Source organism: Abramis brama, assembly GCF_963993115.1.
Source record: "Abramis brama genome assembly, chromosome: 25".
Lineage (NCBI taxonomy): Eukaryota > Metazoa > Chordata > Actinopteri > Cypriniformes > Leuciscidae > Abramis > Abramis brama.
In genome coordinates, this window is record NC_139987.1 from 2,101,736 (window position 1) to 2,245,914 (window position 144,179).

Sequence of the window (144,179 nt, forward strand, 5' to 3'; positions counted from 1 at the left end):
GTTGGCTGAACACAAGTAAGCAGAGCATTGGTTTAGGGGGAGGGCTGCCAGAGGAAGCAATTTCCTGTTAAAGTAGATCCACTTCATCAGTAAGTGTTATTCTTAGCCGGTCAGGCTTCCTGCAGCTTCTGTGTTTTCCTGTTCACGCTGACCACCACACAAAATATTTTTGCCCCAACTTGCAATGCAGTTTAATCTCAAATTAGAGTTTAACAAAATGAGTAAGACAAATGATGGAAGAAAAAATTAAGCATAAATTATGCATAACAGTTCTTTTTTAGAGATTTGTTTGCACTGAATTACAGAGAAAACTGCCAGAAATGATTAGGCCCGTTCTAAAAGGTTACACTAAACATATTTCAATCTTTCTGTTTTTTTTTTCTTTAATGCCGAAATTTTGCTTCGATTTCTACATTTCTGTGACTGTCCAAGTAAAATACAATGCCATTTCAGCAAAAAGAGAACAAGACAAAAGACTTCCTGGACTTCCCACAGTAAACGACTCGACTGCAAACAAAGAGCTGGCTTGACTGCCATGGTAATCAAATGGTTTGAAGCAAATGTTCCTTAACAGGATCTATGTAAGATTTCTGCAGTCATGCACAGTAATACACATACTGAAATCAACAACATATTCCATATTCTGAAGCCATACAATAGCTTCATTTGACGAAAAGAACAATATTTAATTTAAATGTTCCCCTCTACGGTAGCTCTCAAACTAAACTGGCATTTAGGCTAATCAGAAATGCTGGCATTCTTAAAATGTGAATATGCAGAAGTACAAATGACATTTGAATGCTACTGCAGACGGAAAGATGCAATGGGCTCAAATTTACTTGTGTTTTGGTGTCAGTTTGTATTGTTAAACTCTGCATGAAATAAAAACTGACATTATTTATTTTCTTAATGCATCAATCTTATTGTGAGCAATTCATCTGTTCATTTATTATTTTATTAGCCTATTATTATTTTTGGACTTCGTAACTTGTAATCAAAGTGTAATAACTAGCTCTTCCTGTGATATGACACTATGCGAGGCTCGCTGAATTCAGCCAATCACATTGAAATCTGCCTCAGGTTCAATATGCAACACTCACTTTTCACAATCCAATCAAAAACTAATGTATAATACCAAGTCCTCCCCTAGATTTTTCCCCTTCTTCAATATCCATTTCGCTTTAGAGTTTTCTAAGTATTATTTTTGAGTGTACAATATTTTCATAATGCTTTTCAACTTATTTCTTTAGGGTTAAATCTTTTTCATACTGAGTGCACCTAAAAATATAGGTTGCAAATTCGGTTTCGTGATGACTTTAAGTTGCATCCAGTATGACTGAAAAAGTTTTACTTTACTACCACAACAAAAATGAACAATTCTTTTGACTCTCACACGCTTTTCAAAACTTTTCCTCTCTCACTTGTCCTCCTCCTTCATCAACTTGTAACAGATGATGACTTTGCCACATTCTTCATAAATAAAACAACAACAACAACAACCATCAGCGGCCAATTCTCCACACCACAGACCGACAAACACAAATCTTAACAGCAAACACACACACTCCCGCACTCACTCATATCATCAACACCTCAACACCACAGCATTTAAGCTCGGGTAACCCCACTGCTTAAGAAACACACTCTAAATCCATCACTTTTAGAAAATTACAGACTATCCCTTCTTCCATTCATTGCTAAAGCACTTGAACAAGTCATATTCAACCAAATCTCTGCCTTTCTCACACAGAACAGTCTGGTTTCAGAGAGATCACTCAACTGAGACGGCCCTGCTCTCGGTTACTGAAGCTCTGAGATGGCAAGAGCAGCTTCCACATCTTCAGTACTCATCCTTCAGGATCTGTCTGCTGCTTGTAACAGTTCACCAGCAGATCCTCCTGTCAACCCTCGGGCATAAGACACAACATCTGGCTACTGGGGTGCCTCAGGGCTCAGTGCTGGGACCACTTCTCTTCTCCATCTACATGTGCCCTTCAGAGCCTTGCTTTCTGCAAGTGAATGGCACCTTGTGGTATCATTAATGAGGATAGGAGCAGGCTTCACTCAATTTTAATAATACACTTTTCAGAGTGCTGGCCTAAAAATATAATACATAAGAATAGGACAGAGGCCGCACTATGCATAAACGTTTTTTATTCGTTGCACAAACGCGTTTCGGCGTGTGCCTTCTTCAGTGTGCAATCAAACAGACATTGTGACCAATCTTATATGCCCCCACCAATGACACACCCATAAACTCGTAAGCCAATGAATTCAAAGTATGCTACACACATATCAACAAAAGCCAATTAATTAAAGACAATAATTCTAGGCTGCATACAAAATGACTTACAATACACAGATGTTTCATAGACAAGAATAACCCCAGTTTTACAATTATAAAAAACAAGAATCATCTCAGTTTTATATTTATAAAAAACAACTCAGTGACAACTCTTCATTCAACCCATTGGGAATACATGTGTTTAGATTAAAAATATACCAGGCTTCTCGCTGCAAGAGGCGGTTTTCACGGTCTCCCCCTCTTGGAGCTCGATTAACCACCTCTAAGCCCATGAATTTGAGCATACTGACGTCATGTCCCACTAGATTAAAGTGCCTTGCGACTGATGATTTCTCATCATTCCTTCTGATCGCACATTTATGCTCAAAAATTCGTGTCTTGAGTTGTCTCATGGTCTTCCCCACATAGAACAAGCCACAGGGGCATGTCAGTAAATACACAATAAAAGTAGATACGCATGTGATTCTACCTCTTACTTTGTATACCCTACCTGTTTTCGGATGTTTAAAATGATTTTCCGTGAGCATAAAGTTACATGCTACACAGTTCAAACACTTAAAATTACCTTGTGGAATTTTAGAAAGAAAATGCGTTTGTGTTGGTGCAGGGAGGTGTGAACGTACTAAACGGTCTCTAAGACTAGGTGCTCGTTTAAAACAACTACGCGGCGGGTCTTGGAAAGTTTGCCCTATAACCGGGTCACTTTTCAGAATGTGCCAGTGGCGATGCACAATGTTCTGCAACCTATTAGAAATCTGTCCATAAGTTGATACAAATGTAACGGTGTTGTTCGAGTTGTTGTGATAGATGCGTTTAGACAATAAATCAGCACGTTGTGTACTGCGCGCGCGCTCTAAGCAGTCACGTACCAAGTGATGCGTATAACCACGGTCAAGAAATCTTTGACAAAGTTCTCCCGCTTGTCGCTCAAATGTTTCCTCATTATGACAGATACGGCGCACACGCAATAGTTGACTATAAGGTAGGCTACGTTTGAGAGAGGGTGGATGGAAACTCTGGTAATGTAAAAATGAGTTACGGTCCGTTTCTTTTCTATAGATTTCCGTATGCAACGCGTTATCTGCCTTCCTCACTAAAACATCCAAAAACGGCAGGGCATTATCATCATGTGTCAACGTGAATTTTATAGAGAGTAGTCTAGTATTTACATAATTATGAAAGACAGTTAATTCTTCTTTTGGACCAGACCACACAAAAAATATGTCATCAATGTATCTGTGCCACACTTTCAAATGTTGTTTAAAAGGATTATGGTTGTCAATAAAATCATGTTCGAATTTACCCATAAAAAGATTGGCATAATTAGGTGCCATGGGTGAACCCATGGCAGTACCTTGGGTTTGTAGAAAAAAGCTGTTTTGAAACATGAAATAATTTTTAGTTAAAACTTCACTAGCCAATGACAAGATGAACTCAGTATGTGGCACTTGGTTAATCGATAAGTAATATCCTAAGGCCGCTAAACCTGCATCATGTGGGATGTTGGTATATAAGCTGGTTACATCCATAGAGCACAAGATATCAGTTTCATTCACTTCTCCAATACAAGACAGTTTTACCAAAAAATCAGTGGTGTCTTTTAAAAAAGATGGCAAGTTATGTACTAAATCCTTTATATGATAATCAACGAATTTTGACAAAGGCTCGGTCATAGATTGATTCCCAGACACAATCGGGCGGCCAGGCGGATTATCCAACCTTTTATGAATTTTAGGCAAAGTATAAAACACAGGTCTTAACGGATTATTCTGCAGCAAATATTTATATTCTCTTTCATCAATAATTGCGTCAGACAAGGCTCTCTTCAATGTGGATTTAATGTCTTCACCAAATTTCATTGTGGGATCACCGTTTAAACGCACATAAAAGTTAGTGTCACCAAGCTGTCTCTCAATTTCTTGTACATAAGTGTCCCTATCCTGAATGACAATGGATCCTCCTTTATCCGCAGATTTAATTACAATTTCAGTATCAGACATTAATTCGTGCAATGCTTCTTTCTCAGAGTTCATAAGATTGTGTCTAATAGAGTAGTCACCCGGCTTAAAACAGGAAAAAACGTCTTGTTGATATGTGTGTAGCATACTTTGAATTCATTGGCTTACGAGTTTATGGGTGTGTCATTGGTGGGGGCATATAAGATTGGTCACAATGTCTGTTTGATTGCACACTGAAGAAGGCACACGCCGAAACGCGTTTGTGCAACGAATAAAAAACGTTTATGCATAGTGCGGCCTCTGTCCTATTCTTATACCTTGTGGTATCATCCCAAATATAACAGAAATCAGGTAACATAGCCTAGACATTAACAGGTACACATATACGTCGACAGACACTAAACAGGACTAAACACGGGGCTTAAATACACAGCAAACAAGAGACACACCTGAACCGAACTAACTCAATCAGTAACCAAGGATACAAACAGACTGAGGAAGACTGAACTAATTAACACTAGAACAGAACTACACACATGAATCAAAACACATGAACAAGCGACAGTACTGTGCTAGACTAACTGGGACTTAGAAGCCAGGTCTGGAACTATCTGTTTTATAATTATTATTATACAGCAGTTTACAGCATTTGACTGATCACAGAGTATCCACCAAGTATATCCACCTGTTATTATTTGATGTGAAAGTGAATTTCACATGAAAAAAAAATGGAAATAAAAAAATGGAAATCTTCCTGTGGAATATAACTTAAACAGTGCACCAATACACAAAAGCATTCAAAGGAATAGGAGGCCAGTTTGGTCAAAGGCAGGAAACAGCTTTGTGGATCGATGTTATTGTTTCCAACTAATGAAAGGAAAAGTGTGACGCAAAGAGCTGTGATGTGAATCGGAGTGGGTGGTTGTACATTCATGAAGAATTGTGGGATAGTTTTACTTGGATTCTCTTCATAAATTGGAAGGTTAAACTGGACCCCTGATGGGTGAAATGTATCTGTAATATCAGAGTAATGAGACTCCATCAGACTGGTAGCATAACTAAGTGATTCAAACTAAGGCCAATTTAAGTGCAGTATACTAAAAATATAAAGTAAAACGGTTTCATTAGTGAGAAATTAATATCATATCAAGGTTGTCAAGATAATGAAGATAATAGCAATGTTTTGTCAGATAATCATGTTGGTTGAAATACCAATATCACCTGGACTGTAATTCTTACTAATATCTATTATCTTGATTGTAATATGATTCATATTATTGTGAGAATTCATATTTTATATTATTGCCTGTAATTACGTAACTGAGCATTGTCAGGAAAAAAGGCTTGTCTTATTTTGAATAGCTGCATGAAGGTCCAGACACAAATATCTTTTCATATTCCTCTACAGACAGTGACCTCTGAACGCCTTTATGACTCGCATATCAGCATTTCGTGAGTTCACACTTACAAATCATCAGATAGATTAAAAGAGTAGGCGTATTTGGCATGCTGTCCGAGGGGAGGCTCCGAGCTGGGAATGTGACCCAAACCCAGAGTACTCCCCCGTATACCTGGCTGGGATAGGAACCAGCCGAGAGAGGAGTCGGGGTGGAGGAGGGATGCAGAAAAAACTGTTGAGGAACGTTAATGAATAGGCCTCCAATCCTATTCATTGAGAACCACTATATAGAGAAAAATCCTGGAATATTTTCCTCAAAAAACTTAATTTCTTTTCGACTGAAGAAATAAATACATAAACATCTTGAATGACATGGGGTTGAGTAAATTATCAGGAAGTTTTAATTCTGAAGTGAACTAATCCTTTAATTGAAAAAAATGAAGTAATGTGGAATTGTCAATTTCACATAACTTAATTTTTTCAATTAAGCATTAAGTTTATTTACTTAACTTTAAGGCAACGGGTTTACTAAAAACATTTAAGTAAGTAGCCTAAACTGAACAGACAAAATGATAATACAAGTTTTTGCTTTCCGCACCATCTTTCAAGGTCAGCAAAACATTGGGTTGAGCCTTCGTCCTCCATTGTGCCATTTAAAAGAGTCATGTGACCACGGTGTTGGACCACCGTTGCTTTTTCAAGGACGTACGACTCGCATTGATGGAAATATCAGATCTGTCTGCTTACATGGCAGATGCAAATGCACGTCTTCGATTCATATCAGATGTATTGTATGAACGAGGCCTGAAACCGCATGAGTGAGCTAAACTCTGCAGGACAGTCGATTTTGAGGGCCAGAGTTGAGAACCCCTGCAATACATATTGTTAAAAATGTGGACATTTAGTTCATAGCACAAAAGATTAATTTAAGATAATTCTATAAAATTGTATTTTGTTAGTTAATTATTTAATTTGACTTATTTCAGTTTGGTTTTCAGATTTGAGTTGAGGTTAATGTTAAAGAGGTCCATGTGTCGAGCAGGGCAGGCTGAGCCCCACACCAGCCTCGAGTCTCACGGAGGAGCTCCTGAAGGAGAAAAAGAGGAGTGACGACAGTAGCCGCGTTTCCATTACCCTTCAAACTGCGCAAATTGAAATTGCGAATGGAAAATACGCCCAATGGAAACACGTCAATTTCGCAAAAAAAGTTTTTATGCTCGCATGAGGTGGTTTTTCAGGCAATTTGAAAAAGAAATATTTCGCAAAACTGCAATGGAAACAGTTTTTGCGCATTTACAGTCACCTGACGTAGATGATGCTGTGTGTTTGGACAGAATACGAGACAGAGCTCTTTATTAAATTCATATAAGACAAAAGAATTACAGGAATAATGGATTCTAAACCTCAAATCTCAAGACCTAGAAGCAGAAATGAGGGAGAAACACCCAGAAACTCCTCATATGTGCCACTCACAAGAATAAGGGTCGTTCCTTACCATTAATGCTTGGAAAACACTCATACATCTCCTTCCATTAATAATAATGGCCAGTGCAGTGGCTGAGATATAGTACGTAATCCTACCAACGTCTGTTGCCATGATTTTTGGAATGACTTTAGGGTACTTATCGTGAGAGGAAAAGTTTTAGTCGCAAAACATCAGTTAATGGAAACGCCGTCATTTCGCAATAGTTTTTTGTCGACATTTAGAAAAAAATCGCAAAAGTTTTGCGCAAATCTGTAATGGAAACGCGCCTAGTGAAGGATGAGAGAGGACCAGGTCTGGACTTCATGTTGTGTTTTACAGTTTTTCAAAAATGATTACACACTTTTTTTTTTTTATTATGGCACCATTTCTCAAAACTCTACACACAAAACCACAAAACACACACACAAGATGCAAAATGCCACTCATCTCTTGCAAAAGCAAACACTTCATTCAAAACTATATTAACTCTTCTAAAAATGCTATTTTTGTGTAGGTAACTTTACACAAACATAAAATGATAAGCCACATACACATACAAACTTTACGTTGATTGTTCGCCTGTACAACTACTTTAAAGACTTGCGGTTGGCTCTTCTGTTAGCAACCGCCCACAACACCCGAGCAGGATGACAAGTTTAGCATCGCAATTTACCATTAGGATTCTCTTCAGAAAATCATTTATGTATGCATCATTTGCAGTTCTGTAATTTATAATAAAAGAATTCACTGTTTTGATTAAAACGCACCTGATGTCGTAATTATGAATTCCCAACTCGTAAATATGAGCTTCCCAGGAAGACTTAAACACACTCTGTGACTGGCGTTTCGGTTTCATCCGCAGATTACTAATCTAAATGGACAACTGCACTTTCATGAAAACTATATTGTCTGAGCAGGTATTGGAAGCAAAAAGTTCATTTCATGCTCATTTCGTATCAGAAAAGCTTCTGAGGACATGAGAGACTCTGGCATTTTATATAATAACAGCAGTTGCTCTTTTACTGCTCGTGGAAATAAGGCCATGATGACAGATGGGGGAAGATGAACCGAACTCCCCCACGCCAGTGAGTGCAACAGTGCTTTCAGTGCTTGATTGTGTTGACTTCATTACCGTGAACTAAGAGAAACAAGAACGTTGTCAGAAAAATATACATTCTACAGTTTTGTGACAAACCATATGGAAAAAATATATATACATTTTGTCCAAAATATATTTTTAAAAACATGCTAAATATATGCAGTAAACAGCAAAAAAAAAAAAAAGTTAAACATATTTAGTTTAAACCAAATATCAAAATATACTACAAACTTCAATGGGCATGTAAATACATTTATAATTGTAAAAACACATATTTTTGTAATATATATGCATATATGTAAATATTTTCCCCTAAATATATTTATATTTAAACAAACAAACAACAACAACAACAACAAAACACTTATTTGTATTGACAATATATAAAAATGTCCATAAAATAGGCAGAAATGTAAGTAACTAAAACTTATCGAAAATATGTTTGTTTTTTTACTTTGGCAATACATTTTTGGCTATTTTTTTATATATATATATTTAGAAACATATGTGAAAATCTATGTATATTGTTTGCCGTATGGGACTGCAGGGGAGGTTAATATCAAAGCAGTGGTATGCATCCCCCCCCAGCTCAGTGCCTGGTACAGCCGAGCCTCGTCTACACACTCCTCTGTCCTCCACCAGAGCCTCGTCTACACACTCCTCTGTCCTCCACCAGAGCCTCGTCTACACACTCCTCTGTCCTCCACCAGAGCCTGTTACCAGAACAACCAGTGGAGCATGTCAAGCAGCATCACACAGATTATACAGTGGCTACACAGCAGTGTGCTATAGCTCTGCTTTTACAGCTTTCGACAATGGCCAAGGCGTGATTTCTAGAACTTCTTTAAACTCTACACACAAAACCCCAAAACAAACTCATGGGGTGGGGGCTCCTATTATGCATTACATTTACTCATTGTCCCACTCTCACACACAACATGCAAAACATTACATATCTTTTCAACAAGATTGTAATAAAACTGAGTCAGGAGGTCTTTCTGTGTGAAGTTTGCATGCTTTCCCCGAGTCTGCATTGGTTTCCTCCGGGTGCTCCGGTTTCCCCCACAGTCCAAAAACATGCAGGTTAGGTGAATTCGAGAAGCTAAATTGTCAGTAGGTGTGAGTGTGTGTGAGTCCCAAGCCATGTAACCTATACCCTGGAAAAAATCATAGCCTAAACATTTCATGGAGTCTCTCGCTTTTGGCAAGAGATGGTCATAGAATCACCAAGAGTCAGACATGACTGAAAAGGTTAATGAATGAATGATAATAAATCTATTATTGTAACGAGGAGAGCAAGGAAGGCTTGTGGAAAAGTGAATCTAATTGTAGGAGATTTTAATAAATGGAAGAAGAAGAAGAAGAAGCAAATGAGCATTGTGTAAGTAATTGGTAAATGAATGTGTCATTTTGAAAGCCAGCGTTTTCCAAATAAAACAAATGAGCTCTTTTGTATGATGTGTCTAATGTAGAAAAATGTGTTTAGATTTTTGCAAAACAAATATTGCAAACTGAGTGTAATATCAGATTTACTTTCCTTGTGGACTGCACAATGTAGATTTAACCCCCACACACTCTCTCTCTCACTTTAGGAATACCTTAACCACACACACACACACACACACATAATTTCGAAAAATCATTGTATCTGTACAGGATGTTTTTTTTATCACAGTAATAAGAATGCTATTTTTTTCGCAGATTGATAATTTTGGAAGAAATGCCATTAAGCAAAAAACAAACAAACAAACAAACTGACTCTAATATTTTGAGAATAACTGACTCTCAAAACCTAAAATGTAACTGACTGTCTCCTGACCTGTTCAGTATTTCTGTGAAACTTGACTCAAGTGCAGTTTCAGTCCGTCTCTAGATGTTGTGTAATTGGACGGGATCAGTGAGGAGAGAGTGAATCGGCTCAAGGGCTGCCTGGGTTTAGGTGGGAACTGCAATTAATCAGCTTTAATCACAGCGGTGGGGAGATTCAAACTCATACGCACAGACAGCGTGTTCTTTTGGCTCGGCCAATTAGTCGACAAACTAATCTTATCCAACTGGTCCAGACAGATTTTCTCCCAAAACAAGGGCCATATATGTCGGGCAGGTTTTAATTCCACAGCAGTCGTCAATGACATCATTGTTTGATGCAATAAAAGGAGTATTATTTGTCAAGTTGTGCACTGTTGATAGAGGAACTCTGCTGATACATGTTTGAACGGGCTGAAATGTTGCGCAGTCGGAAAAAAGTTTTACGATCAGGAGATACAGCAAATGAGCAATATTTCTGCATCTGTAAAAGTTGTATCTATTCCTGAGGAGTTGATCTGGCCTCATATTGACACAGCAATGTGTTTTGAGCTAACTATGATGGTGCTGTTGGTTTAATATTAAAGTGTACCCTCTCTAAGTTGCTTTTTATTTCATTAATATTATATCATCTACATGTCAAGTTTTAAAAAATATATATATAATTTTTAGATTTAATATTTAAAGTACACTATAGGACTTCCTTGTCCTTCTTTTCTGAATCCTAACAGAACCAGAGCGGGAACTTTGAGACAGAAGGCAGTTGTCACAGTCATGTTTAGTTGCATTGTTTTGTTCTGTGTCTGAAATCGCCGCCCATTTGTAGTGGTGTCCAAACCCATAGTGGAGGTTATCGAGTGCACTCTTTCAATCCCACAATGCATTGCAATAACACATTTTAATTTGACTGATTGTGCACTTGTAGTCTTAAACATATATTTTTTTAAACTTGACTTGTAATTTCATTGTTAATGAAATAAAAGGCAACTTAAGTGTACTTAAAGACAGTACACTTTCGTGACTTCCACTAACATACTTGTACACTTCCAATGGAAAACACCAAGATTTTAATAAAATGCACATAAAAAAATCGTACATTCACTTGAGGTGGATATGGTTTTTGTTTGATAAGAAGAAATGCACAACTATGATAAAATACTACATTCATATTCAAAAACTTTATGTGACTGAATAATTTTCTCAGAATAAAAGAAAATTCGTGTTCGACAGAGCTCCATCAATTCATGTGAAGTGACATGATCTTGTTACAATTTCACTATAGTGCGTGCACATGTACGTATTGTGTGGTTATGCAGTTTGTCTATTTATTAAATTACGTTTACTGTATCATTTGGCAGACACTTAAAAGTGACTCACTGTGCCTGGTATGCATTGTTTACAAGCTGTTTGGATTGATGTACTTCTTGAAAACTTGAAAGTAAACTTAGCATGCTGATTTAAATCTTGCCATTCAAGACATGACATCAGACTGTGGTGGTACTGGTGGTTAAAGATGATGACTGGTTGGTCCAGTTGTGCCTGCAGAAAGGGAGCTGTAGATTGATAGCATTTGTTTGATTGGTTTGCTGAATGCACACATAACAGCTGCTTCACTGTCAATGCATGTGAATCAGTATGATAGTTTACAAAATGTTTAGTACAGAAATCTTGGGCTCAGGAAGTTTTTAAATAGTTGTCCTGGGAGGTTAAGTTACAACATGCATCAATCTACAGCCTAAGTTTGAGGTTTTGAATTTAAAGACCTTTTTATTTTTGATCTTAGCAAAGACGTCAAAACTTTGGAATGCCACAAAGTGGAAAAACTCACACAAAAGAAACCTGACAAAGGCAGTTTGCTTCTTAACAACTACCTGTTGATACCCTCATTATATTTGATTATTTCATGATCTGCAATCCCACGGTGAAACAGTTTTGAAAAAGAAAAAAATACAGTTGCTTCTATGGTTTTAGTTAAGGGTTAAGTGTGTCATTTTCGATGCACCTAAACTTTCTGACGGGACTAGTTTTCTAACAATGTTTGAGTTACAATTGTTATTCTTGTTGATTACAGAGGTGGGAGTGTGTGTTCCCTTTCGAAGTGTAACTCAACACTGCGTCTTGGATCGACTCTATAGGGTGACCAGTGTCTGAAGAGCATGTTTAAACTCGACAATTACATTGGCCGGCAACAACCCATGGTGTCACTACCGGTGCAACCTAAGTATAAAAAGGAGCCTGAAGTACACGTCATTCACTTCTTTGACTTAAGGTGACGTGAGCAGACAGACCTGAAGAATGGCAACGAGACGCAGTGTCTCATTCTCGATCTCACTGAACCAGGGTTACACTTGTAACCGGGACGTTCCCTTTGTTCCCTTTCGGCCAAAGACTTGGACTTTTTTGACGGCCAAATCGCGGCCAAAATTGCACAGTGTGCGCCCGGCTTAAGACCAGAAGAGCTCTGAGCCTTCTTTTGTCAGAAGATGATACAGGGCCCAGACAAAGTACTGACCACGCCGTTTATAATGTATTAGCAAAATGGGGCAAAAGACTTCTTGTCGGGTTCTCAAGATCGATCAAAGTACTTATCCCAGGGACTGGAGGACCCTACTTTAAGACCCGACTAAAGGGGAGGGTTCAGCTCTACAGTCAAACCCAAGGAAACTGGGCTCTCTAAAGTCCATCACTCCCGAAGGTGCCTACAACTAGGAAGCGTTCGCAAACTAGGGCGAAAAGAGCTGCCACCACTCAGCTCTTTCTCGAGGAGTGGAGAACCCTACTATTAAGAGTTCTACAACACAAAAGTTTCTCTCTTTCTCCCCGATGTTGGCCAGGTTCACGCACAGATGCCTCTCCATGGCCTCCATCACTGCCATCTATCGACTGATCTGTGGTCTGTTTAGTGGCCCGGAGAGCAATATCTGTAGGTTTCCTCCATGACCTCAGCGTGGAGATCCAGAAGAAATGGAAGACTCAAGGGAGCGGGACGGTTATGTCCAGACAGAAATATCGAAGAGCAAACCCATCTAATCTTTCGATCAACAGCCAGAGTATGTAAGCAGCCGCTTACCTCTCTCTAGCTTCAGCTGGTCCAGCATCCCTCCACCTCCACAAACTCCAACTTCATCTTAGGTACCTTGCCCTTCATAATCATATCCCACATTTAGCCACTCTGGGGGTATATCAGAGCTCGAGTTGAAGCTGCTTCATCGAGCCCCTCATCAGTGGACAGCAAGCCAAATAAGTTTAACCTAATATCTTAAAGATTTCATGGGCAAACAAACTCTCTACACAATGGTAATGGTGAAATGACTTCTGAAATCGTGGAATACTGGTCAAGAGCAGCACTGGATGCCTGATATATAGCCTAATTATATTGGCAGTTTGAACTGCATTTGTGTGCAACAATCATATAGACCTATTAGTTTTCAAAGTGTATTTCATGTCACCTTTATATGAGAACAGATTATTTCAACTCACCCCGTTTCATTGATTTTCACTAAATAGCCTATACATAGTTATCATGATAAAATTCTGTGTTTTGCATATGATGAGTCACTCTTGCTATACAGCGATGAATCCCTCAATTTTATCATAATCATGAGTGACAGCAGAGGTCAAGAGACCTTTATAAGGCTGTTATCACCTATTCATTCTGGCCCATACACCACTGGAACATGCTGAATTATTGCCAAGCCAAGATATGTGCTCAAACTCTGCTTTCTGCTTAAGCAAACTGCTCTGGCCTTCTGTTGCTAAGATAACACCTGTGCTGGTTTTATGGGATGTTGATGAAAAACTGGAAAATACAGTGTTCTCACTAGCACATAAAACAGCTTTTATTTGTTCAGCTGTGAAATAAGCCACTGCTACAGAAAGACACTATGGGAGGAAAAGCTATAAAATTCTGAGTGTGTTTGTGTGTGTGAGAGAGAAAGAGAGAGAGAGAGAGAGAGAGAGAGAGAGAGAGAGAGAGAGAGTTTCATATTTAAAAATAAAAAAGTAGTAGATGAGAGGCTGTCATGATTTAACTTCAGAGTAGTTAGTGGTGCTTCTCAAAGATGCAGGTCATTTGCATGACAACTGAAGTAAAAAGTTACAGCTTTATTTAAGATGTAAGCAATTTTGGAATAACAATAATAATAATGGGTTAATGGATTAACGGTAAAGGAACAAAAGTGTACATGAACACTCAATGGCAGGTCTTTTTTAATCTTAACTGTGTATTTACAATACAATGTCAACAAAAACATCACCATGTATGTTTATTTGTGAATGGTCTACCATAAGAATGGAAGATTTAATCACTTGCAACGACTGTTACATCCACTGTAACAAAAATAAATATTGCATCCACTGTAACAAAACAGTTTAGAAGATGTCCAGAGCACACTGCTGTAGGATAACATTTACATTTCCCTTATAAAAAACTAAATTTCTGGTAAATTTCCTGCAAGCTCATATTTTCACATGCTAATGAGATTTGTGGTAAAAGTTTGCAGTGGCAAACAGTAGCCTAGTAGCAAAGCTTTGATGAGCACAAGTGCAATACAGGTGGGTGATTGCATTGAATGTGCATTTGTGCACTACAGTCTTAAAAGTATATATAAAAAATCTGTACTTGCAGAAAATACATTAATTAAATAGAAGGCCACCTAAGGGTACTTAAAATACACTATAATACATTTTCATTTAATTGTAAATGATGTGCAATTTAGTGTCCAAAGTCATTACTGTGATGCAGAGTCAGAGACGTTCGGATCCATTTGCAGTATTTATTAAGGATAGTCACAACAGGCAGTGGTCAGAGTACAGCGTCAGGTATAGCGAAGGTAATCCAAGAACATAAACAATACCAGGCAGAGGTCGGGGCAGGCGGCAGTAAACAGAGTAAACGGTAACAGGCAGAAGATCAGGGCAGGCAGCAGGCAAGGAATCGGGAGTCGAAGAACAGTCACAAATCAGCACACGGGGAATCAACAACAGAGAGTAAATGCTTGGAAATGTTAGCCGGAGCAAAACAAGACTTCGCAATGTGTGAGAGTCAGAATGCAGTTTATATGGAGAGGAGAATTGGGAACACCTGTGTGGGTGATTAGTCCTAGGTACGGGGTTTATGGGAAATGAAGTTCAATACTCTGGTGAAGGTGCTCTTTGATGAATGGAGAGAGCCACAGAGGCGCGATCTATGACAGAGCCCCCCTCCTGCGAGCGGCTCCTGAAGCGAGGGCCAGTGCGACGCCGAGGTCTTCCACGGGGTCTGGGGGCGGGTCTCGTAGGGTGGTTCTGATGAAACTCAGTGGTAAGCGCGGGATCCAGTATGTCCTGTGATCTCACCCAGGATCTTTCCTCTGGACCATACCCCTCCCAATCGATCAGGTATTGTAACTCCCTGCCTCGGCGTCTGGAGTCGAGAATCTCCTTTACTCGGTAAGCCTCCTCGCCCTCGATGATGATTGGAGGGGAGCTCTCTTCCGCAGCCTCGTCCTGGTCCCTCTCTCCACTCGGAACACCGGCAGGTTTGAGCAGTGAAACATGAAAAGTGGGAGATATGCGATAAGTAGGAGGTAAGGCTAGACGGTATGACACTGGTGTTATTTGTCTAATAATCTTAAAGGGACCCACGTACCTAGGACTTAGCTTCTTGCTGGGAAGTCGAAGACGGAGGTCTCGGGATGACAGCCACACCCACTGTCCTGGAACGTATTCAGGTCCCCCTCTCCGATGACGATCCGCCTGTTCTCGGACTCTGCGGACCGCTCTCTGCAGGTGCACGTGAGCATTATTCCAGGTCTCCTCACTTCTTTGAAGCCAAGTGTTAACAGCTGGAAGATCGGTGGGCTCCCCGGACCAGGGAAACAGAGGAGGTTGATACCCAAGCACACATTGGAAGGGAGTGAGGCCAGTAGATGGTTTGCGCAGCGAATTCTGGGCGTACTCGGCCCACATGAGAAAACGGCTCCAGTCCTGCTGGTTCTGATGGCAATAAGTGCGTAGGAAGCGTGTGAGCTCTTGATTCAGCCTCTCTACCTGCCCGTTGGACTGTGGATGATAGCCAGACGTCAAACTGACGTTGATGTTAAGCTGACCACATAATGCCTGCCACACACGAGAGGTGAATTGAGGACCCCGATCGGAGACTATATCCTCAGGAAATCAGTACAGTCTGAAAACTTGTTGCACCAAAGCCTCTGCTGTTTGTAATGCTGTGGGTAGTTTGGTCAGGGGAATGAATCTGCAAGCCTTCGAGAAGCGATCCACCACGGTCAGAATGGTTGTGTAGGTCTGGGAGGGAGGTAGATCGGTTACAAAGTCAATAGCAATGTGAGACCAAGGACGTTGTGGTACAGGTAGTGGCTGGAGTAAACCGGCCGGTCTCTGATGGGATGATTTGACAATGTTGCAAGTTCTGCACTGATGCACAAAGGTGATCACATCGGCCTGAAGCGTAGGCCACCAGAAACGATTCGTAGTTAAATGGGTAGTGGCTGTGATCCCAGGATGTCCAGCACTGGGGTTATTGTGAATCCACTGTAGCACTCGTGTGCGGAGACAGGTAGGCACATAGGTAAGATCTGGAGGGCATTCAGGCGGTGATTGTTCCTCCCCCTGTGCTGAAGAGATCTCAGTCATTATGTCCCACTGGACAGGGGCGAGAATCAGCGTTGCGGGAAGTATGGGATCAGATGTGGGAGGACTGGAAGAGCTATCAAACTGACGTGACAGTGCATCGGCCTTGACGTTCTTAGAGCCTGGGCGATATGTTACCTTGAAGTTGAACCTGGTGAAGAAGAGGGACCACCTTGCCTGTCTGGGGTTCAGTCTCTTGGCAGCCTGGATGTACTCCAAATTACGGTGGTCAGTAAGCACCGTAAAAGGCAGATGAGCTCCCTCCAACCAATGCCGCCATTCCTCGAATGCTGTCTTCATCGCCAAGAGTTCTCTGTCACCCACGTCGTAGTTTCGCTCTGCTGAGGTAAGTTTGCGGGAATAGTAGGCACATGGGAATAACTTTGCTGGATTACCTTGTCGTTGTGACAGTATAGCCCCGACTCCTGTATTGGACGCATCCACCTCCACAATAAACTCCCGCTCGGGGTCTGGATGGTGTAAAATGGGAGCTGTGGTGAACCTCTCCTTGAGTCGTTGAAATGCTGTGATACACTCAGATGACCATTTTAACTGCCGTCCTCCGCCCTGAAGTAGAGAGGTGAGGGGTGCTGCCGTGATGCTGAAGTTTCTGATGAATCGACGATAGAAGTTGGCGAAACCCAGGAAACGTTGTAACTCCTTCACAGTGGTAGGCTGAGGCCAATGTACAACTGCCCGTACCTTGCCGTTATCCATGGTCACCCCCTCAGCACTGATGATGTAACCCAAGAAAGCGACCTGCGTTTGATGAAACTCACATTTCTGTATTTTGGCATACAACTGGTTCTCAATGAGACGTTGCAGAACTGCTCTGACATCTTTCACGTGCTTCTCGAAAGTCTCTGAATAAATGAGGATATCATCAATGTAGACAATAACGTTCTGATTGAGCATGTCTCGGAAGACCTCGTTGACAAAGGATTGGAATACAGAAGGACTGTTGGCGAGCCCGAACGGCATAACGTGATATTCATAGTGCCCGGTTGTGGTTGAGAAAGCTGTTTTCCACTCATCTCCCTCTCTGATTCGAATGAGATTGTAGGCGTTTCGTAAATCCAACTTAGTGAAGTACCTCGCGGTACGGAGCTGTTCGAGGGCCGCTGGAACTAAAGGTAGTGGATAGCGAAACTTGACTGTGATCTCGTTGAGACTGCGGTAATCAATACAAGGACGCAGCCCTCCATCCTTCTTCTTCACGAAGAAGAATCCAGCTGAAGCAGGGGAAGTGGATGGCTTTATGAATCCCCTAGAGAGCTGTTCCTCAATGTAAGCTTTCATGGCTTCGGATTCCGGTTGGGAGAGAGGAAAAATTCTTCCTCGTGTGGGCATGGTTCCTGGAATGAGATCAATGGCACAGTCCCCGGACCGATGAGGAGGGAGTTGATTGGCGCGGTTCTCACTGAATGCCAGAGAGAGATCGTGATATTGAACCGGAATCTTCTGAAGATCGGAATTTTCAGAGGGGATGGTGATGGGAGTAAACTTGGTTAGTGTGTGCAAACAGTTCTCTTGACAGGCTGTGGACCACTGGGTTATCTGCCTCTCGGACCATGAAATCGTGGGATTGTGCTTCTCCAACCAAGGTAAACCGAGAATGATGGGATGTCGTGGAGAATCAATGGTGAACAGTTGAATGAGTTCGGAATGAAGAGTGCTTGTACATAAGGTGATTTCTTGGGAGATGTAATGAATCTTGCCGGTACCCAAAGGGCGTCCGTCTAATGCTGCCACTGCCATCCGAGATTCACATGGAAGAAGAGAAAGGCAATGAGTCTTAGCAAAAGTCAGATCAATGAAATTTCCAGCGGCTCCAGAGTCTATTAAAGCGGTGGTATTAACTATTTCTTTGTCAAAACGCAGAGTAACCGCTAGTTCAAAGGGTTTAGAAGAGCAAAGATGAGAACTCACCGCAGCAGAATCTCGGGGAGTTGGGCGGTTAGGACAGGTCGCCCTCATGTGGCCGGACTGTCCACAGTACAAGCAGAGATGATTGCGCATTCTTCTCTCTCTCTCCGCTGGCGTAAGACGAGTGTAGCCCACCTGCATGGGCTCAGATTCCTGGTTGGTGGATAGCTGTTCGTGAAATCGAGGCATTTGTGGCACTCGCCGAGCTCGCATCAGATTGTCAAGACGAATCGCCAAATCCATGAGCTGACTAAGTGATTTCCCCTCATCCCGACATGCCAGTTCCCCCTGCAGGTTAGAATTGAGACCCTTGCGATACAGTAACTTCAGCGGGTCATCCTTCCATCCAGTTTGTGCGGCTAGGGTGCGGAACGAGAGGGTGTAATCGGCGGCCGATGATCCGCCCTGACGCAGGGACAGTAGGAGTTCACCCGGATCTTTTCCTCCAGCGGGATGCTCGAATACCTCTCTAAACTGTTGAAGGAAATTGTCATACGAGGGGAATGACAGTTGACCACCCTGCCAAAGCGCCGTCGCCCACTCAAGAGCCCTTCCGGTCAGCAAAGAACAGATGAACGAAACTCGACTGTCATCAGTCTGATAGAACTGTGGTTGCTGATTGATGAATAACGAGCATTGCAACAGAAATCCCTTACATAGCGCAGGAGAGCCATCAAACTTATCAGGAAGGGACAATCGAGGATTACTGGATGGGGTACTCACAGGCTGGGATGGCTGAGCAGGAGCGACCGCTGCTGGGGCTGATGCGGCGGCTTGTGTGGTGAGTGTTTGCATGGATCTGACCAGCTGTTCTGTAAGTGCGGTTAGCTTGACAAATTGTTGCTGATGGGCAGCCAGCATGGATGCTTGAGATGTTACCTCTGTGGTCAGACGATACATAGCTGCTGGATCCTGTGGAGGCGAAGTCTTCTGTGATGCAGAGTCAGAGACGTTCGGATCCATTTGCAGTATTTATTAAGGATAGTCACAACAGGCAGTGGTCAGAGTACAGCGTCAGGTATAGCGAAGGTAATCCAAGAACATAAACAATACCAGGCAGAGGTCGGGGCAGGCGGCAGTAAACAGAGTAAACGGTAACAGGCAGAAGATCAGGGCAGGCAGCAGGCAAGGAATCGGGAGTCGAAGAACAGTCACAAATCAGCACACGGGGAATCAACAACAGAGAGTAAATGCTTGGAAATGTTAGCCGGAGCAAAACAAGACTTCGCAATGTGTGAGAGTCAGAATGCAGTTTATATGGAGAGGAGAATTGGGAACACCTGTGTGGGTGATTAGTCCTAGGTACGGGGTTTATGGGAAATGAAGTTCAATACTCTGGTGAAGGTGCTCTTTGATGAATGGAGAGAGCCACAGAGGCGCGATCTATGACAATTACATTCAATTCTTGATTCTTTTAAAGTACGCATTTATTATTTCTGCAGTAAAGTCAAGTCACCTTTATTTATATACAGTTTTATACAATAGAGATTGTTTCAAAGCTTTACAGTGATAAACAGGAAAATAATAATTCAATGTTGCAAACAAGTTCAATTCTGCTGTAAAGCAGCACTAAATAGACAATAGTGTCATTGTTCAGTTCAGTGTTGATTCAGTTCAGTTCAATAACTGTAAAGATCATCAATTATGAAATGAGTTTAAAGGGATATTTCACCACTGGAAAGATTAATGTGTGTTTAAATTAGGTCATTTATGTTGTAGAAATGTGAAAATATTTTAGAAGTTGGTGCCTTCTAGACTGAGAAAAGCCAGAAAATGTATTTTTGGCTCATGTGGATGAAAGACAACAACTCCCAGAATGCACTTGCTTCGCTGCCCTAGGAGGACACTCCCAAGCCACGCCTACCGGTTACAGAGGGCAGTATCGGAAGAAATGATACAACTAGGCTACTAGTTGACTCGAAACCAAGGGGGTAATCCATCAGCCGGAAACTGAAGCTTCCCTGGGCACCGCCATTGATTAGCGGACCATCACCTGCTGTTAGCATTCCATTGACTCCCATTCATTTTGGCGTCACTTTGACAGCGAATAACTTTACATCTGAGGCGTTTAAAGACTCCATTTGTCCATTATTTATTTCTAAAGAAACACGAAAATGTATAAAAGGCTCCATTACCTTGTATCTTACGTTATGGCCCCGTAGAAGCAGTTTTTGTAAAAATAGGGTAAAGATTGTGTCATAACCACGCGACTCTCTGTCGCACAGTAGAGAGATTACCGTATGGACAGGAGGAGAAGCTCGCGGGCAATCGGGGGACGTGGAGGCAAAATGACAAAATTATTAATCAGAATACTTAGCAAAAGTTGCTCCTGCTCCAAGCTCATGGACAGCTCCTACTCACACTCTCCGTCTCTGCAAGATTCCCAAGGGAATGATTCAGATTTCTCTTGGCACAGCTACTAGAAGACAGACAGGTTGCTCACGTCACATCCACGTCGTCAAGCTCAGTTTGAGTCTGCGCAGTACGCTCGGCCATCAGGAAGTGAGTGCTTCTAATTGACTTCACTTTTCTCCGTTGAAGTCTATGGGGTCGCTGTGTCCATTTCTTTTACTGTCTATGCTCAAAACTGAAAAGACGGCGTTTTATCGTGAGATCCCCCTATGGGCGGGTTGAACACATACAGAACGAGCTCCTCCTACTGGCTGTAGTCTCTCAAAAAAGCCTCTGATGACGCTAAATGACGATTTTTTTTCTGGACACACAACACAGAAATCTCTCGTCTCAGGGGGACATGAGGGATGGAAGCGCGGTCATTCGAAAATACCGGGTTTCTACTGATATACAAAGCTTAATGCTAATCGGTGAAGTATCCCTTTAATTCAGCAGCGATGTCATCGTCCAGCTCAGTTTAGTTCTCATACAACTGCGTCAGTGCAGTCAGATCATTATCGCTGAATATTAAGTGCTCTAATCTCTACTCAAATGCACAAACAACCAGTGATGCACCTGGAAGTTCATTACATGGCCACTACTAAAACACTTTCATTGTGTGGAAACATTTCCTTTATTTTTTATTATAAGATAAACTTATGCCATTTTACTGGTATGTATATTAAGGTCATGGGTTTGATTCCTAGGAAATGCATGTTCTGATAAAATGTATATTTTAGGGGATTTTAGGGGAGACTGCAATGGACTTCATCAGATGTATGTGATTTGTTCTTCAAACTGATCTGTGGTGAAATGGTTACCAGACACTTCTTTCTCAGATTGGCTTGGGTTGGATTAAAACTTAATGTTTTATTGACTTGTTGGACACAGTAATGTTCAGAGAATTCAGAGTAATCTTACGGACACTCATTATAAGTGGTGTTCATGAAACTAGGCAACTACAGCACATCCAAAACATACATAACTAGAAATTATCAAGTCACATTACTTGAAGTCGGGAGCCAGTGACAGAGCTCAGTGCAGACCACTGGAATTACAGTGATTGGGATAAATGCCCAATATCATAGCTTTAGTAAAGTACCGGTAAGTCCCACCTTCAAAATAAAAGAGGTAATTACCATTTGATGTGAAATTGCTTATTTGAAATATGTTTATAGCTTTTGAAATGTCGGTGTTTCCCCATTCAATTAGTTAGAAATTGCTGCCCGAGTGCGTTTCCAAGATGGCCTCCAAATGAACTGACTTGTATTGAAGGGGACTTTGGTTCTAGTAGTCCATTAGTGGGGCTGTGTCTGTATATTGTAAATGACCTTTCAATCAAGTGGCAGCTTTTGTAGCTACACAACCAGACCTGACCAAACGTCTCAACCAACCAACAACCCATTCGACCACTGAAAGTGTCTGGCAATGTCTGATTGTATAATGAACTGTCTGTAAGTAAACAAGCATGCCAGTGTGTACTTCTGACGGCATCTGCTTTCTATAATCTCTATGTTTTTCTTTTACTCTGGCCACAGGCAATGTTTTCATGCTAATATACCTTTACAATATGTGTGCAGCTACTGAGAATTGGTTACACTTTATGATCCACTTTAGACATTCTACTAACTATAAGTAACTTTGCAACTGCATGCCAACTTATTCTACTTACACCTAACCCTATATAACATAACAGTTTACTAACAGTCTACTACAGTCTAATACCGTAATGAGAGATATAGTTGACATGTAGTTGACAAGTTACTTATAGCTAGAAGAATGTCTAAAGTAGACCATCAAAATAAAGTGTAACCAAGCATTCACCCAGAAAACCATTCAGAAATGATAGCCTTTCCTGCATCGATATGACGACTCGTTAAATCTCTGTCTTTCATTGCAGGATTTTGTGCTGTCCTAAGCAGCCTTTGTACTCTGTTGACTGCAAATCATCTAGAGGTTGGCAAAGTTTACTGCAGGGGAAAAGGGCCCTTTTCAAAGCCTCCTTTTGTCTTTTCCTTTCTTTCTCCTCCACGCCCAGCCTACGCTCTCTCCTCCCTCCCCTTGCCTTTCTTTCTCTGAAACACAAATCACAAAAAAGTGGCAGCTTCAGGTCAGGTCATGTAAAACGAGCAGACATCAGTTTCTTCTTTGTCTTGAGGGAGAATACCACAGGTTGAGGGTACGGCTGCATTTGTGAGATAATGACCCTTCATTGGCCTGAGGGTGATGCTATTGAACTACAGCAACTATACAATGTCTTAGAGTTGAGGTCCTCCCTGAGGAAACTTTTATGGCTCAGAAGCTTAGACTTATTGGAGACCTTGACTTAGTTTTAGATGTTTCTCTTCAAATTTCTTATGGGAAATAAAAATGGACATGAATTAGTCACTTGTTGACATATAGTAAGTGCAGTGCAAGGGTGTCTGATCCTGCTCCTGCGGGCCGCCTTCCTGCAGAGTTTAGCTCCAACATGCCTGGATGTTTCTGATCCTGAAGACCTTGTTAGCTGGTTCAAGAGCGTTTAATTAACTAAACTCTGCAGGACAGTGGCCCTCTAGGAGCAGGACCGCCTTGAGTAAGGGTATAGTCATGGAAGAAATATGCCAAAACCAATTATACAGTGGTTCTCAAACAGAGAGTTGGGACCCCCGCTTAAATCATTTAAAATCAGACAAAATAAACTTTTTAAATTCTAAAAGGCTAACACTGTAAAAAATGGTAATTATTTCTACCTGACTTACTCATAAACATTTGTTTTGTTATAAATTGATTGGTTCTGTGATTATTTTGGATTTTAATACAACCAGTTAATTCAGATGTGACCATTTTTAGGTTACCATTTTTTCAGTGTAAAACAGCTAAAAATTAAGATTCAAAAGCATGTTTCTTATTTTGATGTGTTCCCTCAACATCTGTCATTTAGTTCCCACGGTCTTGGAAAAGTTGGAGATGTGAGGGAAATTAAAAAGTGTGATTTCTAGACATGAAAATGTCGTGGACATTAATATAAAGGAATACTACAGTAGAATTTTCTGTATTCAGTTTTTCTAGTTACGTCAAGCTTTAAAATATTTTAGCAGGTAGAAATTGCTATTTTTGAGTAAACTATTATTAATTAAATGTAAAATGTAAACCCGCTCTTAGTGCTGGGTTGCATAAGGAAGGGCATCTGGCATAAATCCAGTGCCAAATCCAACGTATTTGCAGATAATTCCAATGAAGCGGACCCTGCAAATGAACGGGACTAACGCTAGGAAAATATATGTATTTTAATTAATGAATCATAATTATTTTATTTAATTGTTTTGCTAAAGTATTGCCAGTCACAGTTTCTGCTTTGTCTTCACAGCAGGAGTACCAGAAATATCTTTGGAGGACTTTGAATGTTGTTTTGGACAGCGTAGAACCATGGAGTCAAGAAAGTTGGGAATCACTGCAATAAAATATCCAATGAATACATAGTATATAGTGTTTTCATGTGAGAACAAACAAATGTATAAGGAATCTGCTTATTATCAGGCCATTCACGTACAGTATGGTAGTGGGTCTACAAGCAACTGGAGTTGGGATATAACAATCACACAAAAGAAGCACACCTTGTCAATGAAAAGCTTGGCTCAGTTAGCCATCAGTTAGCCACTGAAAAGGGAACAAGGACCAGGTGAAGCAAGTTGATTGAGGGGGTTCAAAGGGGTTACAAGGTGAGTGAACAGCACAAAGGGAAATAGAAGTTCTGCTTTGTTTTGTTCACCAAGATCAAAAGTTGGGTTCAGCCAAATAATAAGTAACTCCATTAACTTGAACCCCAGAGTGTCTCCAACTGAATTAAAGTGGAAGAAAGGAGGGATTGGAAGAAACACACAGATATATTTGGCAGTGGGCTAATACCTGGGACACAGGAGACTCTTACAAATAACCTAACAATGGCCTAACAATTATTAACACTGCAGAAACTCCTGTGACTCCACTGGGCTTCTCCAGCGGTGGAACAACAGTTTGTGGTTGATTCCCACCAGACAATGCTGTCGGTTGATTGTTGTCTCACACCGCCGTATTCAGCCACTGACATGACAGAATCGCTGGGAGTTTCAGATGTCTGGTGTACCCCTAGTGGTCATAAGGGGCTTTTAAACCGGGTAGTTCTAGGAAATCAAGTGTAGCGTCAGTTCTGGCAGGTCACGTTAGTCAACTCGCATCAGCTGACTCTCAGCTGATCCACGTATACCTATAGGAATCACTGTATACATCTATAAGCTCCTTCAGTATTATCAGCAGCTATCGCGTTCCTCAGGAGCCATTTACCCTTCTCCATCCCCAGCTCCTCCTCTCGTCAGTCAGGATTTGGAATTCCGGATCCCCCTGAATCAGGCTAAAGTTCTCTAATTATGTTGTACCATACCGCCAATCCTAACTGTATGTAATTGTCAATCATATTTGACGATAGTGGTCCTGACAGAACTTAGTTCTAGAAACTAGCCACCAGTTCCCTGAGAACTAAAGGTTCCCTTAGGAACATTTTCCTGGTTGCAATCGCACCGCCAGTAGGAACTCTGAAGTGACGTAAGCCGCACTTGTTGTTGTGACTTTTATTTTGACAGGGCTGAGAACGCCAGAGCCTGAGCTCACGTTCTCTGACTTCTTTATTTTACGATCTGTATAACAGTCCTGTCTAATATGTTACTAGATAGAACTGTTATACATATAGAGTAGACAGTATGTATAAAGGTATTACCCATCTATCACTGTTTTCCATTTTTTTTAAATGGCGGGTGCTGGTGTTTCACGTGCGTTCGGCCAGTCAGCATCACTAATGTCACTGGTAGTTCCTCTAATGTTGGTTTAGACCCGACTCTGAAGTAGGAGTAAATTAGTTCCTCCAAAAGAAGTTCCTAGAACTAAAATCTTTCACAGTTCCTGTGGTGCGAACACGAGAAAATCCGGGTACTTACGCCAATAGTTCTAGGAACGATGAAAAGGTTCCTCCGGAGCGAAGGCTCCTATTGAGAGGTGCTCACAACCAACGCCTTTCTCCTTGGGTGGAATCACAGGGGTGCTTGTGGCCATTGGTGTAGTTCAGTCCAGGGACCACATCAGCCTACTGGAGTTGAGTGTGGTTTTCCCAGCCTTTCATTATTTCTTGCCAGTTCTGGCAGGCTGTCATGTGCTCATTCGGTCTGACAAAACCACTGTTTAACCTGAACCATTAAGGTAGCACAAAGTTGCTCAGGTCCCTGTATTTCAATCACAAGATTCTCACTTGATCTCTTCCTCGACTAGCATTGCTGAAGGCAGTTCACCTCTGGGTCGAGCAACTCACTGTCGCTTGTGGTTTGTGAGAACAGACATCCAGGCCTTGGTTTCTCATGCGTCTGAGACTATTGGTCATGGTTGCTTCTGCTCTGGAAGCATTTGTTGTCACAGATGGACGGCGCTGTTTGATACCCGGATCCAGCCTGCCTGCAGCTTTGGGTGCAAAACTTTCTTTTAACTGATTGTGAACCTGCCGTTGGTCATACCATCACTAGTGTTAGAGCTGCATCCACACATCTGCTCTATGCACTACATTGGATTTTATTCTCTTCATAGTGCAAGGATCATGAGTTGGATCCTATTAGACTGTGAAGTTCCAAGAGTTTGGAGTCTTTTGCAGCAACTTTTGGATTCGGGCAAAGGAGACTCCACATTAAAGGTATATGTTGTGGGCATTTCTGCGTATCATGTACCAATTAATTGTTCTTCTCTTGGTTCTCATACTCATTTACCCATTTTACCCATACCCATTTTCCTGGGTGGTATTTACCTTTTTTACTTGACTTTGTCACCATTTGAGCATTTGCATATAGCCTTAAGTGTATAAAGTGGATAGCTTTGAAAACTGTTTTTTGTTGTTGTTGTTGTTGGCCATCACTTCCGCTAAGCATGTTATTGATGTGCTGTCTGTTAGTGAATTATGCATCCATTGGTTGCTGGATGATTCTGGAGGTTTTCTTCGACTAAATTCATATTTTCTTCCTAAAGCTCTGCTTCCTCAGTTTATAAATCAGTTGATCAATTTGGCATCTTTTTAATCTCAATCAGATCAGATCAAAGGATAACCTCTTGCATCCTGTGTGAGCCTTTAAGAGTTATGTGGCTGCTGCCATTCACCTTAGACAAACATATACGCTTTTTGTTCGTTAATTGTTGGTTTCTGGAAAGGGGCCGCAATATCAAAGCAGAGATTATCCAGTTGGATTGTGTGATCACTATGGCATGCAAGAAAGCTCAAAAGCCTTTGCCAGGAGGAATCTCTTGTCTTTCCAATAGGGCTATATATACATCGTAGTCTCTATGGCGGATATCTGTGCAGCTGCATCTTAGGCTTCTCCCTGTACTTTTATCCGCTTCTCTGAGGCCCTGTTTACACCTGGTATTAAGATGAGTTTTCGGATCACAAGTGGTCGAGGCTAATACAGGTGTAAACGGGATCTAAAAAGTTTTGAGCTTGTCCACTTTTGACCACTTCCAGAGGTAGTCGAAAACAGCGCCCAACTCTCCTCCTACTGACCTAATGCATAAAGATTATGGGAAGGGCACTAGCCAAGCGGGATTTAAACTTTGTCACCTGGAGACACAAGTTTTACCAAGCACAATGTTCTCTCACCATTCCTGATTTCTAACACACACTCACAGTGTTCGTCTGGTCTTGTAGTTATCAGAGCAGAAACGAAAGCTGATGCACTCCATGTGTTTTTCCGTTGTCTCCGGGCGCATTCATATGTTAATTGTGCAAGCTTATTTTGTCCATTAAATTGAAAGATCTGAAAAAACCCATAGAGCTTCCCCTTTGAAGAAATCAGGACAGAAATGGTCTAAAGTGGACAAAAGAGACGAATTAAAACACCAGGTGTACACGGGAATGTTTCTCTCTCATCCACTTGTGATCTGATCGACCAAAACACATCTAAATACCAGGTATAAACAGGGCCTAAGTTCAACATTGCTATCCTTCTTCCTGTCAGTTCAGCGGTTCTTCAGGAGCAACCTAGTCCAGTCCAGTCCACTTTTAGACACGCACTTGCAAAATTCCAAGGTAAGTTTATATGGACACACCCAGTGAGTCTACTACATTTGTACACTTCAGGCAGCTCCATATACCACAATGCAACACGATTGTGATGTCAGTGCATATTGCGTTTAATTTACCCCACCACAAATAACTCTATGATATTTTTTTTTTTTTTTTTTTAAATTAAACAACTCAAACACACCTATATACATACAGAAAGCTGCATTAAACAATTTTGTAAGGGAAAAAAATAAATAATAAATCAACCCCATAGTGGATTCTAAGTGATCAAGGGGTTAAGCACGTTCCAGTTCAGCCTATTGCAGAGGTTCTGCCAGTGGGCACTCATGCAACGTAAGCAATGACACACATCCGAGTGAATGAGACGGAGGGAAGTTAGCGAGTGAAGGGCATGGAACGCAGCCCTTGACTTTTTCAGGTGAGTGGCGTTCCTCACCATGTGGTAAGAGTCCTCCACTAGTGCTTACACACTGCCTCTGGTGGTCAGGAGGAATGAAACAGAACACTAGTTATAAAGGTAACTGAGGTTCTGTGAATGACCACAAGAATTTCTTGTTACTCTGAATGGGCATAGACATACCAAGACTGAATGCTGAGGTAATTTGGCTATGAATATTTAGTATTCTATTAGCAGATAGAAACTCCCCCTGAAATATGACTTGAACAGTTAGTGAGGTAAATTCAAATTCACTTGAGAGATCAAAGTTCTTGTTCAACCTCAGATTCGAAACTCATATACATACTCATATACAGCATAAACATTCCCCTGATATAGTGACCGTGGATGTGCATGTCCTTGTGCAGATAAGAGTGGGGTGTGTATTAATGAGAAGAGGATGTGTGCTGCTACATCCACCAGCAGGACGTCCCTCCACACACTTCCTGATCAAGAGTTTTCCCCATTTCACTTGGCAGACACTTTGGAAGCTTTTTTGTGATGTGCATCCAAAAACGTCCCAGTGGTGCTGGCACTGCCATTTCAAAAAAATGCTTAGAGAGGGAATATCAAAGGCATTTCTGAAAAACAACTCTGGTCAGATGCAAAACACTGGAACATTCCTTCCTTGTTCAACTCTCATGTTCTGGTTTGCATCTGAGAGACCCCAAGGCCCTTTAAGAGCTTAAAAATATACTTTACATTTGAAGAATCAGGCAGATTAGCACTGATTAGATACAAATTTTGTAAAAATACTGTATTATGTAAAATTAAAAAAATTAAAAACGAAATAATAATTTGAAATGCGTATGATACCCCAGACAAAACATGAATAAATGCAATTTCATTTTTTTTAAGTACACTTAATTTGATGAGTTGATTAACATTTTAACTGTATAGTGTGTTATTTGTTGGTACCTTTGGGGTTAATATATTTTAAATGTACTAAATTGCAACTTCATCACTACAAATGCATAATTACCAATATATTTAAATGCATGACATACATGTTTCAATGGAAATTACATTAAAGTATATTTTACTTTACCATGAAATGAATTACATTAAAAAAAATGTTTACTATAAATTAAATAATTATGAAATTACTTTTAAGTAGCTCTTTGTTGAACTAGTTGCATTTAATATATCTAATATTCAATATTTTAATATTTAATTTTAATTTCAGTTTGAACAAAAGCATATTCTTTTATAAAAATGTATATTATATAGGCAAGGCAAGGCATTAGCATTTCTAATGTTTTTTTTTTTTTAAAGTATACATTTTAAAAGTATGCTAAATTGTACTTTGTCACTAGGGACAGTTGTCTATTTTCATTTATTATCTTTATTATTTATTTATTATTATTTAGAAAGTCAGTTTCAGAATCTCATCATGTAAATATTTCTGGCACAGGAATGAATGTCCAGGAGAATGGGGAAAGGCATATACAGTAAGTTTGATCACATAATGGAGTTTTACCACTATTACTGTAAAAACATACTGAATGTGCACAAATGCATGTACTGTAAACCCACTGTAGCGTCTGTGCTGCTCCCATCCCCCTAAAACACACCCACCCATGCTCCGTCTGGCATCTGGGACAAGCCAGACATCTCCCACACAACTGACGTTCCCATTTCAAATTCCAAGGAACAAAAGCGGCTGCCCACAGCCGGCACAGACGTGCAGCCAGTGGACACCGGCCCTGGCAGAGAGCCACTCACTGTACAGACCCAGAGGAACACGTCCACATGAAGAGACCCCCACCTCTGTAGAGGAATGTGTTAATAATTCACTTCATAAAGATGAAAGGGCCTTTGATATGACAAGGAAGGGGAAAAACATTAACGTGTCTCAAAGTCTCTTTCCAGTTTGCAGTAGGCCTACTTATGCAGTGTTGAAGACTTCTAGTTACTGTTTGCTAAAAAATGCTCACAATAGCGCCTTGTTCACACTCATCAAAGTGTAATTCTTACAGTTTATACAATCTACAGTTTATTCAAGACCTAGTCCTAGCAGTTGTGATATTGGATCTTTGTTGGATTTGTAAAACAATTTGTAATATTTTTATTTATTTATTCCCTTTTAGGATTTTTAGATTCACTGGTATTTCAGCCAGCGTATCTCCATGAAAAAATTGCAAAATTATATGTTTACTGATTGTTCATATCAGTCTTCTCTTCTCTTCTCTTCTCTTCTCTTCTCTTCTCTTCTCTTCTCTTCTCTTCTCTTCTCTTCTCTTCTTTTTTTTTTTTTACAATGACATCATTTTTCTGTATCTGGTGTTCTTTGATTTCATCTGTTTATATAACAATGTTTATTCACCATAATTGCTCAAACTTCCAGTGTGCTCATAAAGGCGGGTTGAAGCAACTTGAGTTTTGCAAAGAACCTCGGGCTCATTTACATAGGCTACAGACAAATGCTGATGTGGGGAATACAATTCTGAATAATACGTTTTATTTACGGCTGCATAGCCATGTCAGAATATATCATCTATTGACATTTGACATGATTGGCCTATATTTATTTGCTTGTGTATTGCGCCAGCTGCTGGCCCAAAGGGGATCATGCGGTTTCTGCGCTACTAAAGCGTTCGGTGTCGTTAAATGGCAGCTAAAATGCAATAACCTTTGCGTAATGAATTCATTTGTTGACTTTTTTTTTTTTTTTTGTCCAGTTACCTGATTAGCTGTATTAGCTTATTATAATGGTAGCAAGATGCTGCAAGGTCAAATTAGTTTCATATTAAACAGAAAAAAGAAAGAAAAAAAAAACAGACTAAATCTGCACACACACACACACAAAAAAAAAATCTGAAAAAAAAAATCTGAAAGAAATCACACACACAGACACACACGCACACAACACACACGTGTACTTAACTATCTAAATGGGTACATTCGATAGACGTAAACTGTATTCTCTCCCCTTGCACTAACCCTACCCCTAAAACTACCCATCACAGAAAACTTAATGCATTTTCACATGTAAAAAAAAAACTTTAATAACTTTTTTTATATATTTTTTTTACCAGATTTACAAATGAGGACGTCCCAAAAGGGAGGTTTTGGTCACTTCTAGGTACACATTTGTCCCAAAAATATAGGAACACACACACACAAACGGGTGCGAGCGCGCGCACTTCTGGAACGCCCCCTTCCACTGGCAGAATGCAGCTGCTGCTGTTATGAATGAAACATTTCATTCTATTCATTGACGTCACGTCACTGTCACAGAGTGTAATTAGAATCACAATTGGATTGAATTGGAACCCTGTCAAAAACGGCCTTTATTCTACATGTGACTGATTCCTACAGAGAACTGTGATGTGGAGGTCGTGAGATATTTGAGTTCATCTCTGGAATCAGTGTGTGAGGACATGGACTCACTGCTGCTCAATGACTGCCTCTCGTGATGTCCTCGAGGGTTCCCATGGCGACAGGCCGCATGATACATATGAATGAAATGAAAATATATGTGAAGGACTGGTGCTGGTGATTCTGTTTGACAAGATCGTAACAGGTTTAATCTTGACATTAAAACCTGACAATTCATGAAATTACTACAATGACACAATAGAATAGAATAGTGACAGAAGAATGTAAAAAATAAGATAGGACATAATAAAATAATAGAATATAGAACAACAGAATAGAACAGAAGAATGTAAAAAATGATGATGAGCATACATGTATAACAAAAAGTTGTTGATTAATATTTAGTCCCCTGGAACTTGCTTGAGTTCGCCTGGGTTGTGCTGGTTAAGGAATCACTGGTTAAAGGGTTAGTTCACCCAAAAATGACAATTCTGTCATTAATTACTCTCCCTCATGTCGTTCCAAACCCGTAACACATTCGTTCATCTTCAGAACACAAGTGAAGATCTTTTTAATGAAATCTGAGAGATTTCTGTCCCTCCATTGACAGTCTACAACCACTTTCAAGCCCCAGAAAGGTATGACTTCATTAAAGTAATCCATGTGACTACAGGTGTTTCACCTCAATTTATGAAGCGTAAGTACTTAATTTGTGCAAAAAAAACAAACAAACATAATTTACCACTTTATTTACAAAATATCAATCTCCAATGCCCATTCACAAGAGCCCGACGCATGCGTGCTGCGATGACGCGAAAACAGCGTGAGCGCGCGTTGGAGGTTGATATTTATGGAGTCACATTGATTACTTTAATGATGTGTTTACTACCTTTCTGGGGCTTGAAAGTGGTAGAAGCGTATCTGTCAGTGGAGGGACAGAAAGCGCTCAGATTTCATCAAAAAGATCTTGTGTTCCGAGGATGAATGAAAGTCTACGGAACAACATGAGGGTGAGTAATTAATGACAGAGTTTTCATTTTTGGATAAACTACCCTTTAAAATAAAAGAATAACTGCTAGAGTGAAGAACACACAGCAACAGTCCTGTCTCTACAGCGTGTTGTGAAGTGATCACGCACACACACACACACACACGCATGTACACTAGTGATGCCAGCAGGCTTCTGCACATGCTCAGTGTGTTCCCCCATCATCACATCCCGCAAAATCAAACGGAGCCGCTGCTCGCGCATCTGCGACACCTGAAGACGCGCGCTCGCCTCTCGCGTCCCCGCAGCGTCTTCTGCGCGTCCGTGCTGTCGCGTCGAGGTTCTCCACGCGAGCGGGTCGAGTCGCGATGTGTGTGTAAGCGGACAGTGCTGGAATCAGGAGCCGAGGGACATCATCATGTCGTGGGCACTGGAGGGATTTCTCTGAAAGCTGCTTTTGATTATGGAGTTCAACACCTCATCCGTATTTGAGCAGCACAAAGGTAAAGCACTGCACACACACGCACACACACACGCACACGCACGAGCTGATAACAAGAAGGTGTTGCCATGGTAATGCTTATCAGTGGGGTTTGCCATAGCCCATCATTTGTTTAGCTTGCCATCTGTTTGTGTGTAGGTATAACCCACCAGAATGAAGAATACTGGCGACTATGATTATGTTGGTTAGTAAAACATGAGGGTGAGGGTCAACATCCAAAAGCTTCATGAGAAACCCCAGGGGTTTCTGTTGTAGTCTGAGGAGGTCTCTGTCAGCGGATCCTCCTTTGCAATATACCCAACAAGCTCCCTAGACAATATACTGTACATAAGCTCAAAGGAACACGATTGGATTTCGCTGTGGTTGTTAAAGCCGTAATGATTTCTCAGTATATTCATCAACGTTGTCTCCATATCTCCTTAGGAGTTAATTAATTTTCAGTTGTTGACAACAGTAAGAGTACTGACCTATACAATTTTATTTGTGAAGAATTTGTAGGGAAACGTTTGAATTCATATTGAGATTTCTCTACTTTTGATTGCAGGGAAATGGAAAAAATCTCCATTCTCTTTAATCTCAGTGGTTTTAGAAGAAACATCTGAGAGGTCTAAATTCTTTTCAATAGGAAAGCCCGTGGCGTCAAACACCTGCTTCTCTCGAGCTGTTGATTTATTTGGAGTGGAAATATAATTGTAGCGTACGTGTGACAACTTCCCCTTATTCTTCTGTAACTCAGTCCTGAAATGTTCAAGCTCAAATGTGTCAGTACACCGCATTTTATTTGCACCCAACAGATGTTGTTGAGTGATCCGTTTGATCCGTTTCCCTCTCAGAAGCTGCGGAGGAGGTTGATCTGAATGTGGTGTACCAGGCGGCAGCGAACGGAGACGTCAACACGCTGACCGCCACCATCCGAGAAGACCCCTCCATCCTCGAGTGCTGCGATGGGGAAGGTGTTCTCTCACACCACACACTGCACTTCTGTCATATACTCAAGATAACTGTTCTACCCTTGTGAAAAGATGCACACTTAATTGTATTGAATGTGCCCTTGTAGGGTACTTAAATCTTAAAAGTATATTGTACTAAAGTATTTTTTATATCACAGAAGTACGGTGGCCGAGAGAGCTCAACGCGCTGCAACTGAAGAAAACACATGCAAATAGAAAAACACCCGCAAATTAAGAAAACATCTTCATCAGTTTCACAACACATGTGTGCTCCAAATACTCACAACACAACCAAATACAGAAACGCGCTGCAAAAGTTCACAACACAAACAAATACAGAAATGCACTGCAAATAGGACAGAACACAACGGAAATGTTTCTCATTGTTCTTTTTAGTATTCTTATGACATTGAACATATTGTAAATACATTTTGTATATTGTATACAAAGTTGTATGTCATAAACGTGTCATCTCTGTATGTTTTGCAAAAAAAAGAAAAAAAGAAAAGTAGACAGCTGTAAGCACGTCCCAGTCGGGTCCGTCACTTATTGGGTTCCCCGGAAACATTTCCGTTGTGTTCTGTCCTATTTGCAGCGCGTTTCTGTATTTGGTTGTGTTGTGAGTATTTGGAGCACACATGTGTTGTGAAACTGATGAAGATGTTTTCTTAATTTGCAGGTGTTTTTCTATTTGCATGTGTTTTCTTCAGTTGCAGCGCGTTGAGCTCTCTCGGCCACCGTACAGAAGTATATTATTTTACACATGTATATTAATGACATAAAAGGCCACTTAAGTGTACTTAAAGATGACCTATTATGCCCCTTTTGACAAGATGTAATCTAAGTCTCAGGTGTCCGCAGAATGTGTCCGTGAAGTTTCAGCTCCAAATGCCCCACAGATCATTTATTATACCGTTATAAATGCCCATTTTTGAGTGGAAGGAAAAACATGCTGTTTTCGTGCATTTATCTTTAAATGCAAAGTTATGTCTGTGAACGTAAACAGCAAGTAAAGAAATCGCATGTGTATATTAGATCTGTGTATCAAAGTGAAGGCAGCGTAATATACAGTACCTACTGCTATATATACTGTAAATATGAATCAAACAAAAGAAAAACAGAAAATCACTCACTGCTCTTGACTGAATAACTTTAGTAGCTTTAATAAGACTATATTTCTTATGTGAATGCTGCTGTTAAATACTCTGGCGAGGAGATAAACATGGCTGACTGTGTACAGCTCACTGAGGGCGGGGTTTATGCTAATTGGGCGGAGTCCGTCAGCAGTCGTGGGCGGAGCCTGAGCAATGTGACGTCACAAAAGCTAGAATCTGCAAACGGCTTATTCTGAGCCACTGCACGATTTATAGGGATTAAAAAAGTAGATTTTTTACCATTATAAGAGGGCTGTGTATACACACTGTTTTTTTTTACACACATTTATATGTTCAAACACCATGTAAAACTGAATGTTTAAATCATTATGTTTTAATAATCTTTTGTCATGCATTGATGGGTTGACTAACTAAACTTTAGCTATCATACTAAAATATGTATTTGATTAAAAGTATTTGATTATAATTTAACTATGTTATTCAATATTACATTTTCTACTAAATTGCAACTTCATCATTGCAAATATAAAATTACAAAAATATTTTCAAAAGTAATTATGAAATTACATGAATATGTACTCTTAAGCAGGTCAAAAAAGCACTCTAAAGCTAGTTTAATATAAATGTAAACTATAATACATTTTCATTTAATTACAATTCCAACATGCAGTTGTGTCCGAAAACATGCAGTTGAGTACTGTGTATATTTGAAAGTTTTTTATTACAGTAATAAGTTCTCTTGTAAAGGTATGATAAAGTGTAATTTTTTCACAAGGGTTGATACAACACTGTCCTGAAACTAAAGGCTGTGGTATTTCAGATGCAAGTTGACCATTGTGATTGTGTTATTGGTGGTGTTTGACAAGGCAACTATCATGTTGCTCATAGTTAGGGTTACCAATTTGAACAAACCCCTCAGCCTAAGTATTGAACTTTGATGCATAATTTGTTAATGCTGCTCACATGACATACGTCAAATTAAGCAGAATGTTGAGGAGAGCTGTGCTTTTACATTTGTGCAGTATTTAGAAATACGTGATTGAGCTGGCAGGACACCCACCCACAACCCTAATTAGGAAAAAATATTTCATGAGAGCATTCATCACTCAGAATTTGAAAACCTCTGATCATTGTCATACAATCAGTCACAAATATTTCTGAGACAGAAATAATCCACCATCATAAACATGTGCATCTATGCCATGAAAGAGGCTGTGAGGAAGTACAGAGGGCAGAACTCCTCTGTGTTTCTGTGCTTCTTGGATGCCTCCAAAGCGTTTGACCGCATCAACCATGGCAAACTGTTTGAAAAACTGCAACAGCGAGGGGTTCCTCCCTACCTAATCCAGATCCTAGGTTTTTGGTACACACATCAAACAATGCAGGTTAGATGGGGTAGTGTGATATCAAGACCTTTTTCTGTGACTAATGGGGTGAGGCAGGGTGGGATCCTGTCACCCATGCTTTTTAACCTTTACATGGATGATCTCTCCCGAACATTAAAAAACTGTAAGACCGGCTGCATGATAGGGGAAAGACTATTAAACCATCTACTTTATGCTGATGACCTGGTCATTATGTCACCCTGCTCTGCAGGCCTCCAGCAATTGCTTGATGTGTGTACTGAATATGGTGAACGATATGACATCAAGTTTAACCCGAAAAAGACTGTTGTGATGATTGTGAGGACTAGAGAGCAGCGTAAGGCTGTATTTCCCATGTTTCATTTGTCAGGAGGGGATCTGGCAGTTGTGGAAAAAGTGAAGTACCTCGGTCACATAATAAGGAGTGACCTCTCTGATAATGATGACATCCAGAGGCAGTACTGTAAATTGTATGCACAAGCTAATATGCTGGCACGGAAATTTGGAATGTGTACAGAAAATGTAAAAATAGTCTTGTTTAAAGCCTACTGCACACCACTCTACACTGCCCACCTGTGGTGTTGCTACACAAAAGCTGTATTTCACAAGTTACAAGTAGCATACAATGATGCTCTTAGGATTCTTTTGAAAGTCCCTCGCTGGACCAGTGCCAGCCAGTTATTTGTGCAGAATGATGTGACCACACCAAATGCTGTAATAAGAAATGTTGTTTATAAATTTATGATGAGACTCATGGACTCGCAAAATGAAATTATAATTGTTTTTATATGGCCTGACCAGAGCAGTACTAGGTACAGCTCGCTTCTTTGGAGGCACTGGAGAAATTGTTTATATGGATTATAGTAATCCTTTGTTTTTATTTGTCTGTCTGTCTCTTTTATATGTTTTTTTATGGACCTTTTTGAGTCTGAAATAAAGAAATAAAGAAATCTAAACAGATTACAGTAGGGCTAACCTACATTGAAGTTTTGATGAGAACTGCTGTTAAGGTCTGTGTTTCTGACGACAGGCTCCACGCCGCTGATGCACGCTGTGTCTGGGAGACAGCTGGATACGGTCAAACTGCTGCTGAAGATGGGAGCTTCTATCAATACACAAGACGCCTGTGGACGGACCTCCCTCTCTCTAGCCACATACCTTGTACGGAAACACCCTCAGGATCCACTTCCTTTAACGAGGCCATATTATGCTCTTTTACAAAGTTTTGATTTTGTTTTTAGGCTCTACTAGAATGTTTTCATGCTTGAATGTTCAAAAAACACATTATTTTCCCCATGTCTGGCATTGTTGCAGCTCCTCTCTTCCCAGTCTGTCAGTAACGCTCTGGGATGTGTTTCCTGAAAGCGTTGTTGCCAAATATGTTCCGTCGTTATCAGCATAGTTCAGCGAGTCAGTGTTTCCCGAAACTATAGTTATAACGAATATTCGCAAGCAGCATCACACAGATGTGTGTTTGGAACGGCAGATCTCGACCTGTGGTTAGAAGCAGAGTTTCTTGTTTGCATGACGTGGACTTAATAAATCCTTATCTTGAGCCAAATAAGCAAGCTGACATTCAGTACAATCTATATCTTTTATTTCTAATACATACAAATGCCATTTATGTCTTTTAGTTTGTCAAGAGATTTAAAGCTGCATTTTTGAAGAGTGAGCATGTGCGAATGTGCTCTAGTACATAAGAACGAGCCTATGATTGAACCTGGAAATAAAGCAAAATTAGAAATAGTCTTCAGATGCCATATCCATAATTTATAGCAAAAAAATATAGTATTAATTCAATCTCAAACAGATTCATTAAAGTCCCCCTGTAGTCAATAATTTTATCTTTTAAAACTCATCTTTGATCACCAAAATGACATATTTAAAAGTTTTTTCTTTGAAAAAAATTTCTTCATGTCTTAAAATAGCTTGAATGTAACTCTACACCCTTGCCTTATTTAGTATGCGTGGTACTATGAATATGCAAATAAGCCCCGCCTCCACTCACTCACTCAGCTCAGAGATCCACTCGTTGACGATCACACGTTGATCTGATTGGTTACAAGGTAGTTTGTGACGTCAGAAACACCAGCGATTTCAAAGCGTGTTTTTGAGACTGTCTTTGGTTCACTGCTAGTCTGGCTATCACCAGACCAAGCTCAAACTTTTTAAGATTGAACATTAGTCTGGGGATTCTGCTCTGTATTTTTTACTGCACAAGAGGCGTGATCAACGGGCATAGATGACTCTGTACGCAATTGGATAGTCCTTCAACCAATCAGACCAACGATCCGGGTGTTGACTTTGCAGAGCAACGCTAAAACTCCAGACAGGAAATGTGTAACCAAATGTGTTGATCAGCGGTTTGCAGGAGTGATGGAATCCAGCGAATCCAGCGATTGATTTTCACCACAGCGGGACTTTAAAAGACGTTATTACTTGAACGACAAATTTGCGACAATACAGTTTCGGGGAAACAGTTGTGACTATCTAGTGAATTCTTCAGCGTTGCTTCGTACTATGGTAATTAAGCAGCGAATAACGTCATTGTACGTGAAATGCGCCCCTGTTTAGTTCCTGTCTCTATGAAGCCCCTCCTTCTGAAAAGCACACTGTGCTCTGATTGGTCGACTGGAGCAGTGTGTTGTGATTGGTCACTTTGAGTGTGTTTGGGAAATGTCCCGCCCCTTACATAACCGCCAGTTTCAACACACTGACTACTAACTCACTCAACCAGGCCCCACCCCTTTATTCTGCGTATTAATTATTTAAATGAGGAATATTGTGACGTGTTCGTTCCCGGAAGAAACTCAAGACTACAATTGAGCGTTAGAGTTCAGAAACAGTTACTGATATAGAGAAGAACTCCCGCGGGAGGGACTTTGTGCTTTAGAATTTAACATAGCTTTTTCATGCTCAAACAGCAACATTACACAGACTAAAGAAAGATGAACATGGAAAAAAACGTAATAGGTCCTCTTTAAAAATGCACATTTTTGCCTTGTTTGTGTGCGCTGTTGTCAGTGAATGATTCTTCAGCATGTTTATGAGCTGTCATGTACAAAGTTGCAGTGACCTTCATTTCTTTGACTGCATGAAATGGTTGCTTATTGTTGTGTATGACTTGTACTGTAATCTGTTGTTTTAACTTCTGCAGGGTTGGCTGGAAGGCTGTGTGTGTTTGCTCCGGAACGGGGCAAAGCAGAACATTCCCGATAAGAACGGACGCTTGCCAATTCATGCTGCTACTGCTGAAACTGACTTTAGGTAACAAGGAAAATAAACAGAAGTTGTTATTGCAAATAGGTTAATGAAACAAGAGGTAGTGAGTAGTACAGTAAAATTACTTGCTGTGCATTTGACAAGATGAAGAGATGGTAGGAGGAAATCAAATCTCAGCCAACCAAAACCTCTTTTTTATTATGTTCTTGTTATAAACATCCATCAGTAGATAACGTACTGGAAATAATGATTTAAGGCAAGATAATAAGTTATGTTGTTAAAGTCAACATGAAACCAAAAATGTATTTTCTTAATATACATTCCTTGATTCATCAGTGCACGTTATTCTGAATAAAAAGGTGGAAAAATGTATTTCATTGTCATGTTCTGTTTATAGTTTTCACTTCCAGTTCTTGTTGATTGTTGGTTGTCATGGTTTCTGATTAGTTCACACCTGTTCCTGGTTCCATTGATTATCATTTATTGTGTATTTAATCAGCTGTCATTGTTCTGCACTGTCAATCTTTAATGTGCATTGTTTATTGGTCTTGGTGTTCAGTTAAAAGTATCTTTATCGTTCTGTCTGCGTCACACATAGTTTTTGGGATTTTAAACTGCATGCATCGTGAGAATAATGTGCTCTGCCTCTGAAATGAATGCTCGATTTCAGCTGATGTCACCAGTCACTTTTAATTTTCAACCCCTCCCAACCACCATCCAAATCATCTTAGAAAATCAGGTTGATCTGCGATTATCAGCGATTTCATTGATTATCTGGTTCGCATTCTATGACGGAATTAAAATGGTTTATTTGTGGAGTTATAAACATGCTTTGTTTGTTTGTTGAAGGCTCTTGGCTGTGCTGCTACAGCAGTCAACACTGTGTGAAATCAATCATCAAGACAATGAGGTGAGTCACAGCACTATGACTAGTGTACTTCAAATCTTAAAAATATATATTATTTAAAAAAACTAATTGCAGGTAATATACTTTAATAACACTTTTTAAAACATAATTAAGAACACTTAACCCTCTGGTGTCTCTATCGTGGCAGTCAAAAATGGCTGAATACTTTTTTTTATTTCAAAGAAATTAATGTACTATATTTTAGTTCAATAATGTTTTTTGTATTTAATATTTGGTATTTTTAGAGGATTTTATGGTACTAAATTATATTTATGCAGTAGTTATACTCCATTTATAACCATGAGCATCCTTTTTGAGCATGGACCTGCAAATTAAATTTCCAACTTAAACTGTCAAACCGGTGAAGTACACTTTGAGCTTTGAGCTTGGTCTCTTTTTAAAGACAACATATTGGCTGAAGCGGCGTTGTTCAGACCTATTGGTGTATGATATTAAAATACCGCAAGAGCATTTAGAGAACAGACACGGCTCTCTATGCTTTCCAATCCCTCTCATGGTACTTTGATGTCATACAACGATCGGTAAGTTAGTAGTTTGTTGAAACTGGCGGTTATGGTAAGGGGTGGGACATTTCCCAAACACTCTGGAATAGGTGTATCTATTAACATCTATAATAGGCTTCTATTTCTTTATTTTGATTGTAAGGTGACAAATATTGATGACCTGGATGCATATTGCTGGGATTTGATGAGAGTCACCCTTGCAGCAAAAAAAATGCTTGCTTTCACTGTGGTCATACTTCTAAGTTTTCATACACTTTCATCTATTTGTAAAAAGCATGGTCATCATTGTATCATACTGTACTGTCATTTTGGCCTTTAGATAACAGTAGGGTTGTTGTATTTTTGTCATTGACATCTGGGCCCAGTTGTTCAAAAAGTTTAATCTGGATCAGAATAATCTGGATTTGGAAATTTTGCTATCCAGGATCAGATTATCCATTTTACTTTTGTGACGGTTTTTCAAAGCAAAATTGGATTGGATCACCTTGATCCAGATACACACTTACATATTTCAATGCTTTTCAGAAAAGTGATGAAAAAAAAAGAACACTTTAAATTAAATATAATTTTTTTGTTTGATATTTATAGCTGTTTGGGGATTATTTTATGGTGCCAAAATCTCTTTTTCTACTTTACAGTTAGGTTACTGAAAGGCTTAATATGTACCCTAATGTCTACTTCTAATTTATTACTTCAACAGTTAAAATAATCAAGAGCAAAATAAAACAATGTGTGTGTGTATATATATATTACATTATTCAAATGTTGTATTTTTTGACCAGTTTTAAAGTTTTATTAAATTTTTGTTCCTGAAATCCACCTTTCTGCTGGGATCAGTATAATCCTGATGTTGTTGTTTTTTGGATCAAAGGTATCCCGATCTTACTAAAGAGTTTTGAACAACACAAACCGATGATTTGATCCAGATCAAAACCAAGATTGGATTTTGTGATCTAATCTGATTTCCAGAATGCAGAATGATCCAATCTGATCCGATTAATTTTGAACAACTCATGCTCCATTTGCTACTATAAATGAACAGCCATGAGCGCTTGTGTAACCCGTGTAACGCTCTGATTGTTGCTGCGCAGGGAATGACAGCTCTTCACTGGGCTTCTTTCCACAACCGACCGGAGCATGTGCAGGCCCTGCTGCAGAAAGGAGCCGACCCGACACTCGTGGACAAAGACTTTAAAACAGCGCTCCACTGGGCTGTGCAGGTACAAATCATAAACATAACATTGTAATGGTATATTATAGCAAACTAATTAATACTCTATGTTATAAATAATGTACTGAGATCTATATTTATACATAATATATTTTTAATTGAAGAGTTCAGATGCAAAAGCTTCTAAGTGCCATCTGAAATTTTCTTCTATAATGATAATTTTTATAAAGCTTGTATATTTAAGTTCAGTAATTTCACTTAAATGACAATTAATAGGTAATTTGTATTGCCATTTAAGTGAAATTATTGAACTTAAATATACGAGCTTGATAAAAATGATCATTCTAGAAGAAAATTTCAGATGGCACTTAGAGGCTTTTGCATCTGAACTCTTCAATTGTAATATCAGAAATTTCATTTCCTTGTAAGGTAGAAAAATTTAAAGTTTCATCATGCAATTTAATACTATTTATCTCTTAAAAATTCATTGTAAACAATGTTTTATATGTACATTTTATACATGCAAGTTGATTATTAATTTACATGTCTCATTGTTTTATAACTATGTGGCAGACTGGCAGCCAGTTAATGTGTTCCCTCATTCTTGACCATAATCTGGGCTCCTCTGTGATCAATTATGATGACGAGAATGGGAAGACCTGCGTTCACATCGCCGCCGCTGCAGGATTCAGCGACATCATCTATGAACTGTCTCGAATTCCCGAGACCAACTTGCAAGCTTTAGACGTGGATGAACGGTACAGTAAACGTGTTGTGTGATGTGTGAGTGGAGAGTCACATGAGTTTTTAGGCATGTCTGCGTTCAAGTGCTATCTTGCTCACCATAGGAACAACTAAGACAAAACTTGGTTTTGCTAGAAGGAGTGTTTAACAGAGAATTTTTGCCATTGGTTTGGAGGACATCATGTCACTTTTATTTGTGATGGGGCAGAATGAAACTCTAGTATCATCATAGAAGCATTGTGGCAGAAATTTGATTAAAATGTCAAAATTCTTAAAGGGGACATATTATGCCCTTTTTCAGTTCATTTCATTTCAGTTTATTTCTAAAGCACATTTAATAACAGCAGCAAGGCTGACCAGAGTGCTGTACAACACAAAATAAAAAGACCATAAGACAACAGATAAAACAAGACATTACAATGTATTAAAAGCCAACAAAAAGAGATGTGTTTTAAGACTAGATTCGAATGCAGATAAAGTAGAAGCAGCCCTAATGTGGTTTGGAAGGCTGTTCCCTAAAGTGTTCCCTAAGTTTTGATCTTCAGATCTTAGGCTTCATGAGGGATTAAAGGGTAAATTAGACAGATAGCTTGGCGTTTGATTATGTAAAGGTTTATAGACAAGCAATAGGATTTTAAACTTGATTCTATAATTAACTGGCAGCCATTGTAGGTCTTCCTTTACATCCTTTCAGAAATCGCGCTGCTGCATTTTCAAAGTCTTGATTTTGTTTCTGGGGTCTATGCTTGAATGCTTATACATATTTGACTTTGTTGCAGCTCGTCTCTTCCCAGGCTGTCAGTAACGCTCTGGGCTGCGTTTCACTACCATAGTACGAAGCATCGTTGAAGAAATCAACTATATAGTTGTGACTGTTTCCCGAAACCATATTTTCGCGAATTGGTCATTCAACCACATTGGTTAATGATGTCACTCAGGTGGTGGAGTAATAACTACTTTTAATAAATCGTTTGAGATCGAATTAATGCTAGATGTTTTGCTATAAATTTCAGACATGGCACCTGAGGACTGTTTCTCATTTTTCTCAGTTATTTTGATTTATTTCCAGATTCAATCATCGGCTCGTTCTTACGCTCTAGACTCTAGAGCACGTTCGCACATGCGCACTCTTCAAAAACGGCTATTTTAATCTTTTGAGAAACTAAAAGACGTAAATGACATTTGTATGTATTCTAAATAAAAGATACAGGTTGTACTGAATGTCAGCTTGCTTATTTGACTCAAGATAAGGATTTATTGAGTCCACGTCATGCGAACTATAAACTCTGCTTCTAACCACAGGTCGAGAGCTGTCGTTCCAAACACACAACTTTGTGATGCTGTTTGCGAATGTTCATTAGAACTATAGTTTCGGGAAACACAGATTGGTTGAACTATGCTGATAACGACAGAACTTGCGACCATAGTTGGCTAACGATGCTTTTGGGAAACGCACCCCTGTTTAGTTCTTGTCTCTATGAAGCCCCTCCTTCTGAAAAGCACACTGTGCTCTGATTGGTCGGCTGGATCAGTGTGTTGTGATTGGTCAAGAGCTTCGAGCGTGTTTGGGAAATGTCCCGCCCCTTACCATAACCGCCGGTTTGAACACACTACTAATTAACTGAACCAGGCCCCGCCCCTTTATTCTGCGTATGCCTTGGGCAGGAATTATTTAAATGAGGAATATTGTGACGTGTTCGTTCCCAGACGAAATCTCAAGACTACAATGGAGGCGTTTCAGGGAGTTCAGAAACAGTTACTGATATACAGAATAACTTCCGCGGGAGGAGACTTTGTTCTTTTGAACTTTGCAGAGCTTTTTCCTGCTCAAAAAGCAACATTACACACTAAAGGAATTTAATTATGGGAGCCCTTTAAAATGAACCTAAAAATTTGTAAGAATAGTGCATTTTTACATCTGAACACTTTTTTCAAAGTTACTTGCAGTATACTTAGTTGATAATACTTCACTTTTAGAGCACATTACTGATGGGTAACAGCTGCAGCTCCTGAGTGTACTTATCATAATGATGTCACATTCTTAACCATGAGCCCAACCGCCATGTTCTTTATTATCATACAGCATGATTTCTGTTTTTGTGTCAGGACCCCACTCCACTGGGCCGCCGCGGCAGGTAAAGATGACTGTGTGCAGGTATTGTTGGAGCTGGGAGTGGAGCCCAACCCTCGAGATATTAACGAGAATACGCCACTCACATACGCCATGTACTGTGGTCATACTGCATGCATCAAGCTCCTCTCCACTGAAAACAGGTTTGTCATTTTGTTTTTTTGTTTAAATGTTGTTCTATTTTGTTGGCAATAAAAAAAAAAAAAAAAAAATGTTGAGTACATACTGACATATCTGTGACTTTTTAAAGGAAGCAATGCCCCCTTATAGTGTCAATAACTGCCCCCTCCCTCCTCCCCCCATTAGCATCAATAACCGCTGTAGTTTCACACTGCTGTTGAGGAATTTTGGTGAAACTATTTAGCAAAACTTCCCCCAATAGTTTATTGAAAAGTTAGGCAAACGCGCACAGAAGGCAGATCCCCAGGCAGAGAGAACGAAACAAAGCCGGAGGTTGGCGGAGAGGAATGGGATTCTGATAAACAACTGAGAGCCAAGAGAATAGTCCATTAAGACATCAAGAGAATGGCAGTGTGTCATAACCAGGGAGAGCACTCTGAATACCGGGCAGAGCTGGAGAGCGAGAGCAGGGCGGGACAGAGGACGGCTCCCACCACACAAGGCAAAATGGTATCAGGAAGTGGGAGAGAGAATCTGGATTGGTATTTTTGCAGCCGGACGATAATACAACACAAGTCAAAGTGCCCAAAGAAAAGCTCTTTGAAAAGCCAATTTCAAAATGGCTGAAAAGCTAAATTTTAATTTCTTTCTTAAATATTAGCAAAATTTGAATTATACTCGAATTCTAAAGGCAATACTTAATGTTAGTCCTATGCCCACAAGAGGGCGCAAGCGAGCGCAATAAGCAAATATAAGCCAAATCAAGCACTGCATTCTTTTATTGAAATGAAATGACATTAGCTTTTTAAAGTGCATTAACCTTTCAAACAATTGTTCTTAAATAAAATGTAATTTCAATGTGCATGCAAGGAAAATTAGGCAACAAAAGTGCATAAAACTGTGTAAGTGCATCAGTAACCTGAGAAAACACGCTTCAACAGACATTGTAATGTACTACATGAACACAAAATAGCAAACTGCCATTCAGAAACAGTCCACTTCCACTCACTACATCTACATATCGTTCATCAAAAACACCAGACGCTCAACTTGATCTGCAGTGAGTGCTCTAACCGATGTGGCAGGTAGGGTCAAGTATGTCTTTGCCAGCTGCGCAATACTTGAGAGGGCTTTCGTCAGCAGGAAGCCTTTTCCCGCCATTTTTCGCAGCCGCACTGCACTAAATAAGCTAACATAAGCTAACATAAACCGCTTGAGTTACGTCATCATCATGTCTCGTGCTTCTCGACACACCGAAAATTTGAATGCAAATTTTTTGTATTGTTTAAATTTTTTTATTTGACGAATATTCAAAATTAGAATTTTTATTTGACAGCCTTACTGGGGAGACAGGCATTGGGAGAAGTAGGGGCATTGGTGACCTTACCATCCTCCAGGAAACTCGGAAAACCGGCCCAACTCCTACCTCTAACGCATCCACTTCTACAATTAACTGCCTTACAGACTCGGTAGTCCTCAAGACCGGTCCGGGGCCAAAGTAAATGTGCCTTAAGACCACTGGAAGGAAACTGGTGGTTATCATGTCTAATAAAGCGACGATAAAAGTTATGGTTTCACTTTATTTTGATGGTCCTTTTAACACATTCTGTTGACTATAAGTAATGTCGCGCCTACATGTATAACTCTCATTAAAGTATTAGTAGACTGTTAGGGTTAGAATAAGTTGATATGTTCTTGCAAAGTTACTGATGTCTGTTGAGGAGCATCAAAATAAAGTGTTAGCAGATATTAAGCAGAAAGTCTACTAATACTCTATTGAGAGTTAGTTCACATGTATTTGACATTCTATGTCAACAGAATGTTCAAAAGGGACCATCAAAATAAAGTGAAACCAAAGTTATCAAAGCCAAAGCCATATTTATAATCCCTGTGGAGGTGTTAAATACAATATTAAAATGTTTTGCCCTCCGTAATCAAGACCAGATCGTAAGCATTGTGAAAGTGCAGTTTCATGAATTACCATGCCCACTGCAAGATCTTGAAGGCTGATGAAATATGAGGTTTTAATGGTTTTTAATGGTTCAGTCCTGCATTGTCATTGAGTCCCCAATAATCAGCTCAGGGCCGCGAGGAGCCGCCCTTCTTCTTCTCAAAAAAGAAACCCGCCCCCACCAGAGAAGATGACTTATGGATAATGCTGGCTACCTGAGACTGATAAAGATGGCAAATTGTTGGCGAAATTCTTTGCCCAGTTGATGTGGAGGTTATGGAGGGATAGCCAAGGATTACCTTCAACTATAGAAGTGAATGTGGAGTCCAACACATAAAACACCAGTTCCTCAGTGTGCTTGTCATTTGTGAGACTCAATGGAGCAGCGACCTGTGAGACAATGGCCAATGGATGAGCATTTAGTGCATGAGCTGTAAGTGGGGCAGTCAAAACCTGAAGCGGAAGCCCCCTTTCCTGAACCCATGAAGCGTCAATAAAACTCCTTGTCCTATCGCAGAGTAGCCGGTATGCAATGGTTAGTCGTACTTAACAAAAGTGGTAGAAGGAAAGACAACTGGTCATGGGTGCTCAAGGCTTATTGATGCACGTGTGGAGCAATGGCTAGCCCATCTGGTCCGATCACACAGAAGATTAACCCAAATTGCTGAAAAACGTAATGCTGCCAATGATAGAAAGGTGTCAGAACACACAGACCGGTCAGAGAGTGTCATGTTGAACCCTGTCCACTGCCGAAAGCACATTCAATGGGCATGTGAGCGCCAGAACTGGACCATGGAGCAACGGAAGAAGGTTACCTGGTCTGATCATGTTTTTTTTAGATCAGGTGGATGGCCAGGTGTGTACACATTTTACCAGGGGAAGAGATGCACTATGGGTAGACGGCAGGTCGGCGGAGCCAGTGTTATGCTGTAGACATAAACATTGCTGGTAATCATCTGGATGTTACTTTGACACGTACCACCTACCTAAAGATTGTTGTAGACCATGTACACCCCTTCATGGCAACGGTGTTCCCTGATGACTGTGCCCTCTTTTAGCAGGATAAGGATAAAAATATAAAAATGGTTTGGGAATGATTTTAGGAACATGACAAAGAGTTCAAGGTGTTGCCTTGGCCTCCATATTCCCCAGATCTCAATCGATTGAGTATCTATGGGATTTTCTGAATCCATAAATCCAATCCATGGAGGATCAGCCTCGCAGCTTGCAGGAGTTGAAGGATCTGCTGCTAATGTTTAGGTGCCAGAAACCACAGGACGCCTTCAGAGTCCATGCCTCGACACAATATTATACGCTGGTGGATTTAATGTTGTGGATCTGATCAGTGTTTACTGATACTTAAATATATGAAAGAAAAGGGGTCATAGATATATTGACATGCCTGGATTGCCTCTTGAGGGACAGTTAATACAGTTCAATGATATAGTGCAGTCAACACTTTTTTGTTTGTTTATTTCTCATGAAATATGCAGCATAATAAGAAATATACAACTAAAAGTGACACGTGAAGGCAATTTGTCCTCTACATTAAACCCATCCAAGTTAGTGCACACACTAGTGAATAGTGAACACACACACACAAACTGCAAACCATACTTTGTTCTAGTATCATTCAGATGTAAAATGCAGGAAGAGTTTCATAAGTATTTATGAACTAAACTATTGATGGCCATATTTTTTCTCAGGTCTGACTCAGCAAGGCCACTGCATGCCCAAAACAGTGACTCTTCTATGCGCAAGGAGGGGAAATTCCGCATGCTAAATCACATCTTCTGCAAGAAGAAGAAAGACCTGCATCCTTCTCAGCATACAGACTTGAGTCAAGAATGCCAGCTCAAAGAAGAGACGTCTGAGGTGGACGACATCATCACAATGTTCGATTGTGTTGTTGAGCCGTTAGACAGAGATGAGAGTGAAAACAGCTCTACTGTCAGAAAGCGAAATAACGAGTCTGAGAAAGCCCACCTCATTGAGGACACATCCAGCAAAGACTTGCTAAGTCTCCCACCCATACGCACACAGAGTCTTCCTCCAATCACTCTCGGTAAGTCTTTGCTGGCTGACTCTCAGGCTTTGGCCCACAGGACCGGCGGAGGTCACGCGGGAGGACATTTAGCGCACAGGTCGCAGAAGAGCAAGAGCGAGCATGACCTGTTTGATGGTAAAAATAAAGATGAAAAAGCTGTGGGACTTGCATGGAAGACTGAATCCAGTCAGATACTGACTCACAAAGCCTGGATCTCGACTCCATCTGAACGACTGCTTGATAAGCTGCTGCAGGGATCTTCAAGCCCTTTAGATGTGCTGTGCTCAAATCACTCACCATACATACAAAGAAATGACCAAGGTAAGATATTCCATATTGGTAGTTAGATGATTCTTCAGTTAGGTGAACATTTTGGACTCTTTTAGTTTATTTATTTAAAAATCATTTACGTTTTGAAAGCTGCAAATATTTCCTAGTTTTTAGACATTTGGCAGACTTTCCCTAATTTGGGCTTGCCTTGCCCCTTACACATACTTTTTAAAGAGTACTTATTACGTAATATATATGCACTCCTACTTAAGTGTGACTGTACATTTATAACTGTACATTTGATCTAATATGTTTAAATATATATGTGTCATTACTGTACATATTTGTAATGATGAAGTTGCAATTTAGTACATTTTAAAATATATTAACTGTGTAATACTGAACAACACACTACAAATTATAATCAAGTACTTTACATGTGCTTTAGTATGTTAGTAAACACATAAAAATACTTCTATAAAGCAGGAAAAATAATTATAATAATATAAAATGTGCTTTAAAGTAAACTTTTAATTTGACTATTTCAAAGTGCACTTTTAAAAGTGTTAAGCATAAGTGAACTCTCTTTAAGTGGCCTTTTATGTAATTAACATTTTTATAGTTTTAAGTTACATGCATGTTTTATCGTATGAAACAATCTTTTAATAAGTTTTAATTTTCAAGATTTCAAGTTGTCAAGTGAATAATAAAACAGTGATATAAAACAGTGAATTAGTCTATAAAATGTACACTTGCAGAATTTCTGCAGTTTTTTTGTGTGTGTTTTCTCCTCTAAACAGCTCAAAATCATCTTTTCCCTCTGAGGGTTAGAGAAACTGCTCTCACACGAAACAGTCTTGCTCCCATCCGTGACCACTGCACTCACAGATGTAAGCCTAATCCTTGTGTCCTAATGTCATATTTTCATGGTTCATGCAATACCCTGTTCATGATGCTAAAGAAAAACAGAATTATTAGATTATTGCATTTTTATTGGTTTGTTCAGAAATCTACAGTAGATAGACACATAATTTGCACAGAAAAATTCTCTGTGTAAAAATGTTAAAGATTTGTGACAACAAACAATTTCGAAGTAAAAAAGTAAAATTTGGTTTGAAAGTAAAACATCTGGTTAACATCCACACAAGTTTTTCATCTAAATGTTTGAAATAAAAATATAAAAATATCATCTTACTTCATTTAACCCCAGAAAGACTGCAGAGAATGCAACAGTATATAGGGCTACATTTGCAACAATTGAGAGAGAGCCTAATTCGCCTATGTTGATTATATTTATTCCATGTTTACCAGATATTTGCTTTTTTGCCGTTTGATGTTTAATTATTACAATAGTCCATATTTGATGAAGTTTAAACAAAATGTGTTAAACACTTCCCGATCTTCCCTGCATGAAAAGCATACAGTTGTAATCAAAATTATTCAATCACCAATGCAAATCAGTGTTAATGGCAAAATTTTCAGCTGTTTGCAATGAACAAATCAAACAAAAGTAATTGAAATAGCTCGACACAACAAATGTTTCAAGTGGTGAGTGAAAAAATTCAACTTTTAATGACTTCTGCGGTGTCAAAATGATTCAACCAAGGCAAGCATCTTTAGTACTTAGTAAAACACCCTTTTGTTGTTATGACCTTCTGCAAACGAGATGTATAACCAGACACTCAGCGTCTCTGAGGAATCTTAGCCTATTCCTCAAGAGCAATGGCCTCCAGTTCAGTAATATTCTGGGTTTGCGTGCTGCAACTGGCTTCTTCAAATCTCACCAGAGGTTTTCTATGGGGTTTAAGTCAGGTGACTGTGATGCCACCGTAGACTCTTCCAGGACTTCTTCTGCAACCAAGCCTTGGTGGAATTTGAGGTATGCTTGGGATCATTGTCCTGTTGGAAGGTCCTATGACGCCCAAGCTTCAGCTTCCTCACTGACGGCATGATACTTCAGTGAATCCATCTTGCCTTCCACACGCTGCAGGTTTCCAGTGCCAGAGGATGTAATGCAGTCGCAGAGCATCACGAGCCACACCATGCTGAACTGTAGGCAGAGTGTTATTTTCAGCATTTGCTTCATTCTTCTTCCTCCAGTCATACCGCTGATCCATAGGGCTGAAAAGTTCCAGTTTTGTTTCATCGCTCCACAGAACAGACTCCCAAAACTTATGTGGCTCATTTATATGATTTTGAGCACTTTTCTTGTGCTTTTGGGTCAGTAGTGGTGTACGTCTTGGAGTTCTGGCATGCGTTTAGTAAACGCCTCACTGTGAAAGCTGAAACCTCAGTGCCTATTGCCACCAAGTCTTGCTGAAGGTCTTTTGCTGTCACTCGAGGGTTTTTCAGAAATCTGGTTGCAGCCGTCGATAGCTTCCTTTTTCTGCCTCGTCCAGGTAGTGTAAACACTGTTCCTTTAACTTTGAACTTGCGAACTATGCTTCCAGCGGTGTCTCTTGGAACATTTAGTGTCTTCGCTATCTTTCTGTATTCTGTTCCTTGTTTGTGAAGGGCAATGATATCTTCTCTTAACTTTTTGGACCATTCTATTGACTTCATATTTCATATTTCTAACATGCAGTCAAACGTGACAACAAACCTAGCCAGTTGAGATATTTTGTGTGTTCTAGCTCAAGCACACCTGGTGACACTAATGAAGCCCTTGATTAGTTGCATCAGGTGTGCTTGAGACCTGTTTTGCAGATGTGTGCTGTTGTGAGGGATTCTATTCAGGTGGTGAATCATTTTGAGACTGCAGAAGTCATTAAAAGTTGCATTTTCAGTTGAATTTGAGGAATCCACTTGAAACATTTGTTGTGTTGAGCTATTTCAATTACTTTTGTTTAATTTGTTCATTGCAAACAGCTGAATGTCTGTAAATTTTGCCAATAAACCTGATTTGCAATGGGGGTTGAATAATTTCGATTACAACTGTACATTGGAACCAATCAAATATTCAGTTTAACAAACCCAGCTTTCATGTCATCCACAGTTTCTTTACCACCTGACCAGGTCTCCCAGGGAGTGAAGAAGTCCAAATCCTCTCTAGGAGCGAGTCTGACTGTACTTCCACCCCCGTTTGCATCCAAACTGCACCGATCCGGCATTCCCCAAAGCCAGTCGCTCGGCTCCTTCCCGACTCCACTGACAGGAGAACCTTTACGCAACATTCAAGTTCTTCCAGCCATTCCTCCGCAGAGAAAACGCAGCCCATCTCCTCTCGCGTCCCAGAGGCCGCAGAATCACTCCGACAGCAGAAACTGATGGAAATCTGCCTGAAATGAGCGACCAATTGAAAACTGTAATTCTGTACAGCTTTTCATGGTCATCTGGATTCATTTCAATCATGAAGACACTGAAGAATCACTGTTTGATAAAGTTACTTAACAACAGGCTATTTTTTCATACAATTTTACAACTATGATCTTTTTCTATGGTATGCATATGGTTGAACTTTTAACTGTAACATTTAAAGATACTTTAAGCTTATCGTTTACTGTTCTTATTAATAAAGGAAATTGTTGAAGTATCGGATAGCAATAACTTACTAAATAATACTCTGTCCAGCCAAAAGATAAAAGTCGCTGTTTGGATTTAAATATGCAAATGCTTAAGAGTCTATGATTGGATTATTATTGCAGTGATTATTATGTTTCTAGCATGTTATATGTTTGGCAATACCCTAATTGATGGGTTGCCATCTATTTAACCATCATTTGTTTTTTTTCTCTAACCAAACATCAATGCACCTTTTGATCGAAATAACATCACAATATTTATTTCCAATAATAAATGACTATTGACTATTGTCAGTGCAGGAGTCCAGCACTCTGTAAAGTCTCCTCCAGCACATCCCAAAGACTTTCAGTGAATTTAAGATCTGGACTCAGAGGAGCAGATTCATATGTGAAAATGATTCTTCATGCTCCTCAAAACTATCAACTCTTTCACAATCTGAGCTTGATGAATCTTGACATTGTCATCCTGGAATATGGCCATGATGTGTTTCCTACATGGTTGTTTAAGAAATGAAAAGCTACACACTCCATCAATTAGTATTAGAAGAACTGTTGCCAAACATATAACATGCTAGAAACATAATAATCACTGCAATAATAATCCAGTCATAGACTCTTAAGCATTTGCCTAATTTAAATATAAAACAGCGACCTTTTTTGGGGGGCCGGGCATAATCAGTATGATAAAAGGGTCTTAATTTGATTCTTTTAAAATTTAGGCCTTGAAATATTAGATGAAATGTTGTAAGAGGGTATACAGCTGTCTTTGGCATACAATAACTTTAAGGTAATTTATTCACTGTATTTTCAGATAGTCCCGCCCCCAAACTCAGTCCATTGGCTGAATCAGAAGATGACCCTGCACAAAAATAGAAATGGTTTAATTAAAGCAACACTATGGAACTTTTCCTCTGCGGTCCCCCTACAGGTTGGAAGCAGAATTGTCCATTACCGCTGTCGTAAATAATTTAGCCTACCGCAGCCTACTGTCGCACGCACACTCGCTGTTTATCCAGCACCAGCTTTGCAATGAACGATGTCCACAAACAAGATAGAGTATGATGCATGATTTTATGAAAGTATGATGTATTGCGACATCAGAATCGAAGAAAAACTAAATAATGACTATTGTAACGCTTGCCGTAAAGCTAGTCAAATTTGCAGTTTTCTTATGTCTCATTAGAACTACAGAAACTACAGCGACCTGATCTGGCAATCTTACATAGTGTGGTTATAGCAGATAAAGGACCGCAAAGCGGATGCATGAGTGCCTTTCACCCTGTTACGACTAGATGAACCACTGAAACGATTTTGGAAACATTATTTCAAGGTAAAAATTTTTACATAGTGTTGCTTTAATCTTATTTATAAAGGTTAATGCATTCAGTTCCTTTAGTTGGCTTGCCCCACCCCACCAGTAACCCTAACCTTACTGAGCTACACCACCAACCAAAAAGGCCTAAATAAAACAAGATCTAATCAGAATCTCTTAATAATTGTTCAAGAGATATAGATTTATTTGTCAGTCTCGTTTTTTTGTTTGTTTTTTTTGGTCTGCATTTTGCATTTTTGATATTTTGCATTTCGCTGCCAAGCGACTTATATTTGTCACGGTTAGTTCAGATGAAGATGATGAAAAAGGTTCATACAGGTTTCTACAAACAAAAGTTCTTTAATACAACAAAATAATGTAAACCAAAGGCAAGCATGCGACATAACTGAGTGTCTATAAACAATACCAGACAACAACTGAATGAAAAGGAGGAACTTTAATAGACAGGGTGATTGAGCTCAAATGATGAACAGGTGGTGACAGATGGTTATTCAGAAACCATTACAAATGAGGAGCGGGAAACTGGAACAAAGGAAAACAGGTGGCTGATAAAAACAAATAGAAAGTTCATCAAAATGAAACCAAAACAGGCAGTTTGTGACAATATTCAGGTTCACATTTGATCAGTTTATGCATTTTCTGAGAATCAAACACATGACTTTAGCTTGGTGGCGCCAGCGAGCTAAGCACGCACGCACACACGCACACACACACACACACACACAAACATATATATATACTTATTATGATACTTATATGATTAATTACTTGTTTTCCCTGATTTAGAGCATAGCTGAGCCAAAACCCATCTGTCACAGCAGGACATCATATATTTGGGATCTTCAGATTTCACTGTGAAATCCATGGTTCTCTTAAACAACTGTCATTATTCATGTGCCAATGCACTGCAGGCATATACTGGTGCTGAGGGTAATTTGGAAAAGTGATGTTTTCGTTTAAGCTTGTCATAACACGTCCTAAACAAAAGGCTTTTGTCAACAAAAGTACCTTCATACCATTAAATGTCCCTGGATTGCACAATACTGTGACAGCTATAGCACCAATAAAGTTGGTAAACTGAAGTTAATAATTCGAAAACGTTTTTTTATAACGAGAATAGGCCCCCAAAATAGCATTAATGTGTCTGTCAAGCATTTTCATGTTTTTTGTTTTGTTTTTTTATTCATGTAAATACGCTCAGGAAGCAAGATCATTTTACAGGGGTTTCGGGCAGTGGGCGAGGACTAACTGGAAATCTAATAGATTATGAATCACTAGGCTTATTTAAATGACCGACCGCTCTGCCGACCAATCACGAGAAGAGTTTCGGTACCGAGGAAGTCTTAGTTCTGCGCATGCTCAGAATGCTTCGATCTATAAAACACAGTAATGTCTCCAGTGAACGTGAGCGTGCCTGCAGGTCTTTCCGGATGAAGTAATCCTCTGTTCGGATGAAACCGGAAATAACTGATACAGGACGGGCAGAACAGACATGTTGACTTAATCCTCCGCGATGACTTCCAAGTATTAAATTCACAGTAAACCATATAATGTGAACACCTCTAAAGGTAGGAAACCATTACAATGTCTCCAATTTGGTTTTATTATTATCATTCTCTCATTTATGATCCTATAATGTCGTTTAGTGTGTTCAACGTCCGTGTAACGTTAGTTGACAGGGATCGTGTTACTGTGATATTTAACGTTAAGTTACGTAAAGATAAACCTTTTGTGTTTGGTAATTCTAACTTATTAAATACAATATACTTACTGTATGAATTATTTTCTGGAGCTTGTACATGTACGGACATATTGCTGGTTTCCTTGCCTCTGAAACAAGTGTAATGTAATATAATTGGAATAAAAACCATACATACTATATTATTATAATCGTGTGTAGGTTTAAGGAGGCCAAAATTGTGATCTGTGGTTTAAAAATTGTTGGATTATGTATTGGATTATTATTTATGGATTATTTATTTTATAAACTTAAAATTAAATCAAGTAGTAAAACAGTATGATCTGCAATAGGAAATACTATAACAGATAACTTTATTACTTGTGGAATCTCAACATTAGGCTATATTATAATTTATTGGTTAAAAATAATGATGATAATCTGTTTGCGATTATTTGTATATTTATATAACAAAATATTGTATATATATTATTGTATATAACAACCAGACACAGTTTAAAAAAATAAATAAATAATTTTAGTTCTTTACAAAGTGCACGTATTAGCGATTTATATATTTTGCTCTCTAGTCCTCTCAAGCTTCAAGCAGCAGTGTTTTCTCTTGCTGTGTAGATGTGTTTAAAGGGATAGTTCACCCAAAAATGTAAATTCTGTCAGTAATTGCTCACTCCTCCATAGACTGCGAGGTAATTTCATTCTGCCGGCCCAGAAAAGTTAGTAAAGACATCGTAAATAGTCCAAGTGACTACAGTGGCTCAACCTTAAGTTTATCAAGCGACGAGAATACTTTTTGTGCGCAGAAAAAAACAAAATACCGACTTTATTAAACTATTGATTTTCTTCTGTGTGGGCCTCTGAGTGAGTTCACGAGAGACACGACGCATGCGCGAGAACTGAGGAGATGACGCAGATGGGAAAACGTAAAAGTGCCAACAAGAAAACGTAAAAGTGCCTTAAGTTACCAATGCCACAAAATGAATGGCTTACCTTTCACACTTTCCCATCAAATGATCGTGAGCGTCATCTCAGTTCTCGCGCATGCGTCGTGTCTCTCGTGAACTCACTCAGAGGCCCACACAGAAGAAAATCAATAGTTGAATGAAGTCAGTATTTTAGTTTTTTTTTGCACACAAAAAGTACACTGTAAACCCAAATAAGTTAGCAGAACTCAAAAAATGTAAGGCAATCGATTGCCTCAATTTTTTTAAGTTTTGAAATTCAAAGTTTAAGTAAGCAGAACTGGCAGATTTTAAGTTTGTACTTAAACATTTCAAGTTAAGAACAATTAAAATCAGAGTACACTATTTCATACATTTAACTTAAAACCTTCATGTAATCTCAATGTGAACACTTTCATTAGTATTAACTTATAGTTTTAACAAACTAGTTTGCTAACATACTATTATGTTATCATGCTAACAATAGTGTTATACAGCACTTGCTGCATGAGTGCAGCAATATAAAGATTTTATTTGCTCTCAAATCAAGCTCATGCACCACCTGTCACCATGATGGTAACTATCCTAAAACCAACATTAACAGAAATTCTTCTAAATTAGCATAACAAAATATTAATCAGTACTCAATCTCCCACTTAACATTAATCTTGCACAAAAAAAAACATTATATTACACTTAATTTTAGCATTTACTCTCCCAGGTCAGGCGAGTTTGCTGGCCAATCAAGTACAGTAATCCCATGGTCATTGACCCAGGTTTTGGTTCTTTTGGCAGTGTGGGGCAGGTGCCAAGTCCTGCTGGAAATGAAGTCAGCATCTCCATAAAGCTTGTCTGCTGGGTGTCCGCAGATCTTTAAAAAGTCTTAAATTAGATTTTTAAAATTTAAGGCCATAAAAAGTCTTATTTTTACTTATGAAAGGTCTTACATTTTCGATGGCAATTTGACTTGGACATATCTAAATGTTTTCCAAATTAGAACCATCTAATTAGCGTAATTTTTATTTATTATTCTTTCTTTGTGGATTTGCTTGTTCACGTGACATTTCGCATCACATTCGCGGCAGCATTACGTCCGTCTCCTGCACGCGAAACAGGAGGAGAGAAGGAGAAGCGAGTTGGTAAATGATAAAATGATAAATGTGTGTAGTGGTGTGCGATGTGTATTGTCTATTATGATATTGTAATCATTGTTTTAACGATGTACGAGTCGCTTTTGTCTCTCGTGCTCACTGCGTGATGTGTGCAATTATAGGTATGTTCCCAAATTAGCTTTTGTCTTATATTTATATCATATTATGTTGTTATCATAGGCCTACAATATCACATCAGCAAGAGTGCCATTTTCCCGTGCACAATTGCAAATGTATTTATTTCATATAACAGTTAAATTAACAATAAATTAACATTGTGAGTTACATTTTATAAACAATATTGTCAATATTGTTTGTTTTCCCTTTATTTCGCTGACGAGAATTTCAAAATGAAGCCATAGCAGAGTCTCAACTCTCAATGCAACAGACAGCGATGATTTTTTGAATGGAATCCACGCGGAACGAATCAATTTAATGATTCATTGAACAATCACTTGCTTCTTTCCCGAATGAATCAGCCATTTGATCAAATCGTTGAATGACTCCCTCAACTCACTTATTAAGACAGTGACTTGCTGTCACCTACTTTGAGAGCTCCTACAGTTTTAGTTTCACATTTAAAGTAGCCTACCCTTTAATTAGAACGTTAAAATTAGAAATCAGTTCATATTTAACAATCTCATAGCTTTATTTATGCAATTGTAAATGCAGTGTAAATATATTAATGCCAGATCTGATGCCATTTCTGTGTCACCTCTGCACTGCAAAGATGGATTTTGATTTAATGATTTAATTTGACTGGTAACAGTGGTATTGTGTAATTATTCTAATAGAATTGAATTTGAATGTTAGAATTTGACATAAAAGGTGATGCATACATCTACAAATGTCCATATATATAGGTGAAAATGCCCCTGGAAATAAATTTAAGATGGCAAATATTACCCCTTAATAAAAAATGTTAATTTCGGTCACTACTGTGAACCGACCACTGCATAGAATATGAAAAATATGAATATCTTCGTCAGTCAGCTGTCAACAACAGGCCTAAACCAGCCATGGCACCAAGCACAGAAACACAATCAGTAAAATATTATCTAATTATTATCAACAAAACTTTGAAAATATCGAGACATATTTTGTCAATATTGCACACCCCTAATTAGGGCTGTCAATCTTCATCTATAATACTATTCGAATTCCATTCCTTATTTTATTTAATATTAGAATAATATTTGAATATTAAATGCTCAAATTCATCCTATTATTAATATTTACGACATTACACAGTCTTATGGATCGCCAATGCGTGATGTTGATCGGTCTCATATCTTCACAGATAAACCGTGTCAGTTTGTCTGTTATCGCCTTTTGGCGGACAGCTGGTAAGCCCCGTGATGAGGAGAGAGGCAGAAAAGAAGTAATTCTTGCCTGTTTTAGAGGCGGTTCCTCGGACAGATCGCCTAGCTTGTCAGGGTGTAACGTTGTCATAAAAAATAACGTATATTTTTCTCTCCGTTTTGGCCTTCCGTCCACACTGAGACGGCGTTTTTATTAATGAAAACACACTCCAAAGTGGATACATTTGAAAACGCCGTTTTCACGTTGTAGTGTGGACTGAATCAAATTGTCAGGAGTGGTGATCTCTGTTTCCGTGGAGACGTTGCTCTCCGCGATTTTTGACAGTATTGTTATGATGATACAGCGTGGATAACGTGCACAATTGTGTTACGATTCAAAAACTTTATTGTTCATCAGACGAAACAAAAGCATTTAATTTTCATATGCGTGTAAGCCAAGGCGGCGAGAAAGGCAAGATTGCATTTTTTTTTTTTTAAATATACATAAAGCAATATTCGAATAGGAACTTCAGCATTCGAATAGTATTGATTTTTTTAATATTCTAATTATATTCGAATTTCGGAATTCGTTCCAACAGCCCTACCCCTAATGCATGGTATTAATTTTGATTTCTTCGGGTCTTAAAAAGGTCTTAAAAAGCCTTAAATTTGACTTTAAAAAGTGTGCAGAAACCCTGGAAGGAAGCATGAAGTGCTCTAAAATGTCCTGGTAGATGACTGTGTTGACTAGTCTGGACTTAAAGGTCCCGTATTATGCCCCTTTTCACAAGATGTAAAATAAGTCTCTGATGTCCCCAGAGTGTGTATGTGAAGTTTCAGCTCAAAATACCCAACAGATCATTTTTTACAGCATGTTTAAATTGTCATTTTTTGGGGCTCAGAAAAACGCGCTGTTTTAGTGTGTGCCCTTTAAATGCAAATAAGCTGCTGCTGGACGTCACAGGGGGCGGAGCTTCACGAGCTCACGCTCAGTCTCTCAGGACAATTTCATCTCACGGAATGATGATAATATCAGAAACTCTCAGTAACTGTGTTCATTTCGAGTCGGACAATAATGCCTACAGAGTCAGAGTGCTGTATAACAGGTATAGATTAGTAGTTTAATTACGGTTATTATAACGTATTTGTCATCTGCTTGTATGTATCCATTATTTATTAATAGCCTACAAGTCTGCTGTTTCGGACCAGGTCCAAATGATGATCAAACATATACTGATGAGTTTAATAAAGTTTATTGTACATCACACAAAAGATGAAGCGTCAGTTTTACTTCAGAAAATCACCGTAAGAGCTGAGTAAACACAGTAAGTTATAAGAAGTGCGCAAGTATAAACGGTAGAGTTGAGGGAGCATTCCTGTGGGCGGAGGTTAGTCAAAAAACTGTTCTAGTGACATCATTAAAGAAGGAAGTAGAGGGATGTAGTCCAAACGGGCCGTTCAATGTAGGCGACTTCTGTTAAATAAAATATCTCGCTTGGCATTGAACTTTGAGCTTTATAATTTTACAGATATTATTTATGCTCTAACAGCAACATTACACACTAACTAAAGTTTGAAACATGGGATCACGAAGAACGGGACCTTTAATAAAGCATGCTGAAGGCCGCTATTGAAGCATCCTGGTCTTCATAACACCTCGGCAGTGCCACAGGCCGACAGCATCCATGCCACTCTGCCAGTGAAGCAGTAATTCATGCTAAAGGGCCCCAAAACAAGTACTGAGTACATATGCATGATTATACTTTCAGAGGGCCGACATTTCTGTATTTAAAATCCTTTTTTTTATTGATTTCATGTAATATTCTAATTTTCTGAGATTTTGAATTTGGGGTTTTCATAAGCTGTAAGCCATAATCATCAAAATTATAACAAATAAAGGCTTGAAATATCTCACTTTGCATGTAACGAGTCTATATAATATAATAGTTTCACCTTTTAAGTTGAATTACTGAAATAAATGAACTTTTGCACGATATTCTAATTTTTCGAGTTTCACCTTCATACTATGTACTTACTATAGTAGTTGCAATATTTGTGTAATAACTAGGTTCTAACCCTGAACCTAATCCTAACCCATCCATGTAGTTGCGTTATATTACCCAGTATTTTCTTAGGTAAGTGCACATACTGTAAAAAAAAGTGCAACCCTTCATATTGTTCACAATGGTCTCTTCATCATCAGCTAAGTGTTTACTCTCAGCAATTGCACGTTTCACATGATTGGTTGTTCGCTTCTGATGTCACTTTCCTGTGAACAAATCACAAACTGAGGATCAAAATCACTCAAAAGTTCAAATAGGCGCTATCTTTATTAATAAACTGCATGTATGAAGTTTAAACAACTATATTTTCTTCTGAAAAACTCTCAAAACTACATTCTGTGACAACAATTTTGAAACAATCGTTTAAAAAATGATAGTGTGTTTTCGCCTGTCTAGAACACATAGAGACAGGAGGACCGAAATTTAAGAAAAATAAGAAAAAACAGAAAAGGGGTTTGATGTAGATTATTTTGTATTAAATAATTGGTTCAAATACTGTATGTAAGGCGACAATTGTATGGAGGTTTGAGGACCAAACCTGCAGAAATTAAAAATATAAATAAATATATAGATACAGAAATGTAATAAAAGGAAAATAAACAATGGAATAAATCACTTGATAAAACAAATATAATAAAACATTTTAATATAATTTAATCCAAGCTTTCAGAATTATCTCGACGTTGTCGTTAACAATGCTATTCATACGTTAAAAATACGTTAACAATGCTATTCATGCAATGTTTTGAATACACATTTTCTATGATAATATTGCTTTTAATTTCTAAATTAATATAAATTTTGATAGTTTTGGTAGACATAAAGAAAAAAATATCAAATGATACAAATATCCTTAATTTCAGGTAATTTTACCATTTTGTAAAATAGATTTTCAGAGGAATTAATTTTTTCTTTATTGTGGAAAAACTGAAATTGCTTGTGTTGGAATTTAAGGAAGTATTAAAGGAACTATAACTTCCCTCATAACTCTATTTGAGTAATGGTATGAAAATGAACAGGATGTCTATCTGGAGGGAAATGAGGAGCTCAAGTTAGCCGTTGCTCAGTGAGAGATTGACAGTTAGCGTTCATGCGTGTGCTGCACGTCTTTAGTTTATTTAGATTTTTTTTAACTTTGTTTTAAAATTTTCATATCATGTTGATTTCTTTAAATCAAACAAATTAATCTCAAAAACACGGTTTGAAATCGGTGGTGTTTCTGACGCCACAAACTACCTTGTAACCAATCAGATCAACGTGTGATCGTCAACGAGTGGATCTCTGAGCTGAGTGAGTGAGTGGAGGCGGGGCTCATTTGCATATTCATAGAACCACGCATACTAAATGAGGCAAGGGTGTCGAGTTACATTCAAGATATTTTAAGGCATGAAGAAAAATGCTCAAATATATCATTTGGTGATCAAAGATGAGTTTTAAAGGATAAAATGATTGACTGCAGGGGGACTTTAAATAAAACTTGGCTGTCTATTCAGCATAAAGGTGAAAACATTTTTTGAAACGATGCTACATTAATAGAAAAGAGCTGTAGAGTTTGTTTGCCAAAAACTTCAACACCATTCACTTTCGATTTCGGTGCAAATTGTGCAAGTTTGATCTGGAGCTTCATAAAAGCCCTGGAACTTTTAAATGTAGATTAGATTAGACGTTTGCAGTAAAGGGGATGACCTGAAAAAGTCTGAAAAGTCTGATGTCCGGGTATAAGCTGGAAGAAAGTAATTCAAAGATTTAGATAATGGTGGGTTTAGTTGTAAGCCAGAGTAAACAATTGTCATAAAAAGGGTAATTCAAATTTAAGAGACTCAAGTTGCTTCAAGTGAAAATAGCTGATTGTCAAAAATGTTGACTGACGCACTACACACTTATACTCTATGTACTTATGCACTGTATACTCATCAGTGTAGTGTTTAAATTTTATAAGATTATAGCAGTTTTCCCCCAGTTAATTCTATGCATCATCCGGGTATTTAAAGTTGTCTTTTTCTTTTTGTAATTTTCAGTGTGAACACACTACAACAAAACGCCATAGAATAGTGCATATGTTTGCGAGTCGGGACGAACAGTCTGAAGTGAGTTTAACATTTTCCAAATTGAATTAGCAGTGATTTAACCGACAGTGATGTCCTTAATATTAACCTGAAAATGAATCAAGAAACCAAGCAAAAAAAACTCACTGCTCTTGATTTATTTCAATGTTCTTTATTACTAATTTCTTGGATAAAAACTTTACTTCATTGAAAAATTGGTGGTCCAGTGACAGGTACATTTTTTTTCTTTCTGACAGTGGAGCGTTATTTAAAAACAATTGTAGACGTTTAATTGCAGCATATGGGAGCGACCCTCTCGACCCACAGCAGTGAAATCATGTAGTTTAATCTGAAAACATACATTACAGGGATATGAAATGTTCTGAGTGGGAATTACCACTATCTGTATTCACTATATCTATATCTTTTGATGTCCATATTTTATTTTTTCAGATATATCCAGTTTTGATGTGACAATGGACGCTTCACATCATTTCTTCTTACTCTTGATGCTTTTGCACTATACAATAGGTAAGCCATGTCACAAGTCATTTACTCCCAATTAACAGTTTCTTAATTGTTCTTTAGTGATACTCAATTTAGTGTTTTGTCCACACAGGAACCAATACAACCTGTGTAAAAATTCTTCCAGACTCCAACAGTAGTATTCCTGTTGAGATGGGAAAAAACTTCACCGCGACATGTCACCTGCGGGAGGGATCTGATTACACCTCAGATGACATTGAATGGTTTTTGGATGATAACAGCAGCATTGCAAAGCAGCATTATCATAAAATAAATGAAACGGCCGCCAGTGTTACTTTTAAGGTCAGCGGAAACATGAAAGGCTGGTTGAAGTGCATAGCCAGCAGGAAGTCCTTGTCATACGTAGCACCGTGTTCCTATGGAGTCTCACTCTTTCCAGGATGTGAGTGTCTTCTTGCTGCAATCACATCATGTGTTACTTTCTAATTAAAAGGCTGGAATTCTTCCACACTCCAGTTGTGTTTTAGTGTTGTACATATTGTAGGGATAGTCCCCTAAAGGGACATGGTGAAGGAAAAAAAGATGAAATGAGAGGAAAAATTATATGTCAATGCTTTTGCATTCTCTCGTAAATGTTTTGCTTTTTTTTTGGAGGAACACATACGTTTTGCGAGTGAACGCAGTGTTTCTCAGGGAACGAAAAACGTTTGCGAGAGAACCTCAAAAGCAATGGCATAATTTGTCCTCCTGTCTCGTATGTTTTTCCCCTTTAGGGGCTCCGTAGGATAGTTCCACCAAAAATGAAAATCTATTGACTTTGTTTCTTCCATGGAACACAGAGGAAACATATTGCAAAGTATCCAAGTATCCAGACATTTGTGTCAGGAAAAGACATTTCAGTCATTATAAGCTTTCCCTGCCTTAGATTTGAGATCTCAGTAGCGCTCAAGTTCAATTCCGAATAAAGTATTTTTTTCTTCAAAGACCATGATCGTTGAGGTCACACCTGGCCCGACAACCTTCAAAAAACCCTATTTGAATTAAATGAGATTTCAAGAATGTTTTCAGCAAATAACGGAATCATTATTTCACACAGAAAGCTAGTGTGTGGCTTTAGAACATTTGGTTAATATTGACAGTTTTCAGTTTTCAGTGAACTGCCCCTTTAAGAATCTTTTATTAATTTGTTTATAAAAATGTAGGAGAAAAGCAGCCCTTCTGTTGTGGGAAATGCCAGAAATGTTTTTTTCATTATTTAAAAGCTAATGTATTATTGACTTTTACTTCATTATGTATTTTATTCATTTATGTACAGGTATTCTGTTTACATACAATGTTTTTCTGTTTATGACCTCCAGACCTTCCGTTGAAACCAGAGAATCTGATGTGCATTGCTGTGCAGGAGGGCAGTACTATTTCCCCTCACTTAAATTGTTCCTGGGATCCAGGATCGCGGGATCCGCTGCTCGACACCACTTACACCCTTCGCGTTAAAATGTATGTAAGAGTAGCTGTTGTACCTAATAACACTGCATCAGTTGTTACACCTTTAATTCAAGATGAAAGACTAGAGTATCACTTACTTCCTCTTCTTTTTCTTTTTATAGAGGTGATTTAGACTTTTACAGCTGCTGTAAACAGCACCTTGCAAGCAGTTGCATCGTCAACCTAAGCAGTTTTCCATTTTACATGATTGTGACTGTGTGGGTTGAAGTGAAGAACGGGTTGGGGTCAGTACGGTCAGACGAACTTCGATGTGATGCTTTTAAGTTTGGTAAGATATGGGCTTTTGCATTAGGAAAGAGTTATTATACACTCTATATGGATGCGTAACTTCAGCTATCTTCTTCACTTTTTAATTATTTTTTGGTTTTTATTTGTTTTTGCATTTGTTTTGTAGCGAAACCCAATCCACCATTGGATGTCCAACCTCTTGCTGAAGCTAACTTCTCCACATCTCTCATGGTTACTTGGAAACGTCCCATTGAAAAGTTTACTTTGCAACTCTCTTATGTCATCAGATACTGCCAAGTAGACTCCGATGTTTGGACCGAGGTACGAGAAAGCCAAAAGCAATTCAGATTTTAAAACGGTCAAGACAAATTATGATTTTTTTATGTGAATAGTGATTGTTAGTGAAAAATTTGATGTGATCTTTAGTTTTGACCGATCAAACATTTTATTTACCTACCAAAGCATTTCATTATGTTTCTGTGGGGGTTTCTTATTTCAAACAATGCAGTACAAGCTTGAATTATGTTAATCTTGCATTCCATCTAGTCCTCACATCAAAAAAAGTCACAGTGTTTTATTCATGAATTGAATCCCTCTTTCAGGTGCCTGAGAATTATACCCAAGCGCACACGGAGTCGTTTAGACTGCAGTCGCTGAAGCCTTACACTGAATACGTGGTACAGATGCGATGCACTGAAGATCAGCTTGGAGTGACAAGCTACTGGAGTGACTGGAGCGCCAATGCTACAGTTCGCACTGCAGAAGCCAGTATGACCTGTATTATTCCCAAAGTTATTTCATTTCTCTGAAAGGGTTGTTTTTATTTGGACAGCTGATGGAAGGATCCTAGAATTGTAAAATTAAATAAATATTCCTAAACACTGAGGATGACTTCAGAACAATGTTGCGGGGAAGCTACTTTGAAGCTGTAGGTTTGTAAAGTTAAAGTAGTTAAAGTTACAAATTTTCATGCGATTTTCAAATAGCGTTTTTATTGCCAATTTATGAACGGCTTGTAAGGAGACCTTCCCCGACTTCCTAGGTTGTCTATGAAAGCCTGTGGGCTGATTTTTATGTGAAGGACTCTGGAAGTTTTCTCCGGGAGAATCCAGAAAATGTGATGTTTATCTATCTTCCGTTCAATGACACACGAAACAAATGCTTATACAATGTTGAGGGTAATGTCGAAAGAGCCATTTTGTATTGTAATGTCAATGTGTCATGCAAAGAAAAGGGATTAATTCAAACTATAGTCTCATAAAAAGCCAGATCTAAAACTATCAGAACAGTGTAATTTTAATGAACTCATCTGTCGGTGAATTGCAGAGGTCATGGATCGCTAAGATCAGATGCTTTCTGAACTGCTGTTTTCTCACCGTTGTCATTTTTGTTGTATTTATTTTGTTATTGAGAGGAAAGCGCGCAGCACATATTTACGTTCATCTAAACGTCGCTCTCAGCGGTTTTAAATGCAGCAATACGCGGAGAATGAATCCGAACGTACCATTTTACTTGACTCACTAATGAATTGGAGAAGATCATTTACAGGTGCAATGTGAGACTAACCACTTCAATAGAATGAATCTGACTTTCCAATGCAATAAATAAGAGAGTGAGTTTGATCATTCTCTGGACTTGCTTGACAGTAAAGTGTGTGCAAACAGTAAAGCATGCACGAACAACATGACATTAAAAAAGTGATGTAAAAAAGCAGCTGAATTGCTGTCAAGCTACTAAAATGCATATTTAAGTTAGCAGAATCACTGCTTAATTACTTCCCAACATTCAAAAATATTGCATTAATATTTATCAATTTTTATTTTTAAACCATCTTATTTCCTCAGAGCCAGCAAGCGCACCAGATCTGTGGAGAATCATCGAGCCCAGTCTTGATAATAGAAATGTCAAATTACTATGGAAGGTAAATTACTTTTTTGTTTTCACCTGGCAAATGATAAAATATCTTATAGTGTTTGTACAGCATGGAAGTCTCTGTTAGTGTAATATTCAATTTCTGTTGACAAGTTCAATATTAAACATTTTAATATTGTCTCCTATAACAGCCTCCTGTGAAAGCTAATGGAGTAATAACTAAATACGAGCTGTATATCAACGGGAAGCTTGAAATCGCAGATAATCAGATGCATCAGATGCAGTTGCCACCAGGAAAAGAGGCAACCATTGAAATAACTGCATCCAATTCAGTTGGAGTGTCTCCTAATGCAACTTTATTCATTCCAAGATCAGATCAAGGTATATTAAAGACTTCAGTATTTTTCATTAGTTATTTTAAACAATTTATTACTTTTTTTTATTTCATTATACATGTAACATTTTAACCCTTCTGTTGCCTTCAGAACGCCTGTAGGACTTCACCAGATAGTCAAGTCACTTTCATTTATATAGCGCTTTTAGCAATATAGATTGTTTCAAAGCAGCTTTACAGTGATAATAAGAAATTAAAGGGGTGGTTGATCATGATTTCAGTTTTCTAACTTTAGTTAGTGTGTAATGTTGCTGTTTGAGCATAAACGACATCTGCAAAGTTACAATGCTCAAAGTTCAAAGCAAAGGGAGATATTTGCTTTTAAAGAAATTGTTTTTAAGGACTACAACAAATGGCTGGTAGGGACTACAGGACATTCCTCCCGGGTTAGTGACATCACTATCCCTAAAATTTACATAAACCCCGCCCCCGGGAACATGCAAGCAGTGTTGAGAAGAGGAAGAGTTGTAGTCGAGCACATTTGTGAGTCTGCTCAAGCTGTCGCATCCGTCTTTTCACATGCAATACAGTGCATAACAGAAATGCAATAGCATATCACTCTGTAACATCTTACAACAGTTCCCACACGAGCAATTTATAGATCATCATGACAGAATATGCTAATCAGAGACTTGAAGATAGTTAACTCCACATCAGCAACATAAATTCATCAACTAACCATTCGGAAACGTCCTGTTGCATTCTACATGTTGTCACTTCTTCTTGAGTCTCTTCATCATTGTCCGACTTCAGTTTAAACATAAAAGGCAGAACAGTTTCTGACATTTTAGTGTTTGTCTGCGTGAGGTAATCAGAGCTGCTAACACACACACACACAAAAGCTCTTAAAGCCCCGCCCCCTGTGCCAGGAGCAGCAGCTCATTTGCTTTTAAAGGGACATACACGAAACGACGCGTTTTTGCTCACCGTCAAAAAGGGACAATTTAAACATGCTGTAAAAAATTATCTGTGTGGTATTTTGAGCTAAAACTTCACATACACACTCTGGGGACAGCAGAGATTTATTTTACATCTTGTAAAAAGTGGCATTATACTACCCCTTTAAAGTAACAGTGACTATTTTGGGTTTACAGCAGCTCTAGAATAAAGTTATTGTCCAGCTAAAGTTAGTTTTTGATTGATTAACTTCCATTGCAAAGATCATTAGTCATTAACTTAGGGGCCGCTAACACGACACCATTTTAACTGAAAACAGAAACATTTAATTTGTAAAGATAGTGTAATATAAATGGTAATAAATTAATTTGTTGTGATGGATGTGAAAAGTCAGCCATATTGATATCATAATGGCCATGTGTATGTGATATACATGAATTAAAATTCTAGCTCTAAGATATACAGTAAAATATGAAATTCCAAAAGAACTGAAATTAATTGTAAGAGCATATATATATATATATATATGATTTGATATGTATCTGTCTATCTATTGTTCTGTCTATCTATCTGTCTGTCTGTCTGTCCATCCAATAGTGCTGTATTGTAGAAGGTTAGATAAGAGAATAGGGCATATGAAAGGTGTAACGTGTGTTGTGTTTGTGGTTCATCAGAGCTTCCTGGCGTGGAGAGTGTGAGCTGGTCGGTGCGTGATGAAGAGCTGCAGGTGGAGTGGACTCATCCTGGCAACGCTCATCTCTCTGAATTCCTGGTGGAGTGGGTGAATCTGCAAGAGGAAAAGCTTCAGCCACACTGGCAGAGAGTTCCTCGCAACGTCTACACCACCACAATAACACACGGTACCTGCGCTATATTTTCTAAAGCTCGACTGGCTTATAAGCTGGCCTTCATGGAATCTGTGCTTATTTATTTACATTTGAATCCACTGATTGTCGGTGGTACAGCTGAATGAATAAAATAAAAGGTGAATAAAAATGCTAAATATGTTGACTTACAGCGGGGGAAATAAGTATTGAACACGTCATCATTTTTCTCAGTAAATATATTTCCAAAGGTGCTATTGACATAAAATTTTCACCAGATGTTGGTAACAACCCAAGTAAGCCATACATACAAAGAAACAAACAAACAAAAATAAGTTCAGAAATTAAGTTATGTGTAATAATGTGAAATGACACAGGGAAAAAGTATTGAACACATGAAGAAAGGGAGGCGCAAAAAGGCATGGAAAGCCAAGACAACTGCTGAAAACTTACAGTAATTAAAAAGCAATCCAGCCCCCTGTCAGTGGAAATGAATAACAGCTGGTTCAGTCCCAAATGATGGCCTACAAAAAGGTCTCATTGCCAAGATGTCACACAAGACACATCTCATGATGGGTAAAAGCAAAGAGCTGTCTCAAGACCTTCACAACCTAATTGTTGCAAAACATAATGATGGCACTGGTTATAGGCGCCATTCTAAGCTTCTGAATGGTCCAATGAGCACTTTTGGGGCCATAATACGGAAGTGGAAAGACAATAATTTCACCATAAATTTGCCTCGACCAGTGCTCCTCGCAAGATTTCTGATAGAGGAGTGAAAAGAATAATCAGAAGAGTTGTCCTTATTTTTGTTTGTTTCTTTGTATGTATGGCTTACTTGGGTTGTTACCAACCAGGGTTCCCGCGGGGTCTTAAAAAGTCTAAAATTCTGAACTTTAAATTTAAGGCCTTAAAACGTCTTAAAAACGGACATATTTTCATCTGCGGTCTTAAATTTCATTTAGTCAGGTCTTAAAAAGGGTTTACCTTTTCACGTCGCTCGCGGCCTGATTGGAGGTCGCAGCGCCAAGAGGCCGTTCACATATCGCGTCTTTTGCGCGCTCAAGTTCGTTCAAATGTAGGCGCGCGGTAAGTGTGCTCATAATTGAAGCGACGCGCTCGTTTTTTCCAGGCGCTGTCTGAAAGCTCAACAGGAAGGATGGGGGTGCACCCAAACACTACGGGTGGTGTTCTCTTCTCCATAAATAAATCTTGTGGCAGAGCTACAGCAAGCGTTTTTCGGTGGTGGAAAATCCATTAGCCACTAAAACTTCTTTGTCATTGTGGAGACGCAGGGCATGGTTGCATAGCAACGCCAGACGCCAGACGGGAAAATAGGACCGAATTTTACTATTAATAATAAAAGATAAGCTAAAGTGCATTGTAAATGTCAGTAATTGATCTTTTTTGACTCATTCTTTTTATAAAAAATTATTTAAAGTCTGAAATATGTGAGGTTTATCTTTTTCTAAAACCTTTTTTGTTAAACCTTTATTTTAACTTGTACATGTTAGTATATAACATGCAAGACACTTTAAAAATGTTTACAAATGTAAACAAAAAGTGCATATTGATGCTAAATTTATTTGTTATTTGCTGGTTTTCGACATAAAACTTGGTGAATTGATTTCATTGTACAGTATTAATACTGAACATGATTCTGTGATAACCGTGATCATTTTTGTCACTATAATAATGAAATTAAATGTTCATGCCATTTCATCTCTAGTTATGATCAACTATGATCAACTAAAATCAACTAATTATGTGTTTTTTACAGTATAATATGCAATTTTCTATAAAAAAAATTATATCTGATTCTGTTCTTTTCTCTGACACGCGTTGTTGGGTGTGGAAGGTTACTAATGTGATTTATCTGCAAATTAAATGAATGCTTTTTCAATTACTGAATTCATTGAAATAAAATGAATTCTTTGATTTGAATATTTATTTGGTAATGCGTCGTGTAGGTCTTAAATTTCAATCTTTATGGTCTTAAAATGTCTTAAAAAGGTCTTAAATTTGACTTGCTGAAACCTGCAAGAACCCTGACCAACATCTGGTGAAAATTTCATGTCAATAGCACCTTTGGAAATATATTTACTGAGAAAAATGATGACGTGTTCAATACTTATTTCCCCCGCTGTAAGCTGTGCATATTACTTTGTTCAGTTTGCCCCTTTTATTTAAACAACATTAATTCAGTCCTTAAAATGTAATATTGTGTGTAGAAGTTGTGAGATAATATTGCCAGTAAACATTGTAAATCTGCTTTGTACTTATTAGACCTGTTTCGTGCATCTTGTGTCTGTAGCGGGTTTGCTTGCAGTTATTGCTGTTACAGCAGTGTTGGTGGTAGCAAGCAAGGGGAAGTCACTGTTTCACACTAAGTAACGGGGTGTTATGAAAACTTCTAGAGCTGCACGGTTTTGGATACAATGAGAATCACTTTTTTTTTGTTGCTTCAAACAGAATCACGATTTTCCCACGATTCTGAATGGACAACTAAACACAATAACATTGATTTACTAGAGGTTTTGACAAAATGTTAATTGCTGTAGTCTATTTAAATGTTTTATTAATCTGAATTATTAAAAAAAAAATCAGTTTGAATGAATGATTCAATGACAAATACATTTTTAACACATTGATGTAATGGATACAATCATTATCATTATTATTCTGTGATCATTTGAATATTTGTTACACAGAAATAATGATACTGTGTGGTTGAAAAGACTGTTTGTGAAGCTGTTTCATACCTATACATGACAACTGCTTTCTCTGGCTTAAAGTGCAGATCTGAATGTTCGCTGTGATTTTGTCAAAGGTTTGATAGACGCGATCTTTTAACAATTAATCGTGCAGCTCTACAAATTTCTAAAATACATGAAAGATATTCAACAATACAGAAAATCAGTCAGGGCAAACTATTTTTCACAGCACCGTTTAAGCTGAAGTTTTACGGAAGAAACACTAGTTGCAGTTTCAGTGTTTGAGAGCAATGTAGCTGGCGTTTAAAGGTGACCAAAGTCTTTTCCCCTTTCCAAAGGTTTTGTAGAACTGGAGCGGTACAACATATCAGTGTATCCAATTTACCAGCGGCGCTTTCACACCCAAGCAGGACCAGTAAAGCGCATCCAAGCAGGAAGAGCAGTGACCAAAGCAGCCTACATTAAACAAGGAGGTATGTATCTCAGATGTGTCACACATTCAAATGGCACCGTCAAGTTAAGTTGTTAATGTGAAGTTAGTGCATTTTTCTCATAAAGGACAAGTTACTGAAGTACACTCTTGTAACAGCTTTGTGGTGTGGTGTTTTTTTTTTTTTTATAGCTCCAATAGATGGCCCTATTCTCAAACCTCCAAAATCCAAGAAAAATGGTGCTGAGCTGACATGGAAGGAAATACCCCTGGACAGTCGGCGTGGATTCATCACCAACTACACCTTATTCTATAGGGCCGGGAGCACTGAACACTGGCAATGTATGTTCAACACATGATGGTTTTGTAATGTGTGATGAAATGAGTGTGATGATTTCACAAGCAGATCTTTATCAAATGTTTTTGGCAGCTGTGACGGTGGGTCCTAATGTCCGCTCATATGTACTGACTGATCTGGCCAGTGAAATGGACCATGTGGCTCACGTCATGGCATCAACAGTAGCAGGCTCCAAAAATGGAACAGACTTTAATTTTAAAACATTGAAGTATGGTATGTTTTTTTAGCCTCATTTTATAGATTTCTTATTAAATTCTTAATGATGGCAGAATTTATTGTGATTTTAAACAAGCTTAAGCTACAAAAAGATGTGACATGCGTTGATGCTTTGATGTGCATTTGTTTCTTGGCTATAGGTGATGGAGAGGTGGAGGTGATTGTAGTCGTGGTTTGCCTCAGCTTCCTGTTCCTGACTGTCTTTATCATAATGCTCTGCCTTCGGAAAAGAGAAGTGTGAGTCACTGCTTTTCACCACTCAAAATGAAACGCAAAGCAAGACTTCAACTTTAACTCGTCACTTCAGTTTAGTTTGGAGGACCCTTGCTCTGGAAATGCTAATACAAGATTGCTTAAAAGTGCCTAATTGCCTTAACAGTCTTTGTAAACTTTGTGCACACTGTACACAATTCAGAAGTATATTTAATATAATTAATTCAAGAAGTAAATACAGTAAAAAAAAGAAAAAAAATCACACATTTTAAATTTTCACTAAATGAAAACAAGAGAAAATTATGAAAATATTTTTGCATTTTTATTTATATTACACAATATAACAATACATGCAGTTTAAATAATGTACAATTTAAACATTTCTTTATTAAAGGTAAATTATGTTGTTATTTACTCCCATCATTACTTATGATGTCATTACTGACTCGTATGTTGTTTCATGCATTTAACAAATATCTTTATGCAGCTTTTATTCACTACAACGGCCGTTCATGGTGTTGTTCATAGTGTTTCATCTGTTGAGTTCCAAAAAGGACAAAAAAAACGTATTTCTATATAATGAAAGTAAATTATGACCAAGTGCTGTTAGGCATTCAAAAAAGACAAAAGGCACCATAAACGTTTTGGATAATTTGTCTTCAAAACGGGAAAACTATTAAACCGTTCATTTATCACATATTTGACCCTTCTCATGAACATAAAAAAATGATCTTGTTTGTTTTTTTGGGGTTTATTTTAGTTAGTGTAGCAAAACCATGCTTCATTTGTGGTTACCATAGATTAACTATAGGTTTTGTGTTTTTGTATATGTGTATATGTGTTTTTTGGTTTTGCTGCCCGATCCACTGCCGTGTAAGCTTTGCCTCACAAACACTAACTTTTATAGTTGGTCAGCTAAATAAACAGGCAGTGTGCCAAATATGTAAGCTGGGAGTAGTTGTGTGTGGAGATGCGAAGTAAATTAATATTTATGAGATAAATTAATATTTCATGGCACGTAGGTGAACTTATGTCTAGACAGAAGAAAGCCCTGTCTAGGCTCTGCCCCGGTACAGTTTGTGCCAAGCCATTAGTTAGTCTGGTTGTTTAATGAGAAAGATGAAATGTAGTTGCGATAAATGCTTTAATAATCCATACAACTTGCAGTAGGACTATTATCCTGTTGGCACGGTTTGATGTTGACCAATCAGCAGAAAGGGTGTTTCATTCCCGCCCATGTAGAGTTCAAATATTCAAGCTGTTCATTCATTTTGGTTTCCATTTGGTGAATTAGAACAAAGTATGATGAAAACGAAAATAAAAATATGAACAAACCCACGAGATTATTTTTTTATGTTTATGAGAAGGGTCGAATAAGTGATAAATGTTTTGAAGAAAAAAAACCCCAGAGAAAACAAATTATCCAAAGGTCCACGGACCCATAAAGCTAGTACATTTTATTCATTTTATATATTCCAAACCTTCTTTGAGTCATGTGACTTATGTTGGAAAACAACTGAAATTGAAGTTGTTATTCACTGATAATCTTCTCTGGCACAGCTCGCAATTCTCATTCTTGTATGTATTTAAATAAGGCAAGTCGAATCATGTCAGGTTTGCACCAGGTTTGATGTTAATGATGCCATACATGATTGATTGCGACTGTATGTGTCTTATAACGGCTCACAATGCACCAAGTTTTATATGTGCATATTCAGATAGCTTGAATGAGACTTTAGAGTTATGCCATAGAGGTATATTTTAGTGCAAGTGTCCTGCAGACTATATTATGTTATATTATTTACCCAAAAAATCCCACAATCCCGCATAGAAGGATTGTAAAACTAGTCTAATAATATGCTCTTTGGGTAACTTAAAAAAGCACCAAATAAAAAGTATCATGATGGCATTTATGATATTGTTTATCGCCATAAATCATTCTAAATATATAGTGAATTCTGGATATATCACCTAGCCCTACTTATAATAGAAGTAAATGGTGGTGTGTGGTGTTGAATTATTTTCTTTCTCCTCTGTTCAGGATTAAGCAGCTGTTGTGGCCACAGGTCCCAGACCCATCTGACAGCTCTATTGCCCACTGGTCACCTGATTTCCCTGTAAAGGTCAGTGAGCTACTGTATAAAGCATCAAAATAACTTATGGGTGAATCTCACAAAAACATGTTCAGAAAAGAAATTATAATTTGCATATGGAAAATGAAACCTTTTAAGACCTTAAAGTTTTAGTTTCATTATGAAATTGACATGTCAGTTATGCCATGAGTTTAAACCCTCACATTTTTGGGTAATGTGTACATTGATTATTGATTGTACTTCATTAAACCCCTTTAGGCATTAATGTGTATTATATGTGTAATTTATTATGTTTGTCGTTGATGCTACGACTCAAAAGACCAAAAGTGAAGTGAAGTCCAGGTCCAGGCTATACATTTTTTTTTTTAAATGTGTGCGGAGAGGCCCAGCTCGCTGCATCACACACTTCTTACACCTGATAACAAAGTCTTAGAGGCCGCCGTACTCCTAACTGAGGCGAAGGCCGGCCACGTGCCTCATAAGCCACATACACCTTCAGTGGAAGGGGATGGCCCAAAAGAAAAACAATCCTGAAGGATCTCCAACACTGAACTGACTGGGCAGTTAACTGGGTCCAACTGGCATTCTCTGCACCATGAAGTGAAGACTCTCCACTTTAAGGTGTAAAGGTTCCTCGTAGATGGAGCTGTAGAGTTTAAGATGGTGTCAACAACCTCAGTCGAGAGACCAGAGTTCACGAGTTGGTACCCCTCAGGTGCCAAACCCACAGTTTCCACAACTCCGGGGGAGGGGGAAAGATTGTGCCCCCTGCCTGGGAAAGGAGATCTCTCCTGACAGGAATCTCCCAAGGGGAGCCGTCGAGGAGAGACATTAGCTCCGAGAACCATACTAATAACAGCAGACAAACCCTGTAATGCGAGCTCTCTCTAGAATTACCGGTAGCAGAGCAATTGTGGGAAATGTGTACAGATGCAGCCTCGGCCATGTCTGCACCATGGCATCAAACCCCAGTGGAGCTGGATGCATTTGGAAAACCAAAGTGCATTAGAGAAAACCAAACCAAACAGATCCACTTCCGCTTATCCGGGCCTCTCCCAAATCAACTCCACTGTCTTGGGGTGGAGTCTCCATTCCTGTCTTGACAGAATGTCTGCTCCCAGATTTAGGTGAGCAACCGAGAGCAACTTGCCCTGGGCCACAGGAGGATTTGGTGTGCCGGTCTGCTAAAAATGCACGACCACAGAGCCCCCTGATGATTTATGTATGATACTACTGATGTCTTTTTCTGTCCGGATAAGCAAGCATGTGCCTCTGAGGTCTGGGAGAAAGTACCTCAGTGTTAGAAATCCAGCCATCATCTCCAGGCAATTTATATGCCATGAAAGATGATGGCCTCTCTGCCGACCCAGAGTTGAGTGTCTATCTAGAATCGCTCCCCAGCCTGTGAGCGTAAGCGTTCTGCGACGACAAGGCACCCCCAACACAGGTCCCTGAAACAAGAACCAAGGCTTCTTCCACATCACTAGAGTACGAAGGCATCTGCGCGTAACCCTGATGATGTGAAATAGGTTGCCCCTCAGGGAAAACCCCTTGGTCTTGAACCACCACTGTAATGGTCTCATGTACAGAAGGCCAAAAGGAGTCATGTTGGACCATAGGCGTAATTTGCGGGTGGGACGGGGGACCACTTTTTGCTAAGGTCGATATTGTCCCCACCACTTTTGAAACATCTCGTGGCAAGAATGTACCAATACAAATAAACAAAACATCTCCAGTTAACTAGCAGAGCATTCATTTCGTTCGTTTGTTAAATAAGAGGCGACCTAGCGCTGAAATGTGATGTTTTTGAAATCAAGTGATCAAAGTGCTCATTGCCGCTGCGATCAGTGGCGCGGAGACTGTGTTCTCTTGTGGCTCGCGCACAGTCTTCACTCAGTTGCGCTTCACTCAGAAGCACTTCAATCCGTTGTGGAGACTATTTGTTCCGGTAAAATATTACAAAACAAAATGCACACAAACGTGTCCCTGCCTGATATACAACCACTGATAAACATAATCGGTTTTGATGAGAAAAAAAAAAAAACTATACGAGTGCGGATTAGAACCCAGAACCTCTGACACACTTGGCAAAAGTTCTGCCACTGGACCATTTAAATACAACGCTTGATGTAGTCGGACCTCATTAAACGACAAATTAAACCCAATGTACTATTTAAATCGATTTGCTGGACATCGTAATGTTGTTGTACATACATCTGATTTATGATTTAGCATTGTGTTAGCCCCAATCTATGGCCCCATCTACCCCCCCCCCCATTCCCCCGTCCCACCCACTTTTTAAAACAAAACTCGCTCGTAACCGCTTCTCCCCAAAACATCAGAGGTGGCAGTGTGGGCCATTTCCCAGATTTAACCAAGGGTGCCTCTCTTTAGCCACCAGGGATGCCATAGTCTGTCCAATAGCTCTGGCTCTTTAATAGTATCTGGGCCCACCCCTCGCCTTCATCTAAGTCTCTGAGAAGGCCTGCCTCGTATGCCTGCAATATTGACATTGTATGCAGACATGCACCAGCCTGATCCACTTCCATGTAAGCTTTACCCACCAAATCCAAAGTTGTTCTACACAGCTTGGTGTGTAATGTCGGGGCCTTCAGGGACGATGCTTCCACAGAGAGGTAGATCACAAGCATCTCTTCCACCCATAAATGTGTTCATTAAGCCCCATAATTGACTATTAGTTAGACACTTGAGGCCTGAAAAAAAAGAGCAGAAAACGGTTCGCTCCAAGACCTTGACACCTTGGTGCCCAGCTAACTCATATTTAATTGGGCAACAGCATGAGTAACAACCTCCACTAGCTCCTCATAGGCCGGAGAGGGAGGTGGCGAGTCCCTGGTCTTCCCTGCCTCGATGCTGAGCACGTCCACCTCCTTAGAGCTGGATACTTCAGCTCCGGGCCTTCCCTCGGGGCAGAAGAAACCACAGAGCATTCCGGTTCCCAGATGAAAGGGCTGGGTCCAACGGGTGAGAGCTGAGAAAGGGCAGAGCCCATCTCAAACTCCTCTGCTAGATCAATCTACGAACCCCGTGATCTAACCACAGAGCTGACTGTGCCGTTTTTTATGATTAACTACTGCTGTTGTGTGGAGTCTGAAATGAGCTCATCTCATGCAATTTAAAGAGTTAGTTAAACGTTAAGTTACAAATTTTCATCATTTACTTACCCTCTTGTAATTCCAAACCCTTTCCAACCCATCATCTTCAAAACATAAATGAAGATGTTTTAAATGAAAGATTTCTGTCCCTCTATTGAAAGTCAATTTCCCCAAAACTCTGATGCTTCAAAAAGACATTACAAAAGTAATGTAGACATATAAACATTGACCAGAACACACATATAGAGCTCACCAAACATGTTAAATGGAAATTCAAACTTGCTTGACGTGTGAGAACAAACCTCATTGGTTCCTGGATCAAACAAGCATGTTTGAACTTGCGTTGAAACTATCCCTTTAAGGCAATAAATGCAATAAGAATTGATTTTCAAACATTTGTCACAGCTGCAAAGCTTAGAAATTACGTTTTAAATCACTAAATTATACTGTAGGTAGTATAAAAACAAAATCAATCTAGATGTTAACATGTCACCTGTAGCGTAGGAACACATTCGCTCCTCTAAAAACAGTGCCTACGTTTACGGGGAAAATAAATGACAAGCTACTACTTTTTTAAGATCCCATTAAAATAAAATTTTATGATACATGAAAATGCATTCCTATTTTAGTGGAAATTGGTGTGCATATTTCTCTGTTGCAGTACAAATGCGTTTTTCAATACTGTAAGTGATTTTACTGACAGTGCTTGTATTCAACTAATTCACAAAGAATTTCTCACCCTCCTTAGTGGTCTGGGAAAAATAGACCAGTATCTGCCCTGGTTTGGGGGCACAAACATCCATCTCACAGCAGTTTCTTAATTTTCTCTGACTGCCTGGTGCTTGTGGGAAAGTCCTGTGAGCATATTTATTTTGCTTTGTCTCGTTATTTGGCATGAGATTTAGTTGGGTGGCGTGTGAGAGAGCCTGAAAACATGTTTCTCATGCCAAATACTTGAGAGTTGGCAACCCTGCTAATACAATTATTTTCATTTATACAAGTATAAAGGCAGAGTACAACCATTTGAACAGTTACATGTTAAATATGTTTTTTTTAAATAATGGAAATACATTTTTTTCCTCTTTTGACTTTGTGGTCAATTATGACCTGGGCATGTACATGTTCAGTTTTGTGAGATTCACCCTTATATAAAGGTCGTCTGTAAACCATGTATATTGTAACACAAATAATGGCATACTGCTCAAAACTGCATTTATGGTGTGTGGGGACATACTTAAGTAGTCTGGTACTAGGGTTGGGAATTGAATTTTAACGATTCTGATTCCAATTTCAATTCTGCTTATCGATTCCGATTCTTGTTGATTCCTAATTTCGATTCCAATTAGGTAGACAAGCAATTCCCGCACACTATCGTAACTTGCAAAGAAGTAATATTTATTCACACAACGTTTCGGTCACACGACCTTCATCAGGAGTATACAAATGTTCAAATTCATCTCTTTTAAGATAAACACATGACTAACAAAGTTCCATCTGTAAACAATTAAGCTCATTAGTATAAAATTAGCATCACATCATAAACAGTTACAGACTATGATAGTTACAACAATCAATAAAGATCTCCCTGTAAGTTAACAAGATCATCTAAAACACATGATCAACACATCGTCATCAAACAGCATCAAAATGTTACAACAGTCAGGCTCCACAGCCACTTAAACTCTTTGTGAATACATAGTAGAAACAGCACATCATTCAAATTGTTACAACAAACAGTCAGGCTCCATGGCCACTCAAACTCATTGTGAATACATAGTAGAGACAACATCACATCATTCAAAACAAATACATCACTATAACATTACATGAAATGGTGCTTCATCGTTCATACCCATAGGTGATAAAGTCTGAAGGGTGTAAATCCAGAACAGTTCGCGTCTCTGTAGAAGTAATTCAATATCTCCACCTCTAGGTGGCAAAGTTACTTTCTCGATCCCACAGAAACGTAAAGAGGTAACATCGTGATTCAAATTTAAAAAGTGTACCGCAACTGGATAATTCATATCTTTTCTTCTGATCGAACTCTTATGTTCACTAATCCTTTGTTTCAATTGACGTGACGTTTTTCCCACATAGCCTATACCACAAGGACAACGTATCAAGTACACAACATGAGTGGAAACACAAGTAATCACAGATTTGATGCTATATTTTTTACCAGTTCTAGGATGACAAAAAAATGATGTTTTAAAAGTATTATTACATTGAGCACAATTCCCACAACGATAATTGCCCTTCTGTATAGGACTGAGTAAACTCTGAGATGCACGAGGACTAACACTTTGAAAACGAGCTTGTACCAAGCTATCTTTTAAATTCCTGGCACGTTTATATACAATCAAAGGAGGATGTCTAAAAATATCGTTCAACTCCGGATCAGAAGACAATAAATGCCAGTATTTTTTAAAAATTGATTTTATCATGTAGGATTTAGGTGAATGTGTTGTAATACAAGCAAAAGAATACTTTCTTGTTTTCTTTGTCTTCTTTTTTAGCAATTCGGACCGTGTCTTTTTAAAAGCTGTATCGTATCCTTCTTCGACCCAATCCAAAGGATAACCTCTGTTCAAAAATTTATTTTTCATGATTTTCGATTTCTCAATAAAGTCGGAATCAGAATGACAAATCCTCCTCAATCTGTAGAACTGACTCTTAGGTAGCCCTTTTTTTAAAAAAGTCGGATGAAAACTGGTAGCAAGTAAAAGTGTGTTACGATCAGTCTCTTTTGTAAACAAAGTTGTAGTCAAAATGCCTTCGTTCTTCTGTACCCACATATCAAGGAAGTGTACTCTAGACGAATTAATTTCGGAAGTAAATTCTAAGTCGTCAACCAAGTTATTCAGATATGTCACAAATTCTCGAGCCTCATCGTGATCACCTAAAAAAATACAAAATATATCGTCAATGTATCTATAACCACGTGATGATCTGTGAATAGAAAGGATTCTTGTCTGTATTCAATATATAACTCTCCTCAAAAAAACCCATAAATAAATTGGCATAGTTGGGGGCAAAATTCGAGCCCATTGCTGTCCCACTTATCTGAAGAAAAAAATCCATATCGAAACAAAAATAATTATATTTCAAAAGGTACGAAGCCATCTCGACGATAAAGTCTGATGGTGGATTAGAGTCCTCGCGTAACAAAAGATAATGTCTAAGTGCATTAAGTCCTTTTTCATGTGAGATGTTAGTATATAAACTCGTTATGTCCAAAGTTAATAATAAAGAAAAATCCGGTAAATCATACACCTCAGAAATCTTATTGATAAAATCGGTAGAGTCTCGAATGTAAGATGGTAACGAATAAACAAAAGGTTTAATAAAAAAATCAACATACTGAGATAAAGGAGATAAGAGGGAATTAGTCTGTGCCACAATCGGACGACCTGGAGGATCAATAAGTCTCTTATGAATTTTAGGAAGAGTGTAAAAGACAGGTCTAATCGGATGTTGACAATACAAGAATTTAAATTCTGATTGAGATATCCAACCCTCTGTTTTAGCATTTGTTAAAAATGACAATATCTCAGATTGATAAGTATTGGTAGGATCACTGGGAAGTTTTTTATAAAACCTAATATTCTGTAATTGTAAAAGAATTTCATCTTGGTATTTTTTCGTATCTTGGACTACAATAGCCCCTCCTTTATCAGCAGGTTTTATAATGATACTTGGGTCGCTTATCAATTCAGTCAAAGCTCTTTGCTCATTCAATGAAAAATTATGAGAGACTTTTTTACTAGACGAGCAAGTCTCCATCACCTCTTCTTCGACCAAACGACAAAAAGTATGAATAGTGTGGTTAGACACATTAGGGCAAAAATTACTTTTAGGTCTAAAAGGTGTCATAGATGAACTCGACTCTGATTTGGAGAAAAAATACCGTAGTTTCATCTGTCTAAAACATTTGAACAAATCCACTTTTAGACCAAAACAATTAACACCACTAGTAGGCACAAAAGATAGTCCTTTAGATAAAACCACAGTTTGATCATCAGATAGTTCCTTTTCAGAAATATTAATTACCGTCTCTTTGAGTAGCTGCGGGTCCACGGTCGTAAATTTCTTTGAGGCTCTTGAACCTCTTCGACATTTCTTGGTTGACGACTTAGAATTTACTTCCGAAATTAATTCGTCTAGAGTACACTTCCTTGATATGTGGGTACAGAAGAACGAAGGCATTTTGACTACAACTTTGTTTACAAAAGAGACTGATCGTAACACACTTTTACTTGCTACCAGTTTTCATCCGACTTTTTTAAAAAAAGGGCTACCTAAGAGTCAGTTCTACAGATTGAGGAGGATTTGTCATTCTGATTCCGACTTTATTGAGAAATCGAAAATCATGAAAAATAAATTTTTGAACAGAGGTTATCCTTTGGATTGGGTCGAAGAAGGATACGATACAGCTTTTAAAAAGACACGGTCCGAATTGCTAAAAAAGAAGACAAAGAAAACAAGAAAGTATTCTTTTGCTTGTATTACAACACATTCACCTAAATCCTACATGATAAAATCAATTTTTAAAAAATACTGGCATTTATTGTCTTCTGATCCGGAGTTGAACGATATTTTTAGACATCCTCCTTTGATTGTATATAAACGTGCCAGGAATTTAAAAGATAGCTTGGTACAAGCTCGTTTTCAAAGTGTTAGTCCTCGTGCATCTCAGAGTTTACTCAGTCCTATACAGAAGGGCAATTATCGTTGTGGGAATTGTGCTCAATGTAATAATACTTTTAAAACATCATTTTTTTGTCATCCTAGAACTGGTAAAAAATATAGCATCAAATCTGTGATTACTTGTGTTTCCACTCATGTTGTGTACTTGATACGTTGTCCTTGTGGTATAGGCTATGTGGGAAAAACGTCACGTCAATTGAAACAAAGGATTAGTGAACATAAGAGTTCGATCAGAAGAAAAGATATGAATTATCCAGTTGCGGTACACTTTTTAAATTTGAATCACGATGTTACCTCTTTACGTTTCTGTGGGATCGAGAAAGTAACTTTGCCACCTAGAGGTGGAGATATTGAATTACTTCTACAGAGACGCGAACTGTTCTGGATTTACACCCTTCAGACTTTATCACCTATGGGTATGAACGATGAAGCACCATTTCATGTAATGTTATAGTGATGTATTTGTTTTGAATGATGTGATGTTGTCTCTACTATGTATTCACAATGAGTTTGAGTGGCCATGGAGCCTGACTGTTTGTTGTAACAATTTGAATGATGTGCTGTTTCTACTATGTATTCACAAAGAGTTTAAGTGGCTGTGGAGCCTGACTGTTGTAACATTTTGATGCTGTTTGATGACGATGTGTTGATCATGTGTTTTAGATGATCTTGTTAACTTACAGGGAGATCTTTATTGATTGTTGTAACTATCATAGTCTGTAACTGTTTATGATGTGATGCTAATTTTATACTAATGAGCTTAATTGTTTACAGATGGAACTTTGTTAGTCATGTGTTTATCTTAAAAGAGATGAATTTGAACATTTGTATACTCCTGATGAAGGTCGTGTGACCGAAACGTTGTGTGAATAAATATTACTTCTTTGCAAGTTACGATAGTGTGCGGGAATTGCTTGTCTATTGAAACGATCCACCTGGTCTTATTATCCTACGCACCTATTACCTGCAGGTGTGCGATGGAGCTTGTTTACTGATTCCAATTAGGTAAAATAAAATAAAAACACTTAGAATATCATGAACAAAAATCAACAGACCAAAGAACACTTACACAAGGAACGTTTGCCAGTGGTTTTAAAATACCATAGAAAAACAACTAGCCTAAGACAAGGAAAAAAGAACAAAAATAGCAATAGCAACAAATAGATACAACTGAACAAAGATACGATTGAAATAAACAGTGTTTTAAGATTTTTAGATTACAGAAACTGTAATCAAATGTAAAATAACACTGCACTTTATAAATAAAATATACATTACAAATATAGTTAAAGTTATTCAGTCAAGAACGAGTGAATTTTCTGTTTGTCTTTTGTTACATATGCCTACAGCACTGAAAACAGCGTGCAAGTCGTCTCACGCTTGAGTGGTTTAAAATCACATTGAAATGTGTGCACAGCACAGAAAACTCAGAAAAATCGCTTTTTCTGTGAGCGCGCTTGAATTGTTTAAAGTCATATTGAAATGCTCACAAAGGAATCGATAAGAAGAATCGAAATTTTAGTTTTATAACAAGTATCCAGTTCCTGACTGCAAGTATTCGATTTCAAAATTGCCCATACACAAAAGAAATATATTTGAAATATATTTTCAGTATATATTTTGGAATATATGCAAATATTTGAAATTGGCCCAATAAATATATTTCACACTTAACATCATATATTTTTGTTATTTGTATTTGTATTTGGAATATATGCCACATATATTTTGATACTTTTGGGGACCCATACAGAAAAAAATACATTGAAATATATTCTGAAATATAACAAAAATATATGATGTCAAGTGTGAAATATATTTATTGGGCCAATTTCAAATATTTGCATATATTCCAAAATATATACTGAAAATATATTTTAAATATATTTCTTTTGTGTATGGGTGGAATCGATTTTCGATTCCCAACCCTACATGGTAAACAAACGAATGCCTTGTAAACCTCTCAACAGGCCGATATGCCCAAAGAAGACGTTAGTGTGGTGGAAGTGGACGTGTTTGATGGAAAGTCTTTGTGTGAGGAGGACAAAACCGTGCTGCCTCTCAAGAAGGACAAGTATCTCTCTGAGGAGCACAGCAGTGGCATCGGAGGCTCGTCCTGCATGTCGTCGCCCCGCCACAGCGTGTCGGACAGCGACGAGAGCGACTCGGGCCAGACCACGGCCAGCACCGTGCAGTACTCCTCAGTGGTGGCCAGCGGGTACAAGGGCCAAACGCCCAACCATCCGCCCCCTGTGTTCGCACGCTCCGAGTCCACCCAGCCGCTTCTGGACTGCGAGGAACATCCGGACCTTCTCAACGAGAGCGGTGGCCACTCCAGGAACTCTTACTTCAGACGAGGCAGAGAACTTGAGGCGGGCGTCCTCACTCAGGACTGCGACGAGTCCAATGGAGGCTCTCTTATTTTCTGTCCGGTGCAGGAGGAAGAGGTGTCTCCCATCGTGGAGGACCCGCCTGCCTCTGGTGTGAGTTACATGCCGCAGCAGAGCGGCTATCGACCTCAGTAAAGCTAAACTCATGAACTTTAATTTGAATGGGATTTGTTGATGAACGTTCACATTTTAATGGGATTGCAAGCTTACGTCAGACATGTATGGAAACACTAGACCGCTCCCCAATGAAGCTGTCTGCACTTCAAGACATCACACTGCCATGTGCCTTCTGTGGACTAACGTTTGTTGCTATTTGTTGCTTCCTTGTTTAACTGAAATGAAATGTTGCTGTTGTTTTGAGCCACATACAGTTGTAGCATTGCCTTAAATTGTTTTGCTATAAACTTATCAAAGTCTGTTTTAATACCAATGGATTTCCTTTTGATTTGACTGTTGCTGGCAGCTTACTAAGGCTCACGTTACGATTGTAATTTTCCTTGCTCATAATATAGACGGTGTTGTTCAGAAAAAAAATGAACACTTTGTGCCTTGGTGAATTATGTTACTGACACGTATTATGGATTGTGATATTGCAAATATTCGTATTTTCAATAACATGCTACAGAATGTCAACCCTAGCTTGAGTTAACCTTGCTTCCAAGTTCCTCGTGATAATTTTCTCCAGGATAAAACTAACACTACATTGAAATGTCAGTTATGAAATGCATATATTTCATTGTATTCCTTATCAAATGTATCCATGTATCTCTGTGTGATTTATGTGTTTGTATCATTGCATCACTTGTATGACTGATACTAGGTTAAATAATGACTTTATTCAAATGTTTTGTAGTCTTATGGTTCACTGGTGGCACCAAACAATCACTTCTATCTACCATCTTTAGACACCTTTACTTCCATCTCAGGCTTTGCTTACACCTTCAATCTATGGATATTGCTTGGATGCATTTCCATTGTAACAGCAGCTTCTCTTGATTGGTGAGTCCCACTTCAGGACTGTGGTAACTTTGCCTGTAATATGGCAAGGTTCTAGGTTTGTTACTTAGTACAACAAAGTTTTGAAAAACTATGTTGTATTATAAGCAATGAGAAATTGAACCATTGTAAAACGAATATGCATGATTTGAATTTACACCAAATCTTATTAAAGTTACAAAAGTTCAGGCAAGAGTAGTATGTGATTTTCTATATATATTATACTGTATATCGCTGTGGATCCAGCTGAAACCTGATTGGCCCATGAAGTCAAGTCACATTTATTTATATAGCGCTTTTTACAATACAGATTGTTTCAATCTGCCTCTGCCCTGTCACTCGTGATCACTGATCTGCGTCAATTCAACCCGTGTAAACATCGCTCACTCAAGGACTTGCATTTATTGCATTTATTTATTGCATGGACGCCCTTATGAAAAAGAAATGTATTCAAGTGTGCTATTAATATACTTCTTTTAAACTAAAAATAAAGTATACTTTCAGTCTGCTTTTTATGGTCTTCTAAGAAATATACTCTATGTAATATTCAGAAATATATTTTAAATTGCGCTTAAGTACACTTGACTTGTACTGAAAAAAGTATAAGTATATTTGTACAAAAAAGTACAAGTATATTTGGCCTTTACTTGTACTCAATTATACTTTTAAGTATATCTCGATCAAAAGATGAATTATTCTAAGTATATTTGGCTTGTAGTTGTGTTTACTCTTTTGATTGAGTAGCCAATTTAAAAAAAATTCAAATAGTTTTACATTTTGTCTTATAAACTTACATTGTTTTGCAAAAATTGATTTATAAAGGAAACCGATATGTTCCTAATTATGAGTATCTGAATTTCTGTTTAGGTCAGTCCACTGGTAGTGTGCATAGGAATTTACTTCAAATCTACTCTTTCCCTGCCAATTTTCCGGCTATCTGTGTTTTCACTGTTCTCTGCGTTTTCTTTAAAATGTTGCTTTTTTATGAAACTTGCCCACATTCAAGTGTTGATCAAAAAGAATGCATGAATCTAGAATAAAATGTTTTTAAAATAGAAAGTTGAAGTACAGCTAAAGTTATACTTAACGTATAAAAAAATTAACACCTAAATAGGAATATAGTAATATAGTTAGTGCAAAAATAATATATAAATAGTAAACTACAAGTATGATGTTCACTTAAAGAAAACTTACAAGAATATTTGCAGCATAAAACCACTAAACTAGTAGTTTATTGATAGTATACTTCAAAGTGGACTTTAATAAACTAAACAAATGTGCTGCAAGTGTTAAAATAGTAAACTATTAGTATACTTATAAGTTCACTTGTATTACAGATGCAGTACAAATGAAAAACGTGAACTATTGTTACACATAGTACACTTTAACATATACTTTATACACTAAAAATAGTGCACTTACAAGTATACTACTAGTAAATATTAGTATGCTTACCTCATAAAGTGAACATGAATGACAGACGATAACTGATTACACTGAGCAAATATTTCTTTTTGTAATATCTTGAAATCAAACACAATTTAAATACATATTTCACATTCACATTTTTAATACACGTAATATAAAATGTAACGATAAAATAAAAATGTTTACACTTGCAACTGAAATTAATACATAACGTGTGCTACTAATGATACTATATGATATGTACCATGTTTTTTGCATGGTAATTCAAGGTATAAAGTCTTCTATGGCATTATCCCTATTTATTCAAATAAATAAATATGTTGTCATGAGGATGTAATGTCTTCTTATGTCTGTCAATGTGCCATTAATGCCATCACAGTGATCTAAAAAGAAATGTTAAAATTTGCCTTTTTCTGCCAGGCACTACTATCTTGTGTATATGGTGGTCTTAACATGTGTGAACCTTATTACAATTCCTCTGGACATGGCATTTTCTGATGATATGCATGGTAGTGCCCACAAATACTGGGTGACTTTCAATGTATTCTCAGACCTCCTGTTTTGTGTTGATGTTGGCCTTAATTTTCGAACGGACATTTTCAGTGAAGACGGTCAGGTATGAACATGCCTTCATTGTCTTGTATGTCTATAGTGTAATATTAATTATTTATTATGGCTTTACCTTTCTAAAATATGGTTAAAAATGGATACATTGCATTCCTGTTTCTGTCTAGTCATCCTTGATCCGAAATGAATAAAAAAGGATTATTTCAGGTCTTGGTTTGTTCCTGATGTGGTGGCTCAGGTCGACATTATCATTATTACTGTGGTAACTGTATTCATCAGTTAATATCACTCACACTGATCAAATTGTAGAGATACTTCTTACAGTACAACCAATTCACCACAGGAGCATTTGACCACGCTGACACTACTTCACTGGTGGCTTCGAAGTTGGTGCGGATACTCAAAAGGATTCTCAGCATGATCCGTTTACTCCGTGTGCCAAAGCTTCTGAGATTCTGGTTTGAACTGGAAAGTGTAAGTTTCAGCACAACTCACCGTCATGTTTATGCAAGAAATTTTCAATGGCAATATGTTCACACTGTACAGCCAGAGGAGACCTACTATGGAAGTCAATGTGTGCCGTCAAATATCTGATTACCAACATTCTACAAAATATCATCTTTTGTGTTCTAAAAAATAAAATATAATATAGCAACTCAAGAACCCCAAACAGCCTAAAATAGTATTTAATAATAAGATTAAAAAATAAATAATTTTTTTTAATCATTTTTGTAGTATTTTCTCACATTTTTCCTCCTCTGTCATAACATGATAAACCAGCAAGCAACATTTTTGGTTGTAATTTGTACACCCTTACTGTTCTATGAATACTTTATATTTTATTATCTATCATTTTAGGTGTCTAATGTACAGCTTGAAGAAGTCAAGAAGTTATTCAGGGTTGTCTTAGTTTTCCTGATGATGGTCCTCATTGGCACTGGAACACTTGCGTTCAGTACTTCGTATCTGTAATGGAAGAGTTTCCCCAAGACTGCTGGGTTGTAAAAGAGAAAATTGAGGTATGTCTCATTTTTTGATGCTTATGCAGGCATGTGTTTGACATGCTGTGTTCAACATGTCTTTCTTTTTTTTCTGTTACATTTTGCAGAATACCTCGATCGGGGAAAAATACTCCTATGCTTCCTTCAGAGCTTTCTCTCAAATGGTCTGGACATCAGCTGACACATCAACACGTTCGCCGCACAACATTCTTTCCACATTCATTATTTTTTGAGAAATGATAATCAATCTGATAATCAGTCTTTGGTACAGAATCACTTTTATGATTTTTTTTTTAAACCTGTGATACAAAGTTAGTTAATCTATGATGTGCTGTTACTTTTAAGTGATCATACATATGATTTCCATATGCCAGATGAAAACAAAAAAGGCAATGGCTTAGCCATACCATGGCACCCTAGCATTGAGGCATAAGGTTTTGCATGAGCAAACACCACTGAAGAAAAAAAAAAGTAAAAAAAAGTAGTTTACGTTGAACTAAAGTGATTCCCTTTGTTTGTTTTTTTAGGTGTGGATGAACGGTGGATAGCTATTGTAAGTATGGTGATTGGATATGTAATGTGTTTTGCATTTATTTCTTGGGTGATCACTGCATTTGGGAGCATGTCTGCGACTGGCAATGCATACAAGGTAAAGGTGAATTTTAAGAGTTAAAATTAAAGCTGTTTGTTTATTGTTCGTATTTGTTAAGTTTGTTTATTCCACAAATAAATATAAGGCAGCTCTGATGATATTATGCCATGATATATAAATATTTCAGATAAACCAGGTACAATCCTCCACATTGTTCCAATGTAATAATAATAATGATAAGGAGAACATCCTCGACGTCGTGTCAGAACAGCTCAGAAAGGTTTCTGACTGATTCATAAATATAAACTTCAGATAACACACAATACGTTTTTCTGCTGTTCAAACAATCATTTGGCTCAAACGGTATTGTCTCGTGTAGAGTAACGGCATAAAGTCTGGTCCACATTGCAGTGCTACCCAAGTCAATTTTAGCGCTTTTCAAATACACATTGTTTCAAAGCAGCTTTACAGAAAATCATGTTAATGTTTATAATATCTGAATTTCTGCATGCCTCTGATAGTCACATTTATCAGATTAGAGCTGGGCGATAATATAGTTTACATTTTGCAACAATACAAGCAGTTGAGATCTGCTGTATACATTATGCTGATACTGTATGAATGTGAATAAAGTTGGACATGCTTAAATATCCAACCTTATATAAAGAGCTGGGCAAACATTTTATTTTATTTTATATATATGTTCAAAAATATGATATTTTTTAGAAATATTTAAGAACAAGAACATTTGGACATCAAAACATGCACACTTAGAGCAGGTGTTTAAACTTTTGCTTTAAATGCAATTTGTTTCACATTGTCAACCTCTTGTCTGTCGCCACGTTATCAGTGTCCTCTTTACTTCCGCAATATTTTTCACTGCATGAGAAAATAGCCGTGTGGTGTGAGAGTGTGAGAACAGCGTCAGTTGCATGAGTTTCACACTCAAAAATGCTCAAAATTAGATTACAGAGCTTGCCAGATCAAGAAAATGTTTTCCCAATTTTGTGTGCAGTATTGATCAGATGGTCAGTCAGATAATCTTTGCTGTGAAACTCCAATGTGTTTTAAACAACCAGCCTCATACTCGCCATTTTAAGAAGTTTTGTGTTTCTGCAGAGACCAGCTTCCTGTTTGGTGGCAGGCAGTCGGCCACAGTTTCTGCGCTGACCACCTGCAGCCTTTTCACTCTGTCATTACGTTAGTTTCAGGAGATTGAGGAAGAGTCCCCACATGTTGTGAACGAACTGAGGGGAGCAGCTCAACAGCTCAAAAATGATCTAGAGTTGCTTTGTACGTTCAATCGGGAGGGGACATGTTCGGTTCACTTAGCTTTGTCGTGGCCATGACACATTAACTTGTGGGAACGTGATAATAAGTTGTGGCCACGAGATAATTTTGTCGAGTGTAAGAAAAAATGATGAAAAAATGAAGATCTCAAAAATGAAGTTCATTACAGCATAGCAGTGGCAAGGTACACGAAGCACCTTGGGTTCACCGGCGTCAGAATGAACCCAGAACATCGAAATCTCAAACCTTTTATCCTGTTCTTAATGTAAATTAAGTTGCTCTTGTTGCAACAACTGTGGTCTGTATGTTTATGAAGTTGTGACACCCCATTGTCTGAAAAGGTTCTCTGTGTCCCACACCCAGTCCCATTCTACAATTGATGATGACCATTTGCTCAGGATGTGATCAGCCCAAATGGGGAAGAAACAATATAACTTGACTTCCTTCATCTCTATGATAATTAAGCCATTTTGGGGATGAGCTCATTCTAAAATATATTTTGGAGTGGAATCTGGGTCGAGGCAAACTACAATTTCTTACAGTCTCCTCTCTGATGCTCTTGGCCCAAAAGAAGCATCACATCCACTCCCTTCTCACAGATTACACCTCCCTTCTCTATCGGGCAGATGCCCAGTGGCGGTGAAGCCCTTGCTTATGTTGTCCTCCTCTGGCCACCGGACAATCTGACCTGTCTTTGGGTCGACACATCATGCACACTGGTTACAGCTCCCATCCAATTTGGCAGAATTATCAAAGAGACTCTTCTAAAATTTGGCAATATGATATACAAACATTTCCGTGGGTGTGGGTGAGAAGACATTCAAGGACCATCACAGCCAGTAGGAGTGTCCTAAAGCGATCATTAAGTTATCTGCAATTCGACGTTTAAACAGAACACTTAACATAATGCATTGGCAAATAATAAGAAAGATACATACACATACAGCCGTTTTAAAGGTTACATTCCAGATTAAACCAGAACAGGCCATATCTAAGTCTCCATCATGCATTTGTTTTGCAAAAATCTTGTCTTTCTTCAAGGCCTTGTTGGGCTCTCACAATGTGTATCAGTGATGTTAGCATATTGTTTGGTTTTGATAACTCAAACAATCAACAATCAATAGACAATATAATGTGCGTGTGTGGTTTTTCATTTTGTCATGTGTTTTGTGTCCATTTTCTCAGTGTGGACATCCTTTATCCACTTGTTTTCGGAGGTATTACTTATTGGTCCAAAAAACTGCCCACAAAACCTCTTGCAACTTTAATTTAGAAGGATGTCCTGTTACTTTATCCACTACAGTAAAAGACCTGGGTGTTATACTAGACCGCAACTTGTCTTTCGAAAATCATTTTTCATATGTTACAAGAACAGCCTTTTTCCACCTAAGAAACATTGCTAAGCTACGTACTGATACTACTCCTGATATTGTTCGAGGCTCAGACTCGCTGTCCCAGTTTAAAACTAGATTAAAGACGCATCTCTTTAGCCAAGCATTCACATAATACTTATTTTTTATACTACAGTTGAATCAGATTGAATGCATTAATATTATGAACAGCAGCTATGCTAATTATTTCCCATCTGCTTTTCTGTTGTTATCTCGGGACGCTAGTCAGCTCCAGTTTGTATCCAGCCTCTCATGGAAACTTCAGATGCCGCAACACCCGTGAAGAGACGACTCGACGCTGGCGATATGTTATGCGATATGTAAATTAATACATGATTAACTGTTTTTTTCTATGTACATTTCTGAAATGCACTTTCTGTAAAGCTGCTTTGAAACAATATGTATTGTGAAAAGCGCTATACAAATAAATTTGAATTGAATTGAATTGTTTTCCCTCTATGTGGAAAGACTGCTGTCCGTAGTCTCTGAAATGGTTTGTTTCTGAAATCTCCTCTTGTTTCACTTCTCATTGTCCATTCTTTTCCACTTGGAGCGTAAGTCCTTCTAGAAGAAGCAGTCACTGGTGTTGTTCGAGTCTGTGCCTCTTCATCAGTTCCATCCATCCCATGGTGGGTCTCAGGATTTCTAGGTCTTTTAGGCCTGGAGTTCTGGATCTTGCAGCTCTGGAAATCTCTGTATTCTGTTCTTTTTCTTGAGAAAATCCCCTGGCTCCACTGGTTCTACTTCCTTCTTGTCCTTCAAACGACCAGATCATTTTTCTCCAGGAGGTTACACATTTCAGACAAACATCTCAATGCTTATATCTGGAACTATAATCAAAAGAAAAGGTTGCCCCACTTTTCCCCACAAGAATCTTTTCACATTCAAAACATTAAAGTCACAAGATTCATCTCAAAGCATCAAACATCGGTAATGTTTTTTAAAAATGATTTCTCAACATAATGTCAGTAAAACTTATTCTAAATCATAAAGAATCACCCCCCCTTTTGATAGTAAACCTTTTTCTAAAATGTGTTACTATCATAAAACATTCTAATTTGCATCCGCATTTGCTTGTGACTGAGCTACAGTCATGTTGCTGGTGCAGTGATGTGTTTGACAAGGTGTAAATGGCTTCTTCTTTATTTCCTTTCAACAGTGCCAACTGGGTTTCTAAATTGGCTGTTTTCTTAAGCAAATCATGATAGCCCATCTTTCTTTTGTGTGAAAAGTGGCACTGTCTTGCCTTGTGTCCCATCTTTCCACAAGCAAAACAAACAACTTCCTGATCTTTTCTTCTTTGCATATCATTTCACTAGCCTGGTAGTTATTATTATTATTATTATTGTTGTTGTTTTAATTACCCCAAAAGTGAGATGCTCATTTTCAGCCTCTAACTCATCTACTCTCCTCCTAAACACAAACAGCTTGAAGCGCATTAGCGATTTTTCCTTTTTTTTTGTTCCTAGGCATTTTGGGATAATTTTCAAACTTAGAGATAGCCCACTTATATGGTTAATCAACAATATTCTCTATTCCATCAAACATTTCCTGAGAACCATGTTTAGCAATGTATTTCACAAGCATTTCTTCAATTTTCAAAAGTCTTATCAGGCTTTAAAAGTATCTCATGATCTAATAGTTATTCACAAAGTCTGATTTAGATGACTACACGTTACCCAGTTCCTTTTAAGATATCCGTTAGTCTAATTATTCACAGCTCCAGTTCTTCGGATGCAAATGAACAAAATAGCCACACTACCCGAGGCTTCTAAACTTAACCACAGCCACAAACCATTGGGCCTTAAATTTCATTACACAAAACAGTTAAGAAATGTAACACTGTCACAGTACGTCGGACAAAACCACACTACATCGGGTTTTATGTTATTTTCTTAAAACAACTTACTTAGCCACAGTACTTCGGGCTTAAACAATATTTATCAGATTTAAAACACTGCCACTGTACGTCAGGTAAAACCACACTGCTTTGAGTTCTTGTTTTAAACTTCAGAGTCACGGCGAGTCAGACTCACTAAGAACTAGAACACACAATAGTTGTGAAATAATTCTGTGACCACACTGCGTCTGGTCTATTCAATTACTTTAGAATTTCCTCAGAATTATTACAACTTCACAATCAGTTTCAAGTACGTTAGAAACATAGCCTACACATTTGTTTCAGTTACTTTAAAAACAACCAATCTAATATAACTCTGCCACCACACTACTTCGGGTTGATTCAATTACTTTAGAATCTCTAGAATAGGCTTAACAACTCCTCTGATACACAATAGTTGTCAAATAATTGTGGAAATTATTTGTGGGGGTCGCCCAGAGGGGAACCATGCACATGGAGGCACCTAGCCAAGCGCGAAAGCTGCCAGTGAAATAGTTGTGAAATAATTCTGTGACCACACTGCGTTGGGTCTATTCAATTACTTTAGAATTTACTCAGAATTATATTAGTGCTCCAGCTTTGTAGCTGTAAAAGCAACAATGGATAATTCACCTCAGATCTTGAAATTAAACAAATGGAAACAAGAACGTTTAAACTGTGAACAAACAAGTATATTCTTTGTTACGGCCTAAGCCTTATGAGTGTTGTATTTGTATTTTGTGTGTATCTGTTTCTGTGCTCTGATTGGTTTCTTTCTCTTCTTTCTCTTGTTAGGCTCCGCCCCTGCACACCTGTGCCCCGTTGCTCTAATGGCTCCTGTTGAGTATACAAGCGGAGTGTGAAACAGAATGAGGCACGCAGCAGTGAAACCCGGCTTTAATTAGCCTTGTAATAAATGTTTAAAGGGTTAGTTCACCCAAAAATGAAAATTCTGTCAGTAATTACTCACCCTCATGTTGTTCCAACTTTGTAAGACCTTCGTTCATCTTCGGAACACAAATTAAGATATTTTTGATTAAATCTGAGAGCTGGATCACTTCTCCATAGGCTTCTATGTGACTGAAACTTGCTGGCCCAGAAAAGTTATTAAAGAGATCGTTAATATAGTCCAAGTGACTACAGTGGCTCAATATTAAGTATATCAAGCGACGAGAATACTTTTTGTGCGCAAAAAAAACAAAAATAACAACTTTATTCCACTATTCATTTCCTTCTCTCTGGGCCTCCAGTCGGTTCACGTAGTGTTTTTGCACAGCGCGTCTGTGTTGTACACACAGGTTTATACCGTTCTTTCATGATTTTTCATGTTCATTACTATTTTAAAATAAAGGTCTGAACACACCTTAGGAATATGAAAATATTCTTGTTGCAAATTGATAAATTACGGCTCCTCTGTAATTTATTTTGAAAACCCATCACCAAATATGAAAACTAGAGACTGTAAGCTTTCAAATGATATATAGTTTGTCAAGATTAGTTTAGGTTTAGTATAGGATATTACTGTTTTAAATATGTAATGGCTGTGGGCCCACTTAAGGGGTTAAGAAAACATGCTGAAAGTTGCTACAGAAACAAGATTGGTTGTTGAAAAGTGCCATACAATATAACTGTAGCGCCCCCTACCTGTCTTTCTTGTAATTAAGTATTGCAGCGCTCCAAAATCATTAACTATATACAGATGTTGAAGTTAGGCCCCTCTGATGTCACTAAATGAAGTACTTCTCCTGTAGAAATTTACTTGTAATAAAATCTATAAACACACAAGATGAACTTGTCAAGAATAAAATTCTTTTGAAAGAATAAAACTCTTGTGAAAGTAACAAAATGTAAAGGATTTAATTAGAATAAAATAAAAGAGTTAAATTGTCAAGTCAAGACACCTTTATTTATACAGCGCTTTTTACAATACAGATTGTTTCAAAGCAGCTCCACAATGATAACAAAAATAATGCAACAAAGTTTGTTTCGGCTGTACAGCAGATCTAGAAGAAAATAGTGTCATAAGTTGAGTGACGGTTAATTTAAAGTTATTAATTTAGTTAATTTATCTACACAGCCGTTCTGGAGAAAACAGTGATGTCATCGTCCAGTTCAGTTCTCATATAATGGTGTCAATGTAGGCAGATCAGTAATATTGCTGAATATTAAGGGTCCCCAACTAAGCAAGCCAAAGGCAAAAGTGGCAAAGAACAAAAACTCCATCAGGTGACAGAATGGAGAAAAAACCTTGGGAGAAACCAGGCTCAGTCGGGGGCCAGTTCTCCTCTGGCCAACGAACGAGCAGTGTGTGTTTATGATTCAGGAAGCATTACAGGTCAGAACTCAGATCTGCATACGGCCCGAATCCGGCTGACTACATCATGCGTTGTGGTCGTGTATAGGTGCAGGTCCACCATCTGATCTGGATACGGCCCGGATCCGGCTGACTACATCATGCGTTGTGGTTGTGTCAAGGCGCAAGTCCTCCATCTGATCTGGATACGGCCCGGATCCGGCTGACTACATCATGCGTTGTGGTCGTGTCTAGGCGCAGGTCCTCCATCTGATCTGGATACGGCCCGGATCCGGCTGACTACATCATGCGTTGTGGTCGTGTCTAGGTGCAGGTCCTCCATCTGATCTGGATACGGCCAGGATCCGGCTGACTACATCATGCGTTGTGGTCGTGTCTAGGCGCAGGTCCTCCATCTGATCTGGATACGACCCGGATCCGGCTGACTACATCATGCGTTGTGGTCGTGTCTAGGCGCAGGTCCTCCATCTGATCTGGATACAGCCTGGATCCGGCTGACTACATCATGCGTTGTGGTCGTGTCTAGGCGCAGGTCCTCCATCTGATCTGGATACAGCCTGGATCCGGCTGACTACATCATGTGTTGTGGTTGTGTCTAGGCGCAGGTCCTCCATCTGATCTGGATACGACCCGGATCCGGCTGACTACATCATGCGTTGTGGTCGTGTCTAGGCGCAGGTCCTCCATCTGATCTGGATACAGCCTGGATCCGGCTGACTACATCATGTGTTGTGGTCGTGTCTAGGCGCAGGTCCTCCATCTGATCTGGATACAGCCTGGATCCGGCTGACTACATCATGTGTTGTGGTTGTGTCTAGGCGCAGGTCCTCCATCTGATCTGGATACGACCCGGATCCGGCTGACTACATCATGCGTTGTGGTCGTGTCTAGGCGCAGGTCCTCCATCTGATCTGGATACGACCCAGATCCGGCTGACTACATCATGCGTTGTGGTCGTGTCTAGGCGCAGGTCCTCCATCTGATCTGGATACAGCCTGGATCCGGCTGACTACATCATGTGTTGTGGTTGTGTCTAGGTGCAGGTCCTCCATCTGATCTGGATACGGCCTGGATCCAGCTGACTACATCATGCGTTGTGGTCATGTCTACGCGCAGGTCAGCCATCTGATCTGGATATGGCCAGGATCCAGCTGACTACTCGTGAGTGACAGTTGATATGGGGGGGATCAGGGGAAATCTGTTGATTGTAGATGTCGAGTGTCAAATAAGAGATGGACAAGAAAGGTCAAAGCCATCAGGTGCCCAATTTAGAAACGAGCGAAAGATAAAGGTATGCAACTATGTTTTTTCTGTATGATTACGGTATCCATGTCATGAATGAAGGGGCAATATTAATTGGTGGGTATAACTCTTATTTGTTAGCCTTTTTGCTATGATTCTTGCTATGTTTAACAATAATTCGGTTTTAACTCAAACACGAGATCTAATTTCACCATAATATTGTGCTTTGCAAAAAAACTGTTACAAGTTCAGTTATTACACTGCAAAAAATGCTTTTCTTACTTAGTATTTTTGTCTTGTTTCCAGTCCAAATATCAAACATTTCTTAAATAAAGATGCATAATGTTATTTTACTATTTAAAGTAGTAAAATTACATAAGATATTAAGTCTTGTTTATTAAGTCTTGTGCTCGAAGGGGGTCTCGCCCAGGGTGTAATTCAATGTAGAACCACCACTGGACTACATCATGTGCTGTGGTCATGTCTACGTGCAGGTCAGCCATCTGATCTGGATATGGCCAGGATCCAGCTGACTACATCATGCATTGTGGTGGTGTCTAGGCGCAGGTCAGCCATCTGATCTGGATACGGCCCGGATCCGGCTGACTACAGTAAACCTCGGAATAAACAGAGAGACTAATATTAGCGTAGATACATTTGGTGTTATAGGAAGTGTTCCCAGTTCCGGCTGAACTAGTTTATGCAGCCTAACAAACATTTAACTGATTTGAACCATAGAAATTGATAATGTTCTATGTGTGTGCCAGGTTAAAGAGATGTGTTTTTAGTCTAGATGAACTGACCGAGTGTGACCGAGTGTGTCTGCTTCTCGAACAATGCTAAGAAAACTGTTCCATGGTTTAGCTGCTAAATAGGAGAAGGATCTACTGCCTGCAGTTGATTTTGATATTCTAGGTATTATCATACTGGGGTACTGGGGAGCTAAACCATTCAGTGCTTTGTAAGTAATCAGCAAGATGTAAAAATGTATATGATGTTTAATAGGGAGCCAATGCAGTGTTGACAGAACCAGGCTAATATGGTCATATTTCCTGGTTCCAGTAAGAAATAGAGCTTGAGTGATCGAATGGAATTCAAGCGTAGTTCAGGCAGACCACTGATCGCTATACAATATCAGCTGACGCTCAGCTGATTAGTTACTCCACCTACTCTTATCAACTATAGTATTTAAGCTCATTCAACAAATGCTCCGCAGTCTATCGCACAGACATTTACACCCAACTCCACCCCTTCACCTCCTAGCATCTTCATAATTGAGCATTGGATTCTGTATAGAAACTATGTACGTAATCATTGTATCTCCTTCTGTAAACATATGCTAAGAAACATTTGGTTATTAAAAGGCTTGGGGGATTTGTCTCAAGGATGTATCTCAAAGCTATCTAGTATGGCAGCTCGAGCACCTTAGAGCCTAAGCCTCTCGCCAAATCCAAAGATTGTCAATAAATTTCATTCTCAAAGTGGTCCTGACTGAACTCTATCTGCTGCGCTTTGGAACAGCTGTAGTTTGTTTATGAAGCGTGCAGGGCAACTACCCAGTAGAGCATTACAATAAACCAGCCTTGAGGTCATGAACGCATGAACTAACTGTTCCACATTTGATATTTAGAGCCATCCATCTTCTTCCACTTATCCAGGGCCGGGTCGCGGAGGCAGCAGTCTAAGCAGGGATGCCCAGGCCTCCCTCCCTCTCCCTGGACACTTCCTCCAGCTCTTCTGGGGGGACACCGAGGCGTTCCCAGGCCAGCCGGGAGACATAGTCCCTCCAACGTGTCCTAGGTCTTCCCCGGGGCCTCCTCCCGGTGGGACATGCCCGGAACACCTTCCCGGGAAGGCGACCAGGAGGCATCCGGAAAAGATGCCCGAGCCACCTCAGCTGGCCCCTCTCGATGTGGAGGAGCAGCGGCTCTACTCTGAGCTCCTCCCGAGTGACCGAGCTTCTCACCCTATCTCTAAGGGATCGCCCAACCACCTTGTGGAGAAAGCTCATTTCGGCCACCTTTATCCGGGATCTTGTCCTTTCGGTCATGACCCACAGCTCATGACCATAAGTGAGAGTAGGAACGTAGATTGACCGGTAAATCGACAGCTTTGCCTTGCGGCTCAGCTCTTTCTTCACCACGACAGACCGGTACATCGACTGCATTACTGCAGAAGCTGCAACGATCCGTCTGTCAATCTCCCGTTCCATCCTTCCCTCACTCGTGAACAAGACCCCAAGATACTTGAACTCCTCCACTTGAGGCAGGAATTCTCCACCAACCTGAAGTGGGCAAGCCACCCTTTTCCGACTGAGAACCATAGCCTCAGATTTGGAGGCGCTGATTCTCATCCCAGCTGCTTCACACTCGACTACAAACCGTCCCAGTGCATACCGAAGGTCCTGGTCTGATGGAGCCAGCATGACAACATCATCCGCAAAGAGCAGAGATGAGATCATGTGGTCCCCAAACCTGACACCCTCCGGCCCCTGGCTGCGCCTAGAAATTCTGTCCATAAAAATTATGAACAGAACCGGCGACAAAGGGCAGCCCTGCCGGAGTCTCCAACATGCACCGGGAACAAGTCTGACTTACTGCCGGCAATGCGAACCAGGCTCCTGCTCCGGTCGTACAGGGACCGGATAGCCCTTAGCAAAGGGCCCCGGACCCCATACTCCCAGAGCACCCTCCACAGGATGCCGCGAGGGACACAGTCAAATGCCTTCTCCAAGTCCACAAAGCACATGTGGATTGGTTGGGCAAACTCCCATGAACCCTCCAGCACCCTGGAGAGGGTATAGAGCTGGTCCAGTGTTCCACGACCGGGACGAAAACTGCACTGTTCCCCGACCACCACGCGATGTTGCAGAGGCGTGTCAGCCAAGACAGCCCCACAACATTCAGAGACTTGAAGTACTCAGGGTGGATCTCATCCACCCCCGGTGCCTTGCCTCCGAGGAGTTTCTTGACTACCTCAGTGACTTCAGCTTGGGTGATGGACGAGTCCACCTCCGAGCCCTCAGCCTCTGCTTCCTCAATGGAAGACGTGACGGTGGGATTGAGGAGATCCTCAAAGTATTCCTTCCACCGTCCGATGACATCCCCAGTCGAGGTCAACAGCTGCCCACCTCCACTGAAAACAGCATTGGTAGGGCACTGCTTCCCCCTCCTGAGGCACCGGACGGTTTGCCAGAATCTCTTCGAGGCCGACCGGTAGTCCTTCTCCATGGCCTCACCAAACTCCTCCCAGGCCCGATTTTTTGCCTCCACAACCACCCGGGCTGCAGTACGCTTGGCCCATCGGTACCCATCAGCTGCCTCAGGAGTCCCACAAGCCAGCCAGGTCCGATAGGACTCCTTCTTCAGCTTTACGGCATCCCTTACTTCCGGTGTCCACCACCGGGTTCGGGGATTGCCGCCTCGACAGGCACCGGAGACCTTACGGCCACAGCTCCGAGTGGCCGCGTCGACAATGGAGGTGGAGAACATGGTCCACTCGGACTCCATGTCTCCAGTCTCCCTCAGGATCCGGTCGAAGCTCTGCTGGAGGTGGAAGTTAAATATCTCTCTGACAGGGGATTCGGCCAAACGTTCCCAACAGACCCTCACAGTACGTTTGGGTCTGCCGAGTCTGTCCAGCTTCCTCCCCCGCCATCGGATCCAACTCACCAGGTGGTGATCAGTTGACAGCTCCGCCCCTCTCTTCACCTGAGTGTCCAAGACATATGGCCGGAGGTCAGATGAAACGACCACAAAATCGATCATTGACCTCCGGCCTAGGGTGTCCTGGTGCCATGTGCACTGATGGACACCCTTATGCTTGAACATGGTGTTCGTTGTGGACAAGCTGTAACTAGCACAGAAGTCCAATAACAGAACACCACTCAGGTTCAGATCAGGGGGGCCTTTCCTCCCAATCACGCCCTCCAGGTGTCACTGTCGCTGCCCACGTGGGCATTGAAGTCCCCCAGTAGAACGACGGAGTCCCCAGTCGGAGCACTATCCAGCACCCCTCCCAGAGACCCCAAGAAGGCCGGGTACTCTACACTGCCGTTTGGCCCATAGGTGCACACGACAGTGAGAGACCTATCTCCAACCGAAGGCGCAGGGAAGCGACCCTCTCGTTCACCGGGGTGAACTCCAACACATGGCGGCTGAGCTGGGGGGCTATAAGCAAACCCACACCAGCCCGCCGCCTCTCACCATGGACAACTCCAGAGTGGTAAAGAGTCCATCCTCTCTCAAGGAGTGTGGTTCCAGAGCCCAAGCCGTGCATGGAGGTGATCCCGACTATCTCTGGTCGGTACCTCTCAACCTCCCACACAATCTCAGGCTCCTTCCCCGCCAGAGAGGTGACGTTCCACGTCCCTAGAGCTAGTTTCCGTGTCCAGGGATCGGGTTGTCGAGGCCCCCGTCTTCGACTGCCACCCGATCCACTATGCACCGGCCCCTTACGGTCCCTGCTGTAGGTGGTGAGCCCGCGGGAGGGTGGCCCCACGTCGCTCTTTCGGGCTGAGCCTGGCCGGACCCCGTGGGGGGAGGCCCGGCCACCAGGCACTCGCATACGAGCCCCAGGGTGGGGCCCTGGCTGCGCCACACCGGGCGACGTCACGGTCCTTGGATGTTTCTTCATCATAAGGGGTTTATGAACCGCTCTTAAGGCCATTGCACACTGAGTCCGAAATTTTCGTATGCGTTTTTTCGTGTTCATCAGCCTTAAAATTCGTCACGCACAGAAACCTTGCACACTGAGTCCGATGCGTATTTATTAAACCTTTGCGGAAAAAAACGCAAAAAATACAAAATGGATTCGTCAAGCAGTGAGGATGATTTTGTTTTTGTTGCCCTCTTTCTTCTTAAAAAGATAAAAAGAAAGAGGAAATATTGGGTCCATCCAATCCTGAGATTGCGCCGAGAGGAAGGAGAGTTTCACCTCCTTATCAAGGAGTTGCGAAATTATCCCAAAATTTAAAATTCAAAATTCAAAATTTACCTCAGAATGTCAGTGGAACAGTTTGATGCTTTGCTAGCGATACTGGAGCCACATATTAAAAAGAAGACCACCAATTTCCGTGAACCAATCGATCCTGAACAGAGATGTCTAAGGTATGGGCACACACACGCATACACATAGCCTACACACACACACACGGCCGGCGGAAGCGCTGGGCAGACAGAACAGCTGTATACAGGTTATATTTTATACCCAGATAATACATGATTAGTAATCGAATTGGCTGCTCAATCCATTGTGGATTTTGTCGTTCGCTTGTACGGTGGCTCTGAATTGTCAAAAAAACTTTCAAAATACTGGCTGTGGATGCGAAAAACGCAGAAAATCGAACCCGATCCGAATTTTTTTATTACGGACGAAAGTTTTGTAGACAGTGTGCAAGCGTGATTGACATAACGTGAGGTCGATTTTTTTTTTTTACGTGCAAAAATTTCGGATGCGAATTTCGGACTCAGTGTGCAATGGCCTTTAGTCTGACCCGTCGCCTAGGACCTGTTTGCCTTGGGAGACCCTACCAGGGGCATATAGCCCCAGACAACATAGCTCCTAGGGTCCTTCGGGTGCTCAAACCCCTCCACCACGGTAAGGTGGCAGTTCAAGGAGGGGGTATTTAGAGCATATGTCGTAATTTAGATATACACTATATTGGCAAAGGTATTGGGACACCCCTCCAAATCACTGAATTCAGGTGTTCCAATACCTTCTATGGCCACAGTTGTATAAAATTAAGCACATAGGCATGCAGACTGCTTCTACAAACATTTGTGAAAGAATGGGTTGCTCTCAGGAGCTCAATTTCAGGTTGCTACCTGTGCTGTAGTTCGTGCTAAGTCTGTTCGTGAAATTTCCTCACTACTAAATTTTTAGTTCCAGTGAAAGGAACTCTTAATGCTTCAGCATACCAAGACATTTTGGACAATTTCATGCTCCCAACTTTGTGGGAACAGTTTGGGGATGGCCCCTTCCTGTTTCAACATGACTGCACACCAGTGCACAAAGCAAGGTCCATTAAGACATGTTTAGTTTAGTTTTATTTAGAGTTTGACAAGGCAGGATATTGAAGGACAAAACCCTAAAATGTATCAAACAGAACACATACTCAAAACAACCTTATATACCTAATTGAAATAAATTAAATAAAAAAATAATAATAAATAATCCAGCCAGGTAGAGTAAAACAGATACACAAAAAACCTGAAATACATCAGGTTTCATACAAAAAACAAACAAACTGTAAATTATTTATAAAACAGTTTAAGAGCACGTGGAATAAAAGAAAGTTCATGTCTTTTTGATTTACTCCTGGGCACAACAAACTCCCTATGCTGCCGTAGTAGATAAGTAGGTCTTGGAGCCACAGACAGGAAACAATGCAGTGGTGATGAACTGTCCTTGAGTAGTTTTGTAAAAGTACGTATAGTGGCCTCGTCGCGCCTCTCACTCAGTGATGGGACAGTAGAAGTTGGAACACCTATTATCCGACAGCAACGTTTTTGGACCCTCTCTAGCTCATCAGAGAGACCTTTAGGTAGTCCACCCCATACTGGGCTAGCGTACTCAAGAACTGGCCGTATAAATGTCAGATATACTTTCATTAAAACATCACAAGGGAGACCCGCGTTTTTAGCAACACAGAGATAGTGTATTCTAGGACGTACCTTCGAAATCATGTACTTAATGTGGGCATCCCATGACAGATCAGAAGAAATTTGAACTCCAAGCAGTTTAAAGGTGGAAACTCTGCCAATTGCGTGTCCTGAAATTACGGGAGAGGAAGGGCAGGGAATGTTTTCATCTTTCCTGGTGCTAATGACCATGTCCACTGTCTTACCTCTGTTCATTGCCAATGAACAGTTTGGGAACATGGATGAGCGAGTTTGGTGTGGAGGAACTTGACTGGCCTGTACAGAGTCCTGACCTCAACCGATAGAACACCTTTGGGATGAATTAGAGCGGAGACTGCGATCCAGGCCTTCTCATCCAACATCAGTGCCTGACCTCACAAATGCACTTCTAGAAGAATGGTCAAAAATTCCCATAAACACACTAAACCTTGTGAAGCCTTCCCAGAAGAGTTGAAGCTGTTATAGCTACAAAGGGTGGGCCAACTCCATATTAAACCCTACGGATTAAGAATGGGATATCATTAAAGTTTATGTTCATGTAAAGGCAGGCGTTCCAAAACATTTGGCAATATCGTGTATTTTTAAGGTGGAAGAATGCAGTTTTACAGATGCTAGAAATGCGGCTTTCAAATAAAAGATTGGTATCAAAGAGCACACCCAGGTTCCTAACTGACAACAAAGACTTGACAGAACAGCCATCAAGTGGTACACAGTATTATGGGTTATTGTGTGCGTAATAAGTACGTTTTTTTGTCAAATAATATCAGCTATTCACTGAGTTTTATTTTGTGAATTGGTAAATTTCGTCGGGCAAGAAGAAATATAGAGCTGAGTATCATCAGCATAACAGTGAAAACTAACGGCATGCTTACTAATGATATCTCCCAAGGGTAGAATGTAGAGAGTGAACAGCAATGGTCCTAGTACTGAGCCTTGTGGTACTCCACACTGAACCGATACTTGATCGGTATGACATCTCTTCATTTACTTCTACAAACTGATTACGGTCAGATAAGTATGATTTAAACCATGCTAATGCAATTCCACTAATGCCAACATAATTTTCGAGTCTATTCAAAAGAATGTTGTTGTCAGTTGTATTAAATGCAGCACTAAGATACAGTAACACTAATAGAGAGATACAACCACGATGATAAGAGCAAATCATTTGTAACTCTAATGAGAGCAGTCTCAGTACTATGATACCATCTAAATCCTGACTGGAAATCCTTGCAGATATCATTTCTTTCTAAAAAAGGAACATAGTTGTGAGTATACTTGTCTAGTATTTTTGACAGAAAGGGTAGATTTGAGATCGGCCTGCAATTGATTAATTCTCTAGGATCAAGATGCGTTTTTTAATAAGAGGTTTAATAATAGCCAGCTTAAAAGTTTTTGGTAGATATCCTAGAGACAAAGATGAATTAATGATTTTAAGAAGAGGATCTATGACCTCTGGAAGCATCTCTTTCAGTAGCTTAGTCGGTATAGGGTCTAACATACATGTTGTTGATTTAGATGATTTAACGAGTTTAGACAATTCTTCCTCTCCTATAGCAACGAATGAATGGAAAACTACAATGTACTGTCTGATGCGATACTGTGGTAGGCAGCTGCATATTTATAATTTTCTCCCTAATTATTATCAGTCTTGCTAGTAAAAAAGTTCATAGCCATTACAGCTGTGCTGTTTGGAAACTTCAGAAGTTGAAGCTTAATTTCTTGTTAATTTAGCCACTGTATCAAATAAATATCTAGGGTTCTGTTTGGTTTCTTCAAAGAGAGTTGAAAAATAAGCAGATCTAGCAGTTGTTAAGGTCTTTCTTTACGCAATCATGCTCTCTTTCCACGAAATGTGAAAAACCTCTAGTTTTGTTTTATTCCAGCTGCTTCATTTTTCTGGCTGCTCTCTTGAGGGCCCGAGTGTGCTCGTTGTACCATGGTGTTGGACTACTTTCTTTAATCTTCTTTAAGCGCAAATGAGCAACTGTGTCTAAAGTGCTGGAAAAGATAGAGTCAGTAGTTTCTGTTGCAAATATCGAGTTCTTCTAAGCTATCTGGGATGATGAGGAGATGAAACTGATCAGGAAGATTATTTATAAAGCAATCATTAGTGGACCAGCACAAATGTCAAACAGGATTTATCATTTACATTAGATAGTGTTACTTTAAGCACCAACACTTCAAAAGAATTATATTTGAAATTCTTCTCAAGACTTCTCAGTAATACTGAAGATATTACTATAAATTACAGCAACACCTTTGCCTTTCAGATGAGGCTCATGTTTATAACAATAGTCAAGAGTCAAACTGCCCAACTAAAGCACACACTGATAACCATAATGATGACCAAATATGTTCAATAAATCATCAACATCTAAACCTCTGTTAATTCTCAATAAGAACTTCTTAAGTGAAGCTGGTAATGCTATTTGTGTAGTTGTTTAATCCTCCTCAGTTGAGATCTTGAGAGATTAATGTCTTATTTTATCTTCATCTGATTTCATCTAAGGCTGTGGCCAAAGTCAGTTGTAGTTCTTGTTGTTTCTTTTTCCTTCAGCGATTCTGCTTGTTTACCATTCTTAACATGTTCTTCCTGTAGAAGGTGAAAGAAATCATGACAGAAGAGTTTTATAATTGATCATGGGGAATGATGAGCCATGAAGAGTTCAGCTAGTTCATAATTCCTGTTTCTGATGTGTTTTATCTCCATCAGATTCCCATCAGCTCACTCTGGATCTGAACACCAGAATAAACACCTCAGTCTGTCTGAGAGGAACATTACTTACACTGACACAGTCCAGCCGTATCCTGATCATCCTGACAGATTTGAAAGAAAGGGTAGATTTGAGATCGGCCTGCAATTGATTAATTCTCTAGGATCAAGATGCGTTTTTTAATAAGAGGTTTAATAATAGCCAGCTTAAAAGTTTTTGGTAGATATCCTAGAGACAAAGATGAATTAATGATTTTAAGAAGAGGATCTATGACCTCTGGAAGCATCTCTTTCAGTAGCTTAGTCGGTATAGGGTCTAACATACATTGATTTAGATGATTTAACGAGTTTAGACAATTCTTCCTCTCCTATAGCAACGAATGAATGGAAAACTACAATGCACTGTCTGATGCGATACTGTGGTAGGCAGCTGCATAGTTCTAATTTTCTCCCTAATATTATCAATCTTGCTAGTAAAAAAGTTCATAGCCATTACGGCTGTGCTGTTTGGAAACTTCAGAAGTTGAATCCTGTCCAACACCATGTGTAGTCCAACCATGTGTAGTCCACCAATCCAGTAGTCCAACACCATGTGTGTGGACGCTGTTACTGGGAGATTGAGTGCAGTGGGTTGGATGTATATATATCAGTGTCATATAAGAGCATCAGTAGGAAGGGACAGGGTGAAGAGTGTTTGTATGGACGTAATGATCAGTCCTGGAGTTTGTTTTGCTCTTCCTCCAGTTACTCATTCTGGAATAATAACATAGAGACTGAACTCCCTGTAAAGTCCATCAGCTGTCGTAGAAAAGGAGTGTGTGTAGATCACAGTGCAGGAACTCAGTGCTTCTACAGCGTCTCTGACACAATGAGCCTCATCCACACGGTCCAGACTACATTCACTCAGCCGCTCTATGCAGGGTTTTGGGTTTGTGTTGGATCAGTGAAACTGTGTTGATGAGTCAGAATAGATTGTAGAGAGATTTTACCCGTAATACTTTGAGCTGCATGATAAATCAGTAAAAGTGAGATGTTACAGTGTCTTATTTACTTATTTTCTCTTAATTACAGTAATTCAGCTGAATTTTTTCCACTGAAATAACACAGAATAAATTTGTTTATTACAGTTTTTCTGAATTGCTAAAACACTAAACACTCTGAACCAAATTCTCAATAGCCTAAAGAAATTTGTAGAATAAATCACTCTTCCTGCAAAACATTAAACAAGTTCAGGTAGCCTAGTTAAAACACTGTTTGCAAATCTCCTACACTCTTTTTGCAAAACTCTAAACACATTCTCACTCATTCAAACACATTTCACACTGTGATGCATTTATGTTTCAAAATGCTAAAACACAGGCAGGCAAAAGTTAAACACTCAAAATTGTTCACACTTATTTCTAATGATGTTCTGTTGTGTTACCTATATTCACAATAACAAACCAGGAATGCTTGTGATACTAGAATAACTCTTTACTCTAACTCTTAGGAACTGACATCATACCCCATGTGTCCAATTATATATCCATACTACAACAGTCCGCTTACACATAGTTCCCATTACAGAACATGACCAAACCAACTGTACAAAATACAAGTCAGTTCAGAGTGCCAAAACAGACTCAAAATGTTGCACTGAATGTAAGTGTATAAGAGGTGGTGAACAAGGAGGAAGAGGACAAGGACAAGAAAGAGCAAGGTGTGGAGAATGTTGTCAAGTCTAGATCTGGCTTTAGGGTTTTTCCCTTTGCCTGCAGAGATGACAGTGTCTGTGATGTGGACAAAGGGTTACACTTTATTTCGATAGTCCACTTTAGACATTCTACTAACTATAAGTAACTTTTCAACTACATGTGAACGAACCGTCATTAGAGTATTAGTAGGTTGTAAGGTGTTAGGGTTCGGGTTAGGAGAATAAGTTGACTTATAGTAAGTAGAATGTCTGTTGGGGGACCAACACAATAAAGAGTTAGCAGATATTAAGCAGACAGTCTACTAATACTCTAATTACAGTTAGTTGACATGTAGCTCCAAAGTTACTTATAGTTAGTAGAATGTCTAAAGTGGACTATCGAAATAAAGTGTTACCGGACAAAGTCCTCAGGCTGGACCAACATGAAGACATGATGCTGAAGCAGAATAAATCTCTCACTGACCTTGATTTTGCAGTTGCACAACTCTTCTGAGTGCACTGTAACATGCTTTTCATTTTTTTTACTGTAACCTTTTTGGCTTTTACAGTTGGGTTACTGTATTTTTACAGTATGCAAGTGCTGAATATACAGACATTCAATAGGCCTACTATACAATATCCAGTATAATACTATACAGTGTATACAGTATACAATTTATTCACCTTACTACTGTAATTTGTCATTACTATACATTTTTACGTAATTGCAAAATTTGTTTACTTTGTTTCAATATACTTTTTTCTGAAACTGCATGCTTTGGATTCTGTGTTCTCCGTTTTTTGATGTAGTGTCTAATGAATGTAGTGTTTATATATTGACTGATGTGTGTATGATCTGAAAGCATTGTTTTATTTTGAGCACAGATAAAATGGTTTTGAGGCAATTGTTTGATTGTTTGAAGATTCAGAGTTTGAATGTGGTTTGAAAAACACACAAACACACACAAATCTTACTGTCTATATGAGGAGTTACAGTTTTTCTGAATTGCTAAAACACATTTCTTGAACCCATCACTGACTTTCTCAAAACCTTAAACACAAACCTGCTTCTCATGGTTATGGAGCTATAGAAGTTAGTTCCTTCATCTCAAATTTATTATCTGATTTTACAAGATCCCTCTTATTAGTTTCATTCTGTTAACAGTGATTAAAAATGATAATGAAGTAAGGATTAATTCTATATCACATCTCTAATTACAGGATGTATGTATGTATGGGTGGATGGTGGGATGAATGTATGGGTGGATGGATGGAAGGGTGGATGAATGGGTGTATGAATGGGTGGATGGTGGGATGAATGGATGGGTGGATGGATGGAAGGGTGGATGAATGGATGTATGAATGGGTGGATGATGGATGGATGTATGTATGAATGGGTGGATGGATGGATAGATAGATGGATGGGTGGATGATGGATGGATGTATGTATGTATGGGTGGATGGTGGGATGAATGGATGGGTGGATGGATGGAAGGGTGGGTGAATGGATGGATGGAAGGGTGGATGAATGGATGTATGAATGGGTGGATGATGGATGGATGTATGCATGTATGTATGGGTGGATGGATGGAAGGGTGGATGAATGGATGGATGGGTGGATGGATGGATGTATGAATGGGTGGATGGATGATGGATGTATGAATGGGTGGATGATGGATGGATGTATGCATGTATGTATGGGTGGATGGATGGAAGGGTGGATGAATGGATGGATGGGTGGATGGATGTATGAATGGGTGGATGGATGGATGATGGATGTATGAATGGGTGGATTATGGGTGGGTGGATGGATGGATGTATGAATATCTCACATTCAGATTTGTTCTTTGACAGCGCTTTCCTGCTTTCCTTCTTCTGAACCGAACAGAATCTCCAGATCCAAAAATAAGCGATGAAGAAGCAGAAACAAGTGATAGAAATGTAAGCTAACCTGATCATCAAACATTCAACTGCATATAAATCTAAACTGCCTAATGTTACTGAATGAAATGTTTCCCATGAAGAGGAAATGACTGTGAAGCTTTGGGGTGTTGATGGCACAGACTCATCTGTGTTTTCATCATCGTTCTGATTCCAATCTGGATTCAGAGAACTCAATTTTTTTCTGTTCAAAATGTTGCTTTGGTTATGAAACTTACCCACATCCAAGAGTTGATTAAAAATGATATGGAAATGTGGAAATGATCAAAAATGCTGATACTGGCTTGCAACTGTTTTTAAATGTTGGCGGGAAAGAGTTAATGTGCATTCAGCAAAAAGATTGTTTTGAAGGATGCATACTTTCATGTCTCGATCCTCCTCCATCACAGACTTTTACCGAGATTGGAGAGGCGAGCATATTAGTATAAGGTACTCTCCTTCGGGCTTTCCCTGTCACCGTGCATCTCACACGAAATGCACAGAGGCTGTCCTTGTCCCACGACAGGGAAAGGGCATCTGAATACTGAAGGAAATCAGGTCTGTGTTCAAAAGGACAAGAGCCGTCTCTTTTCTCGGTGTGGAGTTAGACTCTGTGTCACTGTCTTACTGCAGAGTGTTGTGCTGCCGGACTCGATCAGGGGTCCAGTCTCAAAGGCTCCTGGGTCATATGGCATATGTGAGTCCACAGGCACGCCACAGGGGTTGCGGTGCACACGATACTGCTTCAGCACTGGCTTCAGACTCCAGGCCTGAGATGGCCATGGCCCCTCGGCAGAAATCTGGTCCTAGTCTGATCCTAGCCAGATCTTGCATTTCTACAGACTGGTGTAGTTTTGGAGCAAGTCTTCAGGCAGGTTGAGGTCAGAACAGACACTGAGGCGCGTGAGCTTCAGGAGCCGGGACAGGGCCCAGGCTGAGGTGGCACATCAATATTAGGCACCTGGGGTACCAGTTGTACCCCTTCTCCCACTAAATGCCAACGTGATGTATCTCAATCTTCAAGCAGAAGGGTCTGGATGAAATATTCTGAATGATATAAATCCACAATCTGACTTGTGATGCAGCCAGGAATAAATCACATCATGTTTGTTAATTTGACCAGAGGAGAACTGGTTTCTCCCAAGGTTTCTTCCTTAATTTCTGTCACTGATGGAGTTTGGGATCTTGCCACTGTCGCCTCTGGCTCGCTTAGTTAAGGGACACTTAATATTCAACAGAATTATTGATCTGACTGCGCTGACGCTGTTGTATGAGAACTGAACTGAACTGAACTGTTTTCTCCAGAGATGCTTAACAGAAGAAATGAACTCGTTTCATACTTGATGATCTTTACAATGTCCTGAATCAACACTGAACTGAACAATGACTCTTTTGTCTTTTTAGAGCTGTTTTACAGCTGAACTGAGCTTTGTTTGCATCATTGATCATTGTTTTCCTGTTATCACTGTGTCTGTATCATCTAATCCAGTCCTTCAGCATTATTGAGAACTACAGGTGTGTGTGTTCGGGACTAAACTCTGCAGGACTGTGCATGGCTCCCCTGATTTAGACCGTAGTGACAGTCAGAATTGAAACAGGTCTTCATATTTTGAGTGAATAACTATTAGTGAGGTAAGATTGTGTGAGATGTCCTTCCAACTTTTCTTCTGTCCATATGTCACCAATTTCAACACATTTATTGAATGTGTTATTAATTTAGACTTTCTATCTTAACACCAGCATTGGTGAGATTCATTACACCGGATCAGTTTTGCCGTTCACTGATCTTTTTTTTTGTTGGAAAGAGTGATCTGTGAATTTTCAATGGGGGATTTGCAGGGGGAAAACTTTTTCGATTTTTGTTTTGGTGTGAAAATTTGGAGTTAGATCCTTGGGGGTAAGATGACCCACTCAGAACTGTCTTGTTTTTTGCTAGCGAGCAAGCAATGGAGTAGGTTGCAAGTTTAGAGAGCTCTGCACAAATTATATTTTTTTACCCTTTTAAATGGTGCTTTAGTCGAATGTGTGATACAAAAAGACTATCCAAGACTGTCCTGCATCTTTGAAGACGATTTATCCCCTGAATAAATGTAAATGGCGAACAACCTGCGTAAATACAAATATACGGGCAAGGCCTCTGCTAACAAGACGGAGCAGCCTAGTGTTGGCACCGGCGCTAACACGACACCCGAGATGGCTGAACAAGCTCATCAAACTGGAGAAAAGATCGATAAGACGACGGAGATGAAGGAAGAGTTATTGTCCTCTATAAAAACGGAGATGACCACGCTTTTCCAAACCGAGTTAAAGTCAATCATGTCTAAAGAGTTTGATGGAGTTAGATCAGAGCTACAAGCAGTGAGACAGGAGATAGCTAACAACACATCAGCTTTTCGGTCAGACCTGGAAGTGATTAGAACAACTGTGTCGGACATGGAAAGAGGACTCTCAGGATGCTCGGATGATATCACAGAGCTACAAAACTCGGTGCGCAAGCTGGAGGAAAATTTTCAAAATCTACAGGAGAAATGCTTGGACATGGAAGGCCGAATGCGGAGGTCAAATATCCGCATTATGAATGTAACTGAGGAAGATGGTTCCAGCACCTCTGCTTCCGTTTCAAGGCTTATTAAAAAAGTCCTTAAAATGGATAAAGACGTGCTGATTGACAGATCCCACCGCTCTTTACAGGCGAAACGGATGGATGGCAAACCAAGAGCGATTATAGCAAAATTGCACTACTATCAAGATTGTGTCGAAATCCTCCGCCGCGCACGGGAATCTGGCCCGCTACAACACAACGGCTCAACCATACTCATCTTTCCTGACTATCCACCGAGTGTAGCCCGCGCCAGGTCGGCGTTCAACGAGGTCCGTAAACTACTTCGAGGACGAGAGGGGGTTCGCTATGGTCTCCTACATCCAGCCCGATTTCGGATCACGTATAACGGGACAGATAAGCAGTTTCAAGACGCAGCGGAGGCCATGGCGTATGTTAAAGACAACATTCTGCGTGAGGTGGCTTAGCTTCGCTTGTCTAAGTTTGGTAAACAATAATGCAAAATACAACAAGGAGGCTTGTTGATGTGGGACTACAGTTAAGTTAATTTCTTTTAAGGTCCTTTTTTTTTTTTTCTGTCAATGAAAGGTTGTGCTAAAGTTACTGTTATGTTTATATGTAATGGATTTTATCTCTTTTTTCTATTCTTTTTATTTATTTTTTATTTTTTATTTTTTTTTACCAGTCTTAAAGTCTGTTAGAAGATAAAAAGCACTGGCCCATTAAAATGGTGCAGCATTGGTTTCAAATATTTGGGTATACAAATTGGTAAATCAAATGAGCATATATTTAAACATAACTATATAAAGCTATTGGAACAAACTAAACTTAACCTTCAAAGATGGATTGATCTTCCTCTGTCTCTCATAGGAAGAATTAATACTATTAAAATGAGCATTTTACCCAAGTTTACTTACCAATTTCAATGTCTTCCGATTAATGTTCCCAAAAGTTTTTTCAAAGAACTTAACAAACTTTTAACTCCTTTTATATGGCAAAGAAAAAAACCCAGGGTCAAACTCATTTCTCTACAGGCTCCATAATCAAGGGGAGGACTCAACTTACCAAATTTTAGGAATTATTACCTTGCTTCTCAGTACAGATCGATTTGGATCTGGCTGCATGCAGAGAACAGTGAAGTTAGATGGGTCCCAATAGAACAACATGAAATTAAATCTATGGCTTTAAAGGATATTCCATTCATAGGCACAAAAAAATGTTTAACTGCACTCACAAATAACTCAATAATACTGAATACATTTGCTGCTTGGCAAGAATCTCATTCACTTCTCGACACAAATATTTATTTTCTTAGAAGAGAACCTTTGTGGGGTAATCCCAACCTCTCACACCACATAGCTGACTCAGTGTTGCGGGGGTGGAAGGAAAGAGAAATCCACACAGTGGCTGACTTATACATTGATGATACTTTTGCTAACTTCCAACAACTAAATGAAAAATTCAACCTTCCCAAAGAAAGTTTCTTCAAATTCCTACAAATTAGAGACTGGGTTAAGGAGAAATCCAAAGAAACATTCCCATATATCCCGAAAGAAACTCCTCTTGAATTCCACCTATGTAATAATTTACACAGATCAACAAAAGGAATAATATCTTCTATATATGGTATCATCAATGGAAAGTTACCGATTTATGATAAAACATCTACAAAAGAGAAATGGGAGAAAGACCTAGACTGTACTTATGAGGAGGCAGATTGGTGTCATCTATTGGAACAAGCACAGACTGTACTAACCTCCACAAAACACAGGCAAATTCAATTTAATATATTCCATAGGACATACTACACTCCTTACAGGTTACATAAAATTGACAGCAACATTTCTTCCAAATGTCAGAGATGTAAAATGATTGATGGTGATCTTATACACATGCTATGGAGTTGCCCAGTGATAGAAGAATTATGGAAACGTGTCATTGACTTAACATCAAGGGTAATAGGAAGTCAAATTGAACAGGACCCAAAACTATGGATCCTGGGGGACACAAGCTCTATTAATGTGAACTACTACAAAAAATACTTTATCTTACTTGCGAGCACAGCAGTAAAAAAATGTATTCTGATCAACTGGAAATCTTAAAATTCACCACTAGTAAAACATTGGATTAATGAGCTTGTGTCTTACTGCACACCCGAAAAAATATTGTAGAATGTGAGAGGGAAGCATGCAGCCTTTAGAGAAATCTGGGGCCCTTTCATAGACATTTTGCCTTCTCTAGACTTGACTGTCCATGTTAGTATGAGCCCTCCTGGATCGGCTTCAAATTAGCCCTCTGCAGATCTATCTTGTATAACTTCCTCATTGATGCATTTATTGTGAATAATGTGTAGATTTAAGTATGTGAGTATACAGATGGATATATGTATAAACTGTATAGACTACTTGGATATATAAATGAAAAGAAACTGACAACCATACAAGGGAAGAGGGTGGGGGGTGGGATGGGAAATGTTTGTATAATATTTGTTTTTGTTTAGTATTGATTTTATTTATTTATTTATTTATTTATTTTTATTTTTCTGATGTTCAAAATTTGAAAATGTTCATTCTTTGTACTTAGGATGTAAGTAATGTATCAAACTGTAGATCCTTTGTACACTCTATTTACATCTTGTAAGTAATTATGTCAATAAAAATTTTTTTTTAAAAAAGAAGATAAAAAGCACCACTCTTCCTTTATTTTTCTATTTAATCTGAAACATTGGGGTTATATTAAAATATTTTGTTATTATGTCTGTGCAGAGCAAGCTGCAGAGCTAGAGTACTTTTAAAAAGCACTTTATGTGTGGATTTGTTATTTGTGAGGGGTTATTATCTCACCATGTTCTAGTTGGTGACTGGGGAAGTTACGGTTGCACTAAATTGACTGTTCCTATTTTTTGTTTTGCTAACTTTAGGTTGGGGGAGGGACTATCTTCTGTTTACGTGGCACAAATGTTACTTAGGCTGGATCCGTACTACAATTTATAAATACTTAACACTAATATAAATGAACGCTCACACTGATGTATCAGGCACTTGCCTGATAAACTTTGTCAGTTGGAATGTTAAATCACTAATTCACCCAGTGAAACGCCGAAAAGTACTCTCACACCTTAAGGAGCTGAATGCAGATATTGCCTTCCTGCAAGAAACCCATTTGAACACATCTGACCATTTTAGGCTTAGAGGGGGATGGGTGGGACAAATTTTCCACTCTATTTTTCATTCTAAATCTAGGGGAACAGCTATTTTGATCAAAAAGACTATCCCGTTTGTAGTGTCAAAAGCTGATGCTGACTCTGCTGGCCGTTATGTAATAGTAGTGGGCAGACTGAACTGTACCCCAGTAGTTCTAGCGAATGTGTACGCACCTAACTGGGATGATAGTGCATTCTTTACCAGCCTCTTCTCTCGAATACCTGATATAGATACACATCAGGTCATATTAGGAGGAGATATCAACTGTGTACTTTCGTCCTCATTGGATCGCAGTTCACCCAAGACCATGCAACTCACTCGTTCAACAGTAGTACTTAATCAACTTCTTAAAACTTATGGCATGACTGATGTTTGGCGCTTTCAGAATCCTGGGCGCAGATGTTACTCCTTCTATTCACCGGTTCACAAAACATACTCTCGAATCGATTATTTTTTTGTTGATAATAGTTTACTTTCATTAGTCAGTAAATGTGAATACCAGGCAATAGTGATATCAGACCACGCACCACTGTTAATTACTTTAAATTTGCCTACTACAAGCAGTGGATATCGGCCGTGGCGATTTAATACATTACTATACTCTCAGATACTGAGTTTGTTAAATTTAAGGAAATACATGAGTTTTTAGAGCATAACCGGACCCCAGGGGTGTCTTACTGTCTAATTTGGGAAACGTTAAAAGCCTATCTCAGAGGCCAAATCATATCGTATAGTGCCCGTGTAAAGAAAAAACAACAGGAAAGGCTTAAAAAGATGATATTCTGCAAATTGATGGGGTTCTTTCACACTCGCCATCGGTTGATTTATTTAAGGAACGATTGGCTCTTCAGACAGAATTCAATCTGTTATCTACAAAACTTATTGAGAACCTTTTAAATAAATCCAGACATAAGTCTTATGAACACGGTGAAAAAATAGGAAAAATCTTAGCTCATCAACTACGGCAACAAAGTGTCGACCAGTCAATCCTTGAAATTACTGATGAACACGACAAAAAATTAACTGATCCATTAGATTAATAATAGGTTTAAGGAGTATTATTCGCAATTATATACATCTGAATCCAGTAGAAATGAGGTATTGTTTGACTCATTTTTCAGCAAATTTACTCTGCCCACTATTGATGAACAATATGCCTCAGATTTGGAAAGACCATTTTCAAAGGCTGAAATATTGAAAGCAATTGCCACCATGCAAAGTGGAAAATCGCCGGGGCCAGATGGTTTTCCCGAGCGAATTTTTCAAAAAATTCTCCTCACAACTTTCCCCTATTTTACTCGCTGTCTATGATGAGTCCTTCATCTCAGGGTCGTTACCAGAAACCATGAGACAAGCAGTTATTTCTTTAATTCATAAAAGGGTAAAAGTAAATTAGATTGTAGCTCATATCGACCTATATCATTGTTAAACGTTGAAAGTAAAATATTTGCCAAACTTTTAGCATGTCGATTAGAGATTGTTATACCTTCAATAGTGTCTGATGATCAGACTGGCTTTATCAAAAATCGATATTCATTCTACAATATACGCAGACTTCTGAATATCCTTCACTATCCCACTCCACCCGATATACCTGAGGTGCTTCTGTCACTCGATGCTGAAAAAGCATTTGATCGGGTGGAGTGGGACTACCTCTTCTATACCTTGAAGAAATTTGGCTTTGGTGCCAAATTCATTTCATGGATTAATGTTTTATATTCCTCTCCTGTAGCAGCAATTCGGACAAACAATAACATATCATCCTTTTTCCAGTTAGGCCGCGGAACTAGGCAGGGTTGCCCATTATCCCCCTCATTATTTGCACTGATGATTGAGCCCCTGGCAGTGGCAATACGGTCCGATAATACTATTAAAGGCATACTGAGGGGTGAATCCGAACATAAAGTGTCCCTTTATGCGGATGATACTCTCTTGTATGTGTCTGAGCCGCTTAGGACCCTGCCTCGTCTACTGTCATTACTTGGTAGTTTTGGGAAAATATCAGGATATAAAATAAATATGCAAAAAAAGTGAACTTATGCCGATTAACACTGCAGCCAGACTTATCACATTCAACTCCTTACCATTTAAATTGAGTAAAGATAAATTTAAGTATTTAGGTATATGGGTTAATTACAAGAACCTCTATAAAACAAATTTTATTCCATTGATAGATTCTATAAAACAAGATTTTGAGCGTTGGGGTACACTACCGCTATCACTAGGAGGCAGGATAAACACCGTCAAGATGAATATCCTACCTAGATTTCTATATCTGTTCCAGTGTATCCCGATATTTTTAACCAAATCGTTCTTCATATTGATAGACAAGCTGGTATCAGCTTTTATATGGAATGGGAAAAATGCACGCATCCGTAAAAGTGTTTTGTGGCGACATCGAGAACATGGAGGACTATCATTACCCAATTTTCAGTACTATTATTGGGCAGCCAATGCTCGTTCTATGTTATATTGGTTTAATTCACATACTGGTGGTCCTAAGTGGCTGACCCTTGAAAACTTGTCATGCCATCCTGCTTCTTTACATGCATTACTCTGCTCAACATTGCCATCACCTCATCCAATATATAAATACTCTCTGAATGCAGTGGTTAAGCACTCCTTCAAAATATGGGGACAGTTTAGAAGACATTTTTCACTTAATGATGTATCAGTCTATGCTCCCATAGTAAGAAATCACATGTTTACCCCTTCTATTATAGATGACTCTTTTGGTGTCTGGTCTGTAAACGGCCTTAAGGTACTAAAGGATATGTATATTGAAGGTACTTTTGCAACCTTTCAGCAAGTGAAAACCAAATTCCAAATTCCCAACACTCACTTCTTTAAATATCTTCAACTTCGCAGTTTTGTAGCATCATCTGTTAGTCACTTCCCCTCATTACCACCTGAGACACTTCTTGAGACTGTTCTAAAAGTGAATCCATACTCTAAGGGGGCCATTGGTAAAATCTATAGTGCAATGAATACTCATAATATGGGACCTCTAGCTCACGTGAAAAGATTGTGGGAAGAGGAACTGGCTATAGGAATCTCTGAGGATGTATGGGAATTTGTATTGAAAAACATTCACTCATCTTCAATATGTCAAAGACATCGAGTGATCCAATTTAAAGTTGTTCATAGATTGCATTGGTCTAATGTAAAACTGGCAAAATTTAAATCAGACATAGATCCTCACTGTGATAGATGTGAAGCCGAACCAGGCACTCTGTCTCACATGTTTTGGTTCTGTCAAAAACTTGAAGATTTTTGGAAGTCTATATTTAAATTTATTTCCGACACATTGGGGACAGTCATAGAGCCTGATGCCATGATCTCTGTATTTGGCACTGTACCGCAGCATTTTCACTTAAATCAAAACAACAAAAGCCTCATAGCATTTTCCACTCTTTTAGCTCGACGGCAGATACTGTTTAAATGGAAAGATAAGTCTCCTCCAACTTTTAAAATGTGGCTCATTGATCTTTTATACAATCTGACCATGGAAAAAATAAGGTATGCTACAGCAGGCTGTGCCTATACATTTTTTTATATCTGGCAACCGGTTCTGGACCAAATTAGGAAGGTGGATCCCTCTCTAATCTCAATTTCAGAGGAGTAATATACTGTACGTACTTGTGCTCTCTTCTTTAAAACATGTTAATGATTGTTTTTGTTTTTTTCAAATGAATATGTGTATTGGTGCAACAGGTGGGGATTGTTCTTGGGTGGGTGGGTTAACATAAAAAGAAAATGTATTGTAAAGTCTATCTTATGTTTGATAAGATGTCCAATAAAAAAAAAAAAGAACTGTCTTGTTTTTGATTCTGTTACCTATAGGAAATTCTTTAGTCTTCATAATAGGCTATTAACAGGCTAATTGACACTGTTTTTAAAGTATCAAACTATACATAGAATATCTGATTGAGTATTTTACAAAAATCAATCAATGGTGCCTTTTCTTTCAAAGTAAATTAGCAAATGTTTCCATTTATTTCCTGTAACAATATATTGAATGATGGACCATCATCATCCTGTGCCTGTTCTGTTACAATAAATGCAGACTGGTTTTAATAGGTTCATTAAAATCATTAACACTATAGTGTAGTGAGTGCAGTGTGAATTTTCTAAAATTGATTCTCAATATACATTTAGGAAACTTTATACAACTGGTAGAAAGAAGTGATGCTTTGCAGACACTTTATTACACAAATAACATTGTTACTGAAAATAGTTTTCTTGCAATAAAACCTCATTATCACAACAGATATCAGACACATCTCACATTAGCTCTGAAAATGTAGCAAATACAGCCTTAAATATGTAGTCATCTTTTTTTCTTATTCTTTTATAAGATGCAAAAAAACCGAACTCAAATCACAGGTGACAGTAGCAGCTCTTAAATATGTGGCACATCTGTAGTAATATATAGGTGCTGCGGAAGGCGAAACACGTAAAAGGCACAAACATACAGAAATGTTTTGACACAAAATGCCTGGATCAATTATATATTAATTGCACTGCTATCAGATTGATAAATTATTGGAAGAGATTGACTAGCTGTTCATCATTAAAACTAAATAAATAATCTACGTTTACCCTCCTGTTAAAAAATTATAATCAATTGTCTTTATCCTCAAAATGACCAGTGCTTTGTATCTCCACGTGGTCCCTTAAAATCATAAATTAAAGTGGCAGTCGTAGGTCTCAAAGAGAACGTTTTCACACAGAAGATAAAATGTTTCAGCAGCCGATACAAACGATTACAGGGGTGCTTAAAGTCGGTCCTGACAGCGCTTAGGACGAGGACACCGGGGGTGGCGGAGCGGAGTACTCTTCATTCTCAGAGTCGGTCCCGTCCTCCTCGTCCTTCTCCAGGTCGCTGCCTTCGGTGCTGAGCCGGTCGAAGCCGTGCCGAGTGTAGCCTTTGTGGGAGGCGAAGAAATTCCCCAAGTTCAGGCCTCCTGCAGCTTTGCCTGTGGACGAGAAAGACAGAGAAAGAGGGTTACTCAAAACCCCTGCAGCATCTAAACATACAAACTAAACCGTTGAGGAAGAACTACCGGACGCACAAGAACAAACCTCGTTGGTTTGAACTTCCATTTACCACGTTCATCATGTACAGCGATCATGTCTCTTCTGAAGACTTGGATTAAACCACTCGATTCATATGGAATTCTTTTACGTTCTCTTTATGAATGTTTGAAAGCGTCAGAGATTTGTGTGAATGATTTCATACAAAAATGATCTTGATTTGTGTTTCGAAGATGAATGAAAGTCTTGCGGGTTTGGAATGACATGAGAGTGAGTAAATGATGACAGAATTTTCTTAGTTGAATTATCCCTTTAATTTTGTAAAGTTGTCACAAATCTGTTTTTTGAGCGTAGGCTGAAAAAAAGATTTTAGCATAAGGCTGTAATATAACAAAAATGAATAATAGTGTCCAATAGTGTCTGTATAAATAAGTAGTAAAAGTAGAACAAATACAGTAAGATACTTTTGGTAATATAACTTAATACTTTACTGATAGCGGTGAACTTGGAGAAGAATACGTTAAAATTTATAGTTATCTAAACCAGGGTTGTCATAAACTAAAACCTTAAACATTTTAATTAATTGAAATAAAATAACAACTCACAAAAAATATGAAGAAAACCTACATATTTTATTTCAGCTAGTTCACATGGCAACATTTCTCATTTTTGTTTAGTTTAAGTTGAAGTACTAAAATAATTGAAACAAACATAGATATATTAAAAAAACTAATAAAAAATACAAAAACTACAAAAATATTAAAAAATCTAATTCAAAATATTAATGAAAACTATAATAGTATAACAGTAATACTAAAATAACACTGATGTGACAAACACATTGTCAGTGTTATTTTCTCGATTGTTACCGCAGCTTCTCTAGACATAAGAGTATTTTTAGAAACTATATATGTTTTGTGCTAGTATTTAAATATCTGAAACACAAAGTAAAGATGTGAAATCAGATTTAACTTCAGCCGTATGGTTTCGTCCCGCACTGAACCGGCTCCAGAGACCAGCCACAAGAAAGGGTTACGACACACACACATTTCTGTTTAAGAAGCAAGATGACCATGACGTCTCTCTTACCTCTGATTTTACCCAATATTCCACCTGTAGATCCTGATGGCTCCATCTTCACTTGACAATCTTCTTAAAAGTAGAAATCGATCAAAAACTATCCGACATACAACACATGGCATGAACAAGACTGTCATGGACAAATTCCACAATTACCACTGTACATCCTGCCCTTCCTCCAGCGGATGAAGACCCCGATGGCGATCACAACCACCAATGGGATGAGCAGTAGAGTGGTGATGACAGCAGGTGACACACCCTGAGCGCTCTGACTGGCCACACTCGGGAGCTTCTCCTTCTCCTTATTCTCCTCAGGAGCTGCCAGCGGCTGCTGATGCGCTTTCTGCGCCGGCTCCTCCATCTTCTGCACAGCGGCCACCGGAGACAGGGCTGGAAGCTTGGGTAAGGGCTTCAGATTGGCCTGCACAAACGTTTCTGTTTCTAAAACACAAGATAACAACCATATTGAGTATATTGAGTACCGATTTGAGGGAATGCTTAACTGTTATGAAAACAGGTGAAATATGACTGATTTTTCTTGACTGCTTTTGGTAGTTTCACCCATGAAGTCAATCGTGGAATTTTTCTAATAATAATAATAATAATAATAATAATAATGTTTATTTATATAGCGCCTTTCCAACACCCAAGGTCGCTTTACGAAGATTAAGGAACCAAACCAAATTTAGAATTGCTGAAGAGTAATATTCAGAGAAAAGACGTGTTTTTAAAAGGTTTTTGAAGGAGAGAGTAAATGCTTGATAAGTAAGTAGGACCAAGGTTATGGAGAGCTTTGTAAGTGTGGTCTTTACCACTTTACCAATGTGATCATTAAATGAAAGAGTGGAATCAATGAGAGCGCCGTAGAGCCGTATGTCGTAGAGGGCATTATCAAGTCACCATCCAAATCTATCAGTTGATCGGGTAATTTAGACAGATTTAGAGCCGATCAATATTACCTCCGTTTTACCTGAGTTAAATTTAAGGTACAGTGATGAAAATAAGTATTTGAACACCCTGCTATTTTGCAAGTTCTCCCACTTGGAAATCATGGAGGGGTCTGAAATTGTCATCGTAGGTGCATGTCCACTGTGAGAGACATAATCTAAAAAAAAAAATCCAGAAATCACAATATATGATTTTTTAACTATTTATTTGCATGATACAGCTGCAAATAAGTATTTGAACACCTGAGAAAATCAATGTTAATATTTGGTACAGTAGCCTTTGTTTGCAATTACAGAGGTCAAACGTTTCCTGTAGTTTTTCACCAGGGTTGCACACACTGCAGGAGGGATTTTGGCCCACTCCTCCACACAGATCTTCTCTAGATCAGTCAGGTTTCTGGGCTGTCGCTGAGAAACACGGAGTTTGAGCTCCCTCCAAAGATTCTCTATTGGGTTTAGGTCTGGAGACTGGCTAGGCCACGCCAGAACCTTGATATGCTTCTTACAGAGCCACTCCTTGGTTATCCTGGCTGTGTGCTTCGGGTCATTGTCATGTTGGAAGACCCAGCCTCGACCCATCTTCAATGCTCTAACTGAGGGAAGGAGGTTGTTCCCCAAAATCTCGCAATACATGGCCCCGGTCATCCTCTCCTTAATACAGTGCAGTCGACCTGTCCCATGTGCAGAAAAACACCCCCAAAGCATGATGCTACCACCCCCATGCTTCACAGTAGGGATGGTGTTCTTGGGATGGTACTCATCATTCTTCTTCCTCCAAACAAATTTTGTGGAATTATGACCAAAAAGTTCTATTTTGGTCTCATCTGACCACATGACTTTCTCCCATGACTCCTCTGGATCATCCAAATGGTCATTGGCAAACTTAAGACGGGCCTTGACATGTGCTGGTTTAAGCCGGGGAACCTTCCGTTCCATGTATGATTTCAAACCATGACGTCTTAGTGTATTACCAACAGTAACCTTGGAAACGGTGGTCCCAGCTCTTTTCAGGTCATTGACCAGCTCCTCCCGTGTAGTTCTGGGCTGATTTCTCACCTTTCTTAGGATCATTGAGACCCCACGAGGTGAGATCTTGCATGGAGCCCCAGTCCGAGGGAGATTGACAGTCATGTTTAGCTTCTTCCATTTTCTAATGATTGCTCCAACAGTGGACCTTTTCTCACCAAGCTGCTTGGCAATTTCCCCGTAGCCCTTTCCAGCCTTGTGGAGGTGTACAATTTTGTCTCTAGTGTCTTTGGACAGCTCTTTGGTCTTGGCCATGTTAGTAGTTGGATTCTTACTGATTGTATGGGGTGGACAGGTGTCTTTATGCAGCTAACGACCTCAAACAGGTGCATCTAATTTAGGATAATAAATGGAGTGGAGGTGGACATTTTAAAGGCAGACTAACAGGTCTTTGAGGGTCAGAATTCTAGCTGATAGACAGGTGTTCAAATACTTATTTGCAGCTGTATCATACAAATAAATAGTTAAAAAATCATACATTGTGATTTCTGGATTTTTTTTTTTTAGATTATGTATCTCACAGTGGACATTCACCTACGACGACAATTTCAGACCCCTCCATGATTTCCAAGTGGGAGAACTTGCAAAATAGCAGGGTGTTCAAATACTTATTTTCCTCACTGTAATTTGCCTCAAGCCAAAGCTTGAGTTCCTTGATGCAAGTTGTTGATGTAGGCAGAGGAAACACTGAGGTGGGAGGTATACATCTGAATGTCATCAGCATAACAGTGGAAGTTAAACCCATAGCGTTTAATCATTTGTCTAACATAAATAGTGAAAAGAAGAGGGCCCAAGACAGAACCTTGAGGGACACCAGAACTGATGGATTTGGTGGATGATTTGTGCTTCTGGTATATAACAAATTGTTGCCTCCCTGTCAAACCATTGTCCCTGTCATACCAATTTTTGCCTCCCTGAGGAAAACCAGTCAAAGGCTGTGCCAGTAATTCCAATTGCTGAAAGCAGTGACAGGAGTATCTCAGGACTAATAGTGTCAAAAGCTGAGGTCTAGCAGAAGGAGAGCGCCAGAATCAGAAGCTAGGAGGAGATCATTAAGAGCCTTAACCAGGGCTGTTTCTGTACTGTGTAACGGACGAAAGCCAGATTGGAAAGGTTATGTGCTGTTAAATGAGGTTCAGTGTACCTGCCCTATCATTGATGGTTGCAGGATGTGTTTGACATAAGGCTTAGAGGCACAATATGTCCTTTGTGAAGGTTTCATTGCTTCATTGATGACATCCTAGATCATTATTTCAAGAGCAGCACTGAAACCTTCACAAAGAGCATATTGTGCCTCTGAGCCTTATGTCAAACACATCCTTCAACCATCAGTGATAGGGCAAGTACACTGAACCTCATAGTCCTTTCTTAATGCAGTGTACATGTTTCTTTCTGTCTTTGCCAATCACAAATAGTGTGTTTTCTCAAGTTTTAAAGGAAAGGAAGCACCAAAATGAGATTTTAAAGCAACACTATGGAACTTTTCCTCTGCGGTCCCCCTACAGGTTGGAAGCAGAATTGTCCATTACCGCTGTCGTAAATAATTTAGCCTACCGCAGCCTACTGTCGCACGCACACTCGCTGTTTATCCAGCACCAGCTTTGCAATGAACGATGTCCACAGACAAGGTAGAGTATGATGCATGATTTTATGAAAGTATGATGTATTGTGACATCAGAATCGAAGAAAAAATAAATAATGACTATTGTAACGCTTGCCGTAAAGCTAGTCAAATTTGTAGTTTTCTTATGTCTCATTAGAACTACAGAAACTACAGTGACCCGATCTGACAATCTTACATAGTGTGGTTATAGCAGATAAAGGACCGCAAAGCGGAGGCAGAAGTGCCTTTCACCCTGTTACGACTTGATGAACCCCTGAAACGATTTTGGAAACATTATTTTAAGGTAAAAAATGTTACATAGTGTTGCTTTAATTTAGAAGCCCATACACGTGAAATGTTTAAAATTTCCAATTGGTAAATATAAACACCTTAAATGTAACATCGAACCTTTAGTAATTAACAAATTATTCACAAAAATTCTCTGCTGAGAACTGGAATTAGCATTAGGCTAGTACAACCACTGTTTGTATATGCTCTTGTTTCGGGAAGTCAGTTGCTAGTTCCACCTTCTCTATGACATCACGCACATCGTTAAAGACGGCTAGTGATGATTGGTCGGGGAGCTACGGGTAGTCTGACATGTTTCATGTCCACGACATGACATTAGTACTCAAAATCACATAATCTGACACAGTGACGTGACATTACCTTCAATTTCTTGGACCTCGATTCCACCTTTTTTAACGGAGCGATGTTCTGCTTCTGAAATGAGGAAAAATATCTTCAAGCTTCATTTTTTGTTGTCAGAAGAGACAAAAAGCATAGCTTTTCTCATGTGCATATTTTTATTTGAAATGTTATACTGCTATGTTCACATATTAGTATATTTATATATATTATAACTTACTTGAAGACTGAACAAACTTCATTACAGAATCTGATGCTGCGTCTCCAACAAAGACGCTCCCATCTGCTGTAACAACAATGTCATGTGGTAATTTAAATTCCTGAAGGAAAAACAGAAGGAAAAGACTTCAGGTGTCAGAACAAAATATAAGAATGGGTAAATAGATCCATAACAATACATTATATTTTGTTGCAGCAATACGGAATATTGCTAATATTGCTTGTTTTTCCTCATTTGGTAAATCGGTGTGGCCAAAAGCATCTACTAAACGAATAAATGTGAATGTAAGATGTAGAGAGTAGAGAAACCTATAACTCTAAAGATATTTGCTTATTGGCATGAAAATAAATCCTAAAGAAAGATGTGAGCACTACTTCTTTATACTTCATTACACATCATCACTCTTCTTTAAATCACCAAAACAGACAAGTTTAAAGGCGCAGTAAGCGATTTCTGAGAAAAGCTGTTGATATTTGAAATCACCAAAACACACGCCCTACCCAAAAGCTATCTTTATAGCTCCGCCCCAAATGCAATGCGGGAACCTCCGCCCTAATAAGTGGACACACACCCCCTAATGAATGGACACGCCCCCTAATGTTGATTGGCGACAAGTGTGTTGTGCTGCTCGGTTAGATCCACTTTCAACAGTGTTTCTCAGAAATCGCTTGCTGCACCTCTAAGCCAGACAGGAAGCCACAGCGCTGTCTGATGAGAATGAGAAGGCAAGAGGATGCTATTATTAGCAGATCAGAGAACAAATCTCATACTCATACTCATAGAGATTTAGGATATTTAAACAAATCTCTAAAAGCACAAGATCAGAGCGATAAACGGCACAACAGTTAGATCTATAATGGTTTTGCTCATATATATTTAGACTCATGCTTCTTTCTTGCAAGTGTGTCTATCAGTCTTGCATACCGTTTCCCCACCCCCCACCAATAAATTCTATGAATTTATCCTCTTATTTGCAGACATAGCGTGTCATCGGCATCTAATCTGAACTTGTATTTTCTGCTAAAGCCTCTACCGTCTGTAGTGCACCGTTTTGACTTCCACATGAAAAGAGTTGCGGTAGCAGTTGTACATACACATACAAGATCAGTCTCCATGCTGTGTGTTTATTTTCACCCATGTAATCTAATGCAAATATTCATGTAATCAATGGCTGCACTTTGTAAAGCAAATGAGTTGAAATGGTTTGAAACAGAGTTAGCTATTTGTGCAACACTGCTACAATTGAACTGTATTGGGCAACGTTGATCAGAAAGAGTTTTTACTATGTGCTGTTAACAACTAACATCCAGCTCTCAGCAATATCACTGCTCCCATCATGAAGAGCGCTTCAAGCGTGTTTTGAGGAATGTTGTGTTGTGCTCAGCAGGGTTGTGTAAATATTTCTTAATCAGCACCTGTGTGTCTGGACTGAAGGAATCCAGGATTTCCTTGGTTGAATAACTGATAACAAACCCTTGAAGAGGAGCAGCCTGCCCATACGGAGCTTCTCCATTCACTGCGTAGATGAGACCGCCTGAAACAACACATGAGCAACATGACTGCAGAGTCTGCATTACTACTGAGTTGGGTTTAGCGTCAGTCGTCGAAGGATTTGTTTTTGAACATGTATTCACATTATAGATCAAAGGCCATGTGAATTCACATGGTTAGGATCGAGATGCTCAGTGAGCTATTGAGCTTTATGAAATGAATGACATTAAATCCAAATGTTCATTCATTTATATTTACTCATAAGTCATACCAAAGTCTTTCTTCTGCTGAACGCGAAGGGATACATAAAGCTTCAATCGGCAATACAGGGTCAAGCATGACAGTAGCAGATCAGTTACACGAACATTTAACCGGCCATGGCATCACTGGTGATCATTTTAGGAAAAGCCATGAAAATCCTAATGAGAATCATAACACAACACAACTGCTAATAACTGCAATAACCAGTAGGTGTCATGGTCATCCAAATAATAGGAAATTGTCAGGGCATAAAGTTGCGTGTCAATTTGCCAAAGCACTCCCTGAGTGGAATTATCAATATGGTTTGGTTAATCAAAAACCTGTAGCTTTTCCGGCATTCTGTTAAAATAATCTGACACAGATTTGGTGAATGGAGGTATATTCAATTCAGCATCAGCCAAGGAATCAGCAGAAAAAATTATGTTTCTAGATCACACAGTTCAAAAGTTAACGGCAGAAACATGAATGCAACTTTGCCATTTTGGTAGAGCTAGACAGTTCGACATTTGACTCAAGACTCCAACAAGTCTTTGTGCTTTTCCTAAATTTCTCCTTTGTGTTCCACTGAAGAAAGTTATACAGGTGTGAGATGAGTACATTATGACAAACTATTCCTGTGGTGCTGCAATCTAATTTCAACTTGAAATTTATATGACGACGTAATAATTAAAAAATCTGATTTATCATGCTCTCTGCATGCATACCTTGGACAGGCGAGTACGCGATGGCAAATACTTCTCCTCCAAACGCGTCTTTTTTGATCTCCTTCACAAACTCGCCAGTCTCTGCCATGAAGCACTGAATCCGTCCATTGTCCCGGTCGGCCACACACAGCTCCCGTTTATCCGGCAGGAACGCCAGGCTGTGCGGGATCCTGAACGGGAAACGCCGCTTTCTGTCCGAGGAGCCTATGCCATCAGCAAAAAATGATTAATAAGTCTTAAAACTAAACTATCCAAACAGTGTTCTGATATCAACCAGGTGTTGTATGTTCTGCCCTACTGAATCAGTTCTAGTTAAGCTGTATCATACCAGGCAGCAATATCAGAGTATTGTTAAAGGAGAACTCCGGTCAATTTTAACATTAACATTTAAAATCTTTTTGTAAATTTGGAGTGCTGTCAATACAGAGAACAACGACAAAAATCGGTGTTGCCTACACCGTGTTATCCTCTTTTTAAAATTTGCACCCTGTTGACTTAAATGGGGCAAACCTGCTTTTAGCCTCTTAACATCCTTGATGTGTCATTACAAGTGCCCAGCCAATGTGAGTGATTCCTTCAGAGTGAACACAGTGAATCTGACTGCAGTAGATGTTAAAGATATGAATAAAAATGATGTTAATTCAGCCAGCGCTCATACCTGTATTTACTTCCTGTTTTCGGTCGAAGTCCACAGTAGTCGATTGTCGAGTTCACGCAGTTAGTTAGTTACCTATGATCATGCGCGTGAACTCGACAATGTGTAGGCAACACCGATTTTTGTCGTTGTTCTCTGTACTGACAGCACTCCAAATTTACCAAAAAAAATGAGCTCAATGTTAAAACTGACCGGAGTTCTCCTTTAATTGTAAAAGTTTTGTATCACTGTAATATCATGTCTGATAAATATATTGTGCCACGTGTACCTGCTCCCCAGTGTGAGATATATTTGCCCTCTGGTGAGAATTTGAGGATCCTGGAATTGCAGTATCCGTCTGAGATGAAGATGTTTCCAGTAACAGGGTCCACGGCCACATCAGTAGGTTGGCAGAAATGATTCTTGTCACTTCCTGGTTCAAAAGCTTCTCCCAAGACCAGAAGCTGCTGATCTGTGCCGCTACTGCTCAGCTTCAATACCTGGATATGGAGAAAGAATGCTTTAATCGCACCAACTTTATTATAGTTTAAGTCGTCATATTCCTTATTTTGCTTGACCATCATGATGTGTTTTTTTATTATATATTTGTTTCTCACACAATCAATACATTTCCCTTGCCATTCTGATTAATCTTTTTACTTCCACTAACATTTGTCTTATTTTTGTGGACTTCTCATTAAAATCATCGTATGAGGAGTCCAAGTTTGAAACAGAATTTTAACTATATATATATATTTGTAATGTACAGTGAGGAAAATAAGTATTTGAACACCCTGCTATTTTGCAAGTTCTCCCACTTGGAAATCATGGAGGGGTCTGAAATTGTCATCGTAGGTGCATGTCCACTGTGAGAGACATAATCTAAAAAAAAAAATCCAGAAATCACAATATATGATTTTTTAACTATTTATTTGTATGATACAGCTGCAAATAAGTATTTGAACACCTGTCTATCAGCTAGAATTCTGACCCTCAAAGACCTGTTAGTCTGCCTTTAAAATGTCCACCTCCACTCCATTTATTATCCTAAATTAGATGCACCTGTTTGAGGTCGTTAGCTGCATAAAGACACCTGTCCACCCCATACAATCAGTAAGAATCCAACTACTAACATGGCCAAGACCAAAGAGCTGTCCAAAGACACTAGAGACAAAATTGTACACCTCCACAAGGCTGGAAAGGGCTACGGGGAAATTGCCAAGCAGCTTGGTGAAAAAAGGTCCACTGTTGGAGCAATCATTAGAAAATGGAAGAAGCTAAACATGACTGTCAATCTCCCTCGGACTGGGGCTCCATGCAAGATCTCACCTCGTGGGGTCTCAATGATCCTAAGAAAGGTGAGAAATCAGCCCAGAACTACACGGGAGGAGCTGGTCAATGACCTGAAAAGAGCTGGGACCACCGTTTCCAAGGTTACTGTTGGTAACACACTAACGTCATGGTTTGAAATCATGCATGGCATGGAAGGTTCCCCTGCTTAAACCAGCACATGTCAAGGCCCGTCTTAAGTTTGCCAGTGACCATTTGGATGATCCAGAGGAGTCATGGGAGAAAGTCATGTGGTCAGATGAGACAAAAATAGAACTTTTTGGTCATAATTCCACTAAATGTGTTTGGAGGAAGAAGAATGATGAGTACCATCCCAAGAACACCATCCCTACTGTGAAGCATGGGGGTGGTAGCATCATGCTTTGGGGGTGTTTTTCTGCACATGGGACAGGGCGACTGCACTGTATTAAGGAGAGGATGACCGGGGCCATGTATTGCGAGATTTTGGGGAACAACCTCCTTCCCTCAGTTAGAGCATTGAAGATGGGTCGAGGCTGGGTCTTCCAACATGACAATGACCCGAAGCACACAGCCAGGATAACCAAGGAGTGGCTCTGTAAGAAGCATATCAAAGTTCTGGCGTGGCCTAGCCAGTCTCCAGACCTAAACCCAATAGAGAATCTTTGGAGGGAGCTCAAACTCCGTGTTTCTCAGCGACAGCCCAGAAACCTGACTGATCTAGAGAAGATCTGTGTGGAGGAGTGGGCCAAAATCCCTCCTGCAGTGTGTGCAAACCTGGTGAAAAACTACAGGAAACGTTTGACCTCTGTAATTGCAAACAAAGGCTACTGTACCAAATATTAACATTGATTTTCTCAGGTGTTCAAATACTTATTTGCAGCTGTATCATACAAATAAATAGTTAAAAAAATCATACATTGTGATTTCTGGATTTTTTTTTTGTCTCTCACAGTGGACATGCACCTACGATGACAATTTCAGACCCCTCCATGATTTCTAAGTGGGAGAACTTGCAAAATAGCAGGGTGTTCAAATACTTATTTTCCTCACTGTATATTTTATTAATAAAGTTCAGTGTTATTTTACATTTGATTACTTTCTGTACCTGAATACTTGAAAACCTTAAAAATTGTTTATTTCAATCGTATATTTGTTCAGTTGTATTTGTTGCGATTGCTAATTTTTTTTTTTTTTTGTTCTTTCTTTTAATAACTGAGTGTTTACTTGTCTTTTATAATGCTTGACATGTATATTAGTTAGGCTAGTTGTTTTTCCATGGTATTTTTAAACCACAGGCAAACGTTTCTTGTGTAAGTGTTCTTTTAGCCTGTTAATTTTTGTTCATGATATTCAGCTACAATTAAATGTTTTGCAATACAATTATTTCTTCACTATTTCTTCATTATTTGCAATAAAATTATTATTTCACTCATAAATTAAAAAAACTCATTATAAGACCCCATAGGAAAATCTCGAAGGAACCAGCGGCAAAATAGACTTCCGAGTTCTGACGTCATCTCTGTCCAACTCTATTGGTAAATATTAAAGTGCCACAACTTCTATTGTGTAGATACCAACACAAAGCTAACTGACGCTTAGTGCCAATAAAAAGAGTTTCCCAGTATAATATGACTTGTACCAAACATAGCTAAATCACCCCACCCGACTAAACCTGGTTTTCTTTTTTTTTCCGTTTTCATTTGTATATTAACATATCTAGTAGTGGGGTTTCTTAAGTTCATTGGAGTGTCTTTACCTGATGAAGTGCTACATCGGTCACCCAGTAATTATCGTTCTTGTCTGTAGTTATTCCATGCGGCAGATAAAACCTGTTCAAGCAAACATCGCATTACCAACAAGCACACTGACTCAAAGATAGAAAAAAATAGCAGTAGAGTGTTTACACAGCTTCACTGATTATAAACGGGAGGATTCTAGTCTGTCAAATTGTGCCGCATGCCTGAACTGTAGACACAGCATCTCATGGACTTACATATTCCTCCCTGAAGCTCGGAGCACTCGTCCTTTGACTGGATCCACCACCATGATGGCGGGCTGCTGGATGGGGCCCAGTTTCTTCTGCTGGTACATGCCATTCATATCAAAGGAGCTGCAGGAGAAAAATACTTCATTATACCATAACAGCATATTGTTTATCAGCAGTATTTGCATCTTTACAGCAGTGTTAATTTTGGCAGCCATTTTTGATTTAGTCTTAGTCTTCATCTTCAGACGAAAATGCTTATTGGTCTTAGTCACATTTTAGTCATTTTGTCTTTTATAGTTTTAGTCTAGTTTTAGTTGACGAAAAGTCATTGCATTTTTTGTCAACTTTTAGTCAAACTGCAGTTACCGACATTAATTTTGGTAGCTATTTATATGTAGTCTTTAGACAAAAAATGTCATAATTTTTCTCTCTAGGCCAATTCAATTAAGCTTATGAGAAAATTAAATTAAGGTACCAGGCTGTATTGACATTTTTTTTTTTTTATTATTTATTTAAGTTTATTTGAATAGGGACAAGTATGTTACATAAACTCATGTTACATACTACAACATTTTAGCCGAAGCTAATTCTCAATGTTCGTCCCTAATGGGCCTTTACATACAATTAAACATTGGTAAAATAAACATAACATTGCACTCTTTAGCAGTAGCACTTGTGCATTTCTACCCATTTTCCTTAGTTCAGTGGTTTTTAGAGTGCCGTACCCCTCTCTTCCACTTAGAAGTCACACCTTTTCCATTAAGGGACAGTATTTGCCCCCTTTAATCGATTTTTCCAGTTCAATTTTTACCTGGCTTTATAAATACCTTTATGAAATAAATAATGCTTTAAATTAAACAATGTTCAATAAATATGCAATGATGGTAAAAACGAAGGGATCCTGTTGGATATCAGCCTGCATTTTGATCGCGGATTTCAGTCGTACAAACAGCGCGGCTCGTGGCAGAACACAGACGGACTAAATGAGGAATTACACTTTAATTTAAGTAGAAAATCTCAAATGAAGATCGCTAAACTCCAGCTTACTTGTCTGTGTTTTCAGATCATCCGCGGATTCCGCGCTACTTCAGCAGTGAGTGTAGATGGAGAGCGCACGAGCGTATGGTTGCCAGATACTATTTAAAAGACCGGGTAGAAAACGTGTTCTTTTAACAGAAAAGCTCTGACTGGGGATTTAAATGATTAAAATCTGGCAACCATATGCCTAAACGCTCGTAAAAACAGTCAATGTGTTGTCGTCTCCTTTATTTGACTCAAACAAGTGGTTTTGGTCAAGTTTAAAATTGTTTTAAACACATTTCAGTCTCGTCTTTTTTCGTCAACGATAATGCATGTGTTGATATAGTCACAGTTATCGTTTAATGACGTTTAATGTCGTCTCTCATCGTCTCGTCTTAGTCAGGGGAAAAAAGGTCGTCAACGAACATTTTTCGTCATAGTTTTCGTTAACGAAATTAACACTGCTTTACAGGAATAGTTCCCTGTCATGATTTACATTCATGCTGTTCCCTTCTTTCTACTCTGGAACAAAAAGAAACTGAAAGAATGCCTGTGCTTTTCAGGAAATAACCATAAATGCAGATGGGTGCTGTCTAGCTTCAAATATGGCAAAAAGCAGTGCCAACTTATCATTAATTTTATTTTAGTCCTCCGAAATCATATGAAAGTTTTGTGTGAGAAAAAAAGCTGAAGTTAACTGTCGAATGACATCAGACCTGAAATATAGCACACACATCATATGAACCACTTCTATGTTACTTTTGTGTTATATTTGGAACTCAACAGCATTTCTATTGCATGGAGAACAGAAACGTGGACATTCTGCTGAAAATGTACTTCTCAGAAAGGACTAAGTCAGAGACTGGGACTTGGTTGAGTAAATGATGACAGATTTTTTTTACTGGGTGAACTGCAATAATCATAATTCAAATATGCAAATCATAATTCAAATTGCAACGGACAGTTCATTCAAAAATTCTGTCATCATTTATGCACCCTCATGTCATTCCAAACCCCCTTCAGAAGACTTCAGAAGATCCATACGGATTTATTTTACAATCTCTTCACAAACTTTTGGAAGCTTAAATATTTTGTTTGTGTGCACATTCAATGGATGGACAAAGATGATGAGAGAATATAAAAAATATATTCATCTGTGTTCTGAATAAAAGACCCACTGTGGTGAAAATACAGGTTTTAATGTTTATAAGTCTATGTGGTGTTTTTAATGTGCTTTAAGACAAACCATGTGTAAATTCATAAGTCGACAGCATTGCTGAGTATTTTCTCCAAAGACAGTCTCAAAAACATGGTTTGAAATCGCTGGTGTTTCTGATGTCACAAACTACCTTGTAACCAATCAGATCAACGTGTGATCGTCACCGAGTGGATCTCTGAGCTGAGTGAGTGACTGGAGGCGGGGCTCATTTGTATATTCATAGAACCGCACATACTAAATGAGGCAAGGGTGTCGAGTTACATTCAAGATATTTTAAGGCATGAAGAAATTCTTTACAGGAAAAAATGTTTAAATATGTCCTTTTGGTGATCAAAGATGAGTTTTAAGGGATAAAATGATTGACTACGGGGGACTTTAAGGATTTAGAAGGACATGAGGGTGAGTAAATGGTGACAATGCAATGGTAGCATTTCCTTTATATAACCTTTCATCAGACAGTAACATTATGCAGAGTCAATGACAACTTCATGAACAAAAGGTCAGTGTTCATTACATGTCTAGATAGAGCTCAATTCTACATCAGCAATGTTTATCGCTTAATATGCACAGATTCTTTTAAAACATTTTTTTTCTCCAGAGCCTTTGGGTGGAGAATGCTTAAATGTATGGAGTGGGTTAATATTCCAGAACGTACTCCCTTCCCCATATGTGATCTCCTCTGTGGAAGATGATCAGGTCACCCTTAGAGTTGAGAGCCAGACCAGACACCTGTCCAAACTGCAGCTCCGCCTCAGGCCAGTCTGACACCTCCACCAGATGGGCACCTGCACACACACACACACACACACAATTTAATATAGGTTTGGATTTGAACATGGAATGAATGAGGAATGAGAAAGAAAAAAACATTTAAAATCTGAGGGTTCTAGTTTGAAACAACATCGAAGGTTTTAATAGTTTTGAGCACCATTGATTCACATGAATGGATCAGCAGAGCACAAAGAGAACTGGCTCAAGGGTCTAAAAAGAAAAAGACTGTAAAGAATAATAATACATTAATTATTGATCCAGATTGAATAAATAATAACCTGTTGGCAAACTAATGAAAACAGCCTCTGAATAAGTTTGTCATGTAAAGCGGAATAATGACCACATCAGATCATGCATCAGTGCATCACAATCATAATCACACAGAACTGTCCCTCGACTGAGCCTGGTTTCTCTCAAGGTTTTTTATTCTCCATTTCTGTCACTGATGGAGTTTGGGTTCTTATCACTGTCGAACTCTGGCTTGCTTATCAAGGACACTTAATATTAATATTCAGCAATATTATTGATCTGCCTGCATTGACACCATTGTATGAGAACTGAACTAAGCTGGACGACGACATCACTGTTTCCTGCAGAGCTGCTTTTAGGGATGCACCGATGTGACAATTTTGGCTGATACAAATAACCCGAAAACTCTTTATATTTGAAAGCCGATAACCGATATATTGGCCGATAAATCTAAATCCAAATTTTTGTATAATTTAAATTTCATTTAAAACATAAAAAGCCATGTCCCAAGCACACAATTATATATTATATATCATTATAATTTTATGTACGCCGTAGTTAACTGACAAGCTGAGCCATATCGCATTAATTATCGCGGACGTATCGCCTGCAATAATTAATGCGATATGGCTCAGCTTGTCAGTGAACTACGGCTCTGTGTAGTAAATGCCGCTCCATCTGAAAGCAGGTGATGGCGATTTACTACTAATCAAGGAACCGGCTTTACTGACGAGATGCGCATAACAATCTCATGCGATATATCGCCCAGCCCTACTCTGAAACAATTTGTATTGTATAAAGCGCTATATAAATAAAGGCGACTTGACTTGACTTTTACACCGCGACACAATAGAGACACTCTGCATGTGAAACATCATAAGTCAACCTGTACTCGACTTCTGTATCTGAACACCTTTATGAGCTGAACTCTAGTGGGAAATGAGGAATTAGTGTGGATTGCAGGGCACTAAAAACTATACACTACGCACTTATACTATACACTCACTTATACTATAAACTATTGTTAAGTTAACACTATGCACTTATACTATACACTATGCACTTATACTATACACTCACTTATACTATAAACTATTGTTAAGTTAACACTATGCACTTATACTATACACTATGCACTTATACTATACACTCACTTATACTATAAACTATTGTATACTATGCACTATGCACTTATACTATGCACTTATACTATACACTATGCACTTATACTATACACTATGCATTTATACTATACACTATGCACTTATACTATGCACTATGCACTTATACTATACACTATGCACTTATATTATGCACCATGCACTTATACTATACACTATGCACTTATACTATGCACCATGCACTTATACTATGCACTGTGCACTTATACTATACACTTATATTATGCACTTATACTATACACTATGCACTTATGTTATGCACCATGCACTTATACTATGCACTTATACTATACACCATGTACTTATACTATACACTATGCACTTATATTATGCACTATGCACTTATACTATGCTCTATGCACTTATACTATACACTATGCATTTATACTATACACTATGCACTTATACTATGCACTATGCACTTATACTATGCACTATGCACTTATACTATGCACTATGCACTTATACTATACACTTATATTATGCACTATGCACTTATACTATGCACCATGCACTTATACTATGCACCATGCACTTATACTATGCACTTATACTATACACTTATACTATGCACCATGCACTTATACTATACACCATGCACTTATACTATGCACTATGTACTTACACTATGCACCATGCACTTACACTATGCACCATGCACTTATACTATGCACTATGCACTTATACTATACACTTATACTATACACTATGCACTTATACTATACACTATGCACTTATACTATACACTATGCACTTATATTATGCACTTATACTATACACACTTATACTATAAACTATTGTTAACACTATGCACTTATACTATACACTTACACTATACACTATGCACTTATACTATACACTCACTTATACTATAAACTATTGTTAACACTGCACTTATACTATACATTTATACTATACACTATGCACTTATATTATGCACTTATACTATACACTCACTTATACTATACACTCACTTATACTATAAACTATTGTTAACACTATGCACTTATACTATACACTTATACTATACACTATGCACTTATACTATACACTATGCACTTATACTATACACTATGCACTTATATTATGCATTATGCACTTATACTATGCACCATGCACTTATACTATACACTATGCACTTATACTATGCACTATGCACTTATACTATGCACCATGCAGTTTTACTATGCACTATGCACTTATACTATACACTTATACTATACACTATGCACTTATACTATACACTATGCACTTATACTATACACTATGCACTTATATTATGCATTATGCACTTATACTATGCACCATGCACTTATACTATACACTATGCACTTATACTATGCACTATGCACTTATACTATGCACCATGCAGTTTTACTATGCACTATGCACTTATACTATGCACCGTGCACTTATACTATGCACTTATACTATACACTATGCACTTATACTATGCACCATGCACTTATACTATGCACCATGCACTAATACTATGCACTTTTACTATGCACTTATACTATGCACTATGCACTATTCACTATGCACTTATACTATACACTTATACTATGCACTATGCACTATTCACTATGCACTTATACTATACACTTATACTATGCACTATGCACTATGTCAAGGGTTGGAAACTACGAGGAGGAATAATCACTGACACGTGACAATAGCTAAAGAGGTGTTTGTATTTAATTTAAATAAAGTCCCTCAAACTTGCATACGGATGTACATTTTATGTTAGGAGCTATAAAGTATTATTAAACCTGCACTAGCGCACAGATCTGACAAACCATTAGCGTGACCCGAGGCGCGCTCTTGTGATTATCCCTCCGCATGCCTGGATTGCAGACCCGTGCACTTTGTACTCAACTGTCTATTGTACTTTTGAAATTTATTTTGTTATTTTGGTTATTAAAGGTTATTTTGTCATTCAAGATGGTAGTCTGATGCCCCCGCCCCTCTGTTACGCAAGGAAAGCTGTGACAGCTGAGTGCAATGAAGTGTCCAACACTTTGTTTTTCCAGTTAATTAAGTGCATCATCTGGGTTATTTAAGTGCACTTCTTCTTTCTGGAATATCAGCGTGGTCACACTGCTCACACTACTTATACTAAAAACAGCATAGAATAGAGCACAAGCAAGCAAACTGGGACACACCTAAAGTGTACAGTGTGCTTAGACTGCCAACTGTAACTTTTCAGCAGCAGCTCCAGTGTGACGACATACTGCATCTAAATAACGTCAAGAAAACATGTCTTTCTCGAAGTTGTCCTCAAACAGATGGACTGGGTGTAAATCAGTATTAAGAATCCTTCACTGAACAAACTCACATGCTTAACATCTGACCACTAATTGCAAGATATCAATAACTTGTTCTCTGTAAAAAATGATAAACCTGATTAACACCCAAAGATGTCAATGATATCTATTATTCTGTATTAACAGTGTCCCCAGAAGAAACTGCACATAAGACACACTTAAAATGGATGAATGTCTTCATTCTATTTAACAAAATATCAAACCAAGTGTCACTACGTAGAGAAAATATAGAATGTTTGTTCGAGTTAGGGTTAGAAAAAAATTAAGGCATAGAGTATTTGCCTAGTATCTGTACTAAGAAACATTAAACCACATTTATTTACTCTTTTTGCATATGCCATAATTCTAGTCCATTTAAACAACCAGGACTCTTCTAGAGCTGGCTGAACAAGGAAACTGACAGTGAGAAGGGCCTTGGTGAAAGAGGTGACCAAGAACCTGAGGGTCACTCTGGTTGAGCTCCAGAGATCACAAGTGGAGATGGAAGAAACTTGCAGACGGACAACCATCAGTGCAACACTCCTCTGATCTGAGCTTTACTGAAGAGTAGCCAGCTGAAAGCCTCTCCTCTGACTGTGAGAAACTATATTGAAGGTTGACTCTCCAACAGGACAAAACGCCCCTAAGCACACAGCCAAAGCAATACAAAAGTGTCTATAGGGATAACTCCCAGCCAGAGCCTGGATTTGAACCCAATTTAACCCCTCTTTAGAGACTTGGCTGCCCAAGGATGGTCACCAACCAACCTGAGAGAGCTTGAGAGGATCTGCTCAGAAATATGGCAGAAAATCTCCAAAGCCAGGAGTGCAAAGCGTGTTGCATCATACCCAAAAAGAATTGAGGCTGCTTAATACTAAATACTGAGTTAAGGGTCTGAATATTTATGTCAGTGTGATTTTTCTTTTTTTTTAAATGAGCAAAGTTATCGCAAAATAAGCATTTTAGGGCTGCAACATAAAATGTGAAAAATTCTGAGTGATAATAAAACGTGATGATATTTCTCACCAAGATGAAAAGCTATTTCATGATATCAGCATGAAGGAGTTGAGTTTGTGTCTTTTACAGCTTATGATAATTCATATTCAAAGTAGAACTAAAGTACCGGTAACAGCATTTACCCACAGACGAGAATACATTATCAGACCGTTTTCTGAGGCTGCATGATATATTAAGACCATTTAAAAGTCACAATAAAGCATAGTACTATTGTGAAATCACAAACGCTGCGATTCAATTAAACATATATGCACTGTTGTATTGTTATCATTCACATGCGAGGAGCACGTCTCAGCAGCTTGGTTAACAAACTCCAGCTCTGCATCTGCTGTGAGTTTGATTATAATGTTCATCTGGGAATGCAACGTGCGCCATTTCACCAGATTTAGATATTAAATCTAAAACGACATATTACTCGTTTCTGTATAACAAAAAATTACGGAGTATTTTAAGTTGTTTCCGCTGCTTCCGTGCCGGCGTGTCCATCGACCCCATAGGGTTAAACCCTTGCTCTGATGTTATGATGTCCACATATTGTTGTTCAAGAAATTAGAGTGGCAGTAGCATTTCTATCATAAAGAAGTGTCCAAATATTAAAGATATTTTCAAATGAAATGTTGTTTGGCCAGAATTGATCATGCTGTAAAGTGTAACAACAACAATCACAGGCCGCTGGCCCTCTACAGGCATTTGTTATAATATGTGATGTACAGAAGTTGATTACTGTTTATAGTATATTACATTATGTATTTTAACAGTGGTGTTCAGTAAAACCATATGATTACTTGCTTTTGATACTTTATTTCAATTATTATTGCCTCATTGTTATTGTATATGTATTTAAATCATTTTAAAGGCTATTGGTTATTTTTATTACAACACAGTTTTGCATTTTGTGACTTTCAGTCGAATAAAATACTATTTTTCCAGTCATGTTTTGTGATAATTTCTTAAACATAGTGTTAAAATATTGTCTCGTCTCGTTCTCGTGAACCCAATATCTGAATGTTTTCTGAATGCACTTGTGTATGCTTGTGTACTCCTGACAATCTTTCAGTGAAATCAACAGGGAAAACTGACCAAATATATTGATGTCTCATCTTGCTCACAGGGGTGATATTTTGACCAACGAGATGAAAGCAGTGCATCTTGAAATCTATTCTATCGCAATCCTCATGTTCCAGATCGTTCATTAGAGAATTATTAAAACCACATGCTATAACATTACACACTCAGCCAACAACCTGCGCAACCCAACGTATACATGATAGCAGTGAGATGGGTGAAAACAGGCATCAAAAGGAAAACAAATGGATATGTGGAAGACAAACGCTTGTCTCAGTTGACACTGTGGCCCATGGGTTGAAAGCTTACTGTCCACACAACACTTGATACATTTGCTCTAAAAAACGAGGCCGAAACCCACCTTGTTGGTCCCTTTGAGCCTCCCCTGTGATCGGCTGTCTGGCGGGTACAGTCCTGCTCCTTGAGGGGCTGACAGTGGACTCTAACTGGTGAAACTTGTGCACTCTGTCCCTCACCAGAATTGCATCCTCTTTTGTTTTGTAGCCTAAATGTGGCCAGCCTCGGTCTTTTTTTTGCATTATGCTATCAATCTCTGCCATCAGACGTGTCTGGGCTCGGGCCGCATCTGCAGGGTTGTACTTATGCACGTGGACAACATCATCTCTCTCCCCCAGCAGTTTAGAAAGAAGGGAATAGAGGTCACCTGCACAGGAAGAAAGAGGA

At 39.0% G+C, this 144,179-nt stretch overlaps 3 protein-coding genes across 17 annotated transcripts in view; 2 read left to right on the top strand and 1 right to left on the bottom strand.

Annotated features, from left to right (window-relative positions):
* The first annotated feature begins 32,679 nt into the window (after positions 1 to 32,679).
* On the top strand, positions 32,680 to 53,337 carry ankrd55 (ankyrin repeat domain 55). Of its 3 annotated transcripts, XM_084105192.1 has the most exons (11): positions 33,032 to 33,296; positions 34,129 to 34,248; positions 37,755 to 37,885; positions 39,882 to 39,991; positions 40,796 to 40,856; positions 42,469 to 42,597; positions 43,122 to 43,306; positions 45,399 to 45,566; positions 49,201 to 49,862; positions 50,612 to 50,701; positions 52,807 to 53,337. In XM_084105192.1, exons 1-11 carry the CDS (start codon positions 33,257 to 33,259, stop codon positions 53,076 to 53,078), a joined length of 1,968 nt encoding a protein of 655 aa, XP_083961318.1. In that variant the 5' UTR covers positions 33,032 to 33,256; the 3' UTR covers positions 53,079 to 53,337. The 3 variants fall into 3 exon arrangements, with proteins under 3 accessions (XP_083961320.1, XP_083961318.1, XP_083961319.1); XM_084105193.1 differs by lacking the exon at positions 50,612 to 50,701 and having other exon boundaries at positions 52,827 to 53,326; XM_084105194.1 differs by lacking the exons at positions 33,032 to 33,296; positions 34,129 to 34,248; positions 37,755 to 37,885 and adding an exon at positions 32,680 to 32,815.
* Positions 53,338 to 56,010: 2,673 nt separating this feature from the next.
* On the top strand, positions 56,011 to 87,811 carry il6st (interleukin 6 cytokine family signal transduce). The gene is made up of 16 exons (XM_084104729.1): positions 56,011 to 56,233; positions 64,316 to 64,393; positions 64,482 to 64,790; positions 65,707 to 65,845; positions 65,956 to 66,122; positions 66,249 to 66,403; positions 66,685 to 66,850; positions 67,927 to 68,003; positions 68,146 to 68,335; positions 69,920 to 70,105; positions 73,122 to 73,256; positions 73,406 to 73,555; positions 73,644 to 73,784; positions 73,928 to 74,024; positions 76,042 to 76,123; positions 85,887 to 87,811. Exons 2-16 carry the CDS (start codon positions 64,339 to 64,341, stop codon positions 86,439 to 86,441), a joined length of 2,604 nt encoding a protein of 867 aa, XP_083960855.1. The 5' UTR covers positions 56,011 to 56,233; positions 64,316 to 64,338; the 3' UTR covers positions 86,442 to 87,811.
* Positions 87,812 to 121,904: 34,093 nt separating this feature from the next.
* Positions 121,905 to 144,179, bottom strand: part of pam (peptidylglycine alpha-amidating monooxygenase) — a 64,877-nt gene continuing 42,602 nt past the window's right edge. For 4 of the 13 annotated variants that reach the window (XM_084105517.1, XM_084105523.1, XM_084105522.1 and 1 more), the window contains exons 15-26: positions 143,857 to 144,159; positions 137,562 to 137,691; positions 134,674 to 134,790; positions 134,437 to 134,509; positions 131,659 to 131,869; positions 130,736 to 130,939; positions 129,695 to 129,813; positions 128,280 to 128,379; positions 128,081 to 128,134; positions 123,992 to 124,276; positions 123,845 to 123,907; positions 121,905 to 122,697 (exon numbers count right to left, since the gene is read on the bottom strand). In XM_084105517.1, coding sequence (XP_083961643.1) covers positions 122,519 to 122,697; positions 123,845 to 123,907; positions 123,992 to 124,276; positions 128,081 to 128,134; positions 128,280 to 128,379; positions 129,695 to 129,813; positions 130,736 to 130,939; positions 131,659 to 131,869; positions 134,437 to 134,509; positions 134,674 to 134,790; positions 137,562 to 137,691; positions 143,857 to 144,159 — 1,838 coding nt within the window. In that variant the 3' untranslated portion in view covers positions 121,905 to 122,518. The remainder of the gene's footprint in view (positions 122,698 to 123,844; positions 123,908 to 123,991; positions 124,277 to 128,080; positions 128,135 to 128,279; positions 128,380 to 129,694; positions 129,814 to 130,735; positions 130,940 to 131,658; positions 131,870 to 134,436; positions 134,510 to 134,673; positions 134,791 to 137,561; positions 137,692 to 143,856; positions 144,160 to 144,179) is intronic. The other 9 variants (XM_084105518.1, XM_084105520.1, XM_084105519.1 and 6 more) reach the window with 3 other exon arrangements.

Coding starts and splice junctions, on each gene's coding strand:
- ankrd55 (XM_084105192.1), top strand. CDS start 33,257: ATGGAGTTCAACACCTCATCCGTATTTGAGCAGCACAAAG. Junction 39,992..40,795: donor ACTGCTGAAACTGACTTTAG/GTAACAAGGAAA, acceptor TGTTTGTTGAAG/GCTCTTGGCTGTGCTGCTAC. Junction 43,307..45,398: donor GCTTTAGACGTGGATGAACG/GTACAGTAAACG, acceptor TTTTTGTGTCAG/GACCCCACTCCACTGGGCCG.
- il6st (XM_084104729.1), top strand. CDS start 64,339: ATGGACGCTTCACATCATTTCTTCTTACTCTTGATGCTTTTGCACTAT. Junction 64,394..64,481: donor GCTTTTGCACTATACAATAG/GTAAGCCATGTC, acceptor TTGTCCACACAG/GAACCAATACAACCTGTGTA. Junction 74,025..76,041: donor TGCCTTCGGAAAAGAGAAGT/GTGAGTCACTGC, acceptor TCCTCTGTTCAG/GATTAAGCAGCTGTTGTGGC.